Source organism: Gopherus evgoodei, chromosome 6 (genome assembly GCF_007399415.2).
Source record: "Gopherus evgoodei ecotype Sinaloan lineage chromosome 6, rGopEvg1_v1.p, whole genome shotgun sequence".
NCBI classification, from domain to species: domain Eukaryota; kingdom Metazoa; phylum Chordata; order Testudines; family Testudinidae; genus Gopherus; species Gopherus evgoodei.
The window spans coordinates 113647246-113791424 of NC_044327.1; the positions used below are offsets into that span (position 1 = coordinate 113647246).

The window sequence follows — 144179 nt, forward strand, 5'->3', positions numbered from 1 at the left end:
GCATCTGCCAGGTGCAATGGTAGGAACATGAAAAAGGAGCTGACTGAAAGAATCCTTCCATCAAACAATACTTGGAGAGGGAAAGGGAAACCTTATGGGATTTGCTAACAGAGGACATTCAAAATGCAGCCTAAGATCGACAGGGATGACAGAGCCTAATTTGAGCCCTCTGATGCAGGCAGGATTATTCTAAACGACAGACCTGGCATTTGTTGAAGAATTGGCTTGCTGCTTAGCAAAGTGCTGGAAGAGCTCAGCTCTTGTGGGCTTGCTGCTCTCACGTCTACACTGCAGTAAAAGACCTGTGGCTGACCTGGGTCAGCTGACAGGCTGAGGGGCTATAAAATTGCAGTGTGAACATTAGCGCTTGCGTTGGAGCTGCAGAATCCCGAACATGCTGCAATTTTACAGCCCCGCAACCGGTCCTTTCTGGTAGTGTAGACAACCGTGGTGAACACTCTCTGCCCTCCAGGCTACAGCAGATTTGCATTTTGGATGTTTTATTTCATGATACAAACAAAACCTGCACCGAACCTCCACTGTCCCGAGCCTGGCGCGTCTCTTGCGAGCGGCGGAGGCTGCGGCGAATCTCCTCACTGGAAAAGAAGGGTCAGTGAGGTGCAAACTAAACAATAACCATTAGTCACAGCAACACACTGAGCGACCACTTCCAGGAGCGACGCCCAACTCCACCTCCAGCAGCTGCGCTACTAGCCCAGAGCAGGCAGCTCCATCGGCCAATCAGTGGAGCGCTCAAGGAAGCTCCAATGATTTGTCGGCAGAAGCTGTATCCGTTTTGCTGTTGAAACATGGCGGCACTAGGACCCAGTAGTGAGCTCCGACCTCTCCCCATGTTAGCCAATTCGAGCAGGGGATTTGGCTGTTAAGGCGGGGCTGAGTTTGATTGACAGCGATCAGGGTCCAACAGTGAAGCGGGACGCTGTGAGGCGGTTTCCAAAAAAGGGCCGGTGTACAGAGCGCGAGGGGTGATGTCGGGGTGAGGCGGGAGCCGCCATGGGAGGGGTTAACTACGTGAGCCGCAGGCGGGCGGCGTTGCAGCCTGAGGAGTCTGACGAGGAGTCTTGGGAAGAGCTGGTGCCGCTGCCGCCGTCGTGCCCGCTGGCAGGCACCGCCGCTTGGAGCTGGGGCGGGCGGGAAGCGCCCGGAGCCATGTTGGGGAAAGGAGCCGGCGGCAGCGGGGCCAAGCCCGCCAAGCCTTCCTTCGTGTCCTACGTCAGCCCGGAGGTGAGGGGGTCGGTGGGGTGGGGGAGTCGGGCGTAGCGCAGGGCGAGGTGGGGCGGAGCAGAGGCCCGGGAGCTGGGTGGGCTCGAGCTAGCTTGCTAAAAATACCGGTGTGGCTGTTGCTGCTTCAGCGCCCCAGGCCGGACACCCGACCCAGACCCAGGAGGGCCGGTGGGCTTGAGAGTCCGAGGGCGGCAGCTGCTGCTTTTAGCGTGTTAGCCGGGCAGGAGGCTCGCTCCTGGCTGCAGAGTAGACATACTTGTGATTAGCTCAGGCGCGGCGGACCTTTTGGTGCTGAGTCTTGGGGCAGTGAGGTGTAGGCTGACCAGAGAGCAAATGTGAAAAGTCGGGGTAGGGGGTAATAGGAGCCTATATAAGAAAAAGACCCAAATATCGGGACTGTCCCTATAAAATTGGGACATCTGGTCATCCTGGTGAGGTGCTTAGTGGTGGTGGAGCTGTGCCAAGTGGAATCGGGTACTGGGAGATGTGCCTTTATCTGTATTGTGACAGGCACTGTAGCCATACCAAAGCTGTCCCACACACAGGCACAGGGTCTCAGGACCAATCTGAACTTTGCCCAAACTACTGCACTCCCACATCTGCCAACAGATGTGAAAACAGCCAGAGAGCTATATTCCTGTCTCCCAAAACCAGAGTGTAAAGGGTCATCAGCATGCAACTCGCACATTCAAGTAGTTGTTAGATACTGTAACATCTGCAGTTAGGTACTATAACATCAGCATGTCTTTTGTAAACTAAACAAGACAGGCAACTAGTTTGTCCACTAGGCTGTTTGGAGAGGATAATGATATTGTTCTATTTTTTCAAGCCAAACTGCAAAAGGAATTAAAAAGAACAGGAGTACATGTGGCACCTTAGAGACTAACAAATTTATTTGAGCATGAGCTTTCGTGGGCTACAGCCCACTTCATCGGTTGCATAGAATGGGATACATGCAGTAAGAAGATATTTATACATGCATATCTTCTTACTGTATGTTCCATTCTATGCATCCGATGAAGTGGGCTGTAGCCCACGAAAGCTTATGCTCAAATAAATTTGTTAGAGGTGCCACATGTACTCCTGTTTCTTTTGCTGATACAGACTAACACGGCTGCTACTCTGAAAGGAATTAAAGTTGACAGATACTTGAACTTGCCCTTGAGGTCAGCACTGTACTGGTTATTCTTGTTTTTCAGTTTCATTCAGCTCTACTACTAATCGTATGTTTAAAACAAAGTTTGAAATAGAAATTGTTAGAGTTCTGAAGATCAAAACTATAGCTCATATAAACAAAATCCACTGTCATAGCTGACCAAATACTTCCAACTAGTATTGGAGAATTGTGGTTTAATGTACAAATCTGGTTCCGTAAAGATAAGTTCTACTTTCAGAACAAGGGGAAGCATTTTACGGAAATTAATGCTGCTAAATAAGATAACCTGACCAACAAATGTGTGTAGCCTTCAGTGTCTGATACTTTAGTGTTTTAATTCAAACTTTTTAAGCTACATTTTTAAACTTTTCTGTGGTGTAATTGATCAGGTAATATAAACCAAATGTCATGCTTAAGGTAAATGTATACAATCAACTTGTAAAATGGCATTTTTTCTTTTGCTGTTAGTTGCTTTTCTGTATTGAACAAACTTTTTCTTTGAACTGTCCACAATGAGGCCTGGGTTTTTCTCCTGAGCAGTTAGTTACTTTACAAATTGTATGTGTGCAAATGCTTCAAGTTGTTTCTTCCAATGTACTTTACCCTTCACCTATTTACACTAAGTTTAATCTGTTACTGTTTTGCTCAGTTGTCCAGCTTTAAATCACTTTGAATTTGATTAACCTAAATAGTATTGTCAGTATCATATTTTGTCACCTCACTGTTTATTCCTTTTCTGGATAATTAACAAATATATCATCACTGGGCCTAGCACAGACCCTTGGCTATACCACTATTTAACCTCATTATTATACAGCTCTACCCCAATATAAAGCATCCAGATATAACATGAATTCAGATATAATGTGATAAAGTAGAGCTCCACGGGCAGGCAGGGCTGCGCACTCCAGTGGATCAAAGCAAGTTTGATATAACGCAGTTTCACCTATAACGCAGTAAGATTTTTTGGCTCCTGAGGACAGCGTTCTATCGAGGTAGAGGTGTACTAAAATTAGCCTCCCTTGCTTTAAGTTTTGTCTGCCTAATCAATGTCTAAATCATGACAGAATTTTGGCTTTTCTTTTTTTCACTTCATCAATACCTAGTTTCCTTAGTATCCTCTTCAAAGGACAAATAATTTTTTTATCCACTGTCTTGTCAACTCAAAGTGATAGGAAGATACACATTTTTTTAAAGAAGCCTCGCCAATCTCAGCATATAATATCTTGATCTGTTTTACGGTGTTTCATGTATTTTGTCAGCTAATCTGACAGATTTGGAAGTAAAACAGAGTAGTCTGTAATTCCTCTGGTATTTTAAGAGGCACAGTGTCTAGCTGACCTTACCAATTACCTGTTTTTGCTAGCAACTCAATCACTTCATTTGTAAGCTACTTGTTACATGACTATTGTTTAGTCCTAATGACCTGCTACAATTTGTTTGACACTGCCTGTAAGATAGATACTTCATTATTGTCTTTCCTGTTGAAGACAAGGAATGATTAATATACTTCCTGGATCATCTAGACCAGTGTTTCTCAACCTTTTTGATACCAGAATCTAGCTTGCTGCCTTCCTAAACTGTGTCAGGGAGCTCTCCGGGACCAGAGCTGGTCCATGGACCGGTCATTGAGAAACACTGATCTAGACTAAATCCATACATGGAGTTAGACTTCCTGACCTGAATATGTTGTTCTAGTAATTACTTGTCTGTAGTAGTATTCAGGGTATGCTAGGTGCTTTTTCAAATATACAAGAAGAGAAGGTGTCTCCCCTGAGGATTTGATTGAGGTGCGGGTAGGAGTTTCACTTGCATGACAAGGCATTATGACACAGTTTTCAACAGTGAAGGACGTTTGATGAAACGGGTGAAAATAGCTAAACTGAGGGAAAAATAGGCAGTGAAGGAAGTTACAGAAGTTGCTTATAAACAAAGCCAGATCATTCGTTCTAGTTTCTTTGTATCACTCCACTAGTGTGAAGGTCCTGGAAACCAGGTGGATTTGGCCAGCTGGGAGTTCTCCTTTCATAAAGATAATCCTCCTGTGTCATACAGTTGTTTTGCTGCCTGACAACCACCATTTTTGTAGCTTCCAACCAGAGGAAAGGGAAATGATTAGGAAACATATGTCCTCTCTCTCTGGCTGCCAGAATGGCTTCTTAAGATTGTGCACCGCTTTGTATTGATTAGAGCAGCCCTGATGTTATGAAAAATGCGGCAGCCACAGTGATGGTACAAAGCTGACTTTGACCAGGTTCCCAGCTTGTTTGGACCCACAAATGGACTAATCTGGGTTAATATCTGGTGAATACTGTCAGTTTTTAACGTAATATTTTTTTTTGTTTGTTTTACATTTAAACTGCCATTTAGGGTTATCTTATTATTTTGGAATATCAAAACAAGAGGGAAAATAAAATCTTGGTTCATGTTACCCTTCAGCTGAGCATTTTCATGGTCATATTTTATTCCTGTTGCCATTTGTTAAAACAGATGAGAATAACAACTGCTGCTTTTCCCAGAATCTCTGGAAAAGCTGAGCTTTGAGTCTGACTAAATATAGCCCAGTCATCCTTTGCTAGATGGGAGCAAAGGTTGATCAAATGTCAGCAGTCTAAGATCTGGTCCTTAATGACACACTTCTGCCCCAGACAGAATTGGCTAACTCTCTGGAAGCATGGATGAATAGAAGTGTGCAAAATTCAATGTCTTGAAACCTCCAATCCTAGAATAGGTATATTTGCCTATTGAAACTATAATAAAGAACAGAATGATTAGAGACACAGATGAACATGATTTGTTGAAGAGTAAACATGGCTTTTGTAAAGGGAAGTCATGCCTCACCAATCTGTTAGAATTCTTGTGGGGAGGGGTTGTCATAAACAGATAGCTAAGGGTTAATGTCTCTTTCACCCGGAAAGAAGTAGCCTGAAACACCTGACCAGAGGACCAATCAGGAAACAAGACTTTTTCAAATCTGGGTGGAGGGAAGTTTGTGTCTGAGTCCTTTGTTCTTTGTCTTCGGCCTGTCTCTCTCTCGGCTATGGGAGGATTTCTGTTTCCTGCTTTCTAATCTTCTGTTTCCAAGTTGTGAGTACAGAGATCATAAAACAATAGGGGTTATTGTTTTTTTCTTTTGTATTTACATGGTATAGTTGCTGGAGTGTTTTGAATTGTATTCTTTTTGAATAAGGCTGTTTATTCATATTTCTTTTAAGCAATTGACCCTGTATTTGTCACCTTAATACAGAGAGACCATTTTTATGTATTTTTTTTCCATCTCTCGCCTGTGCTCGGCATCTTTGATTTGTGCTTCGACCTCCATTTTTGTCTTGGTAGGCATGGTTCCTGTTTTCTTGTGTTGGGGTGCCCTCCGGTGTTTATCTTCTGAACTGCAGGTTCTCCGTTGCCTCCTGGGGTCTGCCTAGCAACAGTGCCTTTTTCCCTTTCTTCCTCTAGCTAATCTTTTAAATGTAAAGTAAACCAGAAAAACCACTTTATTTGCATGTGTATAGTGCTGGTATTTGACTCCTAATGGGAGTGCTATTGTGTCACAAAAGACCCTTTTGTCACAGCTTAATGGTTCCTTGCTTAATATGCAAGTCAGAAACTGCAAGAGAGAGCAGAGAGAAAAAAATTCTCTCTGGTTCCCTTTAAAACCAAACCTCTCTGCTAAAAAGCCCCTAGCAGAGAAAAGAAAAATATAATATTCCTACTGGCTTCTGGATTCTATCTATCTCACCACTGCCACTCATGTCATAACCTAGTCCCAGATTTGGACCTTAGCGTCCAAAATATGGGGGTTAGCATGAAACCCTCCAAGCTTAGTTACCAGCTTTGCCCTGGTAAAGCTGCCACCACCCAAAAAATCAGAGTGTTTTGAGGCACTCTGGTCCCCCCAAAAACCTTCCCTGGGGACCCCAAGACCCAAATCCCTTGAGTCTCAACAAAGGGAAATAAACCATTTCCCTTCCCTTCTCCCTTCCAGGTGTTTCCTCCCTGGGTTCCTGGAGAGATACACAGAAGCAAGCTCCGTGAATCTAAACAGAGGGATTCCACCCTCTCTATTTCCAGTCCTGGAAACAGAAGTACTTCCCTCTTCACCCAGAGGGTATGCAAAGTCAGGCTAGTAAATCTAACACACACAGATTTCCCCCTGACTTCTTCCTCCCACCAATTCCCTGGTGAGCACAGACTCAACTCCATTGAGTTCCCCACTAAAAAAAAACTCCAACAGGTCTTAAAGAGAAAGCTTTATGTAAAAAGAAAAAAAAATACATAAAAATGGTCTCTCTGTATTAAGGTGACAAATACAGGGTCAATTGCTTAAAAGAAATATGAATAAACAGCCTTATTCAAAAAGAATACAATTCAAAGCACTCCAGCAACTATACCATGTAAATACAAAAGAAAAAAACAATAACCCCTATTGTGTTATGATCTCTGTACTCACAACTTGGAAACAGAAGATTAGAAAGCAGGAAACAGAAATCCTCCCATAGCCGAGAGAGAGACAGGCCGAAGACAAAGAACAAAGGACTCAGACACAAACTTCCCTCCACCCAGATTTGAAAAAGTCTTGTTTCCTGATTGGTCCTCTGGTCAGGTGTTTCAGGTTACTTCTTTCCAGGTGAAAGAGACATTAACCCTTAACTATCTGTTTATGACAGAGGTGTCGTCAAACATGTGGACAAGGATAATCTAGTGGATATAATGTACTTAGCCTTTCAAAAAGTCTTTGGCCTTGTCTACACCACAAAGTTGCAGCGCTGGTGAGGGAGTTATAGCGCTGCAACTTAGGAGGTGTACACATCTGGATCACCAGCGCTGCAACTCCCTGTTTGCAGCGCTGGCCGTACACCTGTTGAAACTCGGGTGTAGAGGATCCAGCGCTGGTGATCCAGCGCTGGTCATCAGGTGTAAACACTCACCAGCGTTTTTCTTGACCTCCGTGGAATAAACAGGTATCCCAGCATACCAGAGGAAGCCTCTCTGGTAATCAAGCAGGTCTCCTTCCCCGCGGTTTGCAGGGGGGTTTGGGGAACGCGAGAGCAAACCGCGGGGAAGCAGGTCTCCTTCCCCATGGTTTGCTCTCGTGTTCCCCTAACCCCCGTGCAAGCAGATCTCCTTCCCCGCGGTTTGCAGGGGGGTTCGGGGAACGCGACAGCACACCGCGGGGAAGGAGATCTGCTTGCACGGGGGTTCAAAAAACACCGGAGCAAACCGCTGGGAAGGAGACCTGCTTGCACGGGGGTTCGGGGAACGCGACAGCACACCGCGGGGAAGGAGACCTGCTTGCACGGGGGTTCGGGGAACGCGAGAACAAACCGCGGGGAAGGAGACCTGCTTGGGGGGGGGGGTGTTCGGGGAACACTGGAGCAAACCGCGGGGAAGGAGACCTGCTTCCCCGCGGTTTGCTCTCGCGTTCCCCTAACCCCCCTTGAAGCTGCCCAACAGCGCTGCAGTGTGGCCACATCTAACACCACTTGCAGCGCTGGTTGCTGTAAGTGTGACCACTCTGCAGCGCTGGCCCTATACAGCTGTACTAATACAGCTGTAACAACCAGCGCTGCAAAATTGTAGATGTAGACATACCCTTTGAGAAGATCCCTCATCAAAGGCTCTTAAACAAAGGAAGCAGTCATGCAGTAAGAGGGATCAGTAACTGGTTAAAAGACAGAAAACAAAGCATAGGAATAAGTGGTTTTCAGAATGGAGAAAGGAAAGTAGTAGTTTGCCCCAGGGATCTGTACTTGGACCAATGCTGTTCAACATATTCGTAAGTGATCTGGAAAAAGGGGTAAACAGGTGGCAGAATTTGCAGATGATAAAAAATTACTCAAGATAATTAAGTACAAAGCAGACTGTGAAGACTTACAAATTAACCTTACAAAACTGAGTTACTGGGCAACAAAATGGGAGATGAAATTCAATGTTGATAAATGCAATGTAATCTATATTGAAAAACATAATCCAAACTATACATACAAAATTATGGGATCTAATTTAGCTGTTACCACTCAAGAAAGAGATTTTGGAGTCATTCTGAACAGTTCTCTGAAAACATCACTCAACGTACAGTGTCAATCCAAAAAACAAACAATATTAGGACCCATTAGGTAAGGGATTGATAATAAGACCAAAAATATCAGATTGCCTCTATATAAATCCATGGTACGCCCACACCTTGAATACTACATGCAGTCCTTGTCACCCCATCTTAAAATAATAATAATAATTAGAATTGAAAAAGGAACAGAGAGAGGCAATACAATTATTAGGAGTATGAAACTGCTTCTGTGTGAAGAGAGATTAAAAAGCCTGAGACTTTTCAGCATGAAAGAGACAACTGAGAGGTTATGATATTTTATAAAATCTTGACTGATATGGAGAAAGTGAATAAAGAAGTGTTTATTTACTCCCTCACATAACACAAGAACCATGGATATCTCAATTAAATTAAGAAGCAGCAGGGAACAAACACAGGGAAGTATTGCTTCACAAACACACAGTCAACTTGTGTAAATTTTGGCAGGGGATTTTGTGAAGGCCAAAACTATATCAGGGTTTAAAAAAAAAAAAAAAGTTAATGAAGGATTGGTCTATCAATGACTACTGGCCAGAATGGTCAGGGATACAACTCTATACTCTGAGCATTCCTAGCCTATGTTTTCCAGAAGCTGGAAATGGGTGACGAGGGATGGATCACTAGATGATTGTCTGTTCTGTTCATTTCCCCCTGAAGCTTCTGGGATTGACCACTGTCAGAAGACAGGATATGCTCTAGATGGACCACTGATCTGACCCAGTATGGCTGTTCTTAGGTTTATGTTCTTATTGTAAATGTGTAGATTAATTTGAAGCTTTTTTTTCTTCATAGTTATATATTTCACATCTGTACAGCAGAACCTCACTTACAAACTGATTGGTCAACCACACACCTCATTTGGAACCAGAAGTCTGCAATCAGGCAGCAGAGACCCACCCCATCCCAAAAAAAAAAGGCAAATACAGTACAAGTTAAAAGTAAACTACTAAATTTTTTTGACATGGTAAGGAAACTGTTTCTGTGTGTTTCATTTAAATTAAGATGGTTAAAAGCAGCATTTTTCTTCTGCTTATTAAAGTTTCAAAGCTGTATTAAGTCAATATTCAGTTGTAACCTTTTGAAAGGACAGCCATAACATTTTGTTACGAATCACCTCCATTCCATAGGTGTTTGTAACTCTGAGGTTCTGCTGTACGTCTATTTTTCTCTCATTGTTTCAAGTGTTTGAGATGTTAAACCGCTACTGGCAAACAACCCAAATCCTGTTTTTCTTCAAGTGGAACCTCAGTTACAAACCCACTGTCAGTTCGAAGCCAAAGATATTGGTCTTTAAAATGAGTTTAAACTGCTTCTCCAGGGTCTCATCATAAGTCAAAATGCTTTTGCCATGTTATCCCTTGTGCATGAAATGTCCTCTATATCTGATTTTTGCCAAAACACCATCCTCTTTCATATCACTCCTAAAAACCTCACTTACTTTTGGGACACTTAGGTTGTGATAAATGGAAAAAACTACAAGTTAGCCCTTTTCTCTAGGCCACCCAATAAATTCTGTCTTTTAGATTAGTCCTCTCTCTGTGAAATTTGTTCTTTATAACTGCATCAAGGACATTGGTGACTTTGCACAAGTGTCATCCCTAATCTAACTGGGAGCCATGAAAATTCCTCTGCAATGGGGTGGATTGATTTAAATCAATTTTAATCATGTTTTGCATTTGTATTTTAGTTATTTCTCTAAAGAAGGGTTGACTTTTTCATTATTTGGCAACTGTTATATTTAGTTGCAAGCAACATATTTTACCCTTTGCACTAAATTTGGTTTTACTTTTTGTATAAACAAGCTTTCCTGCTTTAACTCCCAGTCGGTTTCTTAACTTTGAATGAACTAGTCACTGAAGTGAAGTAATTGAATAAACTGAAAGGAAAATATTCTCTCTGCACCTGTGGAAGAAGCTATGGCTATCAAAGGTTGATTTTAGTATTTGAACAAACTCTGGTTCCAAGTGTTTAGCTAGTGACTTCCATCAGTTCAGTGGTTTGACTCTCTTTAAAACTTAGCAGCAAACATGTACTGTTCTAATTTTTGGTTTTCATTTAATGATTTTAATAGATTATAATACAGTTAGGCCTTAATATAGGTTGTCCATTTCAAATTTTATTTTTGATATAAAATTTTTATCCATCCTGCTGAGCAGTATTGGGAAGGAAAGGAATCCTAGTTCTCATCCATAGGAAAAGGTTTGTGTCCCTCATGGAATATTGTTGGAAGTTGAAGTATAGCAGGAATGCTGTATTCCAGATACTATGACCCTGGCTTCTGCAATTCTGAGTCCACTTTGGGACTCTCTGCTGTATAGATGATTTTCTTACATTTGTCAGGCCCCATTACAGCAAATCTATAATCCTGGTCAGTTATGATGCTCCCTCTTACGCACGGTATATTTCTTTGTGTTCAAATGTCTACAGCGATGGCTTTTGAGAGATCTTACATGAGACGTCTGTCACTGTTCTTACAGGATCGGATGAGGGCAAGAAATATGGGCTGGAGCACTTACTGTATGTACTGGCGTGAAGGTTGTTGCAGGAGGTCGAGAATGAGTTAGGGCTAGAAACAGAGGAAACAGAAATGTGGGCTAGTGTGGCTGGAGAGAAGAGTTGAAGAAGCAAGAAGAGCTAAATAACGATGCAGGAAAAGAGGAAAGCGTAAAAAGAAGGAGCAGGCAAGGAAACCACATAGGGGAAATATACACCATGATCTGATAAGATAGTGAATAATGGAGTGAACTGGGAAAAGAGGTAGGACAAAAGCACTAGAGGCAGGATACATGAAAATGTTATAACTAAATACCGTAAATTGTTCCTCTAAACTGCAAGTGTTACCCTTGGCTTGATAGCAGTTGGTAAGTGTGTTCTTGAAATGGTCTTCAAATGTTAAATGTGAATAATAAAAGCAACTGCAAATATACTGTCACCAAGTCCCATTTTCTATCCAAAGAGTCCAAATTAAAATTTAAACTGCAGCATCTTTTTTTTTTTTTTAAGTATCAAATCTTCTTAGGCAATACAAAAATATTTTGTAAATATCACTTGGGAATGAAAAGTATGGTTGTTAATGAAAGGGATGTGATTAAGAAAGCTATCCGTTCAGCCCTACATTGATAGGTATAGAAGAAAATCTGAAATTCAAAGCAAGTCTAATATTAGTGCAATTCTCTTTAAACTGATCTTTTTACAGCAGAGACCTAGTTTTTGAAGCACTGAAGTATTCTGCATTTTCACGATAGTGGTAGCCTGCTGGCCACCTTTACTCTTGGGTTGGAATATGTGTGTAGTTTACAATTTGTTTGTTTAAAGCACTTCCTATATTGCTCAGCAACAATCTGAATAAGTCATGGAAATATTAGGTAATACTCAAGTCTCATAGCTTGCATTTAGTAAACATGCATTGAAGACTATCATTAGACTCTAGCACCACACTCTCCCCCACTTCAATTTGTCATTATATATAAATCAATAATAGAGATTTATAACTTAGCACTAGAGAGAATAGTTCTTCAAATTTAAGCTATGCAGATTTTAGGCTTGCTTGATCCAGTTTCATTAAAATCTGTGCTTTTTTATTGCATCAATTCAGATATGTTCAGAGAGACAAGGTGGGTGAGGTGATATGTTTTATTGGACCAACTTCTGTTGGTGAGAGAGAAGCTTTCGAGCTTACATAGAGCTCTTCTTCAGATGACCTGATATCTTTTAGGTTGTTTATCTCTACCTGGGCTACAACAACATGGCATAGTTTAAATGTGTTTAACAGTTTTACTTACAGTAGAACCTCATAGTTTCAAACACCTCAGGAATAGAAGTTGTTTTAACTCTGAAATGTTCGTAACTCTGAACAAAAAATTATGGTGGTTCATTCAGAGGTTTACAACTGAACATTGACTTAGTAAAGTTTCAAAGCTGTATTATGCAGAAGAAAAATGCTCCTTTTAACCGTCTTAATTCACATGAAACAAGCACAGAAAGCGTTTTCTTACCTTGTCAAATCTTTTTTAAACTTTCCCTTTATTTTTTAGTAGTTTACATTTAACATAGTTATGTACTGTATTTGCGCGCTTTTTTTTTTTCTCTTTGGCGGAGTGTGTTTGTGTGTGTGTCTCTGTTATTTGCTTATTTCCGGTTCCAAATGAAGTATGTGGTTGACCAGTCAGTTCATAACTCTGGGCTTCTATTGTACATGAAGTCCTTAATCCAGATTTGTGCCTAATAGTGTCACAAAACAATTGAAGATTAAGTGCACACATGCTGTAATTTATCAGTACCTCCTTTTAGATCCTGCTTTTCTCAAAGCAGGGACTTGAAAAGCTGAAGTTTGGTTTGTCTAGATTTTGGTTAGGCCTTGCAAGGCAAAGGAAGAATCTGAAATGCACATGTACAGCTGAAATTCATATTTTATTATCTTATTCAAATCAGGAGACCTAACACTTTCCAGACTGAAATAAATTTACCAATAGTAGTAATCTGTGAAAAATCCAATAGGTTATATCTATAACAGATATTTGATAGCTTAAATGATGGTTAAGGTTGCTAAGCATTTTTAATAGATCTTTGTTTGTTAAACTAGTAAATTAATATGACATGCACATGAGCCATTGGTCTTCAGTAAGAATTTACTTGGTTTGAGAAATTGGCTTTGATTTATGATGTGACTGTTTGAATTATATATAGATACGCACCTGTGTGCTGTAAATTGAATGCATTGTAGAGTTCAAAAGCTTTGCAAGCAGACTAGTGCCAAATTCTTTTTTTAAACTCACAGGAAACTAAAAGCAAAAACAGTAATGTTGTAAAACTAAGCATTGAAATATGATGATAGCAAGAGTTCCATCCTGTCATGTTTGATTAGCAACATTGCATAGTCTGTTTCTTTTTTTCTTCATGGTGCATTCCATATACCTTGATAAGTAATATACTATGACTTAAGGCTTGCATTTGACAAGGGAAGGCATTGAAAATACTGTATATGAGCATTATGACAATTAACATTTCCAGAATAACTTTAGCTTTGGAATGTTCTGACTTAAGTATTGTACACTTTACATTGCTTTAATGATCTTGCATGTACTATAGCATTAACTACAGATGAATGCTCATTCACTCCTAACACAACTCATTTTCGTAGTTTTTGCAGTCTGGAATATCCACAAATAAGAAATTGTGGGAGTTTTGACAGCTCTTCTTTTATCTAGCATACATGTTCAAAGCAGTCACATGCTTAAGGACTAAATGGGCCTGAAGTGACCTAGTTAGACTGCTTGGTTTCCACCTTCTTGTTCAGTCATTGAAGCATATGTTAGATCAGTTATCTTTGTCCACTTCTCTTTGAGGTGAGAAGTGCCTAAAACTTCATGAAATATAACATCTGCCATCAGATGTGCTGAGACTTCTTTTTCCTCGCTCTATCCAGACTCAATTTCCCTGTCTTAGATGACTTCACTTGAGCCTCTTTTTGTTCTTAGGACTTTTGTATTTTGGAGATGCTGATATTATGTAGGCAGTTTTCGGTTTGTTTCTTACTGCTTCCATCTCTCCTTCCTTCCTTTACATGTAATTCTTGATTTTGAATATATGAAGAATCTGGAACTGTGCCTGATATCTTGTAGGTTATCTCTGCATGGGCGCACAAACACCCTCTCCAGACTATCTGTGATCCTGTTTTTTCTGTGCTTATGACCTGACATCATTGTCCTTCTCCCTTTTGCTTTTTCTGGGTTCAGCCAAAAAGTTCTCTGAACAAAATTCAAGTTGCCCTAAACTAAAGAATATCCTGTTGATCATGAAGAAAATCATAATAGAAGCAAACATGTCTAGACTACTTAACACAGACAGTGTATTATTGTGTGCTGTACAAGAGACAGTGAAGACAGTCCCTGCCCAGATCTTGTAATTGTAGAATGCACAATCTGTAAATATAATGCCAAAATAAAGTCTGATTACTTTTCATAGTAAAATCCTTTCTCTTGCAGTTCAAAGCAACCTTTCTGACAGGTGAGTGTGCGGTCATATGTCCTCAGAGTGTTCAGTGTAACCAAAGACACTTTCTCTACATGATTTGAATTTTAAAGTTCAGTACCAGGTCTCCTGTATAACCTGACTAGGGCCTCTTCTGGACAAAACACATGCTACTAGGTCTTTCATTTTCTTTTAACCTCAAAACAATCTTAATGTTTTCCTGATTCACACCTGTCTGAACATAATTCTCTCCCTTCTGTAAGACCCCATTTTCAATGGATCCTTTCCAATAAACATTTCTTCTCCTGAAGAAAATTACTCTATACCTCAGGATCTTCCTAACTAAGGCCTGGTCTACACTACGTGTTTAAACCGATTTTAGCAGCGTTAAACCGATTTAACGCTGTACCCATCCACACTACGAGGCCCTTTATATCGATATAAAGGGCTCTTTAAATCAGTTTCTGTACTCCTCCCTGACAAGAGGAGTAGCGCTAAAATCGGTTTTACCATATTGGATTAGGGTTAGTGTGGCTGCAAATCGACGGTATTGGCCTCCGGGCGGTATCCCACAGTGCACCACTGTAACCGCTCTGGGCAGCAATCTGAACTCGGATGCAGTGGCCAGGTAAACAGGAAAAGCCCCGCGAAATTTTGGTTTTCATTTCCTGTTTGCCCAGTGTGGAGATCTGATCAGCACGGGTGGCGATGCAGTCCCAAATCCAAAAAGAGCTCCAGCATGGACCGTACGGGAGATACTAGATCTGATCACTGGATGGGGAAACAAATCTGTTCTATCAAAGCTCCATTACAGAAGACGAAATGCCAAAGCATTTGAAAAAAAATCTCCAGGCTACACAGTGCTGCGTGACAAGTGTAACGGGAAGCCAGAGACTCAAATGGACGCTCGTTGGGAGGGGGGGGGGGGGTACTGAGGACTCCAGCTATCCCACAGTCCACAGCAGTCTCCGAAAAGTATTTGCATTCTTGGCTGAGCTCCCAATGCCTGTAGGTTCAAACACATTGTCCGGCGTGGTTCAGGGAATAGCTCGTCAATTTACTACCCCACCCACCCCACGTGAAAGAAGAGGGAAAGAAATTGTTTCTTGACTTCTTTCAGTGTCACCCTACGTGTACTGAATGCTGCTGGTAGACGCGATGCTGCAGCAGTGAAGAGCAGTATCCACTCCTCTCCCCTGCCCGGTGGCAGACGGTGCAGTAGGACTGATAGCTGTCCTTGTTATCAACCCCATGAGTGCTCCTGACTGGCTTCAGGTGAGGCTGGCTGGGGATGCCTGGGTGAAAATAGGAATGATTCCTGGTCATTCCCAGTAGATGGGACAGAACGGCTGGTAACCGTCCTCATCATAGCAACTGGGGGCTGAGCTCCATCAGCCCCCTCCCTTTCCTGTGTAAAGAAAAGATTCTGTCCTGCCTGGACTGTCATAGCACCGGGAGGCTGCCTCCCTCTCATTTTATCTCGCGAACAAGTCACTGTTTGTTATTCCTGCATTCTTTATAACTTCATGACACAAATGGGGGGGGACACTGCCACAGTAGCCCAGGAAGGTTGGGGGAGGAGAGAAGCAATGGGTGGGGTTGTTGCAGGGGCACCCCTCGTGAATGGCATGTAGCTCATCATTTCTGCGGGATCTGACACAGAGCAGCTGTGCTCTCTGATACACTGGTTCTCTAGTACACTTGCCCCATATTCTAGGCAGGACTGACTCTATTTTTAGAAACCATAAAAGAGGGATTGACTCGGGGAGTCATTCCCAGTTTTGCCTTTGTTCCCCGGCTGATCTCAGCCAGGGGCACCCCATGATAGCAGCAGGTAGTACAGAAGGACAGATAACCATCATCTCATTGCCAACTTCCACCGGCAGCAGACGGTACAGAACAACTGATAACCGTCTCTGCTATCATGCAAAAGCAAATGAATGCTGCTGTGTAGCACTGGAGTATCGCCTCTGTCCATGGCATCCAATACACATACGGTGACTGTGTTTAAAAAAAAAAAAAAAAAAAAAAAAAGCTGAACGGGCTCCATGGTTGCCGTGCTATGGCGTCTGCCAGGGCCATCCAGGGGAAAAGGGCGCGAAATGATTGTCTGCCGTTGCTTTCCTGGAGGAAGGAATGACTGATGACATTTACCTAGAACCACCCGCGACAATGATTTTTACGCATCAGCCACTGGGCTCTCAACCCAGAATTCTAAGGGGTGGGGGAGGCTGTGGGATAGCTACGGAATAGCTACCCACAGTGCAACGCTCCGGAAATCGACGCTAGCCTCGGACTATGGATGCACACCGCTGAATTAATGTGCTTAGTGTGGCCGCCTGCACTCGACTTTATGCAATTTGTTTTATAAAATCTGTTTATGTAAAATTGGAATAATCCTGTAGTGTAGACTTACCCTAATTGTTAAAGTTAAACTTAGCAAAGTAGTTGTTTGGGGAATTCCACACTTTCAGGACCACTATTCTATCTAGTTTTTGTTTGTGAACAATTACTCATAGGCATAGTTTGACTTCTATATTTGCTGGGGCAGTGTGTGGGATTGGTAGGGGGGATCTGAGTGCAGGGGATGGGACTTGGTGGGGTGGCTTTGGGTGGGGATTCAGGTATGAGGGGACTTGGCAGGGGGGTCTGGGTGCAGGGGGTGAGGCTTGGTGAGATGGGGATTCAGGTGCAGGGGACTCTGTGTGTGTGTGTGGGGGGGTGCGATCTGGATGCAGGTGGGTTGGGCAGATGCCCTACAGTGACCCCTCCTCCCTGAGGCTGAAGACTAATGGGGGCAGGAAGCAGGGTGGGGTGTGGGTAGAGCTGCCTCCAACCAGGGAGTTTCCTGTGGGTTGGCCCCACCTTCTGTAGGGGAAGAGGAAGTCCCATTTCCCCCACCCCTTAGCAGTTGAGCCAGGCTGAATTCCAGTTCCCCTAGGAGTAACTCAGCTGGACTGTAGACTGCACAGACACTTGGGAAGCAGCTCAGCTGCCTGTCTCCCCTTGGTCTCTGCTGTCCTGCCCTCCCCTTACACAGAGCACACCTGGCTGGCGTCACTGCTCCCCCACCCCTGAACATTGCTGTGTGCCTACCTAAGGGATTGGCTAGGGGAGAGAGCAGAAACTGAAGGTACCATGTGCCTGCTAGTCAGTTTCCCCACATGGATTGCGCAGTGAATCAACAGAAGCAGCTCTCCTGCCCTCCCCTTATGCGGACCATGTTGGGGAAGCTGCCCAGCAGGGTACAGAGCTCCTGGTGTCACTACTAGCCCTGTCCTACATTCCTCCGCAGGGAGGAAACAGGGCTAAGGGAGAAATCTGGGCAACTCCCTCCCAATGCATTGCTTCTGCAACATATCCAGTCTCCACCCATGCAACTACTCCATTTATTCACACTGTTGTACTGGTTGAATGCAAACTAGATACACAGTTGTGCACTTTGTTTGAGACTGTCCTTTAAAGTCATTCATTGGGTTTAATAGTTAACATGCACATTGAGATGACTAGGGACAGGTCTCAGCTGTTTCAAATTAAATTTATGTTAATTTTCCAAATGCAGACTGATGCATTTTAAGCCCTAAGGACTTAAAACTTTCTTAATTCTCAAATTACAGTTTGTAGTCTATACTTCAAAAATTAGATAGACTTTGCTGTTTTGCTTGGAGCTATGAAAATTTTGTGCCCTTAGCGCCGTAGTTAGATCGATCCAGCCCCTGGTATAGCTGCAGCTAGGTCAACCTAGCTACCACCTCTCAGAAAGCCACATCCGTAAATCAGTCTATCTGCAGACCATTTTTGCAGCTCAGATGCAGATACAAATTTTGTATTCGTACGGGGCTCTACTCATGTACTTTGTCCTTTTGTAAGCTTCGTTGTGCTTCTTTGAGGCAGCTGTTTTGACAATTCATGATAGTTGTGATAGCTTTTTTTTTTTTCTGACCCTATTGATGTCTTTGAAGGAGAAGCTGTGAGCTAAGAACTACTGAATGGAATGGAACACATGAGTGAAATACTTGTGGTGGTCTGACCTATTGAAGAGGCAGGCAGATCCCCGCTGCACAAGCTAGAGCCTTTGCAATGCTTCTGTATGGATTGCTCTGGCCAGGAGGAAATTATGCTTCCTAGAAAGTTGGAGATGAAAGGAGTTACTCTTTGCCACTGGTGCTACCTGGTTATTCAGGCCTGTTACTAAGGCTCCTAGGCTGCATATTGCTTTTAGTGGAGGAAGACACCTTTGAGAGGGAAGTCGGTGTCTTGACTAGTTCGTCAGAATGTTTCCCTCTTCCTACAAATATCTCTTCAGTTATGCATGGATTTAGTGTTAGATGTCATGGAAGGCAATGTGACATCCCTGTGATGGTGTTAGTTATACCTGTGGAAAATAATGCAGCTAAATATGTTTGTCATATTGTTGACATCTCACTACATCTCCAAACAGTGATATGGTAGATATTAATGGGATTGTCCAAGTGAGGTCTTTTGGAGAAGAGGAGTAGTTGCCCAGCACTACATTCATGCTCCTTGATCATTACTTGTTAGGTTCACTCCCTCTGGGCACCTGGCATTGGCCACTGTCAGGAGACAGGATACTGGGCTGGATGGACCTTTGGTCTGACCCAGTATGGCCGTTCTTATGTTCCTTTTGGAGAGAAATGATTTCAATCATGATAATGCTGTAATATCTATCCCAGTTATGTCCTGTAAGCAGGTTAGTAGTAGTTTGTGCTGTGTGTCAAAAATATCTGAAACCCAATTAAAAGGATTTAGGATATTGGTAGATGTCTTGATTCCTAACTGTCAGGATACTTAAGCACTGGAATAAATTGCCTAGGAATCTCCATCATTGAAGGCTTTTAAGAGCAAATTAGACAAACACCTGTCAGGGATGGTCTAGATAATACTTAATGATATGATTGCAGGGAACTGGACTAGATGATCTGTTGAAGTTCCTTCCAGTCCTATGATTCTATCTATAGCTTGGCTGCCACCACTTGCTGACTTTGGCTAAGATAAGTGTTGCTGGAAAGCTAAGTTTATCTAGGCTTTGCAAAAAGATCTCAGATTTTACTTCTGAACAGTTATGTAATAAAGACAATATCTAATTTGCAGTTTCTAGAACTAGTTAATTTTCACAAACTGTACATTATGAATAATATCCCTTCCTTAGTGGAGCTCACAGGAATTGGTCCTCCTGGGCAGCACTTGATTGGATATGCTTTATTGACTGAACTCTAGTTAATCAACCAACTAGATAGTGCAAACATCTATAGTATTAGGCTAAGGTAATCTGATCTTCATGGGCTTTATCTTCAAAACATTTGTCATTTTTTGTGAAAATATAAATGCTTTTCTGCATCATAGTACTCCAGGTGAGGAAACTGCACTCATACATATGCTACAAGACTAAGGGCTTGTCTACATTTGACACTTATTGCGGGTTAACTTACTTTTCTTTAGTGACTTGTGTCCACATACAGAATCTTCTAGTGTGAGTCATCTGGCATTTTAAAGTATGTTATTGAACCCACTTAAAAAACCCACTTCCAGGGAAGTGGGATGAGAATACCTACCACAAAGTAGGTGTGGATACATCTCCGTCCTGAACAACTGTTGCATATCTGCCAAGTCCTTCCACTTCTATCATACAGAGCTTTGCCCATTACCTGGATTGTTGTTATGTTTACTTATATACCTGCAGTTTCTCCGGGGTTATCCTGAACGGATTTCACTTTCCTTTAAAAGCTGGCGTGCAGCCATGTGCTGTCCTTTGTGGTTCCAGCTCGTGGGGATTCACATACCTGTTATGACTGCTCAGTCATCAGGAGTGTGTCCTGGACTTCGTTGCCCTCTGGAGAGTGGAGTGTGTACAGACTCATCTGAATTCTAGCCACTGCAGTCAAAAAAATCCCAGAATGCATAACAGTGATGGAGGAATAAACCACAAGATGTCCCACCAGAATACTTATTTTGAAACATTGCTGTACTGTGTGGCTGCATTGATACAAGGCAAAAGTACCTTAATCATCTCAACAGTGCAGCGTGTGTGCACTGCTTACATCACAGTTATTGCAGATAACAGATACACAAACACCCCAAAATGTTTCTAATGTAGACATGCCCTAATGCTATTCCCAGTCTAACTGACGTTCCTGGAGGTTCAGGCTTCCAAGACTGTTTCACAGAGAACTCTATTAAAGCTGGAATGAAGGGGAAGATGTCTTTATTTGATATCATCCTGCAGCACAGGCTGATTTTTGGTTGCTTGGTATGGAATGCCAGAGTTTTGGGGGTTTTTTTTTGCAGGTATAACAGCTGTAGTAGCTATTCTTCATTTAAGAAATTTTGGGTTGCTTTGGTTCAGGGACTGCAAGCAATCTTTCTGTACTGGGAACTATCCAGAACTTGAGATGAAACAGCAAATCCATAAAGCCCCAACAGAAAATTCCATAGTTTCTCAATCAGTTCCTATGAACTATGACTGAAACAAGATAACTTCTAGCTGATAAATATGAGTTTAAAGGCTTAAGATGACTTGTTGGAGGTTGCCGTTTGTCTAGGAACAGTTGGAGTATGTCTTTTTTTTTTTTTTCCCCCCCTAGGGCCATCAGGCAAGGAGAAAAGGTTACCTAATCTACTCCAAAATAAATGAGAAGGAAGCAATAGATTTGTACACAAGGTACTAGATTAAAACATTCTAATATTCATAACTATAAATCTATTTTTAATTGTCACATGCTTTTCAGAAGAAGATAACCTGCACTCTGAAAAATGTGCGCCTATTCCTCTCCCAGCTTTTTCAGTTAAAAAAAAAAAAAGTCTAATGTAAAGGTCAAGCTCGAGGTGTTCTGGTCCAGGGAATAAGGCTAAAGAAAAGGAGACAGTCAGTCACTTCTTGGGATGCCGTTCACCTTAATGTCAAATTCCTGCATACTAATAGTAAAGACCCTTGTGACCCCTTGAGTATACAACATATCTGCTGAAGTTGACCTTCAGAGATGTTTCTTAAAAATGAGCTTGTGCTCTCTTTCTACCTGATGTAGAAGGAAGGCCTGACTTGTTTGAAAGTGTCTTTTCTTGTTTTTTCTTATAAAGTAAGGAATGTAAAGTCTGGTCCTTCCTTATTTTCCAGGATATTGTTCTGGATGTCTGAGATATATATATTTTGAACTCATTCCTTAATTGAGAGGGTGAGAAGATTAAATCTTTAGCAGCTAAACAATTTCTCAAATTTTATATCTGTTTATAGCTGAAATTATCAAGGTATCAACCAGACTGTTAAACTACTTGTTAACAATAGTTGTCACACTCAAGTGTGTTACCATTTCATACCAGGTTTCTCAAGCAGATGCAACTTGAATTTCTAGTACAGAAAACATTCTTTGGGGAAAACCTTTCAGGTTGCCTTATAAAAGATCAAAAAGGACTTTTTTTTTTTCTTTGTAGATCACCTTCAACTAAAAAGGCCCTCTTGTTTTGCCTGCTCCTCTTCACAGGACTGCAGCTATACATTTAAGAGATTCTAGCTGATCCCTTTTAAAGGCAGTCTCTTGTAAGTGTTTCACTTTGTGTTAACTGATTGATGTAAATTTTCAAAAACTCACTGGTGTTCCCATTGATTTAAGTGAATAATTTTTTTGGTCTAGTTTTGCCAACTACCTGCTAGTGAGCTGCAAGTAATCTTCACAGAATAAACTAACATTCATAGCCATACAGTTTTGAAACAGAGAGAGTTCTTTTCTTTTAAATAGTCTTAACTGTTATGTATGTTAGACTGCTGAAGCCAAGTTTAATAGGAAAACATTGATGTTTCTTTTAAAAATAAGCTCATGTTTGTCCATCAGAAGGAGAAGCTGGCTGGTGTGTGCACATGAACTAAGCAAACAGGAATTGCAGAGTTGGCTGTGCATACGTGTGTTCTGAAAAATGGGAACTGTAGTTCTTTATCAGTGATAGCAGTAGTCTTGCCAATTGGTGAAGCTTCAACAGTGGGGAGAAATAGTCCTCCTTTTTCCTTATGTCCGTGCATGTGTGTGTGGAGGTTTGATGCAATGTGGTTTGGTTAGTTAAGTACTGGAGTTGCTGCCTGTAGACAAACTTTGTTGGTTTAAAAGCACTTCTGAATGTCTGAACTCTTCAGTTTCATTTAAATATTTTAAACTTTCTTTCATGATTATATAATAAATGCACACAAGTATCTGTTATTTTTCCCCTTCTTCTGTTAGCTGTCGTCTTCTGTCTCGAATTTTTTTCCATGATTGCCTTACCTTGCTTTTTTACAAGGATGACTACCTTTTCTGTCTTCTGTCCCAGCACTCAATAGTTTTTGCTGCTGACCTGCAAAGGATTCTTGGTATTTTGTTTTGGTATGTCTACACAGCAAAGAAAAACCTGCAGCTGGCCATTCCAGGCAACTCTGGGATCCTGTAGCATGGGAGGGTTCCAGAGCTTGGGCTCCAGCCCCAAACTCGAAAATCTACACAGCCCCTCAGCCAGAGCCCCGCAAGCCACAGTTGGCTGGCAGTTTTTCTTGGCTGTTTAAACATATCCTTTGCCTTGTTAGAGGCTGATAAATAACTTCACCATTTTGCATATAGGTTCTTTTGGGTCTGGATAACCAGTATCTGTATTTATATGCATGTATGTAAGTTTTTAATTTTGTCTTTGTGCCAGGAGGTATTTCTCTTCCTTCATGCTTAGCTTGACAAGACTCAGGCATACTGTGTATTCTTCCCTTATTTTGACCTTTTAATAAATATCACAACTGGCTTTCTTGGTTGTCACAACCTCTTGTTAGAATACTGGGCACAAACTAAACTTAGTTTGCAACAACTTCCAAGTTCCTTGGTTTTTCCAGATAACCAATAGTTCTCCACGAGGGCTCCTAATGCATGTTAGGTAAAGCTGTTCATTGTGACTCCAGTGGGATGAGGGGGCATTCTGAACTGCCTGAGCAGGAAGGATTGTGTTCTTTGATCTTGGGAGGCTACAGTAAAGTTGCACTAATCAGGCTGAGTAGCACTAAGGCTAGTGTAATTAATATTAAGACCTTCTCTGGGAAGCTCGTCTGGATTATGCTGTGTGTGTGACTCTTAATTGAAATATGCCATGTTCGATGTGTGTTAAGGATTTCTGTCTGAGCTTCTGGAGTCACTTTCTGCGAGATCTCTTTAAAGTGACAGTGCTTTTTAGGTGTAACTTACATATTTTACTCCCTTGTTTGTTTGTTACATTATAGTTGCTAAAATATAAAGCTTCATGGTAGTTGAAAGATGCCGCATAACTTCAATGCTAATGCTATAGTTCTGACAGATTTGTCTTGTATGGAGACTGTAGTGGATGTGTAACTTTGGGAGTGGGGAAGTTACAGAAACTAAATTTTACTCAAGAAATTTCTACCTTCTTGTGCTGTTACTTGTGCTAAAGGTACCAATGGCAGTGATGCTGGCTTTTTATTTAATATCTTTTTTACTCAGTCCTGGACTGGATACTAGTTTGGTTCTCAGCACAGAGATTTAATCTTCATTTTAAAAAAATGTGTAGTTTCACATTATGGGTGCCAGCCACCAACTTAAATATCTGAGTTGCTGGTGGACAAATAACCTTTAAGAACTACTGCCAAACTGTGTGTGTTTTAAAAAGGAAAAAAGTCACACTTCTACCTAGAATATTTTTTACCTAAAGTTATTAATAATTGAAATATCAGATGGAAAATATCTCTTCAGTTTTACTTTGTGTTTGACAGCATTCTTATTCAGATCTTTCACAAACTAGAAGAGTAACACCTTTTTTTAAATTTGAAAAATTACTAATATTGCAAAGACTACTGTAAAACTACAAATATTGCGTGAGGTGTTGGGGCCTCAGCTTCTAGCTCTGTTCTGACATTTATTTCAAGTGGATGGTGTCCTTTTAAATATCCCTCTCTCTTCTCTCTTACAAACTGAAAAGTTTAACTTTTTTTTTCCTGCCTCTTGAGCAGATCCCTGAGGTAATCTAGTGTTTACGTTTAAGAAAATCATTCTGTAAATGGTACTAATGTATTAAAGTTCTTTACAAAGGAACAATGACTCTTCTTTTCTTTTGTTTTAGGAAATACACAAAAAGGAACCCATAGAAAAGGAAGTAAATCTTCACCTGTTACCAGGTAACTGCTGTGTTGCATTGTATTTTGAATTTAGAATTCAAAATAATGTCTTCTCATGAAGATGTGGCTATATAAAAATATTCTTGTTTGTTTGGTGCAGTAGATGCTCAAGAGTCATTGGTATCTTGAGTAGTAAAATAGTGGATGTGAGGTAAGTAACCATACAGGCTGAATGCTCTGTTTGCATCTGCATGGATTGTTCTAAAATGCAAAGTTGGTATTTCTGTTGGACCTTGAGTGCTGTGTTTATAGGTGTCCTGCATGGGGAAGAATTGTGCCCATGTTTTATGTTTCTTTATTTTATAAAGATGACTTAGAAGGAATTTAGGAAACTCTCTCTCTCTCTCTCTCTCTCTCTCTCTCTCTCTCTCTCTCTCTCTCTCTCTCTCTCTCTCTCTCTCTCTCTCTCTCTCTCATATTCATATTCATATATGTATAATTAGAAATTTAGGTCGTGTTTTGGCTGAAAGCCTGTTTGGAGAACTAGTGCAATGACCTCAAGAAAAGAGTACAAGTTGAGCTATTGAAAATACTTTTAGTTACAGTTCAAAATTACTCTTTTTTTTATTCAACTTCAGAAATTAACCTTTTAGATAAAAAGCTTTTGGTAAAGATAATCCCTTTCCCCTTTGATTAAAATGTTAGGAATCACAATAAACATCCCCGAGAGATTCCAAATGTTTTCCAACAAAAATGGGAGAATGTAGCAGTAATAAAATAAATTCAAGCCTTAGCATTCTTCATAAAGATGTTAGCAAGGGCACAGGCCCAACTGTTTAAAAAATTTTAGTCCACTTTTAAATCTTTCCTGTGTCCTGTAAAAAGTCAGCATAAACTGTTGGAGTCAGCATTAAGCTTGGAGGTTAGTCCTTTGCATGTGGGGTATAGAGCTTAATTCTGGCCATCATAGATCCATAATGAGACTTACAAATGTGATATTAAGCCCTTGGAATGTCCTCTGTACCTGCAGAATCTGTATACTGTTGGTAACCTATCAAATGCATGTCATGATTCCCAAACAAAACAGCATTACGGTAGTTAAGGGTGTAGGTAGAAATTGATGCAAAGCGTTAGCATGCTGTAGGTTACAAAAACTTGACACTGAGAAAAATTTATAATTGAGAGTTGATTTCATGAAAGGAGTTGGCTTTAATCTCCCAAGACACTCAGTGAAATTCCTGTCGATAGCACAGGGAGGCAGCATTACTTTAAGCTTCTCTCAGCAATATGCCTCCAATTTGAACCTGGCGCAGCCACTTAGATTGGACCCACCTTCACATCTAAACTCAATATATTGCTTAGATGTAATTGTCCACAAGGGTACAAATTGTATTATGGACATTTGTCCATTAGATATTAAGATCAGCAGTTCATTTCAAAGACTATTGCTCAGGTTTGGGGTTTAAACTTGAACCAGTAATCTAAAGATAGAATGTCTAGGTGAGAAGACATCAGTCCCATGAGCCATTTTCTCTGATTTTTCTGGCACTTTTGTGACATGGTAAACTCAGCCAACCAATGCATAGGAAGTTTGGACTCAGAGTCAATGCTGAGTTGGAGTTTGAAAGATGACTTTGTATATTAATATCTAGAATGTCCCATTACACTGCAAGCTAAGACTGTTTATTTCAATCAGGTGAATTGCTGCTCTGTGAGGCAAACACAGTATTAAAGTGTGTACAAGAAGATGGGTCAAATCGTGGAGCCTGCGGGAAACTCATTTGCACAAACTTCAAGATTGCTTTTCTTGGTGATGAATCTGCTTCGGATGATAATGTAGGAAGACAAACTTCATTTGGCTAAGTCTTGTGAATGTACTTCTTAGTAGCAAGTAATATACACTGCTTCTATGCAGTCTCTTTTTCCTCCCCGGTAGAGAAAATGTTATAAAGAAATGAAATGAAAGCTTTGTAGCAAGCCTTGAGCACTACAAACTCACTAAACCCAGTTTGTACGCTCACTGTCCCCAGAGGACCCTCTGAGGCACTTAATGAGTAGCAACAGCAGTCATGACAGAGAACTTTTATTTCCTGAGTCCATCTCTTCTGTGAGAGGTCACAATTTTCTCCTCAAAAGTACCAATGGTTATGTCCCAAAGAGTCAGAACAGAGTGCTATGATAAAACTAATGCTGTCCTGTTTCTAGGTGAAATCTCAGTCTCTAGTTCTTGTGGTCTGTTTTAGAACTACTACCACACTATTGAAAATTGTTCCTGAGAATAATGCATTTTATTTTATTATACCCCTAAGTTTTAGGGAAAAGATTGAGTCTATTTTTATTACAAGTGAGGATGGGTTTGACTAAAAGCGTTCTTTTGAATAGATCAGTGCAAGCCCCTGTGGGCACTCTTTAACAAATTTAAACCTGGTTTATATCCATTCCTTGTGAGTTGGTAAGGAATCTTTATAGGTCAGGTTTAAATCTAGGCATGTCCACACAAGGGCTTTTACTGGTTTAATTAAATCTTAAACACCTCTTTTTAGTTAGAAACAAAATACATCTTTATTTAGTTCCATGCAACTTGTAATGTAAAGTCTAGTCTTAGTTATTTATCTGGCCCCATTACAGTAGTGTTTGAATGCCCCACAGTCTTTTTATCCTCAAACCCTTGTGAGGTACAGAGCTATTAGCCCAGGGGTCTCAAACTCAAATGATCACAAGGGCCACATGAGGTCTAGTGAATTGGCCCAAGGGCCACATCACTGACATCACCACCCTCACTGCCTCTGGCCCCGCCCCTTCCATTAGGCCCTGCTCTTGCCCCGCTTCTTCCCACTCCTTCCCTGCTCCTTTCCACCCCTTTCCTCAAATTTCCCACCCCAACGCTGCCCCTTCCCTGTCACTAGGGGGTGCAGGAGGGGAGCAGGGTGTGGCAGGGGGCTCAGGGCAGGGAGTTGGGCGCAGGAGGAGTGCAACAGGGGGCTCAGGGCAGGGAGTTGGGTGCAGGAGGGGTGTGAGGTGCTGCAGGTGGCTCAGGGCAGGGAGTTGGGTGCAGGAGGGGTGTGGGGTGCAAGCTCTGGCCCAGCACCACTTACCTAGAGCAGCTCCGGGGTGGTAGGGCTTAAGGGAGCAGTGTGGGGCTTGCAGCGCCACGGTGGACAATCGCATGGGCCGCAGTTTGCCCACCCCTGGCCTGAAGGTAGACAGAGGGGCGGGGAGGCACGGGCCTGCACAGAAGAGCCTCGCAGGCTGCATGTTTGAGACCGCTGTATTAGCCCCAATGTACAGATGCAGAACTGAGGCTTGGAGGAGCCTGGTCTACACTACAAAGTTAACTTGACATAAGTTGTCTTGCATCAACCTATTTGTGCATGTGCCTGCATGCAAATTCGTGTCCTGTTGATGTAAGCACCTTGTTTTACTGTGTTGTAACCACCTCCTTGAATAGCATGGAGCCCTGGTCAACCTACTGAGGTCAATGCAGCATGAAGGTAAACACTGCATGACCTGTGTCAACTCTGACAGTTGTTCAGCAGCTGTTCCACAGCGCAACAGTTGTGAACTCCACTGCCAGAGGTCATGGAAACTGGAAGCCTTCTCCCTTACCCCTCACCATTTCCCCAACTCCCAGCATGTATTTTTTGAAATGCCTTTCATGATTATTCCCCTTTGTGGGCAGTTAGCCAACCAATCATGCTGGCCCCATACCTTAGCTGTGCTTCTGCCTGGAGTAGACAGGAGGTGTTGGATCTCCTGGGCCTGTGGGAGGAGAGAGGCTATGCAAGCACAGCTATGGACCAACAGTAGAAATGTAGACTTCTGCAGTCAGATTGCCTGGGGTTGTAGGCAAAGGGGTACAGCAGTCATCAGCTGCAGTGCTGCATGAAAGAGAAGGAGCTGTAACAACATACCACAAGGCAAGGGAGCGTGAGAGATCTGTGCTGAGCTGCAGACATGCCTGTTTAATAATGAGCTATATGTGTTCTTAAAGGTGTGTAGTGGGCCTTCACTGATATCAATATGGGTGGGTTAGGGAAGTGCCCCCAGTGATCCACCAGTGCTTGCATAACCCTAGAAAAATAGCCTTTTTTGTTCACGTACTCTGTGGTGTTGCCAGTTGTTAGAGTGGGATTGCCACTTGCTTCTCCACAGTCAAGGCTCCTCTCATTCTGGTGTGTCTGCCCTGGAGGAGTGAAACAAGCTTGGCGCACACATCCAGGAATGTGGCCTTTCAGATTTTCAAATTTGACAGCCACTGCGTAGCATTCCAAGGCTATGTTATGATGCAATCCCACCAGTCATTGCTTGTGTCTCATGCCTAGAGGTGGTGCTTCGCCATCTGCACTTGCTGCATGAATGCTACCAATAACCTTGATTTGTTTGGTCTTTTTTTTTGTTTGTTTGTTTTCTGCTGTGTGGCTCAGCAAACTATCCTCCAATAAATCATCATGTCCTATGGGTCTGCAAATACAGGAGAATTATGCCTCCTTTATTTGTAAGAATGAGAATAGTGCAGAGCTCTGCAGGCTCCATGCTTCTGTCAGTAATGGGAAAGACCAAAGACTGGCAATTTTAAATATAAAGTAGGACTGTCAATTGCAGTTAACTCACGCAATTTACTAAAAAAAATTAATTGCATTTAATTGCAGTTTTAATTGCACTGTTAAACAGAATACCAATTGAAATGTCTCAAACAGGATGTTTTTTCTACATGTATTGTATTCTCTGTTGTAATTGAAATCCAAGTGTATATTTTTTTTATTAAAATATTTTTTATTACAAATATTTGCATGATAAAAACAATAGAAATAGTATTTTTCAAATCACCTCAGTAGTGCAATCTTTGTCCTGAAAGTGCAACTTACAAAGGTAGAGTTTTTGTTATTTTTTTTGTTACATAACTGAAACTTCAGAGCCTACAAATCCACTCAGTCCTAATTGTTGTTCAGCCTATCGCTGACACAAACAAATTTGTTTACATTTACAGGAGATAATGCTGCCCTCTTCTTATTTACAGGATCACCAGAAAGTGAGAACAAGCATTGTCATGGCACTTTTGTAGCTAGCTTTGCAAGGTATTTATGTGCCAGGTATGCTAAACATTTGTATGCCCCTTCATGCTTTGGCCGTCATTCCAGAGGACGTGCTTCCATGCTGATGACGCTTGTTTAAAAAAAAAAAAATGCCTTAAATTTGTGACTGAACTCCTTGGGGAGAATTGTATGTCCCATGCTCAGTTTTACCTGCATTCTGCCATATATTTCATGTTATAGCTGTCTTGGATGGTGACCTAGTACATGTGTTCTTAAATGGAATGACTTTCACTGCACATTTCACAAAACGAAAAGAAGGTACCAATGTGAGATTTCTAAAGATCGCTACAACACTTGTCCCAAAGTTTAAGAATCTGAATTACTGTCCAAAATCTGAGAGGGATGAGGTGTAGAGCATGCTTTCAGAAGTCTCAAAGGAGCAACACTCCAATGTGGAAACTACAGAACCTGAACCACCAAAAAAGAAAATTAACCTTGTGCTGGTGGCATCTGACTCGTAATGAAAATGAACATGTTGGTCCACACTGCTTTGGATTCTTATTGAGCAGAACCCATCATCAGCATGGATGCATGTCCCCTGGAATGGTGGTTGAAGCATGAAGGGACATATGAATGTTTAGTGCATCTGGCACGTAAATATCTTGCAGTTCCGGCTACAACAGTGCCACCAGAATGCCTGTTCTCACTTTCAGGTGACATTGTAAACAAGAACTGGGCAGTATTATGTCCTGCAAATGTAGACAAACTTGTTTGTCTGAGCTATTATCTTAACAAGAAGTAGGACTGTGTGGACTTGTAGGCTCTAAAATTTTACATTTTATTTTTAAATGCATTCTTTTACATAATTCTACATTTGTATGTTGAACTTTCATGATATAGCGATTGCACTACAATACTTGTATTAGGTGAATTGAAAAATACTGTTTTTTTTATAATGCAAATACTTGCAATCAAAAATAAATATCAAGTAAGCACTGTACACTTTGTATTCTGTGTTGTAATTGAAATCAATATATTTGAAAATGTAGAAAACATCCAAAAATATTTAAATAAATGGGATTTTATTATTAACAGTGCAATTAATCACGATTAAGTTTTTGTAATTGCTTGACAGCCCTAATATAAAGTGTGAAAATTATGGCATATGGATGATATTATGGGATAGAGAAAGTTGCATGTTGAGGTCTGACCTTCCAGCGCTAGCCCTCTCTGTCTCTCAACGCATTATAAAATGTCCCCAAAGGCATCATGCCAGATGGCAGCACATGACATACTGGGATACCTACCCATAGTGCTTTACATCAGCCTAAGTGCTCTTGGTGAGTACCTGCTGCATCGCCATAAGCAGCCAAATATGCAAATGCATGAGCGATATAGAGGCTTTGGCACCTGTAGGCCAATGTAACTTGCATCAACCAAAGTCTGTAGTGTAGACAAGGTCTAAGTGACTCGCCTATGGTCATGTGGGAAGTCTGCGGCAGAGCAAGGAACTTGAACCAAGGTCTCCCAAGTCCCAATGTAGTGCCTCAACCACTGCACCATCCTTTGCAAGATGTGTAAATCAAGGTATTGTCTGAAAAGGTCTTGCATAGCTGTGGAGAAGCCTTGATTGAAGCTAGGTAATTCTGGCTGTTTACACCCTTCTTCCTATTCTCTTTCTCCCCCTCCAGCCCAGGAGAGCTTCAAAATAGTCTAGAGAATTGACAACTTCCCTATAACTTAGTTTACTTGGACTGTGAGCTCTTCAAAATGGGGATGGCCTTGTGTTTGTACAATGAGATTGCAGTCTTTGAGCCTTTGAGTGCTCCAACAATACAAATAAATTAATCCCATATCGGCTTTGAAAATCTCAACTGTTAACTTTTTGTCACCTGGAATCTGGTAGGAATATTAGGCATCTCTAGAATGTGAATAGCTGCATGACATATGTTCAGTGTCTCTTCTAAATTAAACATATTAGGCAATTGAGTTCGGGGGGGGGAATCAAATTTTAATTTAAAGTTAGTACAGTTAAAAACATTTATTTGGAAGACTCACACCTGTAACAGTCAATGCCAAAAAAAATCAACTTAATTACTGCTATGCTTAATATATAGAAGCAACAGAATGCATCTGTCAAAGTGACTTAAAAATTATACTGAACTTAAGCAGGTTTCACAGAGCAGTGTTTTTCAGTGGCACTGGAACAAAATGACTTACTTTTTTTCCAAATAGTCTGAGGTTAATCTAGGAACTGAAGCACTGAGTTGGTGTCTGAGAACAGAAACCCAAGATTATTTTAGATCTGTTACTCAGCCAAACCCTCCCCCCAAAATTATGTACAGTTAACTTTATGAATTAAACTCGTTGAAGCAAGATTCGAATCTCGTGTGTAGTGTGTGTTTCCTGTAGTAGTGTAGTATATTACACGTGATCTACATGGCAATACATCAGACTAAGATTAAGCCCATTCTGAAAATTAAGTTCTAGTCTAAAAAGTAACTGCAAAGCTAGCATGATTTAATTTCAAGTTTGTATAATTGATTTCTGTAATAAATATGCTCGATTGACAAGCAAAACTCTTGAACTATAAACCCTGCAAACTTGTGTGAGATTTGACAACCACTTTGGGTTTTCTTACTCACATCACTATCAATAACGAGTTCTGCAGACCAGATTTTGCCTGCCTTTTCAGATGTTACATAACTGAAAACTACCAAACAATTTGGAGCAATACAAACTAGTTCAATCTCCTACTCTTGCTTTGAAAAGCCACTAAGTAAATAGATATTTACTTGTCACTAAAGTAAATGTATCTTTACCGAATACATAGGATATAATTCTCAAAGGAGAAGGTGCCATTATTTAGTTTGACTATAATGGGCTTTATTGACAGGAATTTTGTATAACATGAAATGTCTTGTCTTTTTATAGGAGCCAGAATTTAAGAATAAGATCATAGGAGAAAATGACATAACTCTGCATTGTATAGACCACATTTATGGAGGTAGGTTAGCTTCCCCATCTCCCCCCCTCCGCCTTCCCCTTTCTGCCTTACATTCCACGTAACTCTAAAGACATGGGCCCAGATTTTTCAAAGTATTTAGTTATTGACAGTCAATGGGACTGAAAATGAGATTTAGGCTCCTAAATTAGTTAGGTGTTATAGCAATGCCTTAATACCTTTTTAAAAACCTGGACTCTCTACTTTTTAAACTGGTGCTCTTGGTTTACAAATTTATCTATTTAGGATAACTAGCATTGCAATGTAACTTTCATCATTTAACTTGGAATAAATAATGACGTGAAACATGGATGGGTTTATTTTTTACGTTCATATGTCCTGTCTTTTCAAGTAAAGGTTAGATTGAACAGATTGAGCCCAAAATGCCACATAAGTCAAGGTGTGATACAGGTCTTGCATAGCTTTAAAAATTCCTTGATTCAGGCTATCCTGATAGTTTACCCACTTCTTTAACCTGGTAGATGAAATTGGAAGTAATCTACATTTTGTCTACATATCTGGTTAGGCCAGTTTGAAAGTTAAATTAAGTGGGAGATATCATGATTCTTGGCAATGTGCTCCCAGTAACATATTGGGTTAAAACTGGACCACATCAATTCCCACACCTACTAAGCAACTATAGTATATTTGATGCATGGAGATATAGAAGTGCTTCACTTTATTGGTTCTGGGTAATGTCACATCAGAGCAATTTAAATATTGAGTTGCCAAGTGATTACTTCCTGCTTCTGTGGTGGACTTCTAGAGAAGTACCATCTCAAAATAAAAAAAAATTCCTTTCAGCATTATCTGAATGTTAGAAAAAGGGATGGAGAGGAAGGAAAAATAAGAAATTTGTACCAAATACTGGGTTCAGCTTACTTAAATTAAAAAGTCTCAAGTTTAGTTTTCAATTTTTATTTAACACTACTATAAAGGGTAGTCTCGGAACTTGTAAGCAGTAGGATGTAAGCATTAGTGGAAGGAATGAAGTCTGGAGGACAGTAGGAAAGGGTACCTATGAACTCGTTGTTTGGGTTAGGATAGAAGGGGAGGAGAAAGGAATAGCCTTGAGAGAGAACAGAACCTGGTGGCATAAGAGATTGTGGTTTTGGTCACTGATGCAACTGTATAGTTGGCTTTGCTTATATGCCTTCAAGCAAGGGAAGGATCTGGAGGGCTTTGTGACCACTCTGGTGAACTTAATTTAAAACATATTTTAATTATCAGAACCTCATCTCAGTGTTTAGTGTGGTGTTAAAGATCTGCTCTCTACTGGACAATCAGTTACAATCCATATCAGAGGAACAATGTATCAATACTTACATGTTTGGTTTTGCAGTGTTGCATACCTGATGATGATTGATGCTAAATGTGGCAAACTAAGAAAAATGGTAGACTGGTGGCTGTGTGGGCACGGAAGTTTAGTTCAGATAAGCACCCTATGATAATTTTAAATTCTATCTGAACCAGTGGAGGTTTCCCCTAGGCCCCATAGGTTTCCCATAAAACCACCCAATTTCTGGATGATCTTCAAGGAAAGCCTATATGCTATCATGGTTTTATTTGAAGTGACAAGTAAAGTCGTCTTTGCTCCCATGGCAACTTGGTGGGCTTCTTTCCCTGTCTTCTCTTCCGCAACTTAATGCCCAAGCTGAACAGCGGTTAACTGCTTGTGGGAAGCAGCCAATAAAGCAGTGAACAGCGTAAGAGAAGCCTCTGCCCTGTTCATCATATCAAAGGAATGTACCATGTAGTCAGAATTAAAAACTGCAGCCAGAAACTCAGTTCTTCAAGTGATTGGTCATGTGTATTCCAACACTGGGGTATATGGCGAGCATGCACACCTATCGTGGAAGTTTTTTCCCCTAGCAGTACCCATAGGGGAGTGCCCCTAGCGATCCCTGAAGTGGCACTTCCATGACGCAATATAAGGGGTACAATGTGCTCCACCTACCCACAGTTCCTTCTTGCCACCAGTGAAGTTGCTTCGGAACTGCTCTGCTCCAGCTTTGCTGCAGCTCTTTCCCCAGAACTGTTGTTTGTTCAGTGTATAATAGCTATAGTAGTTTAGTTAGTGCATGCGGGCTGGGGCATGTCCTGCATTCTGCGTTTTAAGTTGTGCAACAGTCGTAGGCAATGAATGCCAGTGAGTGATCCGCACACGGACTGTTGACGCTGTTTGGGCGACACCCATCTCAGTGATTGCTGCAAGATTTGCAAGTTGCTCAAGCCTCGGACCGAGAGAGAAGGGTTAGGCTCCGGGCCATCTTGATGGAGTTGGCGTTGTCCTCAACTCCAGCGCACTGCTCCAAGTAGGCACCAGATACCGTGGTGTCGGTGGGCGGCAAACCCTCCCCCTCCCCCTCCCCACCCCTGCCCGGCACCATCTCTGCCATGACACTGGAGCAAGGCTGGGGAGAGGCTAGATCCATGTTGGGCAGTCCTCGATCCCTATCAGTCTCTAGGCCTCTGACTCAGGTCAAGTGGAATAACCCGGCCCATTTGGAGCAGGCTTTCCTGGATGTCCGGATTCCCTCCACGCTAGAGGCTCTGCAAGCAGCCCAGGACATTCTATCCATACCGGTACCAAGAGCACTGCCAGTGTTGGCCCTGCAATCCAGAGGCAAGCCACTGCTGGGATTTCCACAGTTGCCCATGACTCGGTACCGGGCACAGTCGAGGGAATGTTCCCGATGCCGTTCACTGCTCAGCCACCGTCCCATGTTTAGTCCCCGCAAGTTGCTGTCGACCCCTACCAGGATGTGTAATTGGGTTCTGACTGACAGAGACTCCAGGCACTGCTCTGCCTCGAGGAGCGGACACCGACAGGACCGAGGCAGATGCCACCGAAGGTCTTCGTCTCAGAGGGCCTGTCATAGCCAGTCACAACACAAATGTCAACACCATTCCTGTTAGTCGTCTTGCTACAGGACCCCACCATGGCACTGCTCCCACAGACATGAGTGTCGATTGCTGGTGCCGCGCCGTCTTGGATCTGCCCACCGGAGTCGATCGTGGTGCACCTGCTACCGGCGGTACCGTTCCTTCACGTCGGGATCATGGTCTGGTGGTCGACACCGCTCCTGGCACCATCGTTCCTCCCAGTCCAGGGACAGTGGCAAGTTGTACATCAGCCCGGCCTCCCTTCGTAGTTGTCCATTGATGGGTCAGGCCAGCCAGGCCAAACAGCCTGCTACTCTGGTGCCACAGCAGGTGCAGTGGCACCAGGCTTCATAGCCAGCACAGTGGTCCCAAAGCGCACCGTGTCCCCCAGCGCCAGCAGAGACAGTCTCGGTCTGCCCCCCAGCCTGGGTTCTCCAAGGGCAAACAGACAGGGAAAATAGCAGTTTTGACAGTATGCCAGGAGCAACCTACCAGTTCACATCAGGGATCCACCCACAATAAAGCTTCCCTTCTCCAACTGGTTGTATGCTTTTCTCCAGGAGTGGTTGCGGCTGACCTCAGACCGATGGGTCCTTAGCACCATCTCCCAGGGCTACACCCTCCAGTTTACCTCTACCCTACCCAACTATGCTCCGCCCCTGTCCCTCCTGGAGGGACCCCTCTCATGAGGCCCTGCTCAAGCAGGTGGTGGGGCGGCTCCTTGGCCTAGGACCAGTGGAAGTGGTGCCAGCAGAGTTCTAATGCAAGGGGTACTACTCCTGCTGTTTTCTTATTCCAAAGGCCAAAGAGGAGCTCAGGCCTGTCCTGGACCTGTGAAGCCTGAACCAGTACATGGTAAAGCTCAAGTTTGTATGGTCTCCCTGGCCTCCTCCATTCCCTCCCTGGATCCCGGGGACTGGTAAGCCGCCCTCGATCTTCCACATCCATATATTTGATGAGCATAGGTGCTTCCTCCGTTTCACAATTGGACAGGAACTCTACCAATTTATGGTCCTCCCGTTTGGCCTGTTCACTGCTCCCAGGGTATTCACAAAGCATATGTTTTTGGTGGCGGCCTTCCTCAGGTGCTGGGGGGTCCAGATCTTCCCTTATCTGGACGACTGGCTGATCAAGGGCAGCTCCCGGTTGCAGGTGCAGGATCACGTGACGCTCGTTCTGTCCACATGCGCTACTCTGGGCCTGTTGATAAATGACACCAAGTCCACATTAGTCCCGGTACAATGCATAGAGTTTATTGGGGCAGTCCTGGATGCCACGTTGGCCAAGGCCTCCCTCCCACCGGACAGGTTTGAGACCCTGAAAGGGCTCATCGACACAGGCACAAGGTTTCCAGTGACAACAGCCAGAGCATGTCTCCAGCTTTTGGGTCACATGTCAGCATGCACATATGTGGTTCGCCATGCCAGACTCAGGATGAGACTCCTCCAGCTCTGATTGACCTCGGTATTCTCCCAGGCCAGAGACAGGATGGACAGGGTCTTCACTGTGCCCAAACTAGTGATAGTCTCCTTTCGATGGTGGTCCTCCCTGTGGAACATGCTCCGTGGAGTTCCGTTCAGAAGCAGGCCCCCATTGATGGAACTGATGTCCGAGGCATCGGACCTGGGGTGGGGAGCCTGTGTGCGAGATGTTCAGACAGAAGGTCTGTGGTATGCACAGGACCCCCTGGCCCTCCCCATAAACATCAAGGAGCTCTGGGCGGTCTGGCTGGCATGAGTGGCCTTCTGCTTGTACCTGGAAGGCAGGGTGGTCACGGTTCTCACGGACAACATGGCCTCCATGTTTTACATCAACAGGCAAGGCAGGGCCTGATCTTCTGCCCTCTGTCTGGAAGCCCTCAAGCTGTGGGACTTCTGTAAAGCCTACAGGCCTACCACTTACTGGGTGGATTGATCATGTCGGCTAGGCAGGTCTCAGAACTCCAGGCCCTGACCTCCCAGCCCCCATATGTGGCGTTCCATAAGGATACGGTCCAGCTCCACCCACATCTTCGTTCCTCCCAAAGGTGGTCTCCGCCTACCACATGGGTCAGCATATTTTCCTACCAGTCCTCTGCCCCAAGTGTCCAGTGAGGAGTGCCACCTCCACACGCTGGATATGCGATGGGCTTTGCTTTTTACCTGGAGCAGACTAAACCATTCAGGAAGTCTTCGCAGCTGTTCATCGCCTCAGCTGAACACGAGAGATCAGCCGATCTCCACTCAGCGACTCTAACTGGATCACTTCATGAATCTGTACCTGTTATGACCTGCCGGGAATCCCTCTGCTGTCAATTGTGAGGGCGCACTCGACTAGGGCGCAAACTTCATTGGCTGCCTTTTTAGCCCATGTCCCCGTTCAGGACATTTGCAGGGCTGCCACATAATCTTCAGTTCACACATTCACCTCGCGTTATGCAGTTGTCTCCCAGACCAGGGAAGACGCTGGGTTCGGCAGGGCTGTGCTCCATCCTGAGAGTGTGTGAACGCCTACCCACCTCCAACAGATATAGCTTGGAATCACCTATTGTGGAATACACATAAGGAATTCTTCAAAGAAGAAAAGACAGTTACCTTTTCCGTAACTGGTGGTGTTCAAGATGTGTGGCTAATGTCTATTCCACATCTGACAGAGGGGAATGAATGCGGGAGTTGTCTGGCAAGGAGGAACTGAGGGTGGAGGGGAAACATAGTGCCTCTTGTAGCACATCATGGAGGTGCCACTCCAGAAGTTACTAGGGGCGCTTCCCTACAAGTACTGCTAGGGAAAAAACTTCCAACACTGGTGCGCGTGGCGAGTGCACACACCTATTGTGGAAAAGACATGAGCAACGCATCTTGAACACCAGTTATGAAAAAGGTAACTGTCTTTTCTCTCTGTATGAGTGAAAAAGAGGAGACCTAGGACAGAGCGCAAAATCTGGAGACTGTATCACTTGTAAAGATACTGTTGACAAGTATGTGAGTACAGATGTTTGTCTGCACTGCAAGTCAGTGTTCTAGGGTACTTAGTAAAACTCTTATGTTGACTCAGTTTAGTTGGGACCCCAACAAGAGATGCCAGAATTTTTAATATTGATATGTTCTTCCTTGGGTTTTTACTTCTGTAGTTTACGATGAGAAAAAGAAATCTCTGTCTGGACAACTGAAAAAATACCCAGAAAAATTAATCATCTACTGTAAAGATCTTAGAGTGTTTCACTTCTGTCTGAGGTACACAAAGGAAGAGGAGGTAAAAAGGGTAAGTATAGCAAAGTTACATATTTGATTAACTCCCCCGCCCCTCCATTTAAAATCTGGGGTGGGATGTTAACAGGATATTTTAATTACAGGGAAACAATGTAGAATTTCTCGAATAGGGAGACTGATTTGAGAACAGTTCACCGAAACGCTTACAACAAAGCTTGCTTTTGAGTCATTCACTATTGGGAAAGTCACTTTGATTTGATTAAACTTGTTTCTTTAACCATCTTTCTTTGTGTGTATCTAATAACTTAAAATTTTGGGTGCACTGGCTTTTACTATGGAAATGTTCTAGTAGTTTGGAAGTACTGCGTAAATTGCTCTAGAGCTTGTCTAGCTAAAGAATATAATGTAAGCTGGCTTTGTATTTACTTGTGGTACTGCCTTGCTAACCTTTTTACTTCCTGCTGCCATGTCAGCAGCCATCATAAACAATTCTCTGATAACTTGGCATGCAAATTATTTCTTCTGACACTGAAGGATTTATTTGGCTTTCTTTGAATTATGAAAGTAGGAGAAGTAAGAATTAGAACTTAAATTTTAAGGCCCTGATTAATAATTGGCTTTTGAGTTGAGTTTTACAGTTTGATGTAGCTAGTTTGCTTCCAGACCTAACTGTACTTCTAAAAGCTTTAGCATGTTTGGTATACATACCTTTTTATATTGATCTAGGGAGATGCAGTATGTTCAAGGGTAGGTAATTTTCCTGAGACACACAGAGACTGTAGCTTCTGGGAGTAGAACTCCAATTTTCTTGGTTCAGAGAGACAGGCTGATTGACAACAGTACATCTGCTTTATACACATCAAAGTACATTCTCTTTGTAAGAATTTCAGTTCTGATCTTTAACATGGAAAAATAACCAAAACCTTCAACTGAAAAGGCTTTCACCAAAAGGTGTATATGAAGAATGTCCAAGGGTGACCTTACACAAACAAGGGAAGTAACTAGGCAGCATAGTTATCTTAATGCACACATGCAACTACTGCTGGTATTAAAGGAGTTTCACACAAATATCATAGAAGTGTGCTCAGGTGAAATATCGGATACCTTGGTGTCAAAGGGTCCACTAATACTGAGGTTGAATCCTAATCTAGGGTGAAGTTCACCTAATGATCTTTCTAAACTCTTAAGACATTCCTTCAAAAAAAAGTATAAATCTTGACCAAAGGGCTCCAGAAAAATTGAAGTGGAGTAATGTTATGATTTCAGGATTGCCCTTTAAATATAGTGCTAGACATAGTAGCCGCACAGATGCTTAGGCAATGCCATCTTTTTGAATTTTAAATCAGATCTTTAATGTCTTGCTAGATTTGAATCTTATTGACAATGTCCGTTTAACATATGTAATCTCTTCCTCGCCTTGGCTTTGCTTTTGAGGTTCAGCTGCTCTTCGCATCAGCTGGCTTTTATTACAGTTTGATATATACATATGTTAATTTGTTGATCCTTTTTTAGATCGTCAGTGGCATAGTTCATCATAGCCAGACTCCTAAACTACTTAAACGCTTGTTTCTGTTCTCTTATGCAACAGCTGCGCCAACCAATACAGGTAAACTTTGCTTTTTATTTTTTTAGTTTGTTGTAACTACCTCTTGCTATCATTCCTACTTCCTAGGCTATATTTGCGTGTGATTTTTAGTGCCCAGAAGTTTGCTAGACCCATGATAATATCCCCAAAATTTGGCAGAGTTATAAGCCTCTGAACATTTTCATCTGTACATGCTAAGTAGAATTTGTTAGAGATTGCTGCTAAAATCTCCAAACATGCCAGATGCATGCTCCTAGCCCCCAATGGACTTTTGGTGTCAGTTTTTTTTGTATCTAATATGAAACTTAAATACAATTTTTAGCCCAGAGAAGGTGGTCTTCATAGGCTCATTAAGTGAGCATATGAGGGGAATCAATTCATAGTGTTAAGCTAATACTAGAGGTTGCACAAAGCCTGCAACTTGCAGGTCAAGAACTGCTATTTTAAAATTCATGGTCCATGACCTGTCTGTGACTTTTACTAAAAATACCCATGACTAAATTGTAGCCTTATTCATGATCAATTTGTGCAAATGTTTTGCATATACATTTTTTTCCCCTGATACCAACAAAATACTGCTATTTAGGTTTCCCTTTTGCACTTCTGTTTTCTATTTTGGCTAAAATACTGTCAGAAGGGTGAGCATAACTTCCTGCTCTTACTTTATGTACTGAGTGAAATTGTTCTTGCATCTTGCAAAAGAGAATTTGAATATAAACGTAACCACCCTTATTCCAGGATAGGGGTTCTGCCCCCCCACCCCAATCATCAAGGAAAGATGCAGTGATCAGCCTAGCACAGATGGTAACGTAAACCTGCTGGATTAGTATAATTTATTAGTGAAACACATCCTGCAAAATAATTTGGAAGTTCCTATTTAGCCATATCTGGTTAAGTCACACAGAGTGGCTTGTTCTTCTTCGAGTGCTTGCTCATATCGATTCCAGTTAGGTGTGTGTGTGCCGCGTGCACGTTCGTCAGAAGATTTTTACCCTAGCAACACTCGGTGGGTCGGCTGGGTCGCCCCCTAGAGAGGTGCCGCCATGGCGCAGAATATATACCCCTGCCGACCCAACGGCCCTTCAGTTCCTTCTTACCGCCCATGTCGGTCATTGGAACAGTGAAGCGCAGCTTGGCTGATCTCCACCTCCGTAGCTACTCGTAGTTCTTTTATTAATCCTCATGTATATAGTAATAAATTCTATAGTTTTAGTTAGTTTTATTCATTCTTTGTTATAGTTAGTGTATATAGTTGAGAGGGGTTCGGGGATTAGCCCCTTCCCCGCACCTGGTACTGGGGCCCATGCCCGGTTCGCCGGGCTTCAAACCGTGCTCGACCTGCCACAGGCCGATGCCAGTGGGAGATCCCCACGACTCTTGCCTTAAGTGCCTCGGGGAATCCCACCTCTCGGATAAGTGCCAGATCTGTAAGACCTTTAAGCCCAGGACAAAGAAGGAGCAGGACTTTCGTCTGAAACAGCTCCTGATGGAGGCAGCTCTTACTCCTCCGCCCTTGGCACTGAGTGCTGGACAGTCCGCATCAGGCAGACGCGTCTCTTCAACACCGGATCGAGCCAGTACCGCTAAGGCCCCTCGGCACCGACTGTCGCCGGCACCGTTCCCTCTCTCCGCGGGTTAAGAAGCATAAGACTCCTGCGGCTTCCGTGCCACCGGCACTGCAGTTGGAGCACCCGCCTTAACCGGACCGCCCGGCACCGACACCTGCCGCGGCACCAGCAGCTTCAGCACTGTCGACTCCAATCCTGCAAGGGCCGTCGAGTCCGGTGCCTGAAAGCTCCCCGGCACACACCGTGGTTGAGCTCACAATTCCCTCCATGCCGGAGACCTTTTCTACGGCAAGGGACCTGATCGCGCTGACGGAGTCCACGCTGCCTCAACCCCCGGCACCGCCGGTGAGGGTCATTCAATCAATAGGCAAACCTGCCCTGCTGATGCCACCCTCTGTCGGCACTGTCAAGAGGCACTGATCACGATCACGGTCCCACTGATGCTCTCGGTCCCGTCACCGATCCCAGTCCCGACGCCGCTCACAGTCCCAGCACTGCTGTCCATCTCAGTACCGGTCGCACTCACGGCACCGCTCAGCGTCCCTTTCACCGGCCTGATACTCTCGGCACCGATCCAGCTCCCTGTACTGTTCCCAGCACCGCGCCTCTCGCAGCTGCTCCAGACGTCGAGCCTCCAGATCCTGGTCGACCTCCCGGCACCGCTCCAGTCGCAGGTCTCAGTCTGTTTCCTGGTACTGGTGTGGCAACTGGTACTGCTCTCCAGTGCCACACAGGGAGAGGTCATTTAGAGATGGAGACCCTTCCCAGGGTTTTTCAGCTCCTCCTTGGCCATCTTGTCACACATCTGTGTTAGCTCGTGCGGACAGTGCTTCCTATGCACAGGACCGTGACTCAGATGTGCCCGGCCGTGTCGTCCAGGAAACCCAGGCCCAGGAACAGGGACCCTATCAGTGGTCATTCCGGACACCCTGGGCATACCATCAGGCCCAAGGTGCGCCTCCAGTGCCATCCCGCTCCGCAGCATCGGAACATCAGGTGCCGGAGGCAGCGGTCAGCCGCCCCCCTCCTGTGGGTACAGAGGAGGCTCTCACTCAATGGGCAGTCTCTCAAGTTCCTCCTGAGCCTGATGTTACTCAAGAACAGGAGCCCACACAGGACCGTCTTGTCCCTGGCCTTTCCTTTTCCTCATCTCCAGATGAAGCAGTGTCAGGGACATCCTTCTTGGGCCCTCCTCCAATTGACCTGCGGGCACGTCAGGACCTCCTGAGGTGGGTAGCCCTGAATATGAATCTTCAGGTGGAGGAGGTCCCGGAGATAGAGGACCCGGTGGTGGATATCCTGTCAGCTAACACTCCCACAAGAGTGGCCTTGCCGTTTATCCGTGTGATACAAGCAAACGCCGATACCATCTGGCAATCTGTAAGCGTCTATTATACCCACGGCCAGGGGAGTTGAGCAGAAGTACATGGTACCCTCTAAGGGGTATGAGTACCTGTACGTGTACCCTGCTCCCTTGTCGTGCAATCCTTCAATGAAAGGGGACGCCATGGCCAGCAAGCTCCTGCTCCAAAATCAAAGGAGGCTAGGCGCATGGACTTATTGGGCTGCAAGGTTTACTCTACTGGGGGCCTCCAACTCAGGGTGGCAAACTAGCAGGCCCTGCTTAGCCGGTACAATTATAACACCTGGACGGCGGTTGAGAAATTCAAGGAGTTGATTCCCCAAGACTCCTGCCCAGAGTTTTCTGCCCTTTTGGAGGAAGGGGAGAAGGTAGCGAGAACTTCTCTGTAGGCCTCCCTGGACGCTGCTGACTCCGCAGCCAGGACCCTGGCTTCAGGTGTTGCCATGAGGCGAATATCATGGCTTCAGGTGTCAGGCCTTCCTCCTGACCATACAGGACCTGCCCTTTGACGGTCAAGGCCTATTCTCTGAAAAGACTGACCCCAGGCTGCAGAGCCTTAAGGACAACAGGGTGGTCATGTGCTCCCTCGGGATGCACACCCTGGTGACTCAGCGCTGGTCATTCCGTCCCCAGCCTCACTGCCCTTATCCCTCGCCTAGACCAAGACAGGACTTCGGCAGAAGGCGCAGCCGAGGCAATTGTAGACGGCAGTCTGGACCCCAAGGGGGCCAAAATCAGGGTCCCTCCAAACCGCCTACGGGGCCAAAGCCAAACTTTTGAAGGTGCACCCGAGGATGGCATACCAGTTATTTTCCAGGATCCTTTTCCTCCTTTTTCCAACCGCATCTCCTTTTTCCTCCCTGCGTGGTCCCAGCTAACTTCAGATCGTTGGGTCCTATGCATGATGGAACTTGGGTACCACCTTCAGTTTACTTCGCGCCTCCCCTTTCATCCCCCCACCCTCATCCCTCTTCAGGGACCCTTCTCACGAGCAATTCCTCTTACAAGAGGTGCGGGCGCTCCTTGCCATGGGAGCCATAGAGGAAGTACCAGAAGACGAAAGGGGGAAGGGGTTCTACTCCCACTATTTCCTAATCCCCCAAGGCAAAGGAAGGTCTCAGGTCTAGGATAGGTCTGCGAGAACTCAACAAATTCATGATAAAGTTGAAGTTCCGCATGGTATCCCTGGGGACCATCATCCCATCCTTGGATCCCGGAGACTGGTATGCCGCCCTCGACATGAAGGACGCGTATTTTCACAGAGCCATTTATCCTCCACACAGGCAGTACTTCCAGTTTGTAGCCAACCGTCAGCATTTCCAGTTTACGGTCCTACCATTTTGGCCTTTCTACAGCACCAAGAGTATTCACAAAGTGCATGGCTGTAGTCACCGCCTCCCTCCGCCGCCGGATACACATCTTTCCGTATCTGGACTATTGGCTCATCCGAGGAACCTCCAAGACACAAGTCACTCATCATATGGGCATTGTCAAGGACCTATTCATACATCTAGGCCTGATGATCAATACAGAGAAATCCACTTTGGTTCCCACGCAGAGGATAGACTTCATTGGGGCCATTCTGGACTCCAATCTCGCCAGAGCCTGCTTACCACCGACTCGGTTTCAGGCGATGGTAACAATTATCCAAAGCCTACAGGACTTCCCAACAACTTCGGCTTGCACTTGTCTCTGTCATGGGTCACATGGCTGCCTGCACGTTCGTGACCAAACACGCCAGGCTACGCCTCCGTCTCCTCCAATCTTGGCTCAACTCGGTATACCACCTGGGCAGAGATGCCATAGACATGATAGTCACCATTCCCCCGAGCATCCTAGGCTCCCTCGACTGGTGGCTGACGCCTTCCCTGGTGTGTGGAGGGATGCCGTTCCATCCGCCCGAGCCTTCTATGGCCCTGACGATGGACGCGTCATCTCTCGGCTGGGGTGCTCACCTCGGACATCTTCGCACTCAAGGCCTTTGGTCATCTCAGGAGCTGGCCTTGCACATCAATGTCAGAGCTGAGAGCAGTCCGCCTGGTGTGCCGGGCGTTTCAACAGCACTTGCAAGGCCACTGTGTCTCAGTGTTCACAGACAACACAAGGGCCATGTATTACATAAACAAGCAGGGAGGGGCACGGTCCTCCCCCCTTTGTCAGGAGGCCATACAACTCTGAGACTTTTGTATAGCTCACTCGATAGACCTGGTAGCGTCCTTTCTCCCAGGGGTTCAGAACAGTGTGGCGGATCAACTCAGCAGATCCTTCCTGTCTCACGAGTGGTCGATTCATCTGGACGTGATTCATTCTGTTTTCCAGAAGTGGGGATTTACCTGCATAGACCGCTTCGCATCCCGCGAGAACAGGAGATGCCAGATGTTCTGCTCCTTCGAAGGCCTCTCAGCGGGCTCGATCTCGGACGCTTTCCTGATGCCATGGACGAGCCAACGGCTTTACGCCTTTCCACCGCTTCCGCTGGTTCACAGGGTCCTGCTAAAGCTCTGCAGAGACAGAGCTTGCTTGATCATGATCGCTCCAGCGTGGCCCAGGCAGCACTGGTACACCATGTTGCTCGACCCGTCAATAGACAACCCAATTACCCTGTCTCTTCACCCAGACCTCATAACTCAGGACCACGGCAGACTTCACCACCCAGACCTGCAGTCCCTTCACCTCACGGCATGGCTGCTGCGTGGTTAAGCCAGTCAGAGTTATATTGCTCTGCCTCAGTACAACAAGTACTCCTGGGTAGCAAGAAACCTTCCACTCGGTCAACGTATCTGGCCAAATGGAAGCGTTTCTCCTGCTGGTGCGAAACACAGAATGTTACTCCCACCGAGGTCTCGATCCCCACTATCTTGGACTACCTCTGGGGTCTCAAACCTCAGGGCCTAGTGGTATCATCATTGAGGGTACACTTGGCGGCCATCTCTATCTTCCACCCAAGGGAGTGTGGCCGCTCCGTGTTCTCGCACACTATGGTGTCTAGGTTTCTCAAGGGCTTGGAGTGTCTATACCCCCAAGTACAAGGCCCACCCCAACCTGGGACCTCAACCTGGTTCTAACCAGACTCATGTCTGCCCCATTTGAACCGTTAGCAACCTGCTCACTACTATACCTGTCCTGGAAAACAGCTTTTATCGTAGCCATTACATCAGCCAGACGAGTCTCAGAGTTTTGGACTCTCGCGGTGGACCCACCATATACTGTGTTTCACAAGAACAAGGTGCAGTTGTGACCACACTCGGCGTTCCTTCCTAAAGTGGTTTCAGCCTTTCATGTCAACCAGGATATCTTCCTTCCGGTCTTCTTCCCGAAGCCACACTCATCACGACGGGAGCAACAATTGCACTCCCTAGATGTCCGTAGGGCGCTCACATTTTATATCGAACGGACAAGCCCTTTCGTAAATCGCCCCAACTCTTTGTCGCAGTGGCAGACCAAATGAAGAGCCTACCTGTCTTCTCCCAGAGGATCTCCTCTTGGGTGACAGCGTGCATCCGTACTTGTTATGACTTGGTTCATCTTCCCTCGAGCCACCTCACTGCACATTCTACCAGGGCTCAGGCTTCATCTGCTGCCTTTCTGGCTCATGTACCCATCCAGGAGATATGTCACGCAGCTACCTGGTCCATACTTTTGCCTCTCATTACGCTCTGGTTCAGCAGTCCAGAGATGATGCAGCCTTTGGCTCAGCAGTATTGCATTCTGCAACATCTCACTCCGACCCCACCGCCTAGGTAAGGCTTGGGAATCACCTAATTGGAATCGATATGAGCAAGCACTCGAAGAAGAAAAGACAGTTACTCACCTTTGTAACTGTTGTTCTTCGAGATGTGTTGCTCATATCCATTCCAAACCCGCCCTCCTTCCCCTCTGTCGAAGAAGCTGGCAAGAAGGAACTGAAGGGCCATTGGGTCGGCAGGGATATATCCGGCGCCATGGCAGCGCCTCTCCAGGGGGCAACGCAGCCAACCCACCGAGTGTTGCTAGGGTAAAAATCTTCCGACGAACGTGCACGCGGCGCACGCACACCTAATTGAAATGGATATGAGCAACACATCTCAAAGAACAATAGTTACAAAGGTGAGTAACCGTCTTTTATATTTTGAACAAGGAAAACAGTTGTGTAGATAACTTTTAATTTCTTAAATTGCCAGTTTTAATAGAAACCTAGCTGATGTACTTGTGCTATTCTAATGATGTTCCTGCTGATTCTTCATTCCTGGTGCACCCAAAACATGTTTGTTTTTATCAAGAGGGGTTTTGATGCACCATGATGTTGCCTCAAGTGTTTAGCTTGAAATTTAATTTTTTTTTAAATATTCCAGTAGGGTCTAAAGGTCCCAGCTAGCACTGATGTCACAGTATTCTTGGCACTGAACACTGTAGTGACAGGCCCTGCCCTTAAGAGTTTATGATCCAAATAGACTAGACAAAGTGGGAGAAGGGGATGCAACATATAAGCTGAGTAAACAGTGATGGTTGCAAGTGCTGCAGAGTACACGGTAAGTCTCGGTTGTAGACTGCTAACTAGCCTTTAAGCATATGGAAGCACTATTACAAAAAAATCTTACTGTGCATCCAGGGCCGGATTAACGTAGGGACTGCAGCCTGAGGCCTCGGGCTAAGGGGGGAGCGCTGGAGCATTAGGTCTTAGGCAGGCTGCCTGCATGCCGTGCCCCACACTGCTCCTGGAAGCAGCCAGCTGCTGGCATGTTCTGCGGCCCTAGCAAGGGGAGGCGGCTCCGCACGCTGCCTCCACCCTAAGTACCATCCCCACAGCTCTGGCCAAAGGGAGCTGCAGGGGCAGCACTTGCGGGCATGGGCAGTGTGAGGAGACATGCTATCCACCTCCCTCCAGGGACGTGCAGAGATGTGCCAGCAGCCAGCCTCTTCTGGGAGCAGCATGGGGCTATGGCTGGCTGGCAGGCCGCCTGCCTGAGCCCTCCTGCGCTGCCGGCTGAGAGCTGCCTGTAGTTAGCACCTCTAGCTGGGATCTACAACTCACACCCCCTTCTGCACCCCAACACCCTGCCCCAGGTCAGAATTCCCTCCTGCACCCAAATTCCCTCCCAGACCCAATACTCCACACCCTCTCCTGTTACAACAATCTATCCCTACCTGGAGCCCCTTCCTGCGCCCAAACTCCTTCCCAGAAACAAATGACTGTAACAGCTGTTCTAAGGTAAGAAGTAGGCTATTTTGAATTAACTTAACTATATTCTCCATGTTTTAAGACTGAAATGTAACCATGGAACAGCTTTGTTAATTAAAAGGCAAGTTTAGTATAGTATTAATAGCCTTGATGCCATAATTGTGATCCTTTTTGTTTTTAATTAGAAATGGCTTATATGCAGGGGCCCCACAAAATTTATTAGCCCTGGGCCCACAGGGGAGTTAATCCGGCCCCTTGTGCATCATCACTTTAGGGATGCTTGTCTTGGTTTAAGCAGCATTTGACTGAAGACCAAGTAGTAAAGATCAGACAGAAGCATAGAATGTTCTGTACAAAGGCACGTTAACTTTTTGTGCTCAAAGCATTCATACATGAGGGGTTCTGTATGTGCATTTGGTTTAAAGTGGTTGCTTTACAATGAAAAATGTTTTTGTAATAGCAAAGTAATTACAACTGTCTCTATAAAACTAGTATCTAATTGGATTTCTGTTGGCAGACATACAAAACCAAACTGTGATGTTTGATGCTATTAAAGATTGGCGTGAGGAGTTGGAACGGACCAAAGGGAACATGAAATATAAAGTATTGAATGCCAACGAAGCCTACAAAGTCTCTGAAAAGTAAGCTTGAACTCTAAAGTGGTGTGTGTGTATGTATATAGCAAATTTAATATTAAAGTCAATGTTCATGTTTCAAAAGTTAGTGATAAACACCAGTGGTAAATCTCTACCCTCCCATGTGGAATCTGTCTTCCAACTCATTTCTCCAAAGCCTCATGCACTGTAAGAAACACTTAGGCCTGGTATATGCTTCATAGTTATGCAAGCAAAATTTTTTTGTTCAGGGGTGTGATTCCTCTCCCCCCACTATCATAATTGGGTCAGGAAAAGCCCTAGTTTAGACACCATTATTTCAGTAAAAAGGTCCTTTGCCAGTATAGTTTACTCTATTTGGGAAACTGATTTAGGCTGTTAAGTTAGCAAAAAACAAGCCAACACCCCCCACCCCCCGCCCAGGCCCTCTTTTGCTGATATAAACTGTCCTCCCCTCTGGAGAGAGTTGTGTATCTATATCAGCAAACCCTTTCAAGTTTATTATTTTCAAGTGGAAATCCTTTAGTTTTTAGGATTCAGCAGCATTCAGGTTTTGGTTGTGCTTTTGACTGCAGATACCTCTCAGAACAGTGGGGTGTGAGTTCTCAAGATACCACTAAAGCGATCTCGATAGCGTATTGCAAGTACTGAACATTAAGTATCAAATGTCTTTAAAAGTTGGACAATTTGTTGTGTACCTTCCAGAATATAATTGCTGGCTGATGTAGGAAATTGGGAATTACTAATTATTCAGATTTCCTGATTCTGTGGTGAGGACTTCCCGCATCATACAAGGGGCATTAAATCTGCTGTGGAATTCTTTGCTATAGGAAATGTTTCTCTCTTCTTTAGATTGCCGTTGTATTTTGTTGTTCCCATGTCACTCTCTGAAGAGAGTATCTTGCAGTACCAAGGAAGAGGCATTCCTGTGAGTATTCATGCGATGCTGAAGCGTGAAAAAATGTACATGGGAAAATTTTAACTTGTATTTCAGACAGAATACATCTATGAATAAATTATTCATTATTTAAGTACATTAGTCTTAGTGTAGTTCATATTGCACTATTAGTCATTTCTGTAACAGCAAACCCATCTGTAAAAGAGGAAGCAGCAGCTGAAAATAGAGGTTATACATAAAGCTTCCCCTTAAGAACATATAGAGCAATATCTCCTTACATATCTGAATAAGCCTAGGAAGAGGTGCGTGAGTATTAATGGACCCCACATATGCTCATGGCATTCTCTGACTAGTCGTTCTTCCTTGTGATTGAGTTTCTCCAGAGGCACTTGTGTCTTGGCATCTGTAGGAGTCTGCTTTGTGCTGGTTGCTGTGCTAATGACAGTACTTCAGCAGTGAGTGTTAAGGCACTGAATGTGATGGTCCTATCATAAGAACAGATAAAGTATGGTGTAGAGGAGAAAGCAAGGGAACTTTTTATATAGAGATCGCAGATCATTTTAGTCAGTGGTCCCCAAACTTTTTAGGGTCACCCCCCTGGGGGGTCCAAGGCTGGGGGTGGTCTGGGGTGGGGGCAGGGGCAGGAGCAGGGCTGCGGTGGGGGCTGGCAGCCAGGTGCAGCTCTGCTCCCGGGCCCACCTCTACCCTTGGCCCTGAGCCGGGAATGGGGCTGCGGCCAGTGGCCAAGGCTGGGGGCAAGGCCAGGAATGGAGCCATGCTGGGTTTGGGGATGGGGTCAGGCCTGGGGCCAGGAGTTTGGGGACACAGTTGCAGGTCAGACCTGAGCAGAGCTGGTGGTAGGGTGGGCCTGGGTGCTGCTCCCTCCTTGCCCCCTTGAACATTCTTCTGTTTGGAGACCTCTATCTTAGTGCAGAGCACCCAGAGCTCCATAGATTCAGAGACTCTAGGACTGGAAGGGACCTCGAGAGGGACCTCCCATTGACTTCACCTATGAAAAGCAAGTCCTTTCACACCTTTAGTTTCTAAACTAGACACTTTCTAGAAGAAAATGTTGGCTGCCTTTATTACCCTCATTAAACCTAGTTCAGTGCTCTGATCTTCAAATATGCCACAGGACAGAGTACAGCAAAGGGTATTGTTATACAGTAGCCTGCTGTTACTGTGATGGCTTCTTCTAGTGAAAGCAAGAAATTTTTGAAGCACTTAAGTTAATTTCTGTTTACAAAGACCAAGTGAAAAACTAAGTTTTAAAAATAACTTTTGTGACCAAATTAGTTCTGGTTAAGATTACAGGGTAATATAGCAAACTTTCAGTTTTCTTGATGCAAGCAATCAGTCCCTTTCCTCTTAAAGTACAGATCTTAGTCTTTGTGAAATGGTACCGTTGGACTTAATTACTTCCAGTTCAAATTTTAGTTTACAAATAAAGCTGTTTTCCAAACTGCCAGCCCTGCAAATTCTCTGTTGGATGTGGAAGCCAAGCTGGGGCTTTCCTTCTCCCCCACTAGCAGATATTCTAGACCAAATTATGACTTGGTTGCACTTGTGCAATTGTTGGCATTTAATGGTATTGCATAGGAGTAACTGAGTCATAATTTGGCCAGCGTATTTCTGCTGATGTATGAGAAAAAGAAACAACTGGGCTTTCAGAGTCAAAAGTGAGTTTAGAGACCAGTTTAGGAACAACTGTGACTGGATATACCTCCATGTAAGCACTCCAAAAGTGACTGTAGACCATTGCAGGGACAAAGGAATGTTTTCATAAAGTAAACCTCTCTGCAATTTCTACTTTATTTCAGTGTAGATTCATTCTTTCTTTATGGCTTGCCGTTTGTTCTACTGTCAGTCTTGCTTGAAGAAAATCTCGGATCACAATTTAAACCTGGGTATCAAAATCTCTCTTCCAATGAGACATGGTATAGTACTGCCCTGTAAAACAGAACTATTTGTGAGCTAGTTTTAGGAACATGCATACCATAGGAGTTTCTCAGCTCCTATTTTACTAGTCCAGCTACTATCTGTTGGACAAGACAAATCAGTGTAAAGGTTTGCCTGCGCAAGGAAACTGAATGGAATAGCTATTGCCAATTCTAGTCAATGTATGCAAGCCCTAAGGGAAGAGCAAAATCTCAACTGTAACTTTAAACATATTACACCCACCTTGTCCATTGCCAGTACCTAATGATTAAAATTCTTGAGGGTAATACTATGAAATGTCGTGTCTGGAGCATTTGCCGTTGGTTCTAAAGTACAAGATTGCTGCTGAATGATTCATTGGATGCCCCAAAACTACTTGTGATAAAGCAGCAGGAAAGGATTTCTTATGGTCGAAGTTTCACTCAAATAGAAACATGTAGCTGTCATATGTACATGACAACTAACTAATCAGGTAAATGTGTTTTTTCTGTAGATTTGGTGTTGGTCTTGCCATAATGGTGCCTCTCTTCTCAAAATGTCTGCTTTTCCCAAAGAACAAGAGGACAACACTTCACAAATGCACAAAATTTTTTTGGATGGGTCAGTTATAGCTCTTCTGTCCATGACATTTTTAAAAAGTGATTCTTATGGACCTTGCTTATGTCTTCTGTATTCTGTGTCTTAGTCTCTGTAGCAACAAGAGACAATTTTTTTTATAAAGTTTTGTTTTCTATCCAGTGTCTGAAAAGCAGTTTTATTAGGGGTTTAGCTTTAAATGCACATTGTAATAGTGATGTCATTGGTCAAATAACTTTGGGGGGGGGTGATCTCACAACTATGTATATACTCACTAGAATAAATTTCTATGGAAACTGGGGATAGGTGGGGAGAGGTTTCCTCTGTTACCCCCCAAGAAAAGGCAAAAAAGCTAACTGCAGGCTTTAGCTGCAGTGCAGCAAAGCTTATCATTTCCACAGATTTAGTCTAGTTGAATCTTTTGCAGGCAAATGAACTTCAAATACCTTTCCTTTTAAAAGCTCTACTTAGAGCTGTTTTAGGCCTCCAGAGGTTATATAATCTTAAAAACCTTGCTTCTCCAGCATTGATTTAGGCTATGGAGGTGATTCAGCTGTTTCCCTTAAATCAGGGTTTCTCAAACTGGGGGTCATCATGAGGCTCTTAAATGGAGGGGCGGGGAGTCACAAGCTGTCAGCCTCCACTCCAAGCCCTGCTTTGTCTCCAGCATTTATAATGGTATTAAGTATACAAAAACATTTTTAGTTTATAAGGGGGGTCGCACTCAGAAGCTTGCTGTGTGAAAGGAGCCACCAGTAAAAAAGTTTGAGAACCACTGCCTTTAAAGCATTAGTAGTTACCAATTTCTGATCCAAATGAGCTGCAGCACCAACAGAGGCAGTTAAATTCATTTAACATTTGATGTTGAGGTGAACTGGCAGCCCCAAACCAACTTCCAATTCATCTAAAATAGGACTAAAGGTTGTTAGGCGAAGAAAAGTGGAAAGTGAGTTTTAAATTGCCATCCTCTATAAGCCCAGCTGTCCTTTCAGAAGTAGTTTCTTGGCTCTATGAACGGTTACCACCCTGTGCATTATAAAGGAGAAGACTCTTTGAGCCACAAACAGCTGCTGAATGATACCTTATTTGGGTGAAGAAGATAAACAAAATAATATTTCTAGGAGGGGCTAAAATTAACTTAATATGCTTAAAACAGTAGAGAAGGTTTCCCTATATTCTCTTATGCTTCCAAATTTCATAATGGGAGGGTATGTTGAATAACCTTTCAGAATTGTTTGAAAAACATTTTATTTCAAAAGGGAAAGAACCATATGCAAATAGCAGATAGCCACAACAAGATGCGAGTTGCTATAATTGGACCATTGTCTTTAACTACGTGAGAACTCTGCCTTGTCTGCACTAGGAGGTGCCTAGTGACTAACTACTACCACTATCAAGTTTTTAAACATGATTGTCATTGTGTATGCTGAAGGTAAAACTATGCTTAACATTAACAACGAGTCTGGTGGCACTCCAATATTAAGACATATGCTTAACATTGTGTTTTTTTCCCAAGTATACAGCTGGTCTACACTTAATTTTGCTGGCATAGTTGCATTGGTAAGTGGTGTGACTCTTTGTTGATGTTTATGCTGGTAAAAGCCTTTATATAAATGCAGTTATAAAGGTATAGAAGTGCCTTAAACTGGTATAACTGTTTTAGATTCCTGAACAAAAATAAGCTTATCGTGGTTACAAGGTTACTTGTACTTCTGTCTCCTTTTTTCTTGTCTCAGGCTACGTCCAGACTACCCGCCGTATCGGCGGGTTAAAATAGATTGCTCGGGGATCGATATATCGCGTCTAATCTAGACGCGATATATCGATCCCCGAGCGCGCTTATATCGATTCCGGAACTCCATCAACCCCAACGGAGTTCCGGAATAGACAGGGAGAGCCACGAACATCGATCCCGCGCGGTATGGACGGGTGAGTAATCCGATCTTAGATATTCGACTTCAGCTACGTGAATCTAAGATCGATTTCCCCCCCGTAGTGTGGACCAGCCCTCAGTGCAGTTCCTCAGGTGTTAAGAATCATGCTCTTACCTTTTGTGGGGAATGTGGTGCTGGCAGCTAGCCAGGTCAGGGCATGACCTCAAAGAGGTGTTAATTCACTGTATTTGGGTAACAAAGGAATGATAAATAGTAGACAAGTGCATTCACTTGTGTTGATAAAAATCAAGAATAGACGTTAATTGTATTTACCTTCACCCTATTAGCCTTATACCAGCATAACCAAAATAACCTGTAGTTGCTAAATCCTTTTAATGTCTTATAACTTTATATTACCTTTATAATTACTTTATACACCTCTACCCTGCTATAACGTGGTCATTGGGAGCCAAAACTCCCTACTGCGTATAGCTGAAACCCTGTTATGTCCTGGTAGCAGCGGCAGGGCTCTGGCAGGACTTAAAGGGCCTGGGGCTCCACGCAGCAGCTGGAGCCCTGGACCCTTTAAAGCACCACCAGAGCCCCGCTGCTACCACGCTATACTCAAACCCGTGTTATATCAGGTCGCGTTATAGCAGGGTAGATCAAAAGGCATGTATTTCACATTTAGATGTTAGTTTACTTAATGAAGAATTGTTTGGCTACCACATTGTGTTTACAAGACAGAAACCTTAGAGGTGAAGCATTAGATCTTCTGACCAAGGGCCATTAGTACTTTTCACGGACTCAAGTATCTATTCTTCTGTCAGAGGAACACATGCTGTGCTAAAATCACTTGCCCGGCTATTTCCAGTTATAAATACTGGATCTTGGGCATAATCTTGCCATCTCTGAGCCACTGAACACTGAATCGGGGAGTTTGAGCTGTTGGACTGAGATTCTCTCCCCCCCCCCCAACAAAAAAAAAATACAAAAAAACAAAAACACATTTTAGGACACCCTGAAAGATTCATGGAAGAACTCTGAGAGACTTACGGAGCATTAGAAGATGTTATACTTCTAACAACTAGACTCATACTCTGATTCAACTGTAATGTATGTAATCTGCCTTTAATCCTTTTAATAACTCATTTCTTTTTTCTTAATAAAATCTTCAGTTAGTTTACAAAGGATTGGCTAACATAGTATTGTTTTTGGTGACATCCTGAAGTATCCAGTAACGTGTAGTGAGTGACCAAACCCTTGAGGTTGGAAGAACCTATTGTGTGGTGTTTTTTGGTTTTAATAACCTTACGCCATAAAGTCCAGTTTGCCTGCATAGTAAATAGGAGCTGGAATGCCAAGGGGATTGTCTGTATTCCATAAAAACAACAAGGAGTCCGGTAGCACCTTAAAGACGAACAGATCTGTTTGGGCATAAGCTTTCGTGGGTAAAAAAGAAGAGAAGGGAGTACCTCACAAGTGGAGAACCAGTGTTGACAGGGCCATCTCCACACATCTGAAGAAGTGAAGTTTTTTTACCCACGAAAGCTTATGCCCAAATGAGGGTATGGCTATACTTGCACTTCAAAGCGCTGCCGCGGCAGCGCTTTGAAGTTTCAAGTGTGGTTGCAGTGCCAGCACTGGGAGAGAGCTCTCCCAGCGCTGCACGTACTCGACATCCTCTACGGTGTAGCTTGTGGCGCTGGGAGCCGTGCTGCCAGCACTGCGGCAATGTTTACACTGAGGCTTTACAGCGCTGTATCTTGCAACGCTCAGGGGGGTGTTTTTTTCACACCCCTGAGCGCGAAAGTTCCTGTGCTGTAAAGCGCCAGTGTAGCCATGGCCTAAATCTGTTCATCTTTAAGGCGCCACTGGACTCCTTGTTGTTTTTGTGGTTACAGACTAACACGGCTACCTCCTGATACTTGACAACATTCTGTATTCCAGGAGTACTCTTTATTACTGGCTTGGTGAATCTAATGCTAGAATAGATCACCAGCTTAGGGGTTTTCTAGCAGTCTGTCTTGAATTTGGGCATTCTTGGCTATGAGTCACTCCAGACACACTGATAGGTGGAATCTTGTGATTCACCCACTCTTAAACCAGCCCCCCAAACTACAGCATATGTATGGCAACTATGATTATTTAATCCAACTGGCTTCAGTGTCTGCAAGTCCTCCCTTCCAGAGCTGTGACAGTAATGAATACAGTGATCCAAAACAGCTTTTTAAAACCAGAGAAAATTCTTTTTAACACAAGTCATTCATGACTATCTTACCTGTGTCCCCCATTCAGGGAGTGTATGCTGAAAACCAGCCAAAGCTCTCTGTTCTCTCTTTAGCCAGTTGGCTCTGCATTGTCTCTTATCACTTGAAATATTTGCTAGGAGGTGTGACTATCGGTCCCCCACCTTCCACCCTGCCCCTTCCCTGGTACATATCCTGACAAACCTGCTAGTGAATTAATTTAATGTATGCTTACAGTAATCACTATCTGTTCAAGATACAGTATTAATAAATTATTACAGATTAGCTGACAGTATAAGGATTTATACCGTATAGTTACATTTACACCAGAACAATTTTGCTGGGTTATGATTGCTGGCATATGTAAAGCAGCAAAACTCTTGTAGTGCAGACAAACCCATAGCAAGATTGTTGCTGAGTATTCTAAAATGCACATGGGTCCATTACCCCACTAATGCACACCTTTTTGTGGCTAAATGCTCTACTTTTGCTATATGTGTAGTATATATGGGGTGGGACATTAACCTTGCTACCTTCAGTGACCACTACCAGTGTCTAGGTTTCTCTAAACTGAAAGTTTTGTCTCTTTGATTTTATTCAGCATTTACAAGACAATTAACAAACCTCCTTATGAAGTCTTGAAAACAGATGACCTTTCAAGCAGCCTTCCATCTCTTCAAGACATTCAAGCTGCATACATTAGATTTAAACAGCTGTTTCTGATAGGTAAGTTAAAATTAGAGTTAAATGAGGTGGGAAGAACCAAGGTGTGACACACATTCCTTTAGAGACTTGCTAATTTTGCCTCAAGATACTCAATTACATCTCTAACAGATCTTGAATACAGTTCTTGATTTAAGAAATTGGTGGTCCATTTCTTATTGTATGGTGAAAGGAGCTCTTTCTGAATCGTTATCTGCTGATTGTCTCTGCAGATCAAGTGAGATTTGTGCATGTTTGATTGGTGTATTAAACTGAAAGCCTGCTGTTGTCAAAATTGTTAGCCCACACTAACAAGTCACAGTATCCATTAGAAAATGAAGCAAAGAGTCCTGTGTCACCTTATAGATTAACAGAGGTATTGGAGCATGAGCGTTCATGGGTGAATACCCACTTCGTTGAATGCATGGGTGTTCAACCACAAAAGCTCATGCTCCAATACGTCTGTTAGTCTATAGGATGCCACAGGACTCTTTTTGCTGCTTTTACAGATCCAGACTAACATGGCTACACCTCTGATATTAGAAAATGAGTTACAAAAACTTAGGGTATGGCTACACTTGAAATTTCCAAGCGCTGCCGCGGCAGCGCTTTGAAGTGTGAGTTTGGTCGGAGCGCCAGCGCTAGGAGAGAGCTCTCCCAGCGCTGCATGTAAACCACATCCTCTACGGGTGTAGCTTGCAGCACTGGGAGCTGCGCTCCCAGCGCTGCGGCACTGATTACACTGAGGCTTTACAGCGCTGTATCTTGCAGCGCTCAGGGGGGTGTTTTTTCACACCCCTGAGCACGAAAGTAGCAGCGCTGTAAAGCGCTAGTGTAGCCAAGCCCTTAGAACACAAAGCAATTGGAAACTGATTTAAGTCTCTCATTAAAATATAATGGTTAAAATAGAACACTGTTAAGCAGATGTCTCAGACCTCCCATACCTAATTAAAATGAGGTTAAATCAATGTTTTTAACCTTAAAATACTTGCAAATAAGCAGCGATAGTATTTGGCGGGATTTCAGAATATTGGAGAACACCAGTATAATTGGGGTGATAAGAGACTACATCCTCTGCAAATGCAATTTAGTTTGACTTCTTCATCATGATTAACAACGTATATTCCAAACATGACGACTAAATGAACTTTCACCATTTTTGGGGCACCTTTTTAAATTCTGAAGTGCTGTTTGAGGCTGTCTTCACTGCAGGGTTAACTGGAGTTATCTACACTCCAGTCAACTACTCTTTTGTTAACCTAGCTCAGGTGAGAGAGGTGACACTGCAAAATAACAGGAGTGATTTTATGACCAGCTGATAAGTTGTGCTGTAGCTATACCTCCTGACACTCAGATTCAGGGGTTTTATGTGTGGACAGGACTAAAGATTAACATTTGTGTTAACTGCAGAGAAAACAGTTTTTAAACAGGCTAGAGAAAAGCTGTTAAATTGTGTAGTCACTTTGCTACAATTAGGGGGAAGGATTAAATCATTAATTTAAGTCACTTGTTTTTTAACAAAACCTACAAATCCACAATCTGATCTAAATCAATGGAACTAATGTGAATTTTTTTTGCTATTGCAATTTTAGGTTAACATTTTATGAGATAAATTTTTCAAATGCCACTGATAGATAGGGTCTCATTTGAAATTTATAAGACAGCCATAGGCAGAAACAAAATATTGAAACTTAGGCCCTGATCCTGTGAGCACTTCAGCAGATATGTAACTTTACTTGTGAGGTAATATCATTGAAGCCTATAGGACAACTTGGGCTTTCGTTAAGCATGCACGTAAATGTTTTCAGCATCAGGGTCTAAAACTGTATTTTTATTAAAAATGGTATAAAATCTTTATCACTTCAAAACAAAATTACTTGAACAATTAAAAAAAAATTAGGCTTTCAATCCATTGACTAAGCTGCTGTGAACTCTTTTATACATACAGGCCAAAATTTGACTCCTAAGGGTGAGATTTTCAAAAGCACTTGGTGTGTCTTTACTGCAGAGTTATCCTTGGACTCTTACTCAGGTGTTGCCCCTACCAGCTCTCCTGTTCAAACACAGAAACCTCTCACCAGGGTTAAATTTTTAACTCAGATTAGCTGGCCTGACTGGGGATGTGAATTAGAGACCAGGTTCTGCTTTCACTCAGGCTGGTAACCAGCCCATTTCATAGTGAGGAAAAGACACAAGATAAATTACTTCAGTGCTGATAGTCCTCCATTGCCTTCCCACAGTTCTTCACATGTGCCAAGGACAGATAAATTGTCCTGTAATTTACTGGGAAAGCAACACCAAGAACCATGGGATATGCCCCCGAAGCCCATGGGGCTTACAGCACCAGTGTGGACACAGGAATGCGGGTAGGCTTTGCAGTGTGGCTGCCTATATATAGGCTAGATTAACCTGGGTGCAGATCATGTGGGCTAACTCTGCAGTGAATACATAACCCTAAGTGATAGGAGCTCAAGTCCTACTGACTTAAAGCTGCAAACCCTGATGGCATATAACCATTTGTTTTTCTTGACTTTTAGGGAAGTTCAGTATATCAGAAGGTGGTGGTGGTTGCAAATATAGCATGCACTATTTATTTATCAGCTGTTGGTGATGTAATCAGAATAAAGATGTTAGTGAGATCCTAGACTTTTTTTTTTTTCCTTCAATTTAGATGAGCATTTTAAATGTGAAAACTTCTTGGTAGGAAAAGTATCTGAATAAAAGTCTGAAATTCTGTAACCTTTTATGCACCGAAAGCATGTCCTTGTGAGTTAGTTCTGCAGTTCTTCCACTAGTCCCACTGCCCCTTCTTTCCAGTAGGCCCTCTAGTTTACCCACTAACTTCAACTAGCTAGTGTGTAGCTACTAAACATGTGATGGTCAGCTGCTACACAGGATCAGTCTGCCTCCTGGCAGTTTTTCCTCTTTGCAGCTGCTATTAGGCACCTAATCCAACTGCCTTCTGTTGCTCAGAAACCTCCTCTCCTCTACAGTTGCCATTAATTTCCCCCCTGTATAGTCAGGAGAAATGGCAAAAGTTAAGGTAGCTTCAAAGCTTGAGTGAAGCCCTTGTAATTTGAAAAAAGATCTTTAAGTGGCTTAGCCACCCTTTATTTAAACATATACTGTAACTTGTTACTATTACAGTTACATTAAATCTTTCTTTTTAAATAGATTTTAAAATATGGGGTATATGTTAAAAAAAATTACAGCTTTTTAATGAACTTCTTATTTAGTCAGCTGTAGTTTACTGAATATATGATCACACTGAACAACCATTTTGTGGTTTCTGCTTGTTCAGTGATTTCTTGCAGAGGTCTCAAAATAGTCCTAAACAGTGAACCTGTTTGACTCCCTAACTCAGTGATACTCAGGCTCAGAAGCTGCAGGTGGCTCTTTAATGTGTCCCCCACAGGCTCTTTGCATCACATAATATTAAAACACTGATTTAATTATTAACCAATAAGGATGTTTTTGCTATGTTATTAACCAATTGTAGAATACTTTGTCAGTCATATTGCTGTGAGAAGTGTGTGTGTGTGTGTGTGTGTATAAAAGTAATACATATTCATATTAAATGAAATAATGAATTCACGCTAGTGTGGTTCTTTTGGGTAATGTTAATTGCTAATTTGGCTCCTGAACCACTAATGTAAGGAGTCATAGCAGTGATACTCAAACAAAATTCTTTTAACTTCTTATTGTGGCTTTTTGTTCATGGCTATTAAACAGTGTATGAAAGTTCATCTAGATTATTTTAAATATACAGTTGAATCAGTTAAGACTCTTATAATTCAGCTCCAAACTAAAGCATCTAGATCTGAAAATGCTCTTCCACTTAATGAATTGTTTTAAGATAATAACAGTCAAACAGGCAAAGTATTTCTTTTAAAGGAGTCTTATAAAGAAAATTCAGAAAAATGTGATGTCTGCCTTTCCCCCCTCTGACGTATAAAAGCTTGGATTTTTATAAACATTCTGCCCCTTCTTCTTTTAGAAGTATTGGGAATATATATAGGCTTGGCAGAATTCAATTTTTTTTCTAGTTTTGATGACTTGTTTCATTTAAGATTTTTTTTTCTAGTTTTATTTTTCTATTTTGTTTTTACGGTTGTGCGGGCTATGATTAGTGTTAGGGCAGTGCTAACAGTGGGGCTGACAGGGCTCCCTGTATGGCCAATGGGCCTAAGATGCCAGGATGCAAGGAGTGGGGGAGGCTGCAGTCATCTTGCCCTGGGGGAGCAGAGATTTCAGGGATGGCTCATTGAGAAGGGGGAAAGGGTGGCTTGTGTGGGCAGACCTGGTCAGTCAGGTTTGAGAGTGAACTAGGAATGGCTTGGAGTAGAGGATGAACTGATGGATTCTGCATGCTGTAGGGAAAAAAAGGAAGAGAATTGGAGGGATGGGAGTAGGAAAACAACCAGAGAATTTTTTTAAAAGGTATGGAGTGAACCGAAAAGAGAACAGGGAACAGATACTAGAACACAGAAGGAAAGAACTGGGTCTGAGTATCATACATGAGAGCTATGGGAGAGAGGTAAGGGCAGGAACGAGTAAGATGTCATGGGGACAGAAAACTAGGAAGTGAATGAAGGGAAAGACTTGAAAGGGCAGGGAAGGTGTCAAGGAAGCAAAGTTCCCAATTTTAAAAAAAGAACTGTTAGGAAAGTAAAGAAGATTGAAGAGTTTTTGAGGAAGAACAAAACAAGGGATATGCAGCAGATCTCAAACTCAGAATGAGTGGCAGCAGAAACACTTGTGTGGGAGAAGCTTTTTTTTTTTTTTTTTTTTTGTTTGTGGGATGAGGTAGACTTGAGTCCTGGAGCAAGGCCCTGGGGTCTAGTGCTCTTGCAGTGTGTATAGAGAAGATGATCAGATGTTTTTTGTTTCACTTTTAGTTAAATGAAATTTACAAAAATCTTAAACCCTTCTGCAAACTAGTGTCTGCTTTTGTTATGTGTCTGTTGGGTCCCTGGGATTTTAGTACCTATTTGATTTAAAAGGAAGCAGTCAATTTGATACTTAATCAGCTTCAGAAGTTTAAACAAAAAAGGTTTAAAGTAGCTTAATGTACTGCACTTGCCTGAATCCCACTGCCAATTCTGTGGTTTTACTATTTTCTTATTTTCTTATTTCCAGTGTTTCTCTCCCCATTGCTGGGACAACTTTATTTAGAGTTCTAAATAAGCAGGTAGCCCTCATTATGTTGTTCAGCATAAAATGTGCTCTAAAAATACAGAAATTGGTATATAGAAGATTGCTGAGAACTGACATCTCCAGTTTAATCTCCTCTTGTCTCCATATAACACTCCACAAGCTTCCTTATTTGGTTTCCCTAGGTATGGACATACAGTAGGGAGTACTGGAATCCAAACTTTCTTCAGATGGTTTTAAAAATATTTTCATGAAGCTTTATAAAGGATTGTAAAACTGCTTTTTACATAGCTTTATATTTTTGGCCCAAACTAGGTGTTCACTTTTAAACAATGAACAGGTTTGATTAAATCTAACCGAAAAGTCTATCTTCACAATTTTAAAGGAAAACTTAGCCTGTTGGATGCCTGATGTTCACTCTGGTTGACGAGGTGGTTGTTTTTATTTGACCACTGTTAATTAGCATGATGCTTGCACTCACATTCCAATTTTCTATTTTTACAGATAACAGTACAGACTTCTGGGATACTGATGTAAAATGGTTTTCATTACTGGAGAGCACAAACTGGCTAGAAATCGTTAGGTTTGTTAATATATGTTGTTTGAGTTCAGTCTTTATTAAATGAATCTCTGGTGATTTTTCTAGCTATGGTTATTGGAAAACTAGTTTTAAATCAATAATGCTTTTATATTAAATGAATTTTTGAGGATCTTTATCAAAACACTTTGATTCAGGAGTCTGAGATGCATAGAATACATAGATAATCAAAATTTATTTTCTTTATGATCCAATATCTATAGAAAATTTACATGTAACAGCCAGAGCAGATGCACTGTATAACAGCTGTTTGGAGGACAGAAACCTCCCAAACTCTAATCACTAAACTTCCTCTATTGGCGGAAAGGGACTTCACATCACCAACTGTTTCATAATCTTCATCAAGAATGGAGGAATAAACAGAAACCTAACAGGAAAGACTTCTTGAGGCCTCAGACTTCTGGGCTATCATAGAGTGCATGCCATCACACCCTGTAGACAGGGTATCTGGAGAAGACTTGTGGTACTGTGGACTACATGTGTACTGGGGACACTTAAATTCCCATTTGTGCTCATGCTAATTCAGGTGAACTGGTGGGAACCATAGTGCAGATGAGTCTGGTGACTAAATCAATTTTTTTTTCAGTGGTGTAGCAGTAATTGTTGCAAAGCAAACCCAACTGACCCAAGTGGTCATCCGCACTACTGGTAGCTATAGCATCAACTCCAGATCACCTGAACCAGTGATTAAAACTGTGGGTAATTTTTTGTAAGCTTTATATGTAGACAAGGCCTTAAACAAAAGAAATTCTACTGCATGTGAAGCTGGGTGTCCTGCAAAAGTCTGTCTTCAGTAGAAGATGCTAATGGAATCTGTCTCAGAAAATTTAAGTTTTTGACATGAGTTGCTGCTGCTCAGCACCAGTAAAATTTGTGGAAACTGAGGTTAAGACTGCAAAGCAACAACTGGCGAAATACGCAAATTGGCAACATTTCTAACTTAAAAGCAATTTTCTATTAAAAAGAAGGTCTGAAACAGTGAGGAAAACCATGTGAGAATTTGAAATATCCAACTTCTTGGGTTTCCAAACATCTCTGATCCTGAACTCCAGAATATGGAAAACCTGTCCTGATCTCCTGAAATCTCCTCTGTATTATCCATCTGTGTTTATAGAATTCCTTTGTCTGAAGTTGAGAAGTAAGTACGATCAGATATATAACATTTTTCTTTATTGGAGATGGACCAAAAACTTGGAAAACAGTGACAGTGGTTGAAGACATTACCTCTAAGGATACTAAAATCCTGTTCCTCCTCCTTCCCCACCCCTTGACCTCACTCCACAACCGAAGGAGTAGTATGATACATTGTTTGCACTCTCTTCTCCTCTTTGCTGGATTGCATTTCCCCTTTCTGGGTTGCCTGTGAGTTGTTATACAAAAATTTTTCAACCTGAATGCATTAATGTGTGAGCATAACTTCTAGTGATAAACACAATCAAACCAAATGCAAACGTCTAGCCAAATTCACATCCTCACTCTTGAAAAGAAGCAATTTCCCTTACTTGGCCCAGTTTGCTCTGCAGATTCTTGGCACTTCAGCAAGCAGTCTTTTTGTTCTGGGATCCAGACTTTTGAATAAAGCAATATGACAAAATAGACACTGAAGATGAAAGTACTAATTTATGCTGGCTCATTTGCAAGAATCTCACCTCTGTGTGCCAGTGTAATAAGTCACTAACTTTAAAGATAGGTTTGAACTTACCCAAAACGTCTCCAAATTGTTTTTGTATTTCCTTTCCCTTTTTAAAAAAATCCCACTTGTTCTTCCTTGGAAGAAAATACTGTCCCTAATGTGGAAAAGTTTGATTTTTATTTGCATATTCAGAGGCTTTGGTTAATCACCATCCCCAAACTCTTACAGAAAATATTTTTCTACCTTTCAAGCTTGTTGAGGATTCCTATATTGCTCTCAATGTAAAGCATGTATAGAGTTCTGGTACTCCACAATAATAATTTTTTATAACGCGCAGTTAGAAAAAGGCCAGAAGGAAGTAAATGCTACTTGAAGGCTAGATATATTAATGTGCTATGAATGCCTACAACAGAAAGATAATTATAAACTGGAAATATAAAACTACTCTTCAAAAATGTGCACATTGGAAATCGAAAGTTTTTTTGTGAAATCAGAAAACAAGAAAACTTCTGATCCCAAATATTAAATTTAAAACATGAATTGTAATTGGATAAAATTTGAGAGAGACCATCTAAAACACAAACTCGATTTAAGGAATCTGCTCTACCCAAACTTACTTCTGATTGGCATGGTAGTTTTTTCAGGGGAAACTAATATAACAGATCACTGAAAATATATATGAACTGTCATAATGCTGCTTAAACTTAACTAGTTAAAAACCACATTTGAGAATATTAGTTTTGTCTTATTTCTCCATACCACATTAGGCGATGTCTGAAAAAAGCAATAGAGGTGGCTGAATATCTGGAAGGACAGAACACAAACGTTCTCCTTGTAGGTAAGAATCTTTCATCAAGAGATGATCATATCAGATAAATCTTCTCTTTATTCCTCCCACCCACCTACCATCTTGAGAAATGGTACTGAATTTAAGATACACCCTTAAATATTATATAATATATGTAAGGAAGGGGAAATAATGGTAAGCAGAGTTTAAAATTCATACCCATCTGCTATATTTAATATTGTGGTACTTCATATACAAAACTTCCATCTGTACTGCAACTGGTGTTTCCTTTATTTGAGATTTGGCATTTGTAGTCTCAGCCCGTGAGGGAATCACTTGAAGGGGGTGAAGAGGAATTATTAAAGGACTGTTACATTTGCATCAAAAGAGATTTTTTTTCATTAATGCTTTTTGATCTAACAACTTTGTTAAACTTTAACCCCCTAATATAGTTATACAAACTTCTGAATAAAAAGTTGGAAAGTCGAATCTGTTCACTGTGTGTGTACCAGAGTTTGCTCAAATAACAACATGTTTATTTTATTGTCATTGTGAATGTTGTACAAGGGATAATGGCTTAATTCGGCCTATGCAGAAAGGACCGAGTACGTTTATCTGGTACATGGCCATTCTGAGAATAGTTGTTGCATTTACATGCACATGTAGTCACCAGTGAACAGTATATGATGTACAGGATGAAGCCCTAACTGTACTGGTCTATAATCTAAAGCTTAGTCCATTAAATATCTGTGTATTTAATGGCAAAGTAGACTTTCCCAGACATGTTAGTTTCCTCAAATTGTGGGTCAACTCTTAAAATAACATAAATTGAGACTGGGAGCTCTGTCTTATATTGAAAATATTAAATGAGGGAGTTATTTTTATGTTAAATAATTGAGAGAAGGTATTAGAGAAAATACAATAGTTCAAAGTATACAAATGTATTGAGTGCTAGCAAACATGCTGCATGTCTCAAAGGCATAGACAGGTATTTGCCACAAAAAGCCTGCAATCTAGTAGACGACAGTATGGCAGGCAAGGGGATATTACAAAGTGAAATGAATGAGGCACAATTTGGTATACACCTTGTTCCATGACTTTCTCCTTCCTCCCATGTCTCTTCCCTTTAGTTGTTCCCTTTTGCCATCTGTCCCCTCCTCATCCAGCCCTCCATCATTACCGCCTCTGTCGTCTTTTTACATCATGAACATTTGGATTGAGTGTAGGGGTTAAAGCACGTGGGGGCAAAGCAGAGTAACTACTTGGGAGAGTCCCTCAAGCGTCTAGTGTTTAGTGTCTCTCTCCCTGCTGGAAAGCAGCAGCAGCCAGAATTGCTACATACAAACTTTAAATACTCTTTTGAAGATCATGTTTGATATTAAGGCTTCAGTAAGTGAGCTAGAGCTGTGAACCAGAGTGGATCATCAGTGTGTCTAGTTCTGTGTAAAATACGAAATGTATGAATTGGGTTTTTTTCATAAGCTGACTAGTAAATGTATTTTTCTAGGGCAATTGTAGCTTGGCCTGACGAGCTTTTTAGGTGTCAAACTAAATTTCCTTGAATTAACAAATTGTTAAATACAATAATGCCATTTTTGAAGGAGAAAAAGTACCAATTTATTTAAACATGGCTAATTTTTCACAGAAAATGCAAGAGCAAGTTTTTTAGATGCTTAGATACCAGGGTGATTTTCAGTGTGCAAGAGAAGACCATAGAATCAGACCATGAAATAGAATAGTACTTACCTAATGTTACCTATTAACATCCCTTTCTGTAAGGACACTACCAGTGCAGTGGGTATTGAGCACCTCTAAAAAGTCTCTTCCTTAGGCATCCAAGTCTCAACAAATCTTAGCAAATTTTTTCATCAAAATTATATTTCCATAAGCATCAGTCACGCCAAACTAATGTGAACAAGCATTTGAATGGTGAGGGGAGCAATATGCATTACCAGTGTGACCAGTTTTTGCCTTTCCAATATTATTTTCTAGAGGAGAATGCCTCTGACCTGTGCTGTGTGATCTCCAGTCTAGTTCAAGTGATGATGGATTCACACTACAGAACAAAGTTTGGCTTTCAGAGCCTTATTCAGAAAGAGTGGGTAATGGGAGGACATTGTTTTTTGGATCGCTGCAACCATTTACGTCAAAACGACAAAGAGGAGGTATGTTTTTTGACTCTTGGTTATGTGCAGCTTCACTAAGCTTGTTCATTGTGAGGGTTGATGTTGGGTGTTTGGGCTTATGGTGTCTGCTTGGAAGATATCTTAATTGTAAATCTTGCCTTATGGATTGCAGATACTTCATTGTCTAGTCTTTATTCCATTGGGAAATGAAATAACTTGTTTACCTTGATGACGTGTTATCTTAGAATATTGCTATTCACTGGGTTACAATACACATCTTAAACAGATTAGTGTGATTTTTTTGATTTTTTTTTTTTAAGGTAAGTATTTCATCATTCATAAACTTGCAGTACAGCATGCTCCAGAGGTGACAATTCCACCGTAAATATGCCTGTCTCATTGCACGCTTTAGAATGGAGTTCCTGGTTTTGAAGGAGGTGTAGCAAAACACTCCAGAGTTGTCTTTCTGAAATAGTAGAGAGCATAGAGCTGGAGCATAGAGTTAACTAATCAAGCAGGGGAGTGATTTGAAACATCCACAGTTTTGGGATTCCATGCAATATTGACTTTTAATATGGATTTAATTAGATATCTGAATTGACTACCATTTAGTTTCCCCATGTAGTCTGAGTTCTAGGAATAAGCTAATGATGTTGTTTTTTATCGAGAGAAGGGAATCTATAGCTTTTGAAACTTTTTAGCATAGCTTCCAGAGACTCTTGATCCAAACTAATCTCTAGCTTTCACTGCTAATCCAGTGGTGCTGGCAGACCTACATTTTCCATCACAAGCTAATGCATTTCATGTCTGGTGCAAAAAGGCAAATTGTTAATCTAAGATTAGCAATTGGCATAACAAAATTTTAAACTGTATGTGTCGGCAAAGAGCAAACTATGCTTTGTCTTAGACCAGTGGTCACAAACCAGTCGATCACAATCTCTGGCCACTAAAAGTCCGGTGGTGTAACAGGGCAGCCTCTAAGGCAGGCTCCCTGGCGGCCAGCCCCACACCACTCCCAGAAGCGGCCAGCAGTGCCCTGGGGGAGGACAGGGGTCTCCCTCTGTGTACTGCTCCTACCTGCAAGCACCACCCCCTCAGCTCCCATTGGTTGGGAACAGGGCATTGGGGCCAATGGGAGCTGCAGGGGCAGTGCCTGCAGAGAGGGGAGCCACGTGCCCCCCCCCCCGGCCCCTGGGAGCAGAGTGGGCTGATCAGGAGCCGCCCAAGGTAAGTGCTGCCCAGAGGGAGCCCACACCCCAGCCCTGAGACCCCTCCTGGAGCCAGCACACCGTACCCACTCCTGTGCCCCTCCCCCATCCCTGGCTCCCCTCCCAGAGCCTGCACCCCTTCCTGTACCCCAACACTGCCCTAGCATGGAGCCCCCTCCTACACCCAAACTCCCTCCCAGAGTTTGCACCCCTCACCTGCTCCTGCACCCCAGCCCCCCAGGCTCAGCCTGGAGTCCCCTCACACTCTGAACCCCTCAGCCTAGAGCCTGCACCCCCTTCCGCATCCCAACCTGTCCCAGCCCAGTGAAAATGCGTGAGGGTGGGGGAGAGCAAGTGACGGGGGGGGAATGGAATGAGGGGGGCATCGGGGAAGGGGCTGGGTAGATCCTGGGTTTCACTTAAATTTAAAAAGGGATCTTGTGCGTAAAAAGGTTGGAGACCACTATCTTAAACAAAATAAGTGGGTTAAACAGTTGAACACAATTTACTATAAATCCACATTGCTGTTTTTAGATAGGTTTGTATTTGGAGACATTCAAATTATTTAGAAGTATACCATCTGCATGATAGGCCAATGTGTGGTGCCTATTTTTTTCCCCTGAAATTGATTTACTATTTCTTTTTATTTAGGCTCCTGTTTTTCTGCTCTTCTTAGATTGTGTTTGGCAGTTGGTACAACAGTATCCTCCGGCATTTGAGTTCACTGAGACTTACTTAACTGTCTTATCAGACAGTCTCTATATACCTATTTTTAGCACCTTCTTCTTCAATTCACAGCATCAAAAGGACACTAACATGGTAAGGGTGTACTTTTGGGGACATGATGTACTAGACAACCCTTTTGCCAGCAGTTTGGATAATATTTAACAAAAATTGAGTGGCATTAGAATTAGCTACAAAATTATGTTTCCAAGGAAAATTTGAGGGCAGTGTGATCTAGATGAATGAACGCAGGGTGGGGGGTTTGGAGGTGCTGAGTTGTGATCCTGATTCTGCCATTGACTCGTGGCTTTGGGTAAGTCATTTCATCTCTTTGGTGTCATCAAACTGAAAAAGTCAGATACTTGAGTGGGAGTGTTAAGATTAATATCTATAAAGTTTCAAACACAGTGCTATAGATCTTTTTGTTGCTACTGTTCTATCAAAATAGGTATTTATTTATGGGAAGTTCAAGATTTTAAGAATAACTAAAGTATCTTTAAAGGATGTCTAGGGCTGTTACAGCTGTGGACTGGCTGCTCTGTATTCCATGGCCACAGAATTTATTTGCTGTAGAATTGTGCTCAAGAATCCACACTTCACTTCTTGAACATTTCGTGTAGCTCCCTTGATAGCAGAAAACCTTGAAAACATGAACCAACTGTGAATCAATGCATGTCCCTCCTAAGTCTACAAACAGCCTGAAAAAATAGCCAATATGCAGTATGCCATTCATCTATCTGGAGTGTTAACTGTGATGTTTAAAATATAATTTCAGTTGGCAACATTATCATTTCAGCAGACACACCTTTTAATGTGCTTGTCTCACAATCTTAAACTACCTCCCAGGTGGCACAAGCTCTGTCAGTCTCCTACTTAGCTTTCAGACCTCCAGTTTCCCTTTTGACAACCTTCAGGATGCAATTAAGGATTTTCACTGCAATAACCTGGCATGCTAAAAACTCAGTAGGGAGACAGTTTAAAATGAAATGGTTAATACCAGAATAAACAGAGGTTACTATATAGACTGCATTAATTTCTATATTTAAAAACCTTTTGTGTTTTTTTTCAATTTTATCTGTGTTTACTGCAGAATCCAGGGATCTAGCTGCAGAATTGTCCAGCTTGCTGCAGAGTATATAGAGCTTTGTCTAAGATTCTGATTTCACCTTAAGCGTCTTGTGGAATTCTGTTCTTGGCCACCTCTAACTAATTGATCTATTTGTTTTGGCAGTCTGGAGAAGGCCACAGGGCACAAAGCAGCCATTTCAGGTTTCTCACAGTTTGGGATTGGTCTGTGCAGTTTGAATCTAAAGCGCAGGTTTTGCTCAACAACCCTCTTTATGTGGAGAAGCCAAAACTAGACAAAAGTCAGCGGAAAACTACACGATTCAAAGTAAGATGTTTGATCAACTTCATTCAGAAACCATAAAAATACATTTGTGCAAGTCATTTATATTTGAGACAAATATACTTGGAGCCAAAACTTACACTGTATTTAGTGAGATTTATAAGCCCACATTAGAATCGAAAGGTTTCTGAGACCTCTTCTTGCACTAGCAAGAAGCAGTGCTATTTGATCTGCCTCCTACCACTGCAAATGAATGCAGAAACACTTAGATGGAAGACCTAACCTGGGCTACTATGTATGGATCATTAATTGGCAAAAGGGTAAGTGTAGTGATAACTTCAATATATTGCTTATTGTAGTGCCAAAGCATTAATTGCCAGTCTATTTAATAGACACTTTGTTAGACTTGCTTTGCTGTGGTTCATGAAACATCTAATCTAAATGCATAACTAATTTTAAATCTGATTGATTACCTTAATCTGAGTTTGATCTGGTAACTAATGGGTCTGTTACAGTATTTTTAAAGATTGTCATGGGCACCCAGGTTGTTCTTTTTATTATAGGGTAGTTAAAATTCATATAAAATATACTTGGTTTCTCTCATGGCATGGCGTGGTGTCTAACTAGGAGTTTTTCATGGTAAATTTCCTGGGTCTGGGGCTGAAGCTAAACGTTCTGTTCTGTACTAAGACCACTAACTGCTCAACAAATAACTATGATGTGTATCTGGACAGCTACATCATTATACTGAGAAACTTCAATTTGGAGGCTGAACAGTGTGAAAATATAAATTTTCTTTAGTGTGCATGGGCTGCTTGAAATCAGTGCTTTACTGGAGTTGTTTTATCACTTTTAATCTCTACAGCTCCCTAAAAGTGCTTTTAAAATCTGCTTCTTATTTTGCTGAAAAAAAGACCATGCCCCAGTGATATTGAGTTGCTGTAATTGGAGATCAAATAAAATTGAATTTCAGTACAAGGCAACAAAACTAGTATAGTACTAAGTCTTATGAAACCAAGCTGACACAAACAGGGACTTTTTTTCCTCTGACTTGGTGCATTGGCTGCCTCAGTAGTTCGTATATTATAACATCGACCATATACACAGCAGACAAATGTATGGGTTAAACAATGAGAGGTTAAATAATAAACCAGCAGGGCTTTGTTTGCCAGTAGGTGTCTTAATAATTTAGCATTATTTGAATATAACTCGTTTCAGATGTTGGCTTCAATTTAGAATATAGTTCCAGAGCAGTTTACCTCAGTGCATTTATTAATTTATTTCTTTACTTTTTTTTAAGCATCAACGACAGCTTTCTTTGCCACTGACACAAACAAAATCTTCGCCAAAAAGAGGATTTTTCAGGGAGGAAACTGATCACTTTATTAAAAACATCCTGGGCAAAAGAATTAGCAAACTGATAAATTCTTCAGATGAGCTTCATAATAACTTTACAGAATTCTACGATAGCTGGCACTGTAAACCTGCTGACTTTCATGGACTTTTGCTGCCACACATTGATGGGCCAGGAATCAAAGTTTGGGCACAGCGATATTTACGATGGATTCCCGAAGCACAGCTGCTTGGCGGTGGTACAGTAGCCACTGCAACTAAAATCTTGGACATGATAGAGGAAGTTCAGAGCTTACAGAAGAAAATGGATGAAAAACATAGTCTGACAGTCCCTCAAGGCAGGGAAGCTCTTCCAATGCTGAGAAATTCTGCCCGTTTGTCATCCTTGTTTCCATTTGCTTTGCTTCAGAGACATTCTCTCAAGCCAGTTCTGCCCACCAGTACCTGGAAAGACTTGGAAGATGAGGATGACTTGGCCAAGAGAGATGATGAGTTTGTTGATTTAAGTGAAGTGATTTGACATGACTCAAACTGAGAAATTAAAGTATTGGCACAAATTTCAGTGAGAGTTGTACATGTTAAACTTCAGGTTTAAATGTTATGCTGTATCCTAATGATGAAATTCTTCCCTTCAAGTGTCTGCATCTGACTTCAGCCAATATGCTAAAATCTTAACCTAGATCTTTAGCACAGAAAGAACCAGCTATCATAATTAATATTTTATATAGTCCGTGGAAAGACATTGATATACTTCCATTTCAATCTAGCAGTGTTTACTGCAGAAGATTTTACATGAGTTCGAGAGACACACTGCTTTGTTGTGAAATGGCTGTTCTGTAATATATGTCAAGAAAAAAATGAAATATAAAATGGCTATCAGTCATAAGGAATTAAGCTATTTCTCTCTAACTTATGTCCTTGATACGAACTTCTGCATAACCACTAAGGTGATTACAACTTTATTGGAAGTAGTTGGTTAAACTGACTTTGCATAATCTTTCTCCACAAGTGGTAAACTGGGGAAAGGTGGAGAATTGTAAATACTCATATGCAAACAAGTCTAATCCTTCATTCTTTGAAGCTGAGAAAAGACCATCCATAGTACCCAGGGCTTATTCCTCTATACCTATTACATCATAAGTTGGAATTGTGAATTGGTCATCCACTTCTATTCTGATCAATTATTCCTTCTTGGCCTACAGAATTTTATTTTCCATATGGTATTGTAATGGACAGTTCGGCTGTTTTCAGCCTTGGCTTGTGCTTAGCTTAAAGACCGGTCAGTCACAAGGGCACTTCACATCACTAGTCTTACTTCTCATACCTATCATGCAATACAGTCCTGCTGCCATGATGTATTAAATCCTAGATGTTTGCTGCTAATAGATAATCGTCAGATTGAAAGACTCAAATTTACCAGAAGAATCTCCTCTCAAACGTAGTAGGACTTCATGCTCATCTCCCAGCTTGATGCCTTTTGCCTTTCAAGGCTTTTTGTAGCTTATACGTTCTCTGCTAATAGGAAAAAATAGTTTTATACCCCTACAGTAAAGCTGGACTTGTTTTATAAACTTGTGGCATACATTAATTATGAATGTGGCCTTTATGTGAAAGCTGAGTATTAGAATCCAGTTGCTGGATTTTGGCATAACAGTACCTCAGTGATAAAAGCCATATAAGAATGCCTGTCATAAACTTCTTGCTCTATTGTGTATATTCTCATTTTTTTTAATGCAGATAAGTGTACTTAGTAAAATCCAAGTTTTTACTCTCTATGAAATATCATATCTATGATCATTTTGCACCCTTTAATGCCGAAAATAATCTACAAGATGGAAGTCAGTCATAAAAGCCTTTACTTTGGTGAAAGGGTTAATAATACTGTGTGTTAGGAAACTTGCATCTGATTGATCAGCTCATAGTAATCAGGAATGTTTAACTGGATTGCTAAAGAGGAGTCTTAAACTTTTGCACTGAATTATATTCCTTATGGACAGCAGATCCTCTCCCTTTTCTTGCTTCTCTAACTGTTATGAACCAAGATTGGTCTGCTAAAATGAAATACACTGACCAGGGGAAAGATGATGGAGCTGGATGCCAAACTGAAGCTTTTGAAGTCATGGTTGCCTTAAGTCTTAATAGTGAAGACTATTAAGTAGTTTAAGCTTGCAATATTTTTTTTAAATACACTAGCACTACACTTATTTTCATAGTGCATATGAGCCTTCTTAAAACTAGCACTTGCCAGAACTGGCTGTCTTGCACTCACGTCTTTCAAACTATAGATTAAATTACTGTAATCGAAAATCAAGAGTCTCAAATATGTATGCAATAATCCCTCTACGAAGTAGTACAACCCATGCATTTTATGGGCAGCAGTTATCTTAGGATATAAGATTATCATTACTAGGATTTCAGATTTTTAAAACACTGCCATTGGAAACTTTAATTTTTGTTTTATAGAAAGATTCTACTTGTGCTTTTGACAGTCAGATTATTCAACTGTTGTAATGTGTTCAGTCATGAAAACTATGTATTTATGTAGGAAATGGATGTCAAATATCTTTGTATAAAAAATTCTCAAATGGATTTATATGGAGGAGATATTTATGTGCAGGATGAGACATGGGAACACTTCTCTGTTGTAAATGTAGAGTGAATGCCATTGTTATGAGTTCTGTTTTCTGCACTGTGGGATTGGAAATGTACTTAACTTTACAGACTTTTGGTTTTCTGTTTATACCTCAGAGTTTTTACACTGAATGCAAGTTACAAAAACTTTAACAGTTTGTATTTTTTAAATCTTCCTATTTCTCTTAAATAGACTGTTTAGAGAGTCTGTATGTCAATAAAATGTACAGACTTCTCTTTAAATAAAAGTTTAAATATATACTTTTTTGTGCTGAATACACACCAAGAAATTATTTAAAGCACACACACACAAGTTTTTCTGTATTGACACAAGATGATTGTAGTGGTTAAGCTGCCTGTGCTTTTAAATGCTTTGTATGTTTGCTAAAAATGAAAGAATGAAGCTATGGGCAAAGCAGAAATAAGAGTCACAAGCATTGTTCTACACTAGTGTACGTAATTTGTCAATTTAAATTTTGGGGGAACAAGGAGCTGCAAAATAAGTGACATCAGAATAGCATAGGAGTATGTCTTAAAGGGAAAAACGTCCCTTCTGCAAAAGGAAACATTAGGCTCCTGTGTTGTGGTGCTTTATGATGTACAGAGATGGCTTTTTATATTGGAAACTCAACTTAGGGCTTGTCTACCCTAGAAGGCTTTGACTAAATCACTTGTGAAATTGATCTGAAGAGTCAGTGTGAAAGCAGAGTAATTGTGAGGGGAAATTTTATTTTTAGCTGCTGCTTTAGAACACCTGTTTAATGAGAAACATACATTATTTCAAATAATTGATACCATGATTTCTCAGGCATGAGGTCTTGCAAAGCAAATCTATTGTGAGCTCTCAAGATGGGACCCAAGAAAGCTGGAAGACCAAACTTGAAACTATTGATTTTTTTCATAAGCAAAAAATAAACAAGTGTGTTTTGAAAAAAAAAACCCCACAAATTTAAAAAATCTTGTGTGTATTCCTTTAAATTACCTGCTTAGGATGTATTTTCTCTTAGATCTGATGCAGTTTTGTGCCCTAAACCTCATCAGACTCTGAGTCCAGTGTCTGTTGTCAGCTTTCACTAGAGCTGCATGTTAACTGCTTTAGCATTTCATGACTACATCAGATCCTAGTCAGAGCAGTGCCCTCTTCCTCATCCCACAAGTTATAAGGTTCAGTAAACTTTGTCTATTTATGACTTTGTAACAATTCCATGAACACAACCAGGAACAGCAGTCTGTGTAAGGTAAGTGCTATTTAGGGGGTGAAATGCAGGGTTATCAAAAGATTTTAGTAACGTTGATTGCAGGCAGTTTTCTACATAGCGCCAAACTGCTGAAGCCTGAATTAGAAGCTCTTTTTGTATTCACATTGAAAACCCAAGCATGTAATAAGAAATTAGGTATTTTAGAAAGAAGTAAGATGCTTTTAGCATTAGGTGTCTCATGATGGCATCTACTTATTATTTTTTTTTTTATTTTCTCTAGTTACTCAAGCTGACTGAGTGTGGCTCGGGAGGCTTCCCATGTCACATTTAATATTTTCTGCATGAATAGACACTTGCAGGCATCTGTCAAGAACGTTGTAAATTTCTTTGTGCTGGACTAAAAGTACCAGTATAGCTAGATCAGTCTAGATCCCCACACTAGACCATGGAGAGTGTTATTTCTTTAGTGGGCGGAAGAGGGCGAGGAGTGTAAACACAACCTGCAGCACTGCAGCCAGGAAACATTGCTGAAAGAAAACAGCTGCATGGTCCAGGAGAGCTGTTTCCTGCCGGAAACCAGATCTGAGGCCTATTCTTAAGACAGAAAGCAGACTTCAGTAGGCCCAGCAGATACCATGGATAACACAGATCAGTTTAGCTGATTATAAAAATGATTTACTTAAACCCATGCTTTAAGTCAGGGTTTCTCAGACAGCATTCCTTTCCCTAAGGAACAGTGTTCTCTCTTCTCCCCTGATACCTTCATAAAGAGAAGAGGAATCCCCTCTTGGAACAGCTTTGTAGAAAAAAGGATGGTAAGTATCAAAGTTCACAATTATTTGTCTTTCTTGCCAGCTCACATTACCTTTCAAAAGCATTAGCAAATTGAATATTGCTGAGTCTTGGAGGGAAATAATCCATATTCAAAAATCTGAGACGACAAGTCCTTTCCCTCACTTGATTTGCTGTTTGATAAAAACACATCTCTGCCTGAGGGCCTCACCAGCCTCACACATGCCCATCTGCCTTTTGGTCTTGTCTTATTGCTGCTTTTATTCTCTGGAAATATATTTTGTTTAGTAAATACTCACATTCTCTAGCATTACTGGGCATTTTGTAGAATAATTAATGGAAGGGACTGAAGCAATCAACACTAGTTGCTCCTGTACAAAATATCAAGGAATGGAGCCAGATTTTCAGAAGTGCTCCGCATCAAGCAACTCTCCTTTTCCCACTCTGGCCAGACTTTCAAAATAGCTCAACATATTAGCTAGGTTTTTAAAAAGAGCTCAGTACCCACTTACTTTAGTGTCTAAATGGGAGCTGAGCTCTTTTAGAAACTCTTCCTCCAAGACGCTCAAAAAATGAATAGGCAGTGCACTTCACACATTTCACGTTGGCTCATAGCAGTGGCTGGAATATGAGTACAAATGCTGTAACATCATACTGGCATTGAACAATCACTCAGTTGAGGTGCACTAATCCAGTTCTATAGCAAAGATTCTAAAATTTTACTTTTTTTTTTAATTCTCAACATGCACATTTTATCCTTCCAATAAAATAAACTAGATATTTTCTATAATATTATACCCAGTTAGTTACATGGATTGCAAGAACAGGTAGCCAAGTAGCATTACAATAATTTGTACCAACTTTAGTGCTTGCACTCAAGTGTCTACTACTCATGGTCTTCAGGTTAAAGAGCAATGTGAAGTGAAAACCAGACATGTTTGGCTAATTCCAGATGGCCTCTCTTACTGAAGATGGCTGGGGGGAGCTTTCAAAAGCACTTAGCTTTCAAATGGAATTTGTGCTCCTAAATCCCATAGGTGCTCTTGAAAAATCTTTCTGCTATCTTGGAATAGAAAAAAAAGCTATTTAGAATCAGCCAAACATGTCTGCAATGTAAAGGGAAAACCAAGATTCTTTTATTTTGGTTTATAATATACGTACACTCCCTATGTGCTTTTCGTTACCTCTATACGGCACAAATCATCATTCTTTCATAGCCACTTTCTTTCAAACTTAATGGAAACCACTCAGACTTGTAATAAATGAGTTGTCTTTTTTAATACTTGGAAATTCCTATCTGAATTCTGCTTATTGATTCTGAAGTCATCATTATGAAAATTCTAATTAACATGCAGCGAACTCAAAGTCAGCACTAATCTACAGTCTTGTTCATTGTAATTTTTGAAAAAAATAAAATCAAAGTGTTCAATAAATACTTCATTACACATTAAAGTGATTCCTCTACTCTCCAACTAACTTTACTGGAAACAAGCCATTTTCCTTTTCTGTTTTTATGTTTCTAGCAGGCATTATCATACTGTTATCTTTTTATTTATGCAGGAATGTGATGTGCAAATAGTAGTATACTTTAAGCAAAGTATAATAGATGCTCAAAAATCTACATCTTTATTAAATCATCAAAACATAGGGAAATGGATGTATCTGTTTGCATATGATCCAGGGTCACAAAACAAAAGAGCACATCTGCCACCTGGATCCTTTGCTCCTTGTATAAAAAAATCCAGCCTCTTTGCTACTGACTGCTTCCTCTGTGTTTGCCTGCTCCCCACTGAATTTTCCAGGTGGGTTTGCTCTCCTAGGAGAATCTTTCCTAGTATGCTTTTCTGGGAGCTATTTAACTTTGAAAGACCATTTTTTCCAGGTGATCCTCCATCCTCACTGGTTTATTTCCCCCCGCCTCTTCTTCCTAAGGAGGTGGCCCATCCTCCCAGTAGAATATAGCTATTGTGTTGTAGATAGTCAGACTATGGTAACTAAGACAGCTGAATGGATTAAAGTACAGTCTCCCACTGCTTACTGCAGAATGGAACCTCCTAGCTCTGATCTCTGTGCTGTAACACTTAAAATAAGAACAGAAAATTGTACTGAACAAATACTTGGCAATGATGTGAATGGAAAATGCTGTAACTGTAAAATATGGTCATGATAAGAAGGATCAGCAGATCCTCTCCATACATCTTTCAGTACTTTTGCTCTGTAGTGAAGAGCAAATGCAGCTATCATGCAAAAGAGTGAGAGAGGATCTATTCTGCCTCATCAGAACCATATATTCTGGTTATGGCAAGGGCCACCTTGGGAATTTACTAAGACGCAAGGGCCCCCGCACCTAATGTGCAAATTAATTCAAGTTTTATTGTAAATAAATGTAAACAGCAATAACTGCTTGTACTTAAAGTCCCTTGGGAAAATAACAGAATTGGCTTGTGTTGAATTTACCTATAAAAGGCATTCACAGCCATTAAATAACAGCAGACTTGGGATCTGGATGGTTTGTTGAGTGACTAATTCCAGCCCCTGACTTTCTGAGAGAGATTTATGAGCAACTTAGTGTTTTCTAAGATGGTGACCTTACTTGTGACTCAACTTGCAATTGACTATCACCTGCCATAGACAGGAATATCAGGGATATTGAGGTAAATTAAATCCACTGTTAGAGAAACATTTAAATGTTCAAGTATTGGGCAGAGGCCCTGTGTATAGATAAGCCCCCTGAAGTTCTGCAGCTAATAATGGATTCTGGAAATGGGCTTAAATGTAATTACGATAGCCACAAAACACACTCTGGCAGCAGGTACTAATCCTGCATATACATGTTCTATACATTAAGGTAACTACATTGTAGAAAAGGAATATTGATTGTTAAAGTTAATACACATTCCATTTTTAAACTGATAAAAACACCTTTGTTCTGAACATTTTCTCTTTCAGATACTAAACACGCAATAGTAGTATACAGTTCAATAGCATTTATCAACATGTATTTTTGGACAGGTTCCATGTTTAGGGCTTATATCCCGTCCTCCGTTTCCATTGGTGTCGAGGTTTGGTGCAGTTGGCCATTTTGAAAATTATTTTTTGTTTGAATAGGGGGGATGTTGCTTGCTTGTGCTTATATACATTTGGTTGATTAGAGAGAAAAAAGGTTGAAAGAGTAGAGTGAGAGAGAGCTTAAAGATTAAAAAAAGAAAGCTTTGATTAGGTTTAGAGGAAAAAAGGAAAGGTTATTAAACAGAAAATGTTTAGTTAGGTTTAGTAGGAGAGGATTTTAAAGGACTAGTTTGGCATGTTATTAAAGAAAAATGAAATAAATGTAAAAAGTTTATTAAATATAAAGAACACATGGCAGAAAAAAGGAATTTTATAAAGTGGAGACTGTTTAGTAAGCACATGGTAAAAAATATAAAGGTAGGTTAATAAAGAAACATTTAAGATGTTAAATATAAAGGTAGGTTAAGAAAAGAACATTGAAAAATATAAAATAGGTTAAAAGAGAGAACTTGGCAGAAAAAGGGAAAAGAGAGCACTTTGCAAAAGGCAAAGGTAGGCAGCACGTGGTTGAGTCAGAGAGAAATCTTTCCCTTGTGAGATTTCTTGAGGAAAAAGCTCCCAAGGCTCTCAACCCCTCAGGCTAGTTATCTCCGCCTTTGGATCGGACCAATCAGATGCTGTTCTAAAGCTGCATCATAGAATACATTTTCCTGAACCAATCCTATAGTCCCAAGATTTTTAAACAAGAGCCATCTCCCTCCCCTTCACTCACTACCACCCTCTTCCCCTTTAACTGCCTTACTCTATCTAAAAAAAGAGACCCCAAACAGCTTTCCCACCATGTAGCACTTTTACATTGGTGCTTTAATAAAGGTTAAAACCATAAGCCCTTAGTAACAAACAGTTTTAAAAAGTTTTTTCCCTATGCTTTTGGTGAGGACAATTTGAAGCTGCAGCAAAAGCAGCTTTGTTAGCCAGTGAATTGGAGATAAAGAAGGCTTTAGATGTCCAGAACATAGAGATAAGCAGTTTTTCTTTTCAAACTTTTGAAGAAAAGCAAGTAAAAATTAAGTTTTGTAAAGGAATAAACCTCTGTTTTATAATCATTTGAAAAGACAAGCCTATTTGAAGAAAGTGCCCTTTATAGGTGTTTTAATAAAAAATGAGCATGCAGAAACACCCCAGGGTTCAAACCACAGACAACCACTTTATCAAAGTAATTTATAGTAACAGAAAAAGTTTCTTCCTATGCTTTTGGTAACATAGGTTATTTTTAGCCAGGACAATTTGAAGCAGCCCTTCTAAATTAGTGGATTAGAAAAGACAAGCCTATCTGCAAAAACATTCCTCCATTTAACACTTTACATGTGTATTTCAATAAAAAATGAGCATACAGAAACAAACACCCCAAAGTTAAACCCACAAACCCTGTAGTAAGATGAGGCCCTGAAACATAAACGTTTCTGTCAGAGGCCCAGTCTGAGGCCTGAACCAAAGTACTTCCAGGAATTGCTAAGCAAAAGCTGGGCTGTGAGCCAGAGGCAGGCCCCATTCACAGAAGTTGGTGAGAAGAGGGTTGCTAGAAGCAGGTGCATCCACACACAAGTGCTAATAAAAGGAACTTGTGCCAAGATGGCATCAGAACACTCCACAGAGATAACAAGGACCAGGCAGGTGCATCTTAAAGACATGATCAAAAGGACAGCATGATGGATAGATCTGTTTGTTTGAAACAACATGACCAAAGAAGGAGACAGCACCCTAACGAGTCAAGGGACTGTACCTCAATACGTCAGTAGGGCTGAGTAATCTGTCCTATATCCGTATAATAGTAGGTCCCAGAGTGCACGTCTTTATCTGGCCTAGGGGGTCAGTGGAAAGTCTCACCACTGACTGAGCCAGTCCATTGCCAAGGGGCACAAATTCGTAGTATGTCTTGCAGAGTCTACAGGAAACTATTACTGTGCTTCATTTGACAATTAACCTGGCTCAGGTTCCTTTGTACCTTACTAGAGTCTGTGGTCTTAGGGGGTTCTCTCGGTGTTCACTGTGTCAGCTATCTGTGCAGAGCTGGGGCACAACACAGGGGTAACACGCACACAGCCAATTGTTATCATCACTGAACAAGAGCAGAGCACCACACCAGTAGCTACTGACAACAACCCTTACTAACAAAGTTTTTAAAAGGTTTTCCCTATGCTTTTAGTGAGGACAATTTGAAGCTGCAGCAAAAACAGCATCTGTGAGCCATTGGATCAGAGATAAGAAGATTGCTTCTTCCCCCACTTTTTAACCAACAGAGGTGAAAGTTATATTAAGTCTTGTAAAGGAATAATCACTTTGAAGACAAGCCAATATGAAGACACATTCCTTTATTTAACATTTTTACAGGTGTGTTTCAATAAAAAATAAACGAAGATGCAGAAACACACCAGCGTTAAAACCACAGAACCTTAGTAACAGCGAGTTTATATTCCCCTTATTCCATAATCCAGTGAATCAGAGAGAAGTTTATTTTTCTCCCCACTTTTTAACAAATCCATGTGAAAACTATATTAAGCTTTCATTTTCTTAGGACTTTTAGATTTAAGTATGAATTTTTATGTTGCATTATCAAAATGTCTTTGTTTTTAAATGTTTTCAAGCTTTGCAGGTACAAGCTCTTCTGTTTGTTTTGAGTCCATAGATTTTGTTAAAATAATACATTGCAGGCTGGAGCTGTGGCTTTTTCTACATTTTTAAAACAGATAAGACTATTAGGCTAGCCAATGATCCATGCGCTATAGTCTGCCTTAGCAATGCTCTAGGGGTCCCCCCTTCAGTTTGCTTGTTTTTTCACACGGATTTCTTTCCTAACTTTTTAAATGCTGTTAAAGTTTTAACAAATACTGAGATTATATTGAAAGACACTTTGTGAAAGGTATAACAAGTATTTAATTCCATTTACTGACTGTAAAAGACAAAAACCATCACTTTGTGACTGCATGAAGCTCAGAGATAGCCTATCTGAAGAACACCCCCACATCCCTCAACTTTCCCCCCTACTTTTAACACTTGCTAAACATGCAGTTTTTCATTATATTAAAAAGTGTTTTTTTTAACATTAAACATGAAAATACAACATTGACTGAGATGTAACATAAGATAAGCTTTTTAAAGGATATTCTGTATGCAGCGAGGCGTATTTGAAGCATTATGTTTCTTTTTTTAAAAGTTTAACATGAAAAAGCAGTATTGACCGAGCTATAGCAAAACAACGCCACTCTTAGGGATATTTTGTAGAAGTTCAGTGAACTAGGATACTAGCCTATCCTTTTAAAAATAGTGTTTTTAAAGTACCAAAACAGCAACTGGGTAAGAATAGGCAATTGAGGGACATTTACATATAAGTTTAAAAAAAAATTAACAAAAAAAAACACAACATTGCTTTTTAAAATTTGGATTTATACAAAAAACACAAGAAAAAATTAGCATATGTGAAAAAGTTAGCTGGGTTTTTTTAACCAGAGATAAAGAGTCTACCAGAAGCAGCCAGTACATCCCTGTGGCCCCTGGGGGGTGGGGGCAGGGGTCTCCACACACTGCCCACACCCCGAGAGCTGACTTTGCAGCTCTTATTGGCTGGGAACTGTGGCCAATGGGAGCTGCGGGGGCAGAGCCTACCTTGGCCCCACTGCCACATCGACTGGGAGCCACCCGAGGTAAACGGGGCCGGGGACTCCACATGCTGCCCCCTCTATGCACCGATCCTGGAATAGACCAGCACATCTCTGCGGCCCCTGGGGGGGGGAGCCAGGGTGCTCCGCACACTGCCCCTGCCTGCAGGTGCCAGCCCCACAGCTCCCATTGACCACAGTTCATGGCCAATGGGAGCTGCAGAGTCGGTGCTCAGGGTCCAGGCAGCGTGCAGAGACCCGCTGGCCCCCCAGGGCCGCAAGGAGGTGTTGCCTGCTTCTGGGAGCAGCAAGGTGCCAGGGCAGGCAGGGAGCCTGTCTTAGCCCCGCTGCACTGCCCGAGCATCTAGCGCCTAAAATCGCCTGGTTTGGCTTCAGAAGCCTCTGGGAGATAAGGCCTGATTCCGGGAGACTCCCAATGAAACCAGGAGGATTGGCAACCCGAAGTGTAGTGTGCACATGCACAAGTGATTGTAATAACTGTGGTGGCTGTATGCCAACATAATTTAGGTTGACATAATTTTGTAGAGTAGACATGACCTGAGGAAGATTTGCAAACGACGTTTCCATTCCTCTGCAGAGGAATCCTGTGCTAAGATGGGTTCCCATATAATTTCTTGTTTTATCTAGAAGGAACTTTCATTCCCACCTATTCTTCTGCTAGAATGATTAAAGTCTACTTATCCTCCCTCATTCTGTGATTCACTGCTTGCTACTTCCTATTAGTGATGTGCAACAGAGTAAGAAATGTCTTACCTGATGATTTTCTTTCTAGTAGCAGCTTTTCTCCTCATTCAAGCAACTCTGGTAGTCTAGTAAATTACCAGAATACAAACAGATTTTTTTTCTCTAATGGGAGACTTAAATGTATTGTAACAAAGTCAAGCCGGATGGCTGTAAGAGGGTCCTGGAAGGCTGATATGTTAGCCCTAGAATGTTAAAGGCCCTTTTTCTTACAAGCTGAGAAGGGATTACCTCGGGTCAATTAGGAACACTTGAATCCAAGTAGGCGCTGCCTGAGACCTTTAAAAAAACCCCTCCTATGGGGAGAGAGAAGGGTGCACGCACACACACACACGCACACACTCTCTCTCTCTCTGCCGGGCTAGTGACACCACTCTCCAGGGTGAGAGGCTGTGCCCTTTCCCAGAGGGAAAACATCCAAACCTGAGTGTCTGCTAGGGAAAGGACTTACACCCCGGGACAAACAACAGGACAACACCCTGTCCCAGCCAGGAGGCAGGGAAAGATATTCCCCCTTTGGTTTTGAGTTTGTGAGACTGTTTCCTTTTTGTTTGGTGAAGGAGCAACCCTTAGGCCAACCTCGAGGCCTACCTGGAAAATATGACCAAAGGAACACAGAAGGGGGAAAGCAAACACAACCCAGAGTGGGGCTGATTTAACCGCAGGCCCGCCACCGCCAGAGGGGGACGTGCTAAATCTGGCAAGATGTAGGAGGGGCCTTGCCGGAGTATAATTGTCTTAAAGTTAATTGATACATTATATCAAGTTGTCTTAATACTAATAATCAGTTGCTGAACTGTTTCCAGAATTTTGGATTAACTTTTCTGGTGGCCTGAGCTGAAGGGTGAGACTTAGGCCTAGAGCCTCCAGCAACAACTCTGGAGCTCTGAATTTCATAGATAGGGGGCATTAACCTGTTAGTGATGAATAAGGAGGGAAGCTTGGTAATAATTTTCTCATTCAATCAGATAAAAGCCATCTTTTAATTAACTAGCTCGCTTCAAACTAAGGCTAAATTGTGTTTGATGTTCAAAGACGCTTTGATCTTCAGTATGTAGAGAAAGAGAAAGTGTTTAACTTCTGTTTGTCCAAACCCCCTAGATAATTACATTTATTTGAATTGAGATTGAAGTCTGCAGGCTAGTTTAATTCAGATTTGCCTTTCAAATGGTTTCTATGTAAATATCTGCTCTTTGTCATCAATCACATTTACTACTGAAGCCACGGTTAGTTAAATGATAACCCAGTGGGCAGGTCTCTTTGGTAGTGATTATTTGTAAACCAACTGGTGGTAACATAGTTTCAAGATATTGAAGCCAATATGCAGAGGCATAACCAAAGGTAGTGTTTGGCCCATAGAAAGGCAGCCAACATTTAGTCTGCTTTAAAACATTAACCAAAATGCCATAGAAAAATCTCCTGAGATTTCTCTCGCTATTCAGTATAGCCATCTAACAGGATAGAATTTGCTCACTGCCTAACTGGGCATTTTACTGCTGACTAATAAGGTTCAGGTTTCTGAACCTCCCTTTCACCTCTACCATGGACAGTCTTGTCTTTGCAGAACTGGAGTAGAGTTTGGATAAATCACTGTATTTGTTTTCCTCCTTTCAGGAGGTCACACTTAACAGAGACAAGGTAGATGAGGTATATCTTTTATTGGACCAACTGCTGTTGGGGGAAGGTACAAGCTTTTGAGCTACACAGAGCTTTTCTGAGATATAGATCACCAACTTGTTTCTCTCATATCCTGGGACGAACATGACTACAACAATACTGCAAACATACTTAACAGAGTAACTTAAAGATAAAGAGGACTAGGGCACAAAAGAAGATATAGTCTAATAATTGTAATATTTGACTGGAAGTATTCTTCCATGATTTCAAGCCCAATTTTACAGAGCAGAGAGGTTTAGAATAAGCATCTAGGATCAAATTCTGCTCAGAATCACAGCCTGTGAGTCAGGGAGGAATTTGGCCCCTGAATTTGTATGTGCTTAATTCATTGATGTTCATAATGCGCTTTGTGCTTCCAATATGGAAAGTTCTATGAAAGTTCCAGCTATTACCCACACCAAACTTACAAACCTGAGGATCGTTGCTCCATAATCAGGACTGTCCTAAGGACATGGGTAAATGAGCTCTAATAAAAAAATCTCCTGGCTTCCTTTTGAGGTATAAAACCATTAAGGCATATAGGATACGAGTTCTGCAAGCCAATATTTAAAACAAGTATTTCAACATGATTAACTACTTTCTCAGGAATACAAAGAGGATGAAGATGAAATGTAGCTTTATTCCCTCTATGTTCCATCTCTATAGTCCACTGCTTTCAGAATAATGGATGAGCACCCCACACTTACAAGTTTAAAATATTGGTATTAATTTTATGATCCCCTCTGGTTAGTTGCAATAACAAGGACCATACAAAAAGTAAGAATTTGTTACATATGTGCTTCTGACTAGAGCAGAATACTGTACCTAGACATTTTCTAATTGGACAAAATACTATTTTGATTTTTACTTGTAAGTTTTAGAAACATTTTCTTTTCACTATCTAGATTTAAATATATTTTTAATGAGTTGCCAATTATTTATGTACTTTAATGGAAACAGTGAGGGATTTGCTGTATTTGGAACTGAAGCAGATCTCTTATGTCATCTTTATGAATTTTATATTAAATATTTGATGGACTCCAAGGTGCCAATTACAGTAGAACCTCAGAGTTATGAACACCTTGGGAATGGAGGTCGTTCATAACTCTGAACAAAATGTTACGGTTGTCCTTTAAAAAGTTTACAACTGAACATTGACTTAATACAGCTTTGAAACTTTACTATGTAGAAGAAAAATGCTGCTTTTAACCATCTTAATTTAAATAAAAGAAGCACAAACAGTTTTCTTACCTTGTCAAATCTTTTTTTTTTAAACTTCCCTTTTTTTTAAAGTAGTTTAACACAGTACTGTATTATATTTTTTTTTGTCTGTGTTGCTGCCTTACTGTATACTTCTGGTTCTAAATGAGAGATGTGGTTGACCAGTCACTTCATAACTCTGTGGTTTGTAATTCTGGGGTTCTACTGTATAACCAGATTTGGTGGTGGCCTCCTGAATGTGAAACATCCACTTAATTTTTACAAAGGTCATTGATCTAATTTCAGAAAAGAGTTTAATGTTGTTGCTGTTGAGCCTGACTGTATTTTAACCACCAATCTGCAGATGGATGGCCAGGTCTGTATCTCTTTTACAACCACGGTCTTAACTGTTTTTTGTGTAATTATTGTTTTTAATGCTGTATTTATAATATTTAAAATTTGTCTTCCTATAACAGGGTATGATCACTCTTGATGTATGTAACATCCAAACCTGTAAAATTTATTTATTTAATGTTAAACCCTTATCAGAGGCTTTTTGTCCCAAACTGGCCAATCCAATCCTATGCGCAAGCATCATATCTTAAAAATTTAGCTAGTAGCCTTCAGGGAGAAGAGAATCTTTGTGTGTGTGTGTGTGTGTGTGTGTGTGTGTGTGTGTGTGTGTGTGTGTGTGTGTGTGTGTGTGTGTGTTAAAGATTCCAGGAACTAGCAGTTCTATGAATTCAGCAGTGGAGAGGGAGAATTTGGAAACACTTGACACTCAGGGACCCTGTTTGAAATGAGCTCACTTTAATAACACTTATCTTTCTTATGGTTTCCTAAGATGCCTGTCACTGTTTGTATTTCAGCACTATACAAAAATTAAGGACAGCTTTGAAGGTTTAATTCAAAGCCTACTGATATCTGCTGGAAACTTTCCATTTACTTCAGTGGACTTTGGATCAGACCTGAGCATGCCCCAATGATGACAATGTTGTCATATCCTCCTTTATTCTCTCTGTATATGTTTGGGTGTTTACTTCACTTTTTTCTTCTTCTTGCCTTCTACTTTATTCTCTTCAGTCTCACCAATTGTACGTTGGTTCTGTGAAGATGGTATTATTAGGGTTAGGCCTTATCAAAAGAGGTGAGGTCTTGACTCTAGACCTCAACCTGATCAAGATGTGGTTCCAAATGATTCACTTAGGTGAGATGTTCCATGGTCCTGTCTCTGAAAATAATCTGCCTTTGCACCTTAGTTTGGACCAATTCAATCAAAATGTGGACTAAGCCTCCAAGATTTTCTAGGCAATAGCACCGATTGCCACAAAAATAAAAAACCTCATTGATCTGCCCCAAGAGGGAAGCCCAAGACCTCATGTTGCTGTTAGAGAAAATCTGCTACCAACTTTACATCATGTTAAGTGATAACCTATGTGTGACGGGTTGGGTCACAGAGACCCCCTTGGGAATGCCACCTGATGTGCTGGGACTATCTCTGAGCCCATTTTCCCTGGCAGCTTGGGACTTCAGTACCCTGTCTTGTAGAGCCAGACACACTAGCCTGCTGCAAACACAGACCCAGGCCTGAACCACATCCCCCACAAGCTGCAGGCTTAACTGAAAACAGCTTAAGTGCTCCTGTCTCTACCACCTAGTTCCCAATGGGATCCAAACTCCAAATAAATCTGTTTTACCCTGTAAAACTCATAAATAGTTCACCCTCTATAACAATGATAGAGAGAGATGCACAACTGTTTGCTCCCCCAGGTATTAATTACTTGCTCTGGGTTAATTAATAAGTAAAAAGTGATTTTTATTAAATATAAAAAGTAGGGTTTAAGTGGTTCCAAGTAATTACAGACAGAACAAAGTAAATTACCAAACAAAATAAAACAAAAATACGCAAATGTAAGCCTAATATAGTAGGAAACTAAATGCAGGTAAATCTCATCCTCAGAGATGTTCCAATAAGCTTCTTTCACAGACTAGACTCCATCCTAGTCTGGGTCCAGCAATCACTCACATCCCTGTATGTCCTTTGTTCCAGTTTCTTTCAGGCATCTCTTTGGGGTGGAGAGGCCATCTCTTGAGCCAGCTGAAGACAAAAATGGAGGGGTTTCCAGGGCCTTTTATATTCTCTCTCTTGTGGGTGGAAACCTCTTTGTTCTCCTGTGCAAAATCACAGTAACAAGATGGAGTCTGTAGCCACCTGGGCAAGTCATGTCTATAAATGATTCAGCTTTTTGCAAGCCAATGCCATTGTTTACATGTTAGTTTTAATGTTGTCAGGAAAGCTCAGATGTGGATTGGCTTCTCCCAAAGTCCATTGTAAGTTAAGTGTTTCTTGACTGGGCACTTACTGAGAATAGTTCTTGTGATGTTGTGCAGTCTATATGGTTTTATAAAAATATGGTAATAAGTGAATATAATGTAACTAAAATATGCTTTATGCAAAACATCTCTTGTAAGGTATCATTACAAAGCTTATAATCTACTGAGTGTGATCATCCTATTTGTATAAATGTACCACTCTTGTATCTGGGGACTAGAAATATGAAATATAACTGAGGGCCTATTGTAATTATGTAAAGTGTGGGCCGTTAATGATGGTTTGGAATCTTAATGGCTCCCATCAACCAGGACAATTGACTGGGGCTCTGTTTGCAAGCAAGCCTTCCTGTGAGTCAGGCTGGGAGGAATGAAGGCTTGGGGCCTTACAGTATACACTGGAATCCTTCTTTAACCTGGTGCTTTTCCAGTGAGGAGGGGTGGAAACCCAGAAGGAGACAAAGGATTCCCACCTTATGCAAAAGAATATAAAGGGGTGGAACAGAACAAAAAAAAAAAAAAAAAAAAAAAAAAAAAAAAAAAGAGCCATCATGAAGAATCTCCTAGCTACCACCTGAGCTGGAACAAGAGCTGTACCAGAGGAAAGAATTGTGCCCAGGCCTGGAAGGTGTCCAGTCTGAGAAAAAAAACAACCTTACTGAAGAATCTGAGGGTGAGATTATCTGTATTTAGTTTGATTAGACATAGATTTGTACATTTTATTTTAATTTGCTTGGTAACTTACGTTGTTCTGTCTGTTATAACTTGGAACCACTTATATCCTACTTTTTGTATTTAATAAAATGACTTTTTACTTATTAATTAACTCAGAGTATGTATTAATACCTGGGGGAGCAAACAACTGTGCATCTCTCTCTATCAGTGTTATAGAGGGTGAACAATTTGAGTTTACCCTGCATAAGCTTTATACAGGGTATAATGGATTTATTTGGGTTTAGACCCCTGTAGACATGCAGCCTCACTCCTGAAGTGCCTCCTACTGGTGTCCTCAAGGAATTAGCTCAATTCCAGCTCCGGAGCACCCTCTGCAGGCCATTGATCTGCCTGTCCTTTGGACCCTGTGTCCTTCCCTGGACCCAGTGCCCTTTTACATGAGGTGCTGCCCCCTGGTAGTATCCCCTTTCTCTCAGGGTCTCCCCTCTCCAGGGAACCCCTCACCCTCTATCCCCACCTTGCCTCAGTATATGGCTACTGCCAGTCATTGTCTAGCCCTATGCCCTGGGGCAGACTGCAGTATCAGCCTACTCATCACTGGCAAGGAGGGTTTGGACCTGCTGCCTTGGCCAACCCCGGGCTGCCCTCTGCAACCCTCAGTACCTCTTAGCCCAATGCTAGGCCACAGCCTGGGGCTTTCCAGGCTAGAGCTCCCTAGCCTTTTCCCAGCCCTGCTTCATTCAGGTAGCATATGTCCAGCTCCCTGCAGCCAGGCCCATCTCCCTCTATAGCTAGAGAGAGACTGTCTTGGCTTCTGGCTCACAGCCTCTGATAGGGGCCAGCTGGGCCTGATTGGAGCATGGCCACAGCTGAGCCTACTTTCCCCAATCAGCCCAGGCTTCTTGCCCCAGCCTAAAGTCTGCTTTCTCTAGCCACAGCCCCTTCCCAGAGCTGTTTTTAACCCCTTCAGGGCAGGAGCAGGGGTCCACCCTGCTACAACCCCATTGGGTGTCCGGGGTTCTCTGCTCGGTGTCCCCGTCAGGTTCCCTTCTTATGACCCTTTGACCTCACTCCTGTCCCTGTTCTTCTATTAGTTGTCCCCCAAACTCAGTGGGTTCTGTGGTCCTGTGGGTCCTCCCTTTAGGCTGGGGGGGGGGATCCTAAAGCCCGCCCACTTCCCAGACACCCAATAGATACAACCCCATTGGGAGTTGGGCATCTGATTGCTAAAGACAAGAACACTTCTGTTAGCTGTTTTCAGGTAAACCTGCAGCTTTGGGGCAAGTAATTCACACCCTGGGTCTTTGTTGGAGCAGACAGGAGTGTCTGGCTCAGCAGGACAGGGTGCTGGAGTCCTGAGCTGGCAGGAAAAACAGGAGCAGAGGTAGTCTTGGCACATCAGTTGGCAGCTCCCAGGGGGGTTTCTGTGATACAACCCATCACAGTCCTTTTTCAAGAAGCTGACCAAATGCTTCACTGAGGCTACTTAGAATAAAATACATAGCCAATATTAATAACATCAAACATAAAAATGATACATGCATGCAAATTGGATGACTTATTCTGTAGATTATAACCTTTGCAAAGATGTTATACAGCATATCTAGCATAAAACATTCCAGTTACATCATATTTATACTCATAAGCATATTTCTATAAAGCATTATGGGGTGCAATGTCACACTAGGTACATTAAGAAGTGACAAAACTAGGCTTTTCTGGACTATCAGAGGGAGCCAACTCTATAGCTCCCTTCTGCTGGGAAAGCTCTGTAGCCAGACCTGGAGAGGTCACTCCTGAGAACACTCAGCAAGAGAATCCCAGATGACCAAAAGTCCTGTGATGGAATATAGAGTTTCTTAGGTAACCAGATCCCAGACATTCAAGGCTTTAATAGATATTAAATTAGCGTGTACATTATTGTGTAAACATGGCTATTGACTAACTATAGAACTAGACTATAAAAACAGGTATAGCAGAAACTCAGAAAAAAGAAAAACAGCTACTGTAGCACCAGTATAATATCTATAGTCAGCTGATGATTAGCTCTGGTCTCCTGCTACTCTCACTACTGCTATTTGCTCCGCCCATCTCTCTCTTCGTTTACTCCCTCTGCTCCTTCTCTTACTCACCACCCCATGTCTTTTATCATTCTGATCCTTATGATTGGAACTGACTCCCTTTTCCTGTTCACCAAGTAAGCTCCTTCTTCTACTTCAGATCAGACCTCAAGATACTTTCTACCTTCAACTTACTTTTCATCACTAACCTCATCTCTGGTACAGTTTGTTCTGTCTCTTGAGTCTAATAATAAAAATCCCCTTTTCCTTTTGTGTACCGATAAGTGTTTTGTTTTAATATCCATGAAATATCGCTTGTAAGGTTTTTTTATTTAAGGCTTGGCCACACAAAAAGTTGTACAGTTTAACTGAGTCAGTGTACAATTTAAACTGGTGCAATTTTGTATGTAAACAAAACCTTATCTATAATTATCATACCTATACATAGTGCGTCAAGAGTATATCCACTAGGGGTGGGCAAACTATGGGCCAGATTCGGCCCCTCAGGGCTTTGGATCCGGCCCACAGGATTGCCACTCTAGTGGTGCTGCAGGCCCCATGCCGCTCCGGGAAGTTGTTGGCACTATGTCCCTGCAGCCCCTCGGGGGGGGTGGGTAGAGGGCTTCGCGCACTGCTCTTGCCAGTGGATACCTCCCCGAAAGCTCCCATTGGCCAGGAACAGGGAACCACGGCCAATGGGAGCTTCGGGTGAGGTTCCCACAGGCAAGAGCAGCATGCGGAGCCCTCTGCCCCCGCCTACCCCCAGGGACCACAGTGCCAGCCGCTTCCTGGAGCGGCGTGGGGCCAGGGCAAGCAGGCAGGGAGCCTTCCCTGGCCCCAGTGCAAGCCACTGCCACCCTGGAGCCGCTCCAGGTAAGCAGTACTGCCTCGAGCCTGTACCCCAACTCCCTGGCCTAAGCCTTCTGCCACACCCTGCCCTGAGCCCCTTGCTGCACCCCTTCTGCACCCAACCCCTGAGCCCCCTGCCTCATCCTGCACCCCAATCCCATCCTGAGCCTGTTCCCGCACTCCACACCCCTACCCTGAACCCACTCCTGCATCCCAACCCCCTTCCCTGAGCCCCCTCATATGCCCCGCACCCTTCCTCTGCCCCAACCCCTTGCCCTGAACCCCTTCCTGCACACTACACCCCCTCCAACACCTTGCACTCCCTCCTGCACCTCAACCCCCTGCTCTGGCCCTGCATGCAATTTTGACACCCAGATGTGGCCGTCAGGCCAAAAAGTTTGCCCATCCCTGATATACACCCATTTCAAGTTGCAGTAGTATTGCTGAGTAAAGCTAAATCTTCCAGCTTCTCCAAAATCCATCTATATGGTCAATTGGCTTCAACACTGCTAAGTCAGTTCAGGAGGACTCAAGGTTAAGTTTATGGTGCAAATTTGGGATAATTTGGTCATGGGATCCTTGAGATACAACCCTCACCCCAATGACCCATTTTTTAAATTTCAACTTTCTTATGTTGCTTGTTAGTGCAGAGATAGGGGAAAAAATCTAATATCAGTATCCCCATGAAACATAGCACTGGACAGTCCCTGTTGATATCTAGTATCCAATACAAGAACAAGCTGAAAAACCTCAAAAAGTTATTAAACTTAATTTCTAGTTCTACAGAGTGGTGCACTGGGTTACCACAACTTTATAGGGAATACGAGCACTCAGTGTAAACTCCTGGTGAAAGGTGGATAATGGCAACATGGGGCCCTAGAAACACAATAATAGAGGGCCCAACCCCTGCACCATGAGCTATAGATATTAAAACATGCAGCGTGAGCCATGGCCCCCAAATTTGTACACAATGAGAGTCTGGAGGGTAGAAGGAGTATGTCATTATATTAATTAATAAAACAAAACAAAAAACTCCCACCACAACACACGCACAGGCCAGTATTAGCACTATTCACCATAGCTGACTCCTTATGTGCCATTGTTAGCAGATGGAGAACATGGCTTAAATTCCACTGTCCAACACATGGAAGCCTTTTTTAAAAAAAAATTTAGGAGAGGAATGCATCAGTGCCTTTTGACATATCCCTAGTGATATTGCCTGCCTCTAAGATTGGGGCAAATGGATTTAGCTAGTCTACAGGCATATGTTGTGCTGGAGAAGATCTTTGACAAAATAATGGCTACTTTGGCAGAGACCAGGATCTATATAAAACCACTCATGCAGTTAAGGATCTTTAGTACCATGGAGAACTGGATCTTCAACAAAATAATGGCTACTGAGAAGAGGATCCTATTCTCCTTTAAACCTTTCAGACAGTTCCATCATTCAGCCATTCCTGAACTGGCTAAACAGCAGTGGAGTTCTTAGGAGACTATACAATGACTATTGACTCTCTCTTATCACTGGGACTGAGATCCAAGCTCTCTTTTATTGTAGGCTACAAGGAACATTTCTTCTTTTCAGGTAACTGTTCTTGCTCCTCTTAGCTGTACATAATATAACATTCACTTTAGAATGCAGATTGATGGAAGAAATAATAAATATATAAATTTGTAGTAATAAAAAGAAAAATATTGTACAATATTTACAAACCAACAGAAGTGAAGGACTTGAACCAATTCACAATAAAGTATTAAACCAAATACTGCATGTTTTTCTTTATTCTTTGCCTATTATAGAATAAGATAGAAATGAGAATTAAAGGTCAGAGAAGATAAAAGTCAAAAGAAAACATATGAAATATCTCAGAAACTAGCAAGCTCCCCTTCCTGGCCACCCACTAGGACTGCTGTGAGGGGAATCCAAGTCTGTGTGCTCTGGATCCCTGGGTTTGGATTAAGCTTCTGGTAGCTGAAAGGAGCCTAGCCATTGCCCCAGTCTTGGGATCCTAAGGCACACACTCAGTCTGCAAACCTTTTCTGAGGCACCGTCCCCTTTTCTGAGTGTCGGAACCTACTGTCCAAACCCCTCTGGGCTCAGCCTTAATTCCCTCTGGCTCCCCCATACATAAACATATCCCTCACCCAGAATTTCACCCAACAGGTGTGAAGCTTCTGGTTTACAGTGTAACTTGCTCAGGAAGATGCAGTATTTGTGAAGTAGTCAACAGACACACAATTTGTTCAATCTATCAACTTTATGCTCTTTATTTTTAATCATGTAATACACCGGAGAGTACAGATCATACAAAATAATAACTCACTCTAAACATAATATTCCTCATTAGTTTACCCCTTCCCTGAGAGATCTGTGTTCCATCCTGCCCCTTCAATAGCCTCCATCTTACATTGGTACAAGATAGCTCTTTACCCAGGTTCTATCCTATGAGTCCCTTTATACCAGGGGTCTTGCATAGTTCTTGCATCCGGCCCTCATGGCTGTCAGCGAAGGGAGAGGGCAGCAGGCAGGAGAGAGTCACATCCCCCCCCCCCAATGTTGCTCCATCCTGCTGCTCCTGGGACCCTGTCATTCACCTCGGGCAGCTTGGCTCCCTAACCCTACTGTTGCCAGCAGAGCTGTGGAGGAGAGACCCATGCACATAGACACCAACTATGTAGGCGCCCTGGGGCTGAAGCACCCATAGGGAAAAATTAATGGGTGCTCTGCACCCACTGGCAGCCAAGCTCCCCTCACCGCGTCAAGGTATGATTCCCCACTCTGAACCTTAGCGTCCAAAAGATGGGGTACCTGCATGAACCCCTCTAAGCTTAATTACTAGCTTAGAAATGATAGAGCTGCTACCACCCAAAAATATAGTGTTTGGGACACTTTCTGGCCCCAAAACCCTTCCCTGGGGACCCCCAGACCCAAACCCCTTGGATCTCAAAACAAAGGGAAATAAACCATTCCCCTCCTTTCTTCCTCCCAGATTCTTCCCTCCCTGGGTTACACTGGGAGGTTACTGTGATTCAAACTCCTTGATTCTTAAAGCAGAGAGGAAATTTACCTTTCCCCCCTTTCTCTCCCCCTCCCAGACTCTCTCTGAGAGAGAGACAGTGATCCTAACACAGAAAAGAAGTGGGGAGGAAAAGCCTGATTTTTCTCTCTTTCTCCCACCAATTCCTTGGTGAGTGCAGACCCCCTCTCCTTGGGTCTTACACAAGAAATAAAAAAAAATAAAAAAATCAATCAGGTTTTTAAAAAGAAAAGCTTTTAATAAAAGAAAGAAGTAAAAATTGTCTCTGTAAAATCAAGATGGAAAATGTTACAGGGTCTTTCAGCTTATAGACACTAGAGAGAATCCTCCCCCCCAGCACAAATACAAGTTGCAGCAAACAGAGAGACAATCCTTCCAGCAAAATACACATTTGCAAATAAAGAAAACAATCAAAAGACTAAACCACCTTTCTAACTGGTACTTACTAAATTGAACAGAAGAGGCTGTTTCAGAAAATTGGAGAGTCTGTATACATGTCTGGTCCCTCTCAGAAGCTAGAGAGAACAAAGAAAAACCCAAAAAGCACAAACAAAGGCTTCCCTCCACCGAGATTTGAAAGTATTTTGTCTCCTGATTGGTCCTCTGGTCAGGTGTTCCAGGTTTACTGAGCTAGTTAACCTTTTACAGGTAAAAGAGACATGAACCCTTAACCATCTGTCCTAATCCTGCTGTTGCCAGCAGAGCTGTGGAGGAGAGACCCATGCACATAGACACCGACACTGTGAGTGCTCTGGGGCTGGAGCACCCAGAGGGAAAAATTACTGGGTGCTCTGCACCCACTGGCAGCCAAGCTCCCTTCACCCCCTCCATACCTTACCTCATCTCCTTCCCCGCCGAGTGCACCGCATCCCCACTTCTCTGCCTACCTCCCAGCACTTCCCCCTGGCTGTCACCAAACAGCTGTTTGGTGGCATGCTGGGACGGAGGAGGAGGAGGGGGAACGTGGCAAGTTCAGGGGAGGAGGCGGGACTGGGGCAGGGATTTGGGGAAGGGGTTGGAATGGGGGCAGGGGCAGGGTTGCATGGAAGGGGTGGAGTGGGGGTGGGGCCAGGGTCAGAGCAGGGGTCGAGCACCCAGGGGAAAATGGGGAAGTCAGCGCCTATACCCATGCAGCCATGCTCCCAGCTGTCTGCTGCGGGCGCTGCTCCCCACAGCTCCCACTGGCTGGGGGAGAGGGACAGAGATATCATCTCTAGTCTCAGGGCAGAATCAGCCATGGAGGCAGCATCATTAGTTGCCAGGCAGAGTCAGCCATGGAGGCAGCATCACTAGTCACCGGGCAGAGTCAGCTGGGGTAGCATGAGGCCAAGGGAGCAAGGGAAAAGGGTGGGAAACAGGCTGGGAGGTCACATGAACACCATCTTCAGTGCCATTATTGGCCCACTGGGAGGATTTGAGGACTGGTACTGGCTCTAAAGTAAATGGAGTTTGAGACCCCTGCTCTATACACTCCTGCTGGGGTCACCTGCTTCTTTTGTTCTGCCTCTTGGTAATTTTCCATTACTTCCCAACCTTCCCAACCTTCAGAAAGAGGAGGAAGTGAACTTTCCCAGGTAGAGCAAACTTATTGTCCCAAGGTGTTTTACTTTAGATAGTGTTGTAGCTGTGTTGGTCCCAGGATATGAGAGAGAAGGTAGGTGGCCTGGCAGAGACATGATAAACCTAGCTAATTCATGGGGGACCAATATACATACAGGCTTTCCAGGGGCTCACTGTGCCCCTTAGAAAGTTTGATGAGCCCTTCTCCTTGTTTGACAATCTCTCTGCTAGAACAATACAGAGGAAGATTCTGAAATACATATACCTCCAGCCACCTTTTTTTGTGTGGAAAGCTGCACCAAAATGCTAGCGATAATACTTTAGCATAGAGGACTGGATATGTTTCTTTATGCTTTTAAGAAATTATAGAATCATTCATGTTAGAGATTAGATTAACTCATTCCCCTGTCAATGTAGGATATAATCCCATGGCACAGGATACATATGAGATTAAACTGAGAATAAACTTGTTTTTAGAAAATTATAATTTGAATGATCTGGTTCTTAGGCTGGAAAATATGATGCATACGAGTATTCTTACTCTCATGAATAGTCTTGCTGAAGTCAATGGTACTACTCATTTGATTAAATTTAAGCACAAGTGTTACTGTTTGTGGCATGTAGTTCACAATTCGAGACCTGCCAAGTCTCACTCTTTTGTGAAGACAAAGACTCTCATCAAGGATGAATTTTAAGGGTATTTCTCATGATCTCTCTCTGAATTGAAGAATTTTGCTTTGGGTTTTCAAAAAGATACTTCAGAAATCCTTCAAATTGTTTTTAAAATTCCTGTTCACAATGCCCTAGTCTGAGATACCATGCCGGATATACGCTGGGTTCCTCATCTAACAAATAATGAATTACAGTCCCTGCCCTGGAGAATATACAGCAGGGGTCAGCAACCTTTCAGAAGTGGTGTGCCAAGTCTTTGTTTATTCACTTTAATTTAAGGTTTTGCGTGCCAATAATACATTTTAAACCTTTTTAGAAGGTTTCTTTCTGTAAGTCTATAATATATAACTAAAAGATTGTTATATGTAAAGTAAATAAGGTTTCGGAATGTTTAAGAAGCTTCATTTAAAATTAAATTAAAATGCAGAGCCCCTTGGACTGCTGGCCAGGACCTGGGCAGTGTGAGTGCCACTGAAAAATGAGCTCGCTTACTGCCTTCGGCACCCATGCCATAGGTTGCCTACCCCTGATATACAGTCTAGATTAGCAAACGATCCTCAGAATGTCTGGATTTTCTGGGGAGAGCTGGATTGCACTATAACATTACATTTATTATTTTAACACAGTGGTTGAATATTGGTTTGGTTTTAGAGTCACAGACAACATGATTTACTAGTTCCCAGCACACACTGTTCCTAGCTTCCCTCTGCACTACCCCAACACCTGCCAACTTTCACTCACATTATCAATAATAATCAGAGATGATTCAGAATTGAAGCCAGTTATCCTCAGCAGCATGCAGACTTTATTCATCGGGATAAAAGGAATCCCAGATCCAAACCACTTACAGTTCTGGTTTAGTAAAACCAAACCCTCAAGCTTAATTTGTTCAGCAAATTAAAATCCACTCGTTTGCCCAATAATTTCCCAGACAGTAATCCTCATCCCCCAAGCTCCCTCTTCTTCCTCTGGGAAAGGGATTCCTGCACGCTGAGGGGACCCCTTTTCCCTCTGTGAGGGGGATCCCTGCAACCACGGGCCCCCTTTCTCTCCCTGAGAGGACCCCCCCATGCCGCAACTACCCCCTTCTCCTCTCCTCCCTGCCCCCCATCTGCCCCCCCAGGTCCTTGTCCCCCATCCCCGATGACCCTGCCCCCCATCAACCCCTCCTAAGGTCCTTGTCTCCAATGACCCTACCCACGCCCCCCACAAGATCTTAGCCCCCCCCCCCGCCGGGTCCTTGGGTATCCCCTAGATCCCACACGCCCACCCCTCAGGTCCTTGGGCCACCCCATATCTCAGCCCCCCCTACCCATTTCTCTCCCTGGGGATCCCCCAACAGGGAGAGGAGAAGGGCGCAGTTGGGGGATCCCCGGGAGAGAAATGGGGTGGGGCTGAGAAATGGGGGGGGCCAAGGACCTGAGGAGTGGGCGTGTGGGATCTAGGGGGTACCCAAGCACCCGGAGGGGGGGGCTAAGATCTTGTGGGGGGCGTGGGCAGGGTCAGACGGGGGGCGGGGGTCCCCACAGGGAAAGGAGAGGGGGCGGTTGGGGGGGCAGGGGTCCCCCAACAGGGAGAGGAGAAGGGCGCAGTTCGGGGATCCCTGCCCCCCCAACCGCCCCCTCTCCTTCCCCTTCTCTCCCTGGGGGGGAATCCCCGCGCCCCGAGCCGCCCCTCAGAGTCCCCCCCCCGGCCGCGGCTCTTTCCGGTGCCCTCCCCCTGCCCAGACTGCCACATCCTCCGCTGACATCAGCCAGCGCCGCCATATTGGACGAGAAGCCGCGTCCCGACCGCCGCCGCCTCGGCTGCTCCTGCCGTAGGGGGAGCCGGCCCCTCCGCCCCCGCGGCCGAGCCCTCCCCCATGCGTCCCCCCGGCCGGCCGCAGCCCCGGCGCGGTTAGCGACAGCCCGTGTCCCCGGCGGGCCCAGTCCCGCGCGCTCGGGCTTCCCGCGCTCCCCCGCGCCGCCGGCCGGAGCCATGACTTCCCTGACCCAGCGCAGCTCGGGCCTGGTGCAGCGCCGCACCGAGGCCTCCCGCAGCGCCGCCGCGGACAAGGAGCGGGTGGCCGGGGGCGGCCCGGAGGAGGAGGGCCGCAGGGACGAGCAGGGCGACGACGAGAAGGGCGACTCCAAGGAAACCCGCCTCACCCTGATGGAGGAGGTGCTGCTGCTGGGCCTCAAGGACCGAGAGGTGCGGGGAGGGCAAGGCCCGGGGGGGTGGCGGGGGTCTGGTGAGGGCGTGGGGCAGGGACATCGGGGGGGCTGAGCTGAGGGGTGGGGCAAGGACCTGAGGGATAGGGGTGCGGGGGGAGACTCAGATCTAAGGGAAAGCCAAGGACCCGGTGGGGGGGACATCGGGGATGGGGGGCAAGGACTTGGGGGGGGCTGAGATATGGGGCGGGCCAAGGATCTGAGGAGTGGGGGGGGGGCTGGGATCTAGGGGGGAAGCCAAGGACCCGGGAGGGGGCGCCAAGATCTTGAGGGGAGCATGGGGTAGGGACATCGGGACTAGGGGAGAAGGACTTTGGGGGGGCTGAGATATGGGCTGGGCCAAGGACTTGATGGATGGGCGTGCCGAGGTGGGGGGCCAAGGAACTGCCGGGAGGGTGAGATAAGGACCTGGCGGGGGGGGGGCTGGGATCTCTGGGGAGGTAAGGAGTTGGTGAGGGGGGCTGGGACTTGGGGGAGGAGGAGCTGGTGGGGGGTACAAGGGACTGGAAGTGGAGTGGGAGCCTGGGAATTGGGGGTGGAGCCCATGGTCTGGCTGGGGATTGGGGGGGGAGCCCAGGACTTTGTTGGAGGAGGGAGGACTGGGATCTGGTGCAGTAGCTCAGGGCCTGGTGGTTTTGGTGGTGATGTTGGGCTGGGGTGCCTTTGGAGGATAGCTTTGGTGCAATGAATTTGAGAGAAGTAATGATTCTGGAGAGGAGGTGGTTTGGGTGCATGTAGTGGCTTTTTAGGCAAGATAGTGACTCTGAGTTTGGGGATAAAGGCAGGGATCTTGAAGGTGAGGGTCAGGAACTCCAGAGACTATTGGGGGTGGAATTGGGGTACCAGGCCAGAGCTGTAATATTTTACCCACTCTTCCACAGTTCATTTGGGGCTCTGGTATATGAGAAACTGGCTCAGTTCCATGTATTTGGTTGTACACAATAATACTAGGCTTTAGGGGCTGCTAAACTAATTGGATTGCCAAACTGGAGGTGCAGATGTCTGTGTGTGTAAAATATTTTGCTTTTAAAAAAAATTATTTGCAATAAGCAGTTCTAATCTAGTGTATGTCAATATTTTATTTATACCTCTTTAAAATGCTGGGAAATAAGTTTGTGACAGAAATGGGTTTCAGACACTAGAAGTGGGTTAAATTTATTAATCGTGGTGGTAAACAATTTCATATTTTTTCTTGAATTTATCATTTGAAATTTATTGTATTTTTAGTTGTCTTTGTGACATTATAGAAGGGTCTGGTTCATCTCTACCAACATCTTTTTTGGGGTGGCGGGGGGGGGGGAGAGGGTTTTATAGGGATAAAGAAAACAAATCCTGTAGGAACAATCCAACAGAAGGGGACTGATTAGTTTGGTATGTGTTATATACTAATCTGGTCTTTCATTCAGTTTTGATGTCACCTATAAACTTAGAGATCTGCTCTGCTTTTCAAGCCAACTAGCAAATGCAGACAGTGGGAGGAAGAAGGTACCTTTAGATTGTATGTGTTCATTAGTAAGGTCTGATGTGAGATGGGACTGCTTGCATTATGTTTTGGATGACTTTCATTGCATGATACCTAAGATTAATTAGCCAATTAATAATGGCTAGGTTGAGAAGCAGCTGGTATAACTAACACTTTTTTAAAAACATGTATATTAAAATTGTGTACCTTTTATTACATCCCTATTTCCTATCTCTTGTGTGATACTTGTTATCTCAGGCCAGTGGTTCTTAACCGGGGGTGCAAGATGCCCTTTCTGGGGGGTTGAGACATGCCAGATATTTTTTTTTAGAAGGTAAATCATCGAAAACACAAATTAAGCGCAGGTACGTAAGTACAACTACTTTGTTTCATCAAACCTATGTATTAACATTATAAGTTTGTAATGATTACTGTAATATACAAACAAAAATATATCTAGGTTTAAAGAACTGACCTACTTCAATGATTTTTGGTAAGGGGTGCGGGAATATATTTTAAGAACCAAAGGAGTGCAGGCTGCAGTAAAGGTTAAGAACCACTGTTTTAGGCCATATTCTTGTAATTGGATCTGCTTGGGTAGACCTTTGCATTTTTGTTGAGTTCCAATAAAGTCATGAGGCCTCCACACTGACACATGGATCCACCCATGTGAATCTGATGGCAAGTATCAGGGCCTTATGCCCTGGTCTTATGTATTTTTACACATGTTCTTAACTTTACACAGAAGAGTAGTCCCACTGAAGTAAGGTTAAGCATGTGCTTAAAGTCTTTGCAGAATCAGGGCCTTAGACTAAGCTCTTTTTACTTAAGACTGTGCGTGTGTGTGTGTGCGCGCGCGCACTTAACACATTCTGGGTGCTTCCAGAATTCAAATTATTGATCATTGATATTGGGCCTCAAAATTCTCTTTGTACAAGTTATGTATCAAATTGTTATAGTTAGATGATTTGTTCTGTGTCTTTAATAACTGCACATGCTGCAAAAGAATCTAAGGATTCTTTCTACAGTAAGGAATCTTCTGTAGATTATACTTGTACTTAATGTTTCTCCAGCGACACACACATTCATGGTACTTTACAGGCAAAAGAAATATACCTGTCCCAGAAAGCTTACGGTTGAGAGAAAATATAAAGACTTGAGGTCATCCATTGGGGTTAGGTAGAGGACATCTGGACAAGGGCTACAGCATTATGCAGTTATTGAGGTTTGTGATAAATGTATCATGGGGTTATATGCTTTGTGTTTGTCTGTCCTGTCTACTTAGCTCTTCTGTAGAGCTTTCTGTCTTCAACTTAAAATCTGTCAATTTAAAATCACTTATCTTTGAAAATATTTTATCTTCCATTGCTACAAGTAATACTTAACATTAGTAAACAAAAATAGTTTTCTCACTTTTCCAACTATCTACTTTGTGTATTTGACAGCACTTTATGTATAGTTAGTTTAACTGTTTCTTACTGTATGGTTTGTTTCCCCTGTTGTTTGTGTGGGTCTTTCTCAGAGTTTCTTGGAAAACTTGAGGGAGTGGTGGAAAGAGTCTAGACAGATGTATTAATATTCTATCAATATAATTTAGTATAATCTAACATCACCTAAACTGCATACAGAAGGAGCCCTGTTGAAATGGATGCAATTTGTAATTTAAGTATGTGGTGAGACTTTCCTTTTAAAAAAACTTCTTGGAAAAGGTTCAAACAGCAATGTAGCTCTAGGAATTTTATACACTAAATATATTCGATGTTTTGTAGATTTTTATATGGCTCAAAAGAGGTGCACTGTTCTAATTAAATCATAGCAAAACTCTGAGTATGCCGGCTGAGCGTAATCACTCTGTACTTGTTTCAGAGTAGCAGCCGTGTTAGTCTGTATCCGCAAAAAGAACAGGAGTACTTGTGGCACCTTAGAGACTAACAAATGTATTTGACCATAAGCTTTCGTGGGCTACAGCTCACTTCTTCAGATGCATAGAATGGAACATATGTACATACACATACAGAGAGCATGAAAAGGTGGGAGTTGTATTACCAACCATTCCCAGTCTGAGCCATTACAAACATTGAATCTATCTCTCCATGTAAGTATTCTCACACTTCTTATCAAACTGTCTGTACTGGGCTCTCTTGATTATCACTTCAAAAGGTTTTTTTTTCACTCTTACTTAATTGGCCTCTCAGAGTTGGTAAGACAACTCCCACCTTTTCATGCTCTCTGTATGTGTATATATATCTCCTCTCTATATGTTCCATTCTATGCATCCGAAGAAGTGGGCTGTAGCCCACGAAAGCTTATGCTCAAATAAATTTGTTAGTCTCTAAGGTGCCACAAGTACTCCTACTCTGTACTTGGTTCAACAAAGCCTGGGACATCCTTGGTATGGAGAAATTTACTTCTCTAAAAACAAAAAAAAACTTTATCTTACTACTATATTTGCATTTTCTGTGTGCAATATACACGTGTTCAGAACACAAAGTCTATTGGCCTTTGATCCTTAACTATGATATTGTTTGTACATTTTGAGTTCATATTAGTTTTTTCCTGTTGATTATTCCTCTCTTTATTTTTTTTTCTAACATGCACATAACCATTTCTGTATTTTAATAGTAAGGTAAAATACAAAAGAAATAATTTAGTGTGTAAAAAAAAATATATGTACACATACATGTTTCACGTTAAACATTGATGCATACTGTATTATAAATAGTATAGATACTGAGGACCCTGATGTAAATATATCTTGAGCCTATAGGCAAAATGCTGACTTACAAATGTTTAAATTTGTTAACTTCCTGCGCGCAAGCAATTTTCTATAGAAGTGGAGTGTTTGAGTGATGCACTTAAGTGTGACGTTTTAGATAAAAATCCAACTATTACACCATGTAACAAATAAGTGGAATAGTATACAAAAAATACTATGGATTTTGGAGAGAGAGATGAGTGATGTGCCTTTTGTATAGAAGACAAAAGAATTGGCAAAATGATGGCCAGAGGAGTTATGTATGTTTATGATGATTTTTGTGGGTTTGTAGCATACACAGAATGTTCAGGATCATATTTTTAAATTACTACAATAATGCTACATTGCAGCTGAGTAGTTTTTCCATTATTGGTACATTTAAGCTTCCAGGAATGGTGTATGTTCAGTAAACACAATCTCTTTAAAGTGTATACTATGAAACAGTGACGTATCTAAAGATATCTTGAGCTGTTGGGTAGCTTGAACAATCTTGGAGGCTGAAATGTTCTAAAGCTCAGTCAGATATTTCAATTAATAGCAGCTTGACATGCTACTGGGACAATGAAGACTAATGTTAACTGGCAGATGTGGTGTCCTTGGGGGAATAGCTAACATTGGAACACAGTGCATAACTAGGATTCTTCAGGGTTCATCACATCTTCAGGAAGTTCTGCAGTTCCTCTGGAAACCCTTCAGAAGTTAAGCACTAAAAATGAAGTCCAGTGCATCCAAACCTTTTAAAGCTGTTGACTAAAGGAGAAACATATTCCAGAGTGCTTCAGTTTGATGGTCCATTTTTACCATTTTACATTTTTACTGTTTTTTTGCTTGGTAAGTGCTTAACGAATGATTTGTGTCTAATTTTATAAGTCTGAGATTTTCTTTGCTGTGATTGAAAGCAGTGATAAATTTTTAATTAACAGAATTATTGTTCTAAAAGTAGCTGTGTGTTTAGCATGAATGTACAAACTGATAAACGGCGGTGGACCAAAGTAACTGTAACAACCTTAGGAATATTGCACAATTCTTGACAGTCCAATTTCCTACTCATGTCCTATTAATTCTTATTCTCTGGCTTTTCTTTCAATTTTTTGGCCTAATCTTTAAATACAGGATCTACTGGAATTCACTTAGATTTTTTGGCATTCTGATACGGTACAAACTTCTGTGACACAAGGTTATTTATTTTTTGAAGTAGGAGGTTGACGAATGGCCTATTGTTTTACTGTATTATGTTATAAGATGGTACTTATAAAAGGAACAGTGAAAGAGGGTTACTCTTTGATGGACTTACTGAAGTGCTTAAGGAAGATGGAGCAATAAATATTGGGAGGATAGGAAAGTTTATTTTTTTTAAAAGTGTAATTTAAAAGAGCAGTACCGACTGCTCTTAACAGCCCTTGTTCTTTTATACAGTCTCTAGCTCTGGCATCAGTCCCCTTGACAACTACAAGGTTGGGAGTTGTCTGCTTTCTGTAACAGCTACTTGTGTTCTTTGAATCCTCTTTTTGTAAGAAATGAAAACCTTTTCAATCATAGCAATATATAAAGCTGCTCTCACACTCTTTACAGACGTGCCACAACTAATCTATTTGGAGAAGCATGATGAATCATAAAACAAGCCTTTGTGGGTCTTCTGTTTTATTTCCATAGTGTAGATTGCTACGCTAAATACAGATCAAATATTTTAACTGATTCTGTGCTGAAATAAAACTCGTATAAATTGTATAGTATGCTCACAAGTTGCTATTATCTATTGCAATTTTGACCAATATAATAATTTTGCTGTAGGCTATAACTGTGAACTTTTCTTGGTGCACACACACACACAGACGTTTAATCAGGAGTTTGTGTAGCTTGGGCAGCAGTAGATATTTTTAGCTTTCTTGACTCTTTGTGAGCTAGAGACTGGACTGTTAACTTATAGAAGAAAAATAATGTTACATCATTTTACCAGGTACTGAAATGTCTCTCAGATCGTTACAGATGCTGGCTGGGAAAACATCTGTAGAGGAGAGCATGCTTTTGAAAACTTCAGAACTGAAAATTGTCCTACAGAAAGTAGAACATAGCTTTTGCATTATATTTTAACTTTCTTACGCAAATTTTAGCTGTATCGGGCTTCAACCTGTAAGTGGTTTTCACAGTGCTGACACACACACCTAGCTGAGATGCATCTGCTCTCTAGTAACTCGCCTACATTGGATGGAGGTCTACAAAGGGAAACTTGATCACAGTCTGGTACTAAAATTCTACATTCATTTTGACTCTTGACAGTCATTTAACTTTGTCTCTTAAGTAAGCATTTAATGGCTAACCTCACAAGTTCTCTCTTTTTTTTTTTTTTTTTTTTTACAATTCCGTACAAAAGTCTTTAAAAAAATGTTAAGGTAGCACAATTAAGTGTTCGAAAACAAAAACTGGCAGTGTTGCATGTGCACCCTTTTTGTGTACTATATGCACAGCTGTTCTGTTCCTTGAAATTGCAGAAAGCATGATCCTGAATGTAGGTATCTTTCACCCATATTAATAGGCCTAGTCCTTGGGGAAATAGGTATTGGGTATACTTTTTCAACCTTAATTCATTTTTCCTCCTCCTATGCCTCTTGTGCATATTGATTAATAAATGCTTTTATTTTATTAATATGTAATATCTTGGATAATATCATCTCAGTTTTTCCCTACAAACGTATGTTCACATATGTAGCATCTAGAATCTTTTTCATTACTTAAGCTGGACAATTAACATTATAAAATGAGTATCTGGCAATCTGTTTCTCACCCAGCCCCCCAGGTGTTAAACATCTGCTGCTTCTATGGACTTTAGTGGCATTTGTGGGTACTCACCACTTTTATAAATCAGGCTGGTAGGCTTTTTGCTTGATTCTCCTCTCTCTTGGGTATTTCTTTTAGTATCTTTGTCATTGGCCATGTACTATACACTTGCTTTTCAACCAGTGTCGCGACTTCCTTAGATGCAATTCAGGAGCTAAGATAGTTAGCTGTGTAGACAACTTAGCTGTGAACCGAAGTGGCCTTGATATACTAGTCAGTGTTCGCTATTCTGTGTTACGCACTTAGTGCTGGGGTGGGTAAGAATGATTTTACTGTGTAGTTTCAACATGAGTTCAGTGGACTCAGTTATACTCTGTCCCCTCCATCCCACCATCTTAACTGTGAATATTTCTACTCTTTTCAAAGGCATCTGAAGGCAGACTGGATCTCTTTGACTTGGCAGAGTTATGAGGCTGCCCCTTTAAGCCTCTCCCAGATTTCTTTGTCTTCAAAGCAGCACAAACTGTAGGCTACAGACCTCTGGTGACAAAGCTAATTTATTTTTTTTAAGGGAACCAGCAAATCTACTCTTATTGAGCTTTGGGCTCAAGGTTTTACTGAAGCATTTTCCTGTCTTTTGTCTTCCACTTGGACCAATGTGTCAAAGAAGAAGACTCAGAATGGTTGCTCAGCTCTGTCACAAAGGATCTGCAGCTGCAAAAGAGTCCAGACTCTGGGGAAGATCTTATCACCTCAGTTCCCAGTTACTGTGTGCATGGTGACAGCACTAAGATGTCTGAGTGGATTCCAGTGAACCATTGTCTCTCTGGAGAATCCAGTAACCTATGTCATCCACATGCCTCTCCTTCTCCACCTGTGCGTGTCTGCTCCCACCCCCCTGAACTTGGGGACTGTTCCATCCTTCCCCATGGGGAAACCCTGCTTGTAGGGATGTAAAAGGTTACACGACCCTTAACTGGTAACCCCCGCTGTTGATGTGCCAGGCTGGTTGGAGCAACCCCACCCCGGCTGTGCTGGGGCAGCGGGTACCCCAGCCCCTGCCACACCTGGCCAGGCCAGCAGGTACTCCAGCCCCTGCTAGGCCACAGGGGACCCGGGTTGTGCCAGGCGCCCTGGGCCAAGCAGGCTGGAGTGGCCATGCCGAGCGGTGTGACCCCAGCCCCTGCTGCCCCGCGCCATCCCGCTGCCGGAGCGACTTCAGTTAACTGATATAATTTTAACATTTTTAACTGATATTTACATCCCTACGTGCTCCTCCTATCCCTGTCTGATGGCTTCAGGCCTGATTTTCAGGCAAATGGATGCTTGAAGGATCCAATTTTGTAGTCCTCAAATGTTCTCAGAGAAATAAAACTAAAACGACACATACTGTGGGAATCTTACTCCTTCTCTCCAAAACTCACTAGAGAATTCGGGACTTGAAGAGAGGATAACCCTGTGCTCTGGTTTTGACTTCGACTTGAACCTTCACAAGCCAGAAAACGGTCAAAGAAAAACCTGACTTTTTTGTAATAAGAAACACAAATCAAAGAGTTTCAGAAGCAAGAAAAGGCCAAACAAATGGTTTTGATCTGGTTTAACTAGAAGAAGCGGAATTTTCTCAGTGAGATCGGGGAAGATGAGACTCACTTTTACCCCTTCTCTCCTCTTGTTAAAGAAGGTGATCGTTACTCTGGGGATCCAGACTGAACAAGTGGGAGCTGACAAAGAGAGACAACCATCCAAAACTGAATGCTTTCCCCTTAAGTCTGAGTAGTGCATCTTCCTCCATGTAGCATTTGAAGATGTGATGAATTTGAGGCCTAGGACTCCCACAGATTGTACTTGCTGCCAAAGCACAAGAGATATGTAAAGTAGCAGCCACTTCCTGAGTCCAAGACAGCCATTCAATTGGTAGGCAAGTTTTTACCTACAGAACCCATGAATATGAAGATAGTCTATTGTAAGGTGCAGTTACAATGCAACTTTAAGTGTCCTTTTACACCAGCAATGCTATCATGGTTCCAGTTGAGCATTCCCTTCTGGTAACTCATCAGATTGCTGTTGAGGGCATACAGGTGCTGAATCCCATGTGTTTTAAGCCTCCAGAGTCTGAACAGAGCCTGTCTTGGGGTCTCCTCTGAGTTGCACCCATGTATGCGGTCCAACTGTTTAGACCTTACAATTAGTGTTGACTCCTTAACTTACCCCTATAGCCTAAAGACATTCTCTCTCAGAACTCCTCCAGCCATGTGGTGATCTGGTTCCACAGTTTATTTCAAGGGATATGTTGTAAATGTAATACATAAAATGCAGACACACTTTGCACAAGATTCTAAAACCATTGCGCTTAATTGCCTGAGAAATACACAGATCTATACAAAAATAATAAACCTCACATACGTTTCCCTGCCTCAGTTTCCTGACCATTCCTGAGCATTCTTAGGGCTGGAGTCAGGATCCTTTGTGTATGTCGAGGGTCCTCCACCTGCAATGTATGGCTTGTGTTCTGAAACATGGAGTCTTTTCCATCCTGCTCACCTTTTCTGACCTTGGCCATTTTTTCCCCACCTCTTGCCCAAAACTTCCTAGTGATGCTCTCCATCCTCCCCTCTCCAAGTCCTTTTATAACGACTCGGTCCCTCAGTGAGGTTACTGGATCAGTGTCATCAGATAATCCTAGACCTTACCAAGTGACTTTATTCCTAGGCAACCTCTCTTGGAATAAACCAGTTAATCTAGGTGGGAGCCAGCCTATTTTAGGGTGATTCTAGTTCATTGGGAGAGCAGTTAAGTCAGTGGCCTTCTAAGATTAGACCTTTGCCCCCGGCCTTTGGAATTCCAGTTTAATGTGGAGGTAACATGACAGCAGAGAAGATAAAGAACCAATATCCAAAATGGAGTCTGCAGTCTGAAACCAATACAAATTCTGTTTTATGCTGGGGTCTCTTTATATGTAAATTGTGCAATCAGATTTACCAGATTGTCACAAATCCATCCTTATTAAGATCTGTCCTGGCTTGGATGGAGAAGGAGGTTGTTTGTTTCCTTAAAGAAGAAAGTAATCACTAGTAGAACTTCTGAGAAGTCTGCTTCCCTTTACTTTTGCACTCCTAATGTTTCTCTTAACTGAAATATTGACTTGTGACTTGTTGGAAATTTCCATTGAATCACAAAGAGAGCTTGTTAGAAGCTGGTGCCTCAGTAATTTGTCGTTTATTGTGACACTGCGTATTTTAAACAATTACTGTTTTAATTCTTCCTTCTTCCAAGAAATGGATTTTTGTTCTGTGAACATCCCACAGTTAAGATAGTAGGGTATTTTGGGAGGAGTGGAGAGACAGACAGAAACTTACTCTAACATGCAGGTTTCGTTTTTGAGCCATTCGTGTCCTGCAATCTGACCCTGAGGATTATTTTTGAGAAGCTGTAGAATTAAGTTGTTTCTGCAGACTTGTTGCCTTTAATTGAAGGATCTGTTGCAAATGAAAATTGTTTTGTTTATAGCACAGCTAAATATTTGCATTAATAAGAAAGTAATACCTTCCAGAAGCTATTGTTCTGGGAAATTTTGGAGGAGGATGTTCCCTTACCCCCTAGTAAGGACCAAAGTTCTCATCTGCCCATCTAGGAAAGAGGGAGAAACATTACTTAAGAAGGTGGGATGTTTTGGGGTAAATTTTTAGGCAAGTAAAGTTTCCTGTAGAAGTTCCTGGTTGAAATTCTTTGGCCTATGTTGTGCAGAAGGTCTGATAAGATGATCACAGTTGTGTCTTCTGGGCTTAATCTATAAGAATACATTTCATTTTATGACATAAGCAGTGGCCAAAATATTAAGAGGTTATATATGTGAGCTAGGATCATAGGAAAAAAATGTATTATTGCTTTATATGAGAAACAATGTGTTGATAGTATGAAAAGCATAGGCATATGGAAGAAAGTAGTTTGTGTGACTCCTCAACTGTAGCATTTCTGGATTTATTTATTTTATTTTATTTATGGATGCATAACCATGCAAACTCAATGTTTTCTTCACATGTATTTTTTTGGCATGACAGTTACTAGAGTCTGTGGTAAGCAGTGGTCTCAGCACATCAGCAGCCATTGTCAATTTTTTTGTAGGCATTACAGCATAAGAGAATTTTGAGGTGGGTTTTGAAGGTGAGTTATGAGGTAGATGGGAAGCGCCTCTCGAGTAAGGGTCAGCATGGGAGAAAACACAAAGGAGCCGTATTACATTTGAAAATGTAATAAGTGGATGATGGAGGCTGATGTCATGGGCTAACTAGAGGCGAAAGTTGATATCTTGACAGCAAGTGAGAGATGATGGGTAGAATGGGGATTGCTCATTAAGGTCATTTCTGAACATGAAGACAAGCAGATTGTTTGATGTGACAAATAGTGGGAAGCCAGTAGAAGAATCCAAAGAGCCTGTTGCTTTGACCACATCACGTGTTTAAGAAAATGATCTTTGGGAGACCTTTGGGAGAAGTCTGAGTCAAAATTGAAGCCCAGGTTATAGGCCTAAGTGAGAGGCAGCACAGTGATGTTGTCCACTGTGATTAAGAGAGGATGTAGCATGAAGGATTTGAGGGGAAGATTAGGAGCTCTGTTTTAGCCATGTTTAGCTTGATTTGATGGCTAGACATCCACAAGATGTCAGAGAGAGGGGCTGAGATTTTAGTTGGGACAGAAGGAGGCAGAGGTAGATCTGAAAGTCATCATGGAGGGAGGTTGATAGTGGAGTTCCTCAGGGATTGGTCTTGGGACCAATCTTATTTAACATTTTTAGTAATGACCTTAGCACAAAAAGAGAGAGGGTGCTAATAAAATTTTCTGATTATGCTAAATTGAAAAGTATAGCCAATACGGCGGAAGACTGGAATATCATACAAGAAGATCTGGATGATCTTGAAAACTGGAGTAATAGAAATGAGATGAAATTGAATAGTGCAAGGTCATACACTTAGGAACTAGCAACAAGAATTTTTGCTATAAGCTGGGAATTTATCAGTTGGAAGAGACAGGAGAAAGACCTGAGTGTGTTGGTTGATCACAGCATGATGACTATGAGCTGCCAATGTGATGCAGTCATGAAAAATGTTAATGCAGTGCTAGGATGTATCAGGCAAGGTATTTCCAGTAGAGAGATGGAAGAGTTATTGTCTTGTATAATGGTACTTATGAAACTTCATCTGGAATAGTGTTTACAATTCTGGCCTCCCATGCTTAGGAAAGATGAATTCAAACTGGAACAGGTGCAGGGAAGGGTTACTAGAAGGATCAGACTAATGGAAAACCTACCTTATGAGAGGAGACTCAAAGAGCTTGGCTTGTTTAGCTTAACCAAAAGAAGGCTGAGGGGAAATATTATTGCTCTCTGTACATATATCAGAGGGATAAATATCAGGGAGAGGAGTTAGTTAAGTTAAGCACCAGTGTGGACAGAAAAACAAATGGATATAAACTGGCCATCAACAAGTTTAGGCTTGAATTTAGACAGAGGTTTCTAACCATTGCAGGAGTAAAATTCTAGAATAGTCCCTTCCAAGGGGAGCAGTAGAGGCAAAAAACAGAACTGGCTTCAAGACTGGTCTTGATAAGTTTATGAAGAGGATGGTATGAGGAGACTGCCTACAATGGCAGGTAACTGATCTGTGACTGCTAGCAGCAAATATATCTTTCCCAGGTGTCTGGCTGGTCAGTCCTTGCACACATGCTCAGGGTCTAACAGATCGCCATATTTGAGGTCAGGAACGAATTCTCCTCCTCTCCCCTCCCCCCAAAGTTATATTGGCAGAGACCATAGGGGTTTTGTTTGTTTGTTTGTTTTTTGGTCTTCCTCTGCTGCCCTGGGGCATGGGTCACTTGCAGGTTTAAACTAGTATAAATGGTGGATTTTCTGTAACTTTAAGTCTTTAAATCATGATTTGAGGACTTCAGTAACTCAGCCAAAGATTATGGGTCTATTACAGGAGTGGGTGGGTGAGGTTCTGTGGCCTGCAATGTGCAGGAGGTCAGATTAGATGATCGTGTTGGTCCCTTCTGGCCTTAAAGTGGAAATGGCAGAGGTGCTTAATGACTTCTTTGTGTCGGTTTTCACCAAGGAGGTTGGTGGCGATTGAATGTCTAACAGTGAATGCTAGTGAAAATGAGTAGGCTCAGAGTCAAAAATAGAGAAAGAACAAGTCAAAAATTAGACAAATTAGACATTTCCAAATCACCAGGGCCTGATGAAATGCATCCCAGAATACTTAAGGAGTTGACTGAGGAGATGTCTGCCATTAGCAATTACACTTCTACCACGATATAACGCTGTCCTCAGGAGCCAAAAAATCTTACAGCATTATAGGTGAAACCGTATTATATCGAACTTGCTTTGATCTGCCAGAGTGTGCTCCTCCCCCCCATCCCAAGTGCTGCTTTACCGTGTTATATCCGAATTCATGTTGTATTGGGTCGCATTTTATTGGGGCAGAGGTGTATCTTTGAAAAGTCATGGAAGACAGGAGACATTCCAGAAGGCTGGAAAAGGGCAAGTATAGTGCCCATCTATAAAAAGGGAAATAAGGACAACCCGGGGAATTACAGATCAGTCAGCTTAACTTCTATATCCAGAAAGATGATGAAGCAAATAACCAATCAATTTGCGCACACTTATCACCACATTATCTTCTAGGTAACAGTCAGCATGGATTTGTCAAGAACACATTGTGTCAAAGCAACCTGATAGCTTTCTTTGATAGGGTAGCAAGCCTCGTGGATAGTGAGGAAGTGGTAGCTGTGGTATATCTTGACTTTACTAAGACTTTTGATACTGTCTCGCATGACCACCTTTATAAAAAAAAGAAAACTAGGGAAATACAACCTAAATGGAACTACTATAAGGTGAGTGCATAGCTGGTTGGAAAATCATTCCCAGAGAGTAGTTGTCAATGGTTCACAGTCGTGCTGGAAGGGCATAACAAGTGGGGTTCCGCAGGGATCGATTCTGGGTCCTGTTCTGTTCAATATCGTCATCAATGATTTAGATAATGGCAGAGAGAATACACTTATAAAGTTTGCGGATGATACAAAGCTGGTATGGGTTGCAAGTGCTTTTGGAGTATAACAGGCCTGCACATCTCGTAAAGCGGCGAGGGCCACATTACTCCAAACAAAACAGCTGAGGGCTGAAACCTCCCAGCCCCACAGAAACACCCTGCCCCAGGGCCGCCCAGCCCTGCAGAAACAAACCCTCCTTCCCCAGCGCCGCCCCACCAAAACAGCTGTGGGCCAGAAAGGAAGGTTGGGGGTGGGGAGGTGATACTTCATTTTAAATCAACCAGGGGCTCCTAGCTGAAGAGGTGACTGGGAGCCCTCAGGGTCAAATTAAAGGGCCCGGGGCTCTGGTGGCTAGGGGAACTCGGCTGGGCCGACTCTAGGTTTTTTGCTGCTCCAAGCAAAAAAAAAATTTGGCTGGGCTCCCCCCCGTACCCTCTGCTGCCCCAGTCCTGGGCTCTCCCCCCTCTGACCCCCACCCCCTGCCGCCCCAGCGCTGGGCTTCCCCCTTTCCTCCCCACCAGTGCCCTCCCCCAACCCCACTGCTGCCCCAGCCCTGGGCTCCCCCCCACCTCCTGCCACCCCAGCCCTGGGTCACTGATAACGCTCCCAGGGCGGGTCATTCAGCAGGAATTTTGGATGTGCACAAAACACAGACAGGATTGGTTCCCATATGGTTACAGAGCTGCAGTAAAGTGGAACAATTTTCAGCTTGTGTGATTGGAGGATATCTGGATGCATATTATAAGACTGTCCTACATAAATGATAAAAAGTTGAGGTGCCTTTATTATTCTTTTGTTCCACGCTTTCTTTCTATAGAGAATTTGCCAGTGCAAAACCACGGTCTTCCTTTTAAACAAACAAAAAGGCAGTGGCTGTTGAAAATAGCAGTTCCAGTCCTAATAAGCATTTCTTGCTCAGTTTTATCCTACTTTTTCTACAGCAAGTAACAGTGAATCAGTATATTTGATTTGGGAGAAATGAAGTAACAGCTGCCCAAACTGAGCTTGAGCACTCCTGAATTTTGAGGTGTTCAAATCTGGAAGGTAGGTGCTGGGGGCGGGGGGCTGTGGGCTCCGCGGGGGATCATGGCAGCAACGTGTCTGGAGCTGCATGGAGCCAGACATGCTGGTCTGAGTGTCACAGTAAGGGGGCTGGGGGTTGGAGAAGGAGTAGGAGGTTCCGGGGAGCAGTCAAAGGACAGGGAGCAAGGGAGGTTGGATGGGGCGGAGGTTCAGGGAGGCAGTCAGCGGACAGGCAGCATTTGGATAGGCATGGGAATACCAGGGGTTTATCAGGGGACAGGTAGGGGGTGGGGTCCTGGGGGAAAGTTGGGGGGGTCTCAGGAGGGGGCAGTTGGGGACAAGGAGAAGGGAAGCTTAGATAGGGGCTGGGGTCCCAAGGGGCAGGGGTCTCAGGAGGGGGCAATCGGGGGACAAGAAGCAGTGGCATTTAGATTGGGAGTGGGGTCCTGGGGGGAAGTCGGGGCAGCGGTCTGGGAAGGGGGCAATCAGTGGCCACGGGCCGGGATTCAAAGGGCTCTGGGCTGCCCGCAGCCGCGGGGAGCCCTGAGTCCTTTAAATCCCAGCCGCGGCTGGGAATCTCTGCTGGTAGCCCAGAGTCCTCTGACTCCCGGCCGCAGCTGAAATTTAAAGGGCTCTGGGATCCCTGCGGCTGTGGGCAACCCAGAACCCTCTGACTCCCAGCCGCAGCTGGGATTTAAAGGGCTCTGGGCTCCCCAAGGCTTCGGGCAACGCAGAGCCCTTTGATTCCCTGCCGTGGCCGGGATTCAAAGGTCTCTGGGCTGCCCGCAGATCGCCGTGTGCAGGGGATTTAGAATCCCCCAGGCCGCACAGTGAGGCTCTGCGGGCTGCATGTTGTGCGGGCCTGGAGTATAGGATTAAAATTCAAAATGATCTGGACAAACTGGAGAAATGATCTGAAGTAAATTGGATGAAACTCAATAAGGACAAATGCAGAGTACTTCACTTAGGAAGGAACAATCAGTTGCACACATACAAAATGGGAAATGACTGCCTAGGAAGGAGTACTGCGGAAAAAGATCTGGGGGTCATAGTGGATCACAAGCTAAATATGAGTCAACAATGTAATGTTGTTGCCAAAAAAGCAAACATAATTCTGGGATGTATTAGCAGGAGTATTGTAAGCAAGACGTGAGAAGTAATTTTTCCCTTCTATTCCGCGCTGATTAGGCTTCAACTGGAGTATTGTGTCCAGTTCTGGGTGCCACATTTCAGGAAAGATGTGAACAAAGTGGAGAAAATCCAGAGAAGAGCAACAAAAATGATTAAAGGTCTAGAAAACATGACCTATGAGGGAAGATCGGGAAAAAAAAATGGGTTTGTTTAGTCTGGAGAAGACTGAGAGGGGACATAACATTTTTCAAGTACATAAAAGGTTGTTACAAGGATGAGGGAGGAAACTTGTTCTTCTTAATTTCTGAAGATAGGACAAGAAGCAACGGGCTTAAATTGCAGCAAGGGCAGTTTAGGTTGGACATTAGGAAAAACTTCTTAACTGTCATAAGCACTGGAATAAATTGCCTAGGGAGGTTGTGGAATCTCCATCATTGGGGATTTTTAAGAGCAGGTTGAACAAACACCTGTTAGGGATGGTATAGACAATACTTAGTCCTGCCTTAAGTGCAGGGGACTGGACTAGATGACCTCTCGAGGTCCCTTCCAGCCCTATGATTCTGTGTGTCTAATGGGTGGAAAAAGGAGTGAGGAAAAACCAGAAATGATGGAAGAAATGGGAACAAACTTTTAATAAACCTTCATCAATACACTGATAGAATGCAGACTGTGAACATCAAAATGGTTTGAAGCCTCAGGGTAAAACTGGACTTCTTTTGCTACAGACAGCTATTTATAGCAAATAATGTATATTTTCCACTTTCAGCTGACCCGAACTTGCTGTTTTGTGTTAGGATGAGGACATAACGCATTGTAATGCTAGTTTTTGTCACCAGCAGGTTAGACTGTTGAAACTGACTACCTGGGGATGAGCATAACCACAACATAGAAGCTGCAACTGATGCAGCTGAGTGGCCAGTCTCCTAAGCAACAAAGGGTGACATGAAGGATTGCACATGCGATCCAAGGATTTCAAGACTCTCCATTAATTTCCAATACAAGTTTGATGTCCTGGTCCCAATCTACAGGTCTGTTAATGGGTTGGTACTTAATTACCTCTGAGACAATTTCTGTGACCCACTGAGACAACTGCACTGCACAGTGCCAATACAGTTTAAGTTACTCAAGACAAGACTCTCAGAGCTGGGGCAGAATAGTCTCTCTAGCACAGTGCTCTCAAACTTTTTTTACTAGTGGCCTCTTTCACAAAGCAAGCCTTTGAGTGCGACCCCACCCTCATCAATTAAAAATGCTTTTTTATATATGCTGGAGGCAAAGCTGGGTTTGGGGTGGAGGCTGACAGTTTGGGACCCCCATGTAATAACCTCATGACCCCTGAAAGGTCCCGACCCCCAGTTTAAGAACCCCTGCTCTATTGAGACCTCAACTATGAAACTTCTTGCCAGAGGACACCCGACTCAGCACCAAGTATAACTGTGTTTAGTTCAAAATGTATTGCTCATCTTTTCTATAAAGCCTTCTCCCTCACCTGCCTCCCCCTTCCAAAAAAAAAAAAGGCAAAACTTCCCTGAAAAGTTGAGATGGGAACAGCTTTAGGGCTTTTTTCCCTCTCTTACATAACTTTATTGTTTAAACTCAAGGTAAACACTTTCACTTTAAGTATCAAATTTTCTGAGATTCATTTGTTAGGGTGACTTAGAAAAATCAGTATTATAAAAAATGTGAAATGAAAAAGAAATACTATAAGAAGTGGGGTCTTTTCCCCTATGATTTTCTCATAGAAATGCTTTCTGGTTTCCAAGAAGTATCTGTTAGATTCTGCTTTTACTCATCTTCCTAGATGGAGCTATTTCTGACCATGTTGCTAGGAAAAGCTTGATTTTTTTCCTTTGCATCAAACAGCAGTTCAGATAGTCCATTCCAAAACATAGACCTTTTGTGTATTTATTCATTGCCCTGCAAATGGAAGGAGAGACCAGTTAAGTGGATGCACAATACTCTCGCCATATAACAGAAAAATAGCACCATCCATGAATATGTTTAGAAAAGCGTCAACGAGAAACCGTTCAAAAACAAGAACTCAAAATTCATTATGTTGCAACCTGCTATGAATAAATACTGTAACCTGAGAAAGCAAGAAGCGATTGTTGTAAAGCTATAGTAGAAATGAGAGCCATTTATATGGGTACCTCTGAAGCCAAACTAAATGCTGTAGATTTTAAATTACATGAGTAAAATTATGGGAGAAACCTATATTGTAAATATTATGCTTTCATTATTTTTATGACCATTACACTAACTGAGAAAAGCATAATTTTTGAGCATTATAGTCCCTTTCCCCACGCAGAGATCAGAAAGCATTCTCATTATCTCCCTTCCCTTCAAAAGATTTCAGAACGTTATTCTTGAATTTATTTTAAAAAGAATTAAAGTAATCCTTCTAATGGAAATGGCTAACTAACAGATCCTCCTTTCTCTAGAAATAAAGATGTATTTTGGCCTGGATAATGAGTTACATGAAGCACAGTACTACCTCTTAATTAAAATGGTATTGTGAAGTGCAATAGTTATCTCTGTGTGACTTCCAGATCAATCTTTTTAAACAAGATATTTTCCCTAAGTTCCAACTCTTGTAAATTCAGCTTGTGATCAGAATTAATCAGGTTGCTCCTGTGATTTCCATATTCTGTAGCTACTTTTTAGATATCCCGATAAATACTGCATTGCTGACAGTGGACCTGCCAGCACCAAGGAATTTGGTTAGCCACTAGTGCAGAGGTCCCCAAAGTGTGTGGCATGCCTCCCTAGGGGTCGTGAAGGAATGTCTAGGGGGACGGGGAGGGAGTGCCACCTAGCCCCTTTCTGCCCCCAGCTCTGTTCTGGTCCCGCCCCCAGCCATGTCCCTGGCTCCTGGCCCTGGCCCAGTCCTGGTGCAGCTCCTCTCCTGGCCCTGAGCCAGTCCGCATCCTTGGCCACTGGATGTGACTCAGTTCCCAGCCTGGGGCTGAGGCAGGGGGCAAGGCCAGGAGCTGCTCCTGGCCGCAGGTGCAACTGCTGGCCTCCACAACATTTCAGATGTGGCTCCACCCCTGCACCCAGCCTCGGCCCCTGGCTGCGGCCCCACTCTTAGCCCCAGCCTTGGCCCCCTCACTCCTGTTCGCATGGTCCTCTCGTGGAGGAGCCGTGGCTCCCTTCTTGGGCGGTGTGGGGGAGGGCACAGACAGAAGTAAGGGGGGGACCCAACCCTCAAAAGTTTGGGGACCGCTGCATCTCAAATAAACATCAAGCAACAGCTCAACTCACTGATAACATTTTAGCTAAATACTGGGGCCAAGATTATTTAAAAAGGGGTGCCTAAAATTCTTATTTAGGTTCTTCTAGCTTAGTCTACACTACAGACTTGCTTTGATATAACTGTGTCACTTAGCTGTGGAAAAGCTACACCCCTAAGCAATGCAGTTATAGCAGCCTAACCCCTTGTTATATACAGGCTTCTCCTGTCAACATCGCTCCACCTGTAGGGAGGTGGAGTACCTACACTGGCATAGGTAGTGTCTTCACTAAGCGCTGTTGCAGTGCTGCTGCAGCACTCTGTAGACAAGCCCTTTGTAAGTCACCTAATCTTCAAAACTGCTCAACACCTACAAGCTCCCACTGAAGTCAGGAACCTTTGAACATTCTGTACCTTTAAGAAAGTCCTACCAATTTAGATACCTACCTATGAATTTAATAGCGTGATTTTTTAAAAAAAATACTGGACTATAGTTAGTTCAAAGGTGTGCACAATTTTTGCAAAATTGTTTCCAGACACTATGTCTTCAGGCCCAACTTTTTTATTTTGTGCTCTTAAAACTTGGTGCTCTACTTAAGCTCTAGCCAAGTTGGTCAGTAGCCTGGAAATTAACATCTCGGCACCAACTCTTGTCACTGTGTATAAAACATGAATTACATTTGGAAGTAATGTTTTTAATTAAAACTGACGTTTCAGTCTCCTGCAGCAGATATTTCACTAGAAGATAAGTTTGTCTTAGCAGTATGTAAACCTGACACAAGATTGTAAAATCGAAATGCATCCTGCTGAGATACTAGTTTTATAATCAAAAGTTTACAAGGGGCAACTTGTATGTAACTAATGCCTTGTCTTCACTAGGAGAAATGGGTGTATTTAACACTCTAACCAATACATGGTAACACTGTAGTATAGATAAGGCAGTAGTAGTATTAACATGTGGTATTTGATTGAGGTAAACCCATCCCCTGCCTTAATTTTACCTCAGTCAACTAACGTGTTAAAACTTGCCTTTTCTACCTGGAATGATAGATAACATGTTGAAAATAAGCCATTTTTCCAATTGTAGAAATGGATGGCTACACTGTTTTCTGTTTCATGAAAGTTAAATATATACAAGGAGAGTTTCTCTTGGTAAAGATTGAATCAAGAATCCAATACCAAAGATAGATTGGAGCACATCATGACTTTAATACAATAATTAGATATGAAAAATTGGCAGCTATAAAACAATATTTATAAATATTGCTATGTCTTTTTAGTATCCTGGCAGATCAGAGAATAGTTGTTTGATTGTACCAGATACAGATAAGTGTTTTCCTTAACTGTGGTATTAAAAGGTAGGTTGTTACTCTGTAATGCCTTTAGTTCTGCAGAGCTTCAAAAAATACTCTTCTGTTAAGCCTGTATTTATCTCTGTGACTTCCATACCATTAATTGGTGTTGCACAATATGTGTAAAATTGGCCTCACTGTTAAATTGAAGTAATACAAGTCATTACAAAACAAAAACGGGCACATATGTTAGTTGTTTTTAATAATAAAAGGTTTACCACTGGAAAGATTGTAAACAAAGCAAGAGCATATTGACCGAGTACTTATTTTTGTAATGCTTATGTTTCCTTATTCATGTGTTGAGAGCTTTTTAAACAGTTACTCTCTGGAAGAATAAAATAAAGTACACTTAAAAACAAATGGAAGCACATGCTTGAAAAGGCTGAAGGATTATCTTGAAACACCAATTACCAAATTAGGTGAATAAATCTTTAAAAAAGAAAAAAGTCTACACAAGTTTTTCATTGCTTTCCATAAAGAGAGAACCTCTTATCAGTGTTGAAAGAGGCAGTTATTACATCAAGGCTTTTAATGTAAAAATTCTCCACTATAGGATGACATGTATTGTGGTGTTCCTAAGTGGGATACCTGCCAAAGCGGTCCTTATCTCAAAAAACTAGAAAACTTATTTCAGGAAATGTATGGATTTGACTGTAAGTAATTTTGCAGTCAGATCATTCAAAGTGCAGTATCTCAGATAGTGTACTTTAAATTTGCTGAAAAGCAAGAAATACGATGTTGTTTTATGCCCTTGAAGGCAGTTTCTCTTCCCTTCTTGATCTGTAATCTTGAGTTTAGTTAAAGTTACATGGAAAAATACCTCTACCTAAACTATAGTAATGGTTAAAGTTTATGTATGCCGTTATCCTGATTTTTGCATCTAAACCCCCTTCTGCTGGCACGGTCCCTTTACAAATATACTTCGGCCTGTAAATAACCCAAACCATTTAATTCACTTCTATGTTATAGCTGGCAGGAACAGATCAGATTTAATTTTATAAAATCATAGTGAGCTGTTAGATCAAAGTGAAGTTAGTGGTAAAGAGAACGTTCAAACTATAAAACAATTACATTTTTGGGTGAGGAGTCAGGCAGAAACCTCTATTGGAAAAAGTCCTGTTTATCTAGTTAAATGTTTAATATGCCCATCACTGTGGTATTTGAGCACAATTTTATGGAGACATGAAGTAATGTGTTTTTACTGCTACTTTTTTTTTTTTTTTTTTTTTTGCTTTCAAAAATTCAGATTCCATTATCAAAAGAGGCAGATTATTTAAAGGAAACACAATTTATTGTTAAAACAATGCTGTCAGGTTCCTGTCATTGGGAGTGGGGAGATCCTTGTGTTCCCTAACTCCTCTGCCCTTTGCAAAAAACTCTAAAACATAATAACCTCATTACTGTAGAAATAGTGTTTGTCCTCAGCACAATTGATTGGGCAGAAGGGATTTTCTGCTCTGAGAACAAAAGCAGTAACAGGAAACCTATTCTCACAGAAAACACTGATTTTTCCAGTTTCCGCTGAAGGGCTTCCTGGAGAGATAATGGACTGTGGTCATAGAGCCAGTACTATAGTGCATAAGGATAGTTAATTGTCACAAACTACAGGAATGTATTTTTATCTGATAGTACATCTACAAGTAAGAAGCTCCTTTAATTAAACTAACCTGATGCTTTGTTTCCGTCTCCTGACCAATCATTTTCCCTTTAGCTAAGCTTAAATGAAATGTCTTCAATACCTTTAAAACTATTAATCCTAACGTAAGACCCTTGATGCTAGTTAGTTTTGAAGATTTAAGTCCTTATTATTCTTAGACTAGCTAAAGTGCAGGCACCAGTAGAAGTGAATTTTTCTTCAGTTTATTTCTACAGATCCAGAAATGCTCGCTTCTTCAAATTTTACATTGCTAAGAAATGCTTTTTTAATATGAAGACCAAAATTGTCTACCTTTGAGTTTCTGCCTAACTTTTTGCAAAACTTCAAACAAGAAATCCTCAACTTGAAAAGTTAGAGATTTCTATTCATAATGGTGATTAAGTGCATTATGAAATACATCTTGCCCAGAAAGTTGGCTGCCTTGATCTTTTTAAGAATTCACGGTATGTCAGCTGACGAACCTTTGCCGTATGCTTCAAATGGATGGCAGATGATGATTTTTGATTATTGTGCATAGTGCTTTGAGCTGCATAGTAACTCTGCGTATATAATATATACTTCCAAAAGAATTCTCACTATTGCTTCAAAGGCATCAGCAAGAGATTGCTGTTGCCTTTGTCTTATGGAATTTAAATAGTACAACTTGGAAATGAATTCAGACTTACTAAGATAGAGATAATCATCCCAAAATAATAAGCCCGAGGTAGTGGTGTATCTAGTACACAACACCTTGAGGAATATTTTGCCTGAACTTGCCATGCGCATCATTTGAACAGCTGATACATATTGATGAACCATCTAAATCAGTGATACTCAGACCTCATTGCTCCAGGAGCCAAATTAGCAATCAACATTATGCAAAAGAGGCATGGTAGTGTGAATTCATCATTTCATTTACTATAGTACTATATATTCATATTTAAACTAGGGTTGCCGATTAATCACAGTTAACTAATGCGATTAATCGTGGTTGATTTTTTTTTTTTTAGTTAATCGCAGTTTTAATGGCACTGTTAAACAATAGAATGCCAATTGAAATTTATTAAATATTTTGGATGTTTTTCTACATTTTCAAATATATTGATTTCAGTTACAACACAGAATACAAAGTGTAGAATGCTCACTTTTTATTATCTTTATTATGAATATTTGCACTGTAAAAATGATAAAAGAAATAGTATTTTTCATTTCACCTCATACATGTGCAGTAGTGCAATCTCTTTATCGTGAAAGTGCAACTTACAAATGTAGATTTTGCGGGGGGGGTTTTTACAAAACTGCGTTCAAAAATAAAACAATGTAATACTTTAGAGCCTACAAGTCCACATAGACCTACTTTTTGTGCAGCTAAGAGAAACAAGTTTGTTTACATTTATGGGAGATAATTGGGAGAACAGACATTGGCATGGTACTTTTGTAGTCAGCATTGCAAGGTGCCATTGTTTATGTGCCAGATCTGCTAAGCATTCGTATGTCCCCTCATGCTTTGGCTACCATTGCAGAGGACATGCTTCCATGCTGATGACACTCATTAAAATGTTAATTAAATTTGTGACTGAACTCACAAATTTGGAAGAGAATTGTATGTCTCTGGTTCTGTATTGTACTCACATTCTGCCATATATTTCGTGTTTTAACGGTCTCAAATGGTGACCCAGCACATGTTGTTTCTTTTTAAGAAGAATTTCACTGCATATTTGACAAAATGCAAAGAAAGTACCAGTGTGAGATTTCTAAAGATAGCTCCAGCACTCAACCCAAGCTTCAAGAATCTGAAGTGCCTTCCAGAATCTGGAGGGTTGGGCTGTGGAGCATGCTTTCAGAAGTCTTAAAAGATCAGCACTCCGTTGCGGAAACTACAGAATCCAAACCACCAAAAAAGAAAATCAACCATCTGCTGGTAACACCTGATTCAGATGATGAAAATGAACATGGTTGGTCTGCAGTGCTTTGGATTGTTATCGAGCAGAACCCATCATCAGCATGGATGCATGTCCTCTGGAATGGTGGTTGAGGCATGAAGGGACATGAATCTTTAGTGCATCTGGCACATAACTGTCTTGCAACACCAGCTACAATGGTGCTTTTCAAACGCCTGTTCTCACTTTCAGGTGACATTGTCAACAGGAAGCGGGCAGCGTTGTCTCCTTCAAATGTAAACAAACTTGTTTGGCTGAGCAAGAAGAAAGACTGAGTGGACTTGTAGGCTCTAAAATTTTATATTTTATTTTTTGAATACAGTTTTTTTTGTACATAATTCTACATTCATATAGCCACTTGACACACTGTTGCCTATAGGATGATTGTCTAATTTTCCCTAAATGCACACTACAGACATGATTAATCAGTGTAGTTGGTAGGTATGCAAAAACTTAATTGACCCCTGGTTGTGTTGTATGAGCACTATTCAACAGTGTATTAAAACTGGGTCAGATGAGTGTTACAGAATGTTGTATTTGTAGATTACACTGTGGTATCCAGCAGAGCTGAAGATGGCATGCATTGCTATCAAATACGGTGGAATCCTATTTATCTGATCTAATTGGGACCGTGGCACCATCAGATAATCAAAAATCTGGATAATCCAGAGAATGGGCAAAGAGGTTCAGCCCCTGGGGCAGCAGGGTTCAGGCTGTCAGCCCCGGGGTGGCTAATACAGAGAGCCAGATAATGGAGGCTCAGATAAAAAGGGTCCGATTGTACTTTTTTATTTTTATTTTTTTGAGACATGGGTACTGCCAACCAAGTTTATGGACTAGCAAGGTATAGGGACAGTTGGAAATCAATCTCTGCAGATAAAAGTACTCGTGCCAATAAACAGCAAGATGGAATTAGAGCTAGTTGATCTGATACAGCTACAACAGTTGTGGCTTCCTGCCCACAATGGGGAGAAACCACTGTAGATTGCACTGTTTCAGCTGGACCTGAATGAAACACTGTCTCAGGTTTACAACCACTTGGTACAAAGAATGCTTTCAAAATGCCTGGCATAGCTACTGTGTTTGTGTGGATTGAAGATGTACAGGGATTACAAATTTACAGTGCTTCAAATGATTGGTTGAAATGCTTTTTGACTAGTGCAGATAAGGACTTCAAAGGCTTGAAAAATTAAAGTTATTTTCCTGCCAACTTTGTCTTCATCTAGCACAATTTTTCTCTCATTTAAGTGAAGCAGAAACCAGCACATTTACTTATCTGTCTGTGTGCCGTTGTGGAAGAGAACATAAATCTGCACAATTGAAGAGTAATATTTCAGTTAACCGCTCACTGCAGAACCGTAGGAGGAACTCGTATATGTTCTGGTGTCATATTAAAATGTGATGTAAAATAAAATACATTGAGAGAGTGATCTTTCCATAGTTAAGATCACAACCAGATTCCTGTATTAGCCTTATTTTTAGCTTCCTATAACTTTGGCTAGCAAAATTTTGTTTGACATGAAAATTGCCAGGTTCACTTTGAAGTCAAAGCTGAATTTTTCTACGTGATTTGACGAAATCAGTGTAACAGTTCATTTACAGGTCATTAAAATAATACCTTGATTTGAAATTTTGACTTGCCATATAATATTGAACTGAGAGACATTTGTTCTAATACAGACTTTCAGCAGAGAAAATTAGCTCTTTAATATTTTGCCCATTGAGACAGTTAAAAAAAAATTTACCTTCTGCCGAGTAATTTTAAAATAAGTGTTTTAAAACTGGTTAGCAGACTTCTACAAAAAGTCTCAGAAGGTGGTGAAACAAGGCTTCCAAGGTAAGTTGTGGAATCCCCATCGATGGAGGTTTTTAAGAACAGGTTAAGCAAACAACTGTCAGGGATTTTCTAGATTTACTTGATCCTGCCTCAGCACAAGATGGGTTTCATGACTTGTCAAGGTTCCTTATAGCCCTACACTTCTATGATTCTATAAGACGAGTAAATCAAGGATAGTTAGCAGTGTTTCTGGTGAGGGTTGTGTGAGTGGGAGGAATAGTATCATGTAATACTGCTCTGAGTTATTCAACGTGATCTGATTTGAATAAAAAATATTGTTATAATGGTGACAAACACTTCCTCTCTTCCTCTTCTACTATACCAGGAGGTTTGAGTTAACTGCTTCCTGCTAAATCAGCCTTTTATGTGAATGTTTCTGTTATCATGTGTGGTCATTGCTGTGAATTCAAATATGATCAGTGCTTCTGCCTGAATGTTATCAAAAGCCCAATTAGTATGGCAGGTTTAAAATGTACAGAATGTTTTGTTTATTTACTTGTTTTAAATACTCTCCTTGGTGACTGTGTTCAAGCACTGCAATCTGTGCTCCTTGAAACATGGTGCTACTTCACATTTGGTTCAACTACATTCTGTCTGAATCTTTCATCAAGGACTAAAAAAAAAAAAAGAAAAAAAAAAGAACTTAAACGGTCTCACCATTTTAATATCTTCTAACCCTCTAGAGGAAGCATTGTAATCTTAACAAACAATAACTATCTTTTGATCAGTCTTTCAAGATCACTTAGGGTGATCAGATGTCCCAATTTTATAGGGACTGTCCTGATATTTGGGGCTTTTTCTTATATAGGCTCCTATTACCCCGCACCCCCATCCCGATTTTTCACACTTGCTGTCTGGTCACCCTAAGATCACTTAATTGAAAACTGTTGCATGGTTAATTGCTTAACTCCTGCGCAGGAGTGTAGTCGTGTGTGGTTTTGGATTATTGCTGAAGTGGAGAAGTTTATATCTGTAGGGATTACTGTGGTAATAATGAAACTAACTTCAACTGATCCAAACAATTAATTAATTAATAAAAATCAAGGTTCCTAAATGACAACTCTCTATAAAACACGAGGACTTAAAAGCAAGGAAATAAATAGTGATGAACCTCATGATTCTTAAACTGCCCACATCATAAACACATTTTTGTCAAATATAAGGAAAAGCATATTTCATTGTGGCACAACATTAACTCTGGTCAGTGGGGTTTTGTTTCATTTCAATATCTAATTTTTCTTTCAAAGGATGCTGTTCAATGGGAAATACTGTAGGAAGTGCCAGCAGAGAGCCTGAGACATAAGCCCTTGTATCAGACGCCTGGTATGAACAGGTCCCACTTACAGAACAGGGCTTATGTCTCAGGCTGTCTTCCTACTACAGTGCCATACTGATCAGGCCAGTAATCCATCTAGTCTAGTATCCGGCTTCTGGCAGTGGCCAGGACCAGATGTTTAAAAGCCCATAGTGGACAAGTTAAGGCATAACCTATCCATAAAAGAAGCTTCTTTCTAGCTCCCATTAGTTAGTGGTTGGCATATGCTCTTCAGCATAAGGTGGGTGGGGTTTTTTTGTTTTGTTTTTTGTTTTTAAATAAACTATAAAGATCTTTGTTTCATCTACTACAGTGGTGGGCAACCTTCAGCCTGCGGGTCACACGTGGCCCATCAGGGTAAGCCACTGGTGGACCGCCAGACTGATGGTTTACATTTGCACAGCTGCCTGCAGCTCCCAGCAGCCACAGTTCACCATTCCTGCAGCTCCCATTGGCTGGGAACAGCAAACTGCAGCCACTGGGAGCTGCATCCGGCCATACAAATGTAAACAAACGGTCTGGCGGCCCACCAGTGGCTTACCCTGATGGGCTGCAGGTTGCCCACCACTGATCTAACAGCTCTGGATTTTGTCAATATTTATATAATATAAATATTCCTTTTTGAATCTTATTGAACCAGTGCTGCAATGAGTTCCACAGGTGCTTAATGCTCTGTTTATGTATAAAAACACTTTACTTTTTGTCATTTTTAATATTTTGATCAGTTGACAGAATTTTTGTTAAACTGTTCATAATTACTGTGAGAATAACATATTTAATTTGATTAAAAACTACATATTTGACATTAATGTATAGCAAAATCATGAATGCATGCACTCATTTTAGCTTGGTATAACTGTACACATTGATATATTTGATTTGAGAGCGATATAAAATCTCATGCTTCGTGGTTTAATCAAGTCTTTTTTGGGGGTTAGATGAGACTTTCATGATTATCAGATTATCTCATATCTGCCTACGTGCACCTTCCTTTAAAATATCTGGTGCTTACCAGTGCTGAAGACAGGATGCTGGACCAGATGGACCAATACGACTTTTTTCCTATATTCCTTTGGTTTCATTTTTCTTCTAAAGGGTTTGATTTTGTCTTATATTTTAAGTTTACTTATGAAAAATAGTATTATGGCCGTGTTGACTGCTCTATAGTTAAAATCGAAGTTAGCTTCCCATCATAAGCTAGAATTTCAGTCCCCCCCTCCCAAACTTTGGAAATGCTTTCTTCTTTGCCTTCAAAATAAATACCACTTAAAAAATTAGTTTGGTTTGAAAATGGCCTACATTTGGTATTATCTTAAACTACTGTAAGTCAAAACACTCTAGACATGTGGTTTTCAAATTGACACTATTCCTTTAAAGTCATGACAAAAACTCAAGCAATGAGATGCAGAGTTGGGAAGATTTCTTGGGTCATCTCTTCTATTTCTCCTGTCTATGCAGGACTTTTTCCTAAGCAGATAGTATAAAGATCACAGAAACCTAAGATACTACTTTAGACTTGCTTTAGTTCATAAAACATCCTTAAATTGCTGTCTTGTGGCATGTATAAATACTATTTGACAATAGGCTTCAAAAATACTTAGCCAGTTGTATTCAAACAGGAAACTAATGACTAGAAAAATAGCTATTATGATAGAATTGGTTTGGAAAACTACTTTATTCAATGTACGCAGAATAAAGTGTTGCATATAATTAAGAGTTTACCAGGTTCGTGGCTATGGAAATTGTGGCATGGACTGTGAAATCTGGTGTTTATATACTTTTTACCCTAGGGTGAAAGTATACAAAGGTACACAGCATTTCTCAAACTGGGGGTCCCAACCCAAAAGGGCATCACAAGTCTACTGTGGGGGATGGGGGGTTGCACTATTGCCCCCTTACTTCTGCGCTGCCTTCAGAGCTGGGCTCTTGGCCAGCAACTGCCATTCTCTGGGCTGTCCAGTGCTGAAGGCAGAGCAGAAAGTGGCAGCTGCTGGCTACATGCCTAGCTCTGAAGGCAGCACCATTGCTAGCAGCAGCAGAGAAATAAGGGTGGCAGTATCATACTGTGCTACCTTCTGTGTTGCTGCTCATGGTGGCACTGCCTACAGAGCTGAGCACCTGACCAGCAGCCGCTACTTTCCAGCTTCCTAGCTCTGAAGGCAGTGCAGAGGTAAGGGTGGCAATGTAGCAATCCCCCTACATTAGGCTTACAACCTCCTTTTGGGTCAAGACCCTCAGTTTGAGAAGCACTGCAGAGAAATCACACATTTATTGCGGGTTGGTCACAGCAGAAATAGTAAATTTCGTAAATGTATTACATGGCTATTTATGCTGTGACCAACTTGCAAAAAATGTGATTTCTCTGCGTTTTAAGTAGATACCTTCATATGATCTGGGATTGCTTATTGATGATTATGCATAATCATGCTATTTACATTAATAGCAGTCTTAAAGCCAGTATTAAGCATTTCATCAGGGCCTTTCTACTTATAAATGTAAATGTAATGTTAGCATTGCTCAGGAAACACAAATTATACTATTCAACCAGTAGAATGTCTAAATTAGACTACAACTTAAACTTTGAGGTCTGAAAAATTAATTACAAAAGTATTTTATATATACTGCTTGTGCATATGTTTAATAACAGCACACTAAAGATAACTAAAAAGCTGTCATTTACTGCTATATTTGTTTTAATTTTCTAATGTTTCACTACTTTTCAAAGATAGACTTTGAGAAACCAATTAAATGAATCAGAGGAGGTTTTCTTCCAGATTTTCTGTATCAAGAGGCAGTTGAATAGCTAATTTTTCTAGGTTTGCAATGGTAGGGAGACGAAACTTGACCTTTGTCTGAAATTCTAAGATTTGACTAGAGAAGACAGCAAGCCTTTCTATGTTCACGTCAGATGAAAAACTTTGCCTAAAGTTGTCTTTCCTTCTGCAGGGTTACACATCTTTTTGGAATGATTGTATCTCCTCTGGGTTGCGTGGCTGCATGTTAATTGAATTGGCACTGAGAGGACGTCTTCAACTGGAGGCATGTGGAATGAGGCGCAAAAGTCTATTAACAAGAAAGGTAAGAGGAAGAGGCAAACAATCTTATTTTTTCTGTATTGTATTAAGTAATTGGCTAAGTGTAAATTACAATTTAAATACTGAAAAAAAATCTTTTTTTGTACTGAGAGATGTTACCCAATCATGGTCAGGGCCCAAATGTGCTAAGGGCTGAACAGTATACTGATTATGCTGTGTGTTTATGCTTCAGCACCATCACTACTCTGAAGAACTTTTAAAAGGAGTTAATGAATTGATGTGCATAATCTGAAAAAAATTGAAGCATCTGGGCCCCAATTTTGTAAAATACTCAAGTATGTGCCTAATGTAGCACATGATCAATCTCACGGAAGTCAATGAGACTACTCATATACTCTGAGTTGGGCACGTGCTTATGTACCTTATTGAATCAGGGCCCTAATTAAGCTAAAAATCTGAGTCAGTCTTTAATCCATCACTTTTGCACCTGGATTTTGCAGGTTTTAAATTAAAGTAACTCTTTGTGGAGATTCCTACTATACTTAGGGATTATTAATCATAGCGGCGTTAATGGATATTTATAAAATCAAGTTATTGAAAAATGGTTAAATGTTGCCTTTTTACCATAAAATAAATTTACTTTTGTGGGCAGAGTGCCCTGTCAGCGTTATCTTTTGGTCAACTTTTTTTAAAGCAGAGTTTGAAAACTTTCCAAGCCTCATCCCAACCTCCTCTACTTCTGAAGAATTGGACCTCTGTTCAGGCAGACAGACTTAACTACTGTTACGTCTAGTCCAGCAGTATTCAGCCTTAATTTGTTTGCACAGAATCTTTCCCCCCTCAAAGCCTCATACAGTTTCTTTGGTTTGTCAGACATTCAAGAATGTTTCTTAAAAGCTATATTTATTCTGGATCCTCATACCAATACTGTTTTTCTTCCTAGAATTTTGTTAACTACTTTTAATGAGAGTCAAAAAGATGCATTATGTGAAATGATACGAATATGTGCACGTGTGCAATCAGAAATAAAAACCAAATAGCCATTTTGCATTTTATTTTGTTGTTGGTGTATTTAAAAAAAATAAAATAAAAGAGAACGTGGAGTTAAAAGATGTTTCAGACTTAGGTGGTTTGTTTTTCTGCTGTTCGTTGCTGTTGAAAGAATACTCTTTTAGTCTCTATATTTCCATCTTTCCATATATGAAAGACTTAACCTAAAATAGATGAAAAGGTTATGCGGATCTTAAGGAATAGAATAGCTAAAAGCCCTAAATGCTCATATTTAAAATGTTCATTCTTTCACATCTCAGACTTACAGGGGCACTTTCAAGGTTCATTTGCTTAGAATTTGACCTACTTTTTGTTTGAAAAGCCATGAATTCTTTATTCCATCAGAGTGGCCTGTGCATGCTTTTTATGAAAACAAATGCTAAAATATCAGCAACTGTATAATAAAAAGCGCAAACGAACATCTTGAAGAAAGTAATTTATTTTGAGCTTCAAAGAGAGACTTAAATACTGTGGCAAAAGTATTTAAATCATGAGGCCTATTGAAATGGAGGGGCTCGTGGATTCAGTTTATCCATCTGATTTTGAAATGTAACAGATTAAAATCTGTGAAGTTTTGAGGATCACCTAGACCAGTAAGGGATTCTGTCACCACCTGTCTTGTAATTTTGGGTGCCTTTAATGCTGTGCTGCTATGGCTCACTGCTATGACACCAGTAGCCAGCCCACAAGCCTAAAAGTTTCACCCTGGCTTCCACCAGCTTAGTGACTCTTTGCAGGGTAACCCCAACAGCCTTCTAGTCCTGAGTCTCTCCAAACACGTCTGCCCACGGTTCTGAACTACCAGACATTTGGACTTTCCCCCTCTGGTTCATTCCCAAAGGTCTGAAAACAGCTCCATGTTATCAGTTTACTTTGACACATGCACTCCACACAGTTTGCACAAGAGACCTGCTTGGGTTAAAAAATAAGCAATGTTTATTTAATAGAAAAATCACAGATTCAAAGGTGAAATAGTAAGGGAAAGCAAATGTATATAAATTACACAGAATAAACAATAAAGATGCAACTTCAGGCTTTACACTTCTATGTTAGATAAGTTCACTTTTCTAATACCAGTTACCTATTATCTTTGAACAGTTTCCCAACATGCCCCTGAGTCCTAAGGGAGGATCCACCATTCACAGACAGTGCCCCACCTTCAAGAGTTCTGGATAGCCTTTTCTTCAACCCTTTCTCTTTTAAGTGTTTGCAGGTTTTTTCCTCTCAGACTATGGTGGTTCATGGGGGCGGAGGGGAAATTCCCTCATGACTGTAATGGTCCATCACTTGTCCTTTCCTGGGTTGTACCATGGATCGCTACTTGTGTCTGACTTTGGGTAAACATCTGGCTGGGGAGGAGTACCTCTCTTCTTTCAGGTGTATTTGAAATTGTAGTACAGATTATGAGCATAGAATACTATGTATATACATGTATAGATTCACAACCATACGTATCTCATAATGACCATCAAGTTCAGAACATTACAAGCTTTCATAGAAGACGTTACTCAACATATTTTTATGTACAATAACATTGTATACAAGCAGTTGATTCAGTTGCTTACTCTTTGGGGTTCAGACCGCCTGTTCTCCCCTGGGGGTGCCTGAACTCTGATTGTCAGCCACACAAGTTAAATATTGGTTGATTTCATTACTCTTCTTCTGAGCAAAAGTAATTTTCTTTATGGACATATTGAGACCCTCTAATATGTTTGTAATCTTTTTCATTATAAATGTCAAAGGTCTTATCTTTCCATTCTCCAAACAAAGTTCGCATTCACTCCATGTGATGGGGGTTCAAAATGGTGTTATATTTAGGCAGGTTTTTAAATTTAGGTGGTGCTCTCAGACCAGGCCACTTCTGTCCAGTCAAATCCCCAGATTGTTGTCATTCTGCATCAATGTACTTGTGGTTCTCCTAGAATCATGTGGCCACGGAACTGCTTAACCTTGCATGTCAGGAATCAAATATCTACTGCCAGCCTCATTTCCGATGTTCATGTTACATCCTGCTCCAAAGACAGTTTGTTGAATTATATATGGCAGTAGTCACTCTCTTGGCCCCCCAATATTTCTCATACTGTTGCAGACAAGTAAAGATGGAGGTGATGGGTCTGAGCTGAGAGTAACTGGATGTTCAAGTAGGTTTTAAGGCATCCCATTCCTACACTTGATCAACAGAGACCAATCCATAATCCATTAGTGGGAGACTTTCAAGTGACTTCCTTGGGCACTGGAGTAGGTTTGAGGAAGGCACACACATGTTCAGGTCAGGCAGTCCTTTGGAATTAGGAAGGGAGAATGAGCTGAGCAAAATAAATCATAAGTGTGCGCTGCTCAGTGCAGGGCAAGGGGAGGTGGATTGTAGTATACACTTTAAATCAGAGGTCCCCAAACTGGAGGACATGTCCCCCTAGAGCGGCACGGAGGAATGTTGCAGGAAGTACAGCTGGGGCCCAGGCCAGCCCCCTCTTCCCCGGGGGAGACAAGGAGGGAGTGCCACACAGCTCTGCTCCTGGCCACGGCCCTGGCTGCTGGCTGCAGCTGCCAGCCCTGCGCCCAGGACCCTAACATCTGCCGGCCCTGTGGCTGCTGGCCCGGGGCCCCAGCTCCCAGCCTCCACCCATGGCTGGGGCTCTGACCCCACCCCCAGCAGTGGCCCCAGCCTTGGCCCCGTTACCCCTGTCCGTGGCTTCTCCCACGTGACCCTGCTCCTGGCCCCGGCTGGGGGTGGGGTGGGGGGCAGACGAGGAGGGATGTGACCCTGAAAAATTTGGGGACCACTGCTTTAAATAATTATATTTACAATCAAAATTACTGATCTGTAGGTGGGGAGCATACATAACTGGTTGTTACAGAAACTGTATGCTTCATGTTCTCTGTCTTTAGTAGTCATGGTTTGCTGTGCTCCCAAAAAGTGTGGTACTTTTTATCACAAGCCACTTCCATTTATTCTACATAATGGCCCAAAACAAAAATGATTTGAAAGAAAAATGCAACTGTCAAATGTTAAGCAAGAGCATAAAGCAGACTTAAATGCTAAATTTGGAGATAAATACTACAAAATCTAACGTACGAATCCATGGACTCTGCTGAACGTAAGCATGTTAGCATCAGAATGATAGTTATCATTATTGGCAGGTCTCATGATTTTATTGTGAGTCTTTTGTTATATTGGTGTTTCATCTAAAGCCTTAAATCTTGGAGGCAACTGTTTGTGTAAGAATCAGCTTTCATTTAAAAAAAAAAATAGGTTTCTTATCCCAATTGTGGAGGAAAAGTTTAAAATGTGACCCAACTGCACCCTGAAAGGTCAGAAACCAAAAGGCAAGTAAAGAGAACCCAATATGTTATAAATAAATGGGGGAAGACGGGAAGACAACTCCATAATTTTTGAATATTTAGGATTGGCAGCATTGAGTCAGACACTCATAAACAAGTGGATTACCAGACTGAGAGGTCCATACAGTGAAGAACTTGCTTAAAGAGGAGAAATTTCATATTTAGTATATCACTCAACTCCAAAGCAGCACTGCTGCATTGTGGAGAACTTCAGTAAAACAGAAGTATGCATACTCAGCTTCAGGATATGAGATGTAACCAATAGATAGGAACCTAGTCCAAATAATATTGGCTATCAAAATTACAGAAGGACGCATTTGGCAAGAAAGTTAGTGGCCATTAGCTTTGAAAATCAGGCCCTTAATATCTCTCTGCCTTAGTTCACCAAACTAAAATAGATTTCTCCCTTGTGGGCACTTGGTGGTATGATTGACTTCCTGAGATCATTTCCCCATTTAGCAGTGTGGAAAGTGCAGGGTGGTCCTGACCTCCAGGTTGAAAACCCAAGTCAAATTCAGTCTCTAAAAAGAGACATTTAGAGCAGGCCAGTGATGGTCTCTGAAGTGTGCTGCAAGGGCAGAAACACATTCAGAGGATCTCCAGAAGAGAGAAGAGAGAGAGAGGGTGATTGGGATTGCCCAGCTGCTTGCCTCCATGTAACAGTGCACTGTGCTTTCCAATTAACTTCCCCTTGAGTGGAAAACTGGAGAGTAAGAAACAGTTACAAGCAGGTCCCAGTATAGCAGGGAGACAATGGAAAATAGTGATGGGAAACTGGCTGCAGGTAAATGGCAGATTACAATAAAATACTCCATTTTGAGGCATAGTGGAAAAATACCTGATTCCATGGCCACAGAATAAGAGTCCATAGAGCTTTGATAGAGATGAATGGAACAATTTACATTTCATAGAGCTGCTAATTCAGACTGGTGCTGCTGTATCAGGTTGTTATGGAAGAGAGTGAATTGCAACTGGTGGGAGATCACAAAGAAACTTTGATGAATAGTTACCTGCTGAAATGTCAATTCTAAAAATTGAAGTGCTGAGGGGTGAAAACATTATCTAAGTTAAGCAATAAAGCTTACTTTGGATGGTTCAGTAACTCTAACTAATTAAACTTAATCAAAGATTCTCTTTACATAATGATTACGTTTCAAAGTTGGGAACAGTATTTGTAAAGTCTGTCTATAAATGACTCTACTTGATAATTACACAGTACTTACTTTTCACAGTTAAATTCTTGGCAGCCTTAATTTTTTGTACAGCAGAAGTACAAACTGGGAGTCACCAAGTATGGTAAAATGAGGTTTTAACTAAAGCTTCCCTGCAAGTACTTCAGAGAGAGAGAGAGAAAATTATTGGTGGTTTTTAAATTGGGTTTAAATTGTTTCAAAGAGGATGTTCCTGATCAAGATGTAATGTGCACTGTTGAGAATTGAAAATAAAATGTAATAGTATTGTGTGGTATTAAGGCATATGTTCCCAGTTTTTATCCTGGATGTTTAAGGTGTATAAAAGGAGATGAAAATACAGAAGGATGATGTGTAATGCATTCTTTTACTTGCCATCAGGTGATCTGCAAGTCAGATGCTCCCACAGGGGATGTTCTACTTGATGAAGCTCTGAAGCACATTAAGGAAACCCAGCCTCCTGAAACAGTACAAAACTGGATTGAACTGCTTAGTGGTAAGATGTCAACATAGGATTTTAAAATGTTTAAAAAAATAATTCTCGTTAACTGTTGTCACTGGATTAGAGGAAATATTGTAAGCTTCTTGGGGAAGTGACTGATCCTTGGTGTGTTGCAGCACTTATCAAAATGAGGCCAGTTGGATAATACGAGTAACTGCTGGTATTGGCTTAACTAGATAGAAAATGTAAAATTTGGGGATACTAATTGCCTGGCACATCAGATTTTGAGGGATATTAAGCCAAAATATTTGGGAGTACCACATTTCCTCTGTTGAGAAATAACAGTTGAATCCACAATAATACAAGCCTTCCTCTCCAAGTTATGAGTCTTTTCCCTCTTATCTGGAAGCAGGGATCACTTCAGTTCAGGTTACATCCTTATAGTTTACTGTTCACGTCCTCCAAAGATCTTGCCTCCAGTGAAAAGGTAGAAGTGAGGAATTGATATTTCAAATTTAAAACAAGGACATAATTAAATTGGAGATTTTATAAATCAAAACAAGCCCACGACTTTCTTTATTATTTGTTTCAGAATTCACTGTTCAGAGAAACTTATAAAATATTTTGAAATTTGACTAATCAGAGTAGTCCATTCTAATCTCTTCAGAATGAAGGATGCAAGATGATTTATTTGGGCACAATTGCTTTGATACAGTTCCACAAACAGTTTTTAAGAGATGGAATGCAAGTTAGATTATACCGTTACTGAAGAAAATGTTAATTGCAAGTGCATTTAAATCCATGAGTTGTTTGCCACATAGTGCATCAGCTGCACTGAAATGAAAAGGGAATTCTACCGCTGAATGATGATCCTCTTGTTTTATGCAGTGCCTTTCCATCTCAGTGTAGCAAAACTCATTACAAAGTTGTTTGTCTGCAAGATGGATGACTTTGAATCAAAATGATTTAAATTTCCAGTTTGTCATGATTTAAATCAGCAAGCAGGGAACCTCGATTTTAATTATTTGTTTTTAATCTTGTTTCACTTTTGTATTTTTTAGGACTTTTCCTAAAAAATGGTTCATTCTCATTGGTTGGTATAACCATTGAAATTTGTTGATTTGCAAACGTTAAATAACCTTTATTCTAAATATGGTACTATTTTTTGCTAACCAGGGGATACGCTATCAGTACTCGTTTATTTAAGCAATGAATGATACATTTCATATTTGCTGGATGATATTTTACTCAGGATTTGTCAAGCTGTATTTGGATGGAAATTAGAATTCAATTAAAAATATGCAAAACCCTGTTTTAAAATTGTTTTATATTAGTAAAATAAAACTACTTTGTGTTGTATGCACAAGGGAAAAAATAAATTTACAAGAACATGTTTTGCATTTTAAACTAATTTATTAAACAAAGGAAGTATTAACTGTAGTTAGTGAATTGACTGTTTCTGGTCACCATGTGCCAGGTTTTCAAAAAATATTTGTGCCTAAAAATGCAGATGGATGCGTAATGGGATTTTCAAAAGTAACAAGGTGTCTAACTCACATCGAATGAAGATGAAATCAACATGAAACCTGCTTAGACATTGTTTAAAAATCCCACTGGCATCTGTTTGCATTATTAGGGGTCTGTCTTTAAAAATCTGGCCCCATAACCTTTAAGTTTTTAGAACTGGTGGATCTTACCTCTCACCTCCTTGATTTTATTCATTGACTAAGAAAGGAACATAACTATAGTAGGTCAGGCCAATGGTCCATCTCACCCAGTATTCTGTATTGTGACAGTGGCTGGTGCAAGATGCTTCAGAGGGAATGAACAGAACAGGACAATTATCAAGTGATCCGATCCATTCCCTGTCATCCAGCCCCAGTTTCTGTTAGTCAGAGTTTTAGGGACACCCAGAGCATGTGGTTGCATCCCTGATTATCTTGTCTAATAGCCATTGGTGGACTTATCCTCTATGAATTTGCCTAATCCTTTTTTGAACCCAGTTATACTTTTGGCCCTCACAGCATCCCCAGCAATGAATTCTACAGATTGACTGTGTGTTGTGTGAAGAATTACTTCCTTATGTTTGTTTTAAACCTACTGCCTATCAACTTCATTTGGTAACCCCTTGTTCTCATGTTATGTGAAGGAGTAAGTAACACTTTCCTATTCATTTTCTTTACTCTATTCATGATTTTATAAACCTGTATCAGATTCCCCTCTTAGTGGTCTCTCTTCCAAGCTTGAATGGTCCCAGTGTTTTTGCTCTCTCCTCATATGGAAGTTGTTTCATACTTCTAATAATTTTTGTTGCCCTTCTCTGTAATTTTTCCAATTCTAATATATCTTTTTAGAAATGAAGCAACCAGAACTGCACTCAGTATTCAAGGTGTGGGTGTACATTGGATTTAGATAGTGCCGTTATGATATTTCTTGTTTTATTATCTGTCCCATTCCTAATGGTTTCTAACATTCTGTTCACGTTTTTGACTGCCGTTGCACATTGAGCAGATGTTTTCAGAGAACTATGCACAGTGACTCCAAGATCTCTTTCCTGAATGGTAACAGCTAATTTAGACCCAGCACCATTTTGTATGTATAGTTGGGATTATGTTTTCCAATGTGCATTACTTTGCACTTATTAACTTTGAATTTAATCTGCTGTTTTGTCACCCGGTTTTGAGAGATCCCTTTGTAACTCTTCATAGTCAGTTTTGGACTTACCTTATCTTGAGTGATTTTATAGCCTCTGCAGACTTCGCCACCTTACTGTTTACCCCATTTTCCAGATCATTTACGAATATGTTGAATAGCACTGGTCCCAGGACAGATCCTCAGGGAATCCCACTGTTTTCCTCTCTCCAATGTGAAAACTGATCATTTATTCCTACCCTTTCTTTCTTGTCTTTTAACCAGTTACTGATACATGAATGGAATTTCCCTCTTATCCCATGACTGCTTACTTTGCGTAAGAGCCTTTGGTGAGGGACCTTGTCAAAGACTTTCTGAAAGTCCAGCCAAGTACAGTATATCCAGTGGATCACCCTTGTCCACATGCTTATTGACACCATCAAAGATTTCTGATAGTTGGTGAGGCATGATTTCCCTTTACAAAAGCCATGTTGACTCTCTCCAAACATATTGTATTCATCTACGTGTCTGATAATTCTGTTCTTTACTATAGTTTCACCCAATTTGCGTTGTACTGAAGTTAGGCTTACTGTCCTGTAATTGCCAGACTTGCCCCTGGAGCCTTTTTAAAAAGTTGGCATTACATTAGCTATCCTCCAGTCATCTGCTACAGAGGGTGATTTAAATGATAGGTTATATACTACAATTAATTGTTCTGCAATTTCATATCTGAGTTCCTTTGGAACTCAAGTGAATACCATTTGGTTCTGGGTATTTATTACTGTTTAACTTACAGTTTGCTCCAAAATCTCCTCTATTGACACTTCATTCTGGATCAGTTCCTCAGATTTGTTACCTAAAAAGAATGGCTTATTTGTAAAAATCTCCCTTATATCTTCTGCAGTGAAGACCCATGCAAAGAATTCATTTAGCTTCTCTGCAAGGGCTTTGTCTTCCTTGAGTGCTCCTTTAGCATGTGGATCGTCCAGTGGCCATATTGATTGTTTGGCAGGCTTTCTGCTTCTGGTATATTTACATTTTTTTTGATGTTAGGTTTTTTTTGTCTTTTGCTAGTTGCTTTTCAAATTTGTTTTTGGCGTGCCTAGTTATACTTTTACACTTGACTTGCCAGAGTTTATGCTTCTTTCTGTTTTCCTCTGTAAGATTTGATTTCCGATTTTTAAAGAATATCTTTTTGCCTCTAACTGCCTCTTTTACTCTGTTCAGTCACAATGGCAGTTTTTTCGTTGAGCCTCTATTGTGATGTTTTTAAATTATTTCCATGCAGCTTGCAGACATTTTACTCTTGTGACTGTTCCTTTTAATTTCTGTTTAACTAGGTTCCTCATATTGTGTAGTTCCCCTTTTTGAGGTTAAATGCTACTGTGGTGGATTTCTTTACTCCCTCCTCCCCCCAGAAAGATGTTAAGTTGAATCTATTCACCTTTTGAACCAGATCCTGTGTGCCACTTAGGACTAAAAAAGTTTTCTTGCTTTTTCAACTCCAAACTGGTTTCTCAATTTTGAATGAAATAGTCCACATGAAGAAAATATTCTCTTTGCACCAGCTGCTAGCAAACTGAAACCAAAAGTAATGAAGGCAAAAGGTTCTCTGCACTGTAGAAACTAAAAGTACTTACATTAGTAAAAATGTAAATGCCAGCATTTGCTCCATTATAAAGACTGAAAATAATATAGATACTTAATGCAGTACGTAACATTGTGATGTATTTATAAAACTTGAGTTTACCTCAAATATGGTGTTCCGCCTGATTCTATATATATATTAAAAAATCAGCACCCTCCAACTCATTAAAATTTGAGGCGGGTTCACTGATGCAACATATTTTATTTAAATTATTTGACTAGAATATAGTAGAATTATGCCTTAACATAAATTGTCATAATTTCAATTTAATTTTAAACAAGTTTGTTAAGGAAAAATGTATCTGATTTTTTAAAATCATCTCTTTTTATCCACCCTGTTTGTCTCTGTTACTTCACTCAGAATGGAAATGAAATGCAGCTACTCTTACATGGATTGTAGCTGTTGTAGAACAATGCAGAGCAACACTGTGTAGTTTAGAAAAGAAAGTGAAGAAAACAACTGTGTTCAATGGAAACTACAACATGACTTCAGGACAGGCAGAATGAAGTTAGAGGGCTAAAATCAGTGTTCCCTTTAGATTCCCACCTCCCCTCCCTTCTGTATAGCACAAATAACTCGGATCAATATTTAAATTAGAGTGGAGTCTCATTCCCTCCCTTCCTTCCTTCCTTCCCTCTTCACTGATTCACCTTTTCTCCCGCTTCATTTCGTACTTGACATTCATTATCACTATCACTTCTCTCTCCTCTCTTTCACTGTGCATGAATTAACAGGAGACGGAAAGAAAGGAGAAGAGGGGAAAGAACAGTTTTGTGGTTTAGTAGGAATTCTGGTTAACAGCCCCCTAATCTTGCAAATATTTCTAGAGCTTGCTTTTCTTATCCAAAATCCCTCATTCATATTAGCACATTACCCGTTTCCCCATGTTGAGAGTACTAGGCCAGTCCTGATTCAAGGGTCATGTAATGTGTCACCAACACCCTAGGTTTTCCTTTAAGGTCTTATCCATATTTTGACCTGGTTTGACCCTTCTGAGCTTTGAGCTCACAGCCTAAGGTGGATATGCCTGAAAGCTAGATCAATCCTCTCTATTTATACTGTGTTATTTGGTGGCTGGTTTGGGAGTAGGATTTGGGAATCCTTGGTTTAGAGAACTAGTTTTTGAAGAATAATACTTGGATTTTTAAATAGACTTCACAACATCACACAGTTCTTGTTTTTTAGTATTTTGGCTGAAGATTTTTCCTGGGGAAAAGCCACTCTTACATTATACTGCACTAATTTAAGATAAATGAGAGAGAAAGGAAGATTCTATTTAAGAGGGTTGCTTATGTGACATCTTCCAGAGCCATCATGGAAGTGCAAATTAGGCCATTTTAAGGCAATGTTTTTCAAGCAGGCGTGGTTCCTAAGGTGATCCCTAGGTAAAGCAGCCTACCAGAACAAGCAAACTTGTGTCAGAACATCCACTGTTTCTGAAAATACAATCACCACGTCTAAATCTCTAGTAGTGCAGTTCCGTGTAGTTGAGCACAAGGTGTCACCAAACTACTCATTTTATTAGCACCAGTAATCTACCTCTGAGTAGTATAAACGCCTAAAAAAGCAAGGAAACAATTAGCTAATATTCCCTACTTACTTTCTCTTACTGTGATCCATTATTTAGACACAGTTTCAGGACCCATCGGAGGAAACCATGTTGAATCAGGCAGGGCTGGTAGAGAGCCCTGTGTCATTCACTAGGCAATAATGTGCATGCTGAAGGAGTCATAGGTTCACAGGATCTTTGAGTCACATACAAAACTTTACAGTCAGTTTTTGATTACATTTGTAACTTACTGTATCTACATGTGCAGCACTGTGTTTCCTTGAAATGTTCTGAAGGAATTACACACACTACAATTTGAATATTTTTATTGTAAATATGCAAAATGGCATTTTCAAAGGCCTGTAACTTGCCAGATTGGAACTCTTGTCATAGAAATGTACGAAAGCCCTTATGAAGAAGAGCCACCTCCATGCCAAATTTTTAACTTTATCTCCTTGCTGGCTTTTCCAAAAGAGAGAGATTTTTTTGTATGAGGGAAACTTTTTTGTTTGTTTTATTTTTGGGTCTTTTCTTTTGTTTTTCTTTCTTTTTCTTTCTTTCTTTCTCAAAAAAATTCACCTTCAACAGACTAGACATCTAAAATTTCAGCCCACAAGATGAAAGCTTAAGCAGATTACGAGTGACTAAAAACAAGAGTTAAATTGAAATGTTTGTCAATCTTAGCTAAGCAGTAGCTATTGCTGTAATACTCTGCACTTATTTATGATTTTACCCAAAATATTTAAGGTTAAGTTAAAATACTTTTTAAAATTTTGTTCTTCTCCTTTAACAATGTGTTTGGAAATGCCTTTCCTTATTTCATGTAAACATCACAGCTTTCTTCAGGCATTACAAGAAGACGTATAGTAGAGGGTGGATGGTCACCTTTATCTCAGATTTGTCTACAAAAAGGAAATGAGTATAAAACTAACTGGATAAAGCAATTAGAAGGATGTCTGGGATAAGAATCAGCATTAGCACAACTTTATGGCAAAAAGAATGGCAATGGCTGAAAATGACAGTTTCCCAGCCTTTTCAAGGGGCAGTGCTGGAAATGGACAACTGGGAAGGATTGGAGAGATTTTCTTCACTAAGAATTATATTTATTCATCGTTTTCCTGTTTCTTCTCCACTTTCCATGGTTTTCTTACATACATAAGTGATGACAAATGTATAGTTTTGTTTCAGTTTAGTTTTATATATAGATAACAAAGTCATCACTTAGCTTGCATTTCACCTTCAACAGAATGAAAACAAACCACCTACATGTTCTATGTAAGTTTGAGTGCCCTGTTGTTCAGGGAGGCACTCTTAATGTTAATGTTCCTCTTGTCTAAGCCTATATCTGCAGGCCAGAGGTTAGAAGAGAGCTGCAATAGTA

At 41.7% G+C, this 144179-nt stretch overlaps 2 protein-coding genes across 2 annotated transcripts in view; both read left to right on the top strand.

The window, feature by feature from the left end:
* Positions 1–1008: 1008 nt before the first annotated feature.
* Positions 1009–74999, top strand: MTMR12 (myotubularin related protein 12). The gene is made up of 16 exons (XM_030566221.1): positions 1009–1245; positions 24549–24603; positions 26240–26379; positions 32511–32583; positions 38576–38706; positions 40167–40260; positions 48846–48969; positions 49795–49870; positions 52272–52378; positions 57079–57203; positions 62838–62916; positions 65332–65402; positions 67344–67516; positions 69337–69504; positions 70640–70801; positions 72057–74999. Exons 1-16 carry the CDS (start codon positions 1015–1017, stop codon positions 72627–72629), a joined length of 2382 nt encoding a protein of 793 aa, XP_030422081.1. The 5' UTR covers positions 1009–1014; the 3' UTR covers positions 72630–74999.
* Positions 75000–100161: 25162 nt separating this feature from the next.
* The window catches only part of GOLPH3 (golgi phosphoprotein 3), a 46114-nt gene continuing 2096 nt past the window's right edge, over positions 100162–144179 (top strand). Inside the window, exons 1-3 of the mRNA XM_030566704.1 lie at positions 100162–100389; positions 130858–130989; positions 136910–137024. Coding sequence (XP_030422564.1) covers positions 100177–100389; positions 130858–130989; positions 136910–137024 — 460 coding nt within the window. The 5' untranslated portion in view covers positions 100162–100176. The remainder of the gene's footprint in view (positions 100390–130857; positions 130990–136909; positions 137025–144179) is intronic.

What these genes read in the sequence shown, in the direction of transcription:
- MTMR12 (XM_030566221.1), top strand. Translation starts at nt 1,015, where the DNA reads ATGGGAGGGGTTAACTACGTGAGCCGCAGGCGGGCGGCGTTGCAGCCT. An exon ending in CACAAAATTTTTTTGGATGG is followed by an intron (nt 52,379 to 57,078) that starts GTCAGTTATAGC and finishes GATTTTATTCAG; the next exon opens with CATTTACAAGACAATTAACA. An exon ending in ATCAAAAGGACACTAACATG is followed by an intron (nt 69,505 to 70,639) that starts GTAAGGGTGTAC and finishes TTGTTTTGGCAG; the next exon opens with TCTGGAGAAGGCCACAGGGC.